Below are 103523 nucleotides of genomic sequence, written 5' to 3'. Positions count from 1 at the left end.
TCGACATAAAAGGGTGATGACCAATGAGTTCATTCGTGCGGAATGGCTCAACACCACACAAAAGGTTTCATACCCAGAAGAGTCCATGGATACTGTCGAAACACCAGTTAGAGATGCAGACAAACACAAACACAGGTACTCAATCAATAAAGATGAGATCTTCCGGGTCGATCTCATCATCAGCAGGAACGAAGTTACAGTATATGGCATCATCATCCAGCTCCCCTACCGAATCCATATTGCCCCTCCAGACGGGCTTGTTGTTGCAGTACGTATGTCTGTCTGATCCATAGAACAGATCTACAAAGTTGTCACGCCCATGGAAACCTGACACAGCTGGATGTACAATCCTATTCCGATTGTTGTGCTCACAATAAATGCACCGAACTTGCTCTGCACATCCAAAAGAAAAAAATTAACACTAAAGTAGTCGGAAACTGGGAACAGTAATGCATACATATGAAGTTGTTTCAGGGATAAAGGCAACCATAACCACTTAGAATATACCTAGACTAAATTTCAAAGACCTACATATATTTTGACATGTGAATAAAAAAACAACTTATGTGGCCCATTAAAAAAACTACAACTATTTGATTACACCCTTTTCCTGGATACAGGTGATGATATGGGCTTATGTATTTTACAACAGGCTCCAAAAAGGTGTAGGCCAGATTGTGAGGTGGATATAAGAATGAACAAGAGCAACCTACTTGATGAGTAACACACTACACGGAAATTGTAAGGTCGAGACTCAAGGCTAGAGCATACCAGCACATGGATCCGTAGCAGCATCTGGATTCACGCCAACATCTGGTTCACCATCTCGCTGGGGCAGACTCACAGGGACACACCAAGCACCAGCGCCATGATTCTCACATTCAGCAAAGAAGAGCGTTGCATGCTCACCTTCACGAGTCGCTAGAAAGTTGATGTGAGAGTGCCGATACATGTTAGATGCGCATGGCCATGGATTGTAGCCGTCAGAAACGTCCAAGTGAAACTCCAGATCAGATACGCGCTCATTCACCCCGCATATAATATGAAGCGTATAGTGGGGTTCCTTCAACCGCAAAAAGAGAAGAATGTTAGGCATACCAGAGGTCAAAGGAGTGGACCTAGCAAATATTTCAAGGTTCAGTTACAAGGAAGTCATTGCACGAAGAACTAACAGCGCAGTTCTATCAATAGGTCATGTGTTTCAACTTTTCCAGAAAAAGGATGTCATAATTAAACTGTATCATATTGAGCTCTCAGTTTGAGCCTCACCCCCGAATACTATTCCAGGTTAACTTAGTTGCTTGAATAATTATCATGGTGAAAGCTGAAAGCAGAGCTTGCAAACTAATTAGGAACCAAAGCAAGAAAGGATGAGTCATCAGTTACAACATTGAATCACGAAACAGACAGACCTTTTTTTTCTGATGGTACAGGTGTAGTCATGTAGCAAATTAGAAGCTGTACTAATTCTGGTGTTCTACAAATTTCTGATTATTTTCTTACCTGGTTAATCTGATATCATGGTTAGTTGATTGCAAATCTAACGGTACCCTTTTTTGTATTAAAGAATTTACATATCATTGGTCAGAAATTATTGAATCTTGACATCCGTGGCCTTAAAAACTGGGACGAAGTGAGTACGACAAAACAATAGCAATACAAATTATCTTGCATGCTAAGAAATTCTGGATTCCGGGAGATGACTAAAAATGAATATGTTCTCACCAGAAGAAAACTAGATATAAGCAAAAAAAAAATCCAGTCACAAAATCTTAGCATTTTACTTTTCTTTTTCTGCATTTCCATAAACAAATTCACATGACCTCACCCAAATTATTAGCATTTTCATCAGCACTAAATGTTGGGAAGAAATGTATTTGCAGCGTATGAGGAGCAAGTAAAAGTGAGGAATAGAAGAAACCAACCGCGGTCTCGTTGAACTTGCTCAATGCAGCAGCCACCATTCTGCTAGCTCGCTCCTGCTGGGCCCAGAACACACGTTCGCGTTGAATTACGTAGTTGAAGAGCCCCCATTTTACCTTTTTAGGCTCTGGTTCCAGTTGCTTCTGCAGAAAGCCAGCAGAGGGGGGACACTCAAATATGTGCATGCAGAGCATCTCAAGATCCTCAGAGGAGAGTAGGCGGCCATCCTGCAGACGCAGCACCCTTCTGGCAGTTTGAAGATTAGCCACAATATTGGGTGATCCAAGAAACTCTTTCTGTGAAGGAGGGTTGGGGTGGAAGGCTGCGGTGGCTGCAGCAACATATGCTTCTGGGACACTGACGGACGGGGCAGTTTCTTCATGCGCGCTGCGCTTCTTGTGAACAGCATCAGGCTTGCCTGATCCAATTTGCAAGCTACCAAACCAACTCAGCTTAGTATTGTCTCGTGTGGGTGTACAGAAAAGATGGGGATCAGCATCTTGCAAGTTGGCTTCCTGTAACACCCGAGTGTTAAACTTGGGATTTAATTAGCTAATTAGTGACTTAAGACGTTCCGTTACAAATCGAGTCGGAAATGGATCCAAGCTTAGTTTTCAAATTATGGAGCCAGAGAAAACCGGAACTTCCGGATTGGGACCCGGAACTTCCGGAAATATCCGTATACTCCGGTATTTCATCCGGAAACTCCGGATTTACCCGGATACTCCGGACATTCTACCGGATAGTCCGGACCTGAAATGCTATATCACGAGTTTTGGGTCTGATGACTGTTTCGAAACGTTATAAACCGTATTCCACTCTCCTCAGTCTCCCCTCTCACTCTCTCCCATGCTCTCTCTCGCCCCAAACCCTAGAAACCAAAAACCCTCCCTCTACTCTTGATCCAAGGCCCAAGGGAGCTTCAATTGGGTGGTGGATCCTCTCTCCCGCGTACTCCTTCCCTGGGCGGCTTGGGTTCAAGCTCTTGGTGCAAGGAAGAGCTCACCCCAAGGTAAATAAGCTAGGGTTTGGCAAGTCCCTTGTTCTAGGGGGTTTAAATCGATTTCCTCCGGTCAATCGTCTTCTTATGAATCCCTCTACTAGGGTCTAGAAGGGTTTCGATTTTTTTAGGTTGGTTTTGCTAGAAATCAGAGTTTCAGTTTTGGGGGCGAAAACTGTGTGAAACCCGGAAACTCTGGGTATTAATCCAGATACTCCGGAAATTCCGGAAATTTCGGATTGAAATCCGGATATTCCGGTTTTTGCAGGGTTATGAACGTCGGGTTGTTCGGTTAGCAGTATTTGTGATCGGTTAAGGTTTATTTCAAAGTTTCAAATTATATAGCATACATTCTCATATCATATGCATACGTATAGACGCCGCCGCTGAAGGAATCGTGTACGAGGTGGTTGCGGGGCCACAGGAGCCGCAGGGGCAAGCCCCGCAGCAGGAGGATCGTGGGGAGCAGGCCCAAGGCTCATCGCACCCTAGTGTTGAGCAATAGACGCAAGGCAAGCCGCGGTGCATGTCCTATTATTTTAAATTATGATTCACTATGTATATGTTTTATCTATTACTTATGCATTACGTATTAGGAATTGATTGGAACCATAGCTGTATGATCCCTAGTTTTCCTTGAGTTTTTACTAGTATGTCTAGGTCAATAGCGGTGCCAGGCCAAGTAAGTCCGGTAGAAGTCGGGTGACTTCGTGTCACTCGCGAGACACATGAAACTTTAGAAGCCGAGTAATTGCCGGTTACTCGCGAGATACATTATTATCTTTATACTTCAGTATTTGAGAAATGGTTTGAAATGGATAGGGAGATGTGAGACCGGGCGGGGATGATGGTATTAGGTTTGGCAGCAGGACAGGGTTCCTAGGTGTCTTAGCCCCGTCCGTGTCGGTTAAGGACCGGTCATTGTGGCAGTGCTGATCGGGGATTGAATTGTACTAGCCGCATGCCGGAAGTAGGAGGTAGTCGAAACCGGTAAGCCGAGTACTGCTTTGCTTCGAAAGTATAGGAACCCGCACCCATCTCCTGGGGCGAGTCGAGTAGTCGCGGGGAATTGGGATGTGTCAGTACCTCTGGATTAGGGTACCCCCTCTTGCTGTGCCAAGACTCGCGTAGTTATCCATGGCTGCGCCCTAAGGAATTGGGCAGCCGTATCCCTGGGGTCCGGCTCCACATCACCAGACCAACGGTCCCGGACCCGCTTCCTGCTCAGGGATAGGTCCGGTGTCGCCACGTGGCCCGGAGGGTGCTCAGGGCCACAACGGCCGGGCCCCCCGGACCTCCCACCGGGTCCCGGATCCCCATATACTATCCGGACCCTCTCCGAGGAGGGAGTAGACACCCCGCCTGGGGGGTCCGGAGCCACCATGTGTCTGCAGGCGCATGCACGCGCACGCGCACGCGGCCGCCAAGCTTCCTCGGGAAAACTCACCCACCTACCTCATTCAATACGGGAGATGTTAAGTGCGCTCAGCCACAGCAGAGCCCGAGGAGACATTTGCCAGGCTGTACTGTTGATCGTGCGTTACCAAGGCACTCAGAACTGTCATTGGCACCACGCCATGCGTGCCAGTCTGCTACACCAGTTAGACACGACAGCTCGGCGAACGGAGTATCATAACACCTATGCGGTAGACCCAACAGTCTACGCCGCAACCTACACTGCCTCAATGGGCGCCTCACCGATGGGACAAGTGAAGACTCCCCCCAGGAAGAAGACTCCCCCCAGGAAGTCTGCAGTGCGATGAAGCGTATCCAGAAAGAGATTCTCAACCACTGTAGCGCCATTAGTAGCATACTATACACCCTTGTTGAGCCCACCTGTCGGGGTCCAACGCCTGTGTACGCGTCCTCCTTATGCTATAAAAGGGGGACGCCTACTAGAGAAAGACTCAGGTCCAAGGAGGGATTGAGAAGCTGAGGATAGACTCATCCACAGACACAAGAGCAATACATCTCCCAGTGGACGTAGGGTATTACGCTCCGGCGGCCCGAACCACTCTAAATCCTCGTGTGTTCTTGTGTTCTTGCTCCATAAGAAGATCCGAGGAATAGCTTGCACTTCCCCGGGTAACCACCCTTCGGAGCTAGGCGGGTGCACTACGCCACCCGGTTGTGGCCCTCCTTCTAGAGCCACGACATCTGGCGCCGTCCGTGGGGAGTGCGCAAGCATTGGCCAGATCTTCGCTCACCTCCTGGCTTCTGAGGTTGAGCTCATCCTCTGCAACGACGACGAGAAGATGAAGGGTGGCACGGCGTCACCTATGTTGCATGCCCTGACGCCGAGGCAGCAGTGTCCTCGGTGCGGTGGCGGACGGCAGCGGCGCCTGCTGTGCGTCGCCACTGCGACACCTCAAAGTCGGCACGATGGTGCGCAGGGGCGGCGCCTGCTGCGCGTCGCCCTGCGGTATCCCGGTGTCGACTCAAGGTTTTCTCTCAAGCAACCACCCGGGGTCTCCTGCGGTGGCACGGCGTCGGCTCGAGGTTTCCTCTCAAGATGGAGCCTGGAGCCGGAAGGATGTCTGTCGCCTTCTCCTTCGCCTGGCGCAAGCCTCCCTTGGAGCTACTACAGACAGGCGGCAGCCTCCGCCGCAAGGTGCGGGGGCCCTGTGCCAGCACCAAGGAGGAGCCGGCGAACGACTGCCCTTCTCCACGCACCGCGCTCGTCCAAACGAGCACCCGTCCATCTGCTGCGGCGGGGGTATCGGGCTGGCTCCGGTCGGCAGCTAGCAACAGCAGGGCCACTCCCATTCAAAGCCAAAGAATTTGTTCTCATGCAAACTAAGCATGAAACAGTTCTTGTGCAAAAGAAGGCCCTGCAAGCTCCCGAGGTGATGCTGGATGATGCTGTATAAGCACATCCAGACCGCCTTCGCCCCCGACAACCGAGGAATCTCTAAGGTGGCAGTTCCACTCCGACCAGGGGCGTGCATGCCTCACAGGGCGACGGCTGAAGGTTAACATTAGATAGAATTGAATATATTTCTCCTTTGTAATAATATAGTGCATATGTGTGGTCCAGAGCGGTAAAGGTCCGCCCTTGTAAACCCGACCTCTCATCGCACAAACAGGCGACACCAGCAAGTGGTCCGGAGCGGTAGAGGTCCGCCCTCGTAATCCCGACCTCTGATGTACACCACAAATCAAGAAATAAAGGAGATTTACTTTCTCAGTACTATCTTTGCATTAACTTAACAGCACTTGCCTGATCAGCCTGCATTTTTCCTTTCCCCATATGGAGTCCTTTTTTCCTTCGCTAACGATCCAAATTGAGTTGATGGTAAGTGGTCAGGTTGGAATGCCCCTTCTAGCTGGAAGGTAGTTCGGACCCCTAGGGACCTACTCAGGAGAAGTGGTGCCCGTATCCTGGGGAAGAGAAGCTCCGCGTAGCTTAGACTGGTAATGTACCCTAAGCCTACGTACTTCACTGCCCTGTTACGAGTCCTCTAGTATCCGAGACTGATGTTCCTAGAGGTCCCGGGCTCCTTTCTAGTATAAGGCTTGGTTTCCTGTGCCATACCATGAGGTCCGGACACGTGTCTCAATGGATCAATGGCAACGCTCCAAGTCCACTCCGGTGGCCCGCTCCGGCGGAGACCGCTCGCCACGGTCGCTCCAAGTCCACTCCGGTGGCCCGCTCCGGCGGAGACCGCTCGCCATGGTTGTCTGGAGCCGGGTCCGGGGAAGTGGTGCTTGCTCCCTGGGCAATTCGAGGTCCGTGCAGCCGCTTAGCTTGGTTCCGTACCCTAAGCTTGCACCTTCGCCACCCTATGGAGAGCACTCCAGTACCTGAACCTGGTAGCAAAGTGCTACGGCCTTGAAAGGGTCCGGAGCACTTGCTCTCAACATAAGCATGACAACGCAATCAGGATTGTGTCATGATAATGGCCCCACCTGCGGGTTCGTACCTCCCCCGAGGTGGGCCCGGGGGCCACTGTCGGTACCTCTGGACTAGGGTACCCCCTCTTGCTGTGCCAAGACTCGCGTAGTTATCCATGGCTGCGCCTTAAGGAATTAGGCAGCCGGATCCCTGGGGTCCGGCTCCACATCACCAGACCAACAGTCCCGGACCTGCTTCCTGCTTAGGGATAGGTCTGGTGTCGCCACGTGGCCCGGAGGGTGCTCAGGGCCACAACGGCCGGGGGCCCCGGACCTCCCACCGAGTCCCGGATCCCCATATACTATCCGGACCCCTCTCCGAGGAGGGAACAGACACCCCGCCTGGGGGGGGGTCCGGAGCCACCACGTGTCCGCGGGCGTATGCACTCGCGCGCGGCCGCCAAGCTTCCTCGGAAAAACTCGCCCACCTACCTCATTCAATACGGGAGATGTTAAGTGCGCTCAGCCACAGCAGAGCCCGAGGAGACATTTGTCAGGCTGTACTATTGATCGCGCGTTACCAAGGCACTCAGAACTGCTGTTGGCACCACGCCACGCGTGCCAGTCTGCTACACCAGTTAGACACGACAGCTCGGCGAACGGAGTATCATAACACCTATGCGGTAGACACAACAGTCTACGCCGCAACCTACACTGCCTCAACAGGCGCCTCACCGATGGGACAAGTGAAGACTCCCCCCAGGAAGTCTGCAGTGCGATGAAGCGTATCCAGAAAGAGATTCTCAACCACTATAGCGCCATTAGTAGCATACTATACACCCTTGTTGAGCCCACCTGTCGGGGTCCAACGCCTGTGTACGCGTCCTCCTTACGCTATAAAAGGGGGACGCCCGCTAGAGAAAGACTCAGGTCCAAGGAGGGACTGAGAAGCAGAGGATAGACTCATCCACAGACACAAGAGCAATACATCTCCCAGTAGACGTAGGGTATTACGCTCCGGTGGCCCGAACCACTCTAAATCCTCGTGTGTTCTTGTGTTCTTGCTCCATAAGAAGATCCGAGGAATAGCTTGCACTTCCCCGGGTAACCACCCTTCGGGGCTAAGCGGGTGCACTACGCCACCCGGCTGTGGCCCTCCTTCTAGAGCCACGATAGGATGCATATGTTTACTTTTGGTGGTCTCACGTTGAGCTCGGCTGGCCATATGTCGTTGGGCTGGTTCCTGTAGTTCGAGGCGGGGAGGGGAAAGGTTGATGCGTGGGGTCCGACGGGGCTTTTGCGTGCCGTGTTGATTAGGTCCACCTTGCAAGGTTAAATCGGATCGATTCGCCGTGTCTCGCGGATATGAGGGCCTTGATCTCTTTGTCACCTCGTAGCAAATGTGTTGGGGTATTAGAGATATAAAAATGGATACTATCCTGAATCTTAAATTGGATGCTCCAACATGCATGTGTAGATAGGCGAACATTAGTGAGAGTCTATATAAATCATGCGGCTAAAACATTGAAAGTAAGGATACACCTCTAGTTGCTATTTCTGCAAAACAAACCACCAGCCAAAAGCCGTGCATGTCTAGGTATGTGGGCTAAGCTATACCCACTGGTCGGGTAAGCCTTACTGAGTATTAGTATACTCAGGGTTTGTTGCCACAAATATTATTTCAGGGCATCCGAACGTCGACTTCTGCCCCTACCGTGTCAAGTTCATCCGCCGGGATGCAGAGGGGTGGGAGATGGTGGAGCGAGACCCTTAGGTTAGGGGATTGTCGGGTTGTACACTCGAGGGCAGAGTGTTCAGCCTCTCTGTTTTTGCGCGGACTGGTCTGACCGGTGGAGGCGGCAGAATTGTGCCGACCAGTCCGACCGGTTGGGTGAACCGGTCCGACCGGTCGAGAAGGATCAGAACTGGTGGTAGTTAGAATGTATGTAGGATCTTTTGATTTCGAACTTCAGACCATCTATTGTAAAGTTTTGTAAATTAATTTCATATGTTTGAACTCGGTTTGTAAAACTTATTGTTTCGTTTTCATTGAGTTTATATTTTCAAGTAATGTGCCGTGCTCGTACCATCTGCGCCCACCTTCGCGTGGGACTACCGGTGATGTTTCGATCAGGCCGTGGGTTGAGAAAGGATTGCCAAATTAAGCCGTTAAGCTAATGCGCCCGATGTGTTCAAATGACGGTCATTACGCTTAATTAGAGTTTTAATTTGGCGGTTCCGTCAAACTTCCGCATCCAGCCGGCGCTGCAAGGCTTGGTCAGGTGTGAGGCTTGGGTAGCGGGTGCACAGGAAGGATACAAGGCCATAGAGTGATCGGGTCGCAGCACGCCACAGGCACTGAGTGCTTATCATCTCCAGTGCAACTTGTTTGCTGCACGGGAACTTCTGATCATACCAGATAGTGTTGACAATAATGTTGGAGACAGGGTCCAGCGGGCCGTAGCACTGGCCGCCTCGGAGCATGCTGTAGTGAAGCCGCTCCCTGAGCTCAGACTCTGGCTGACTACCCAGCGCTTTGAGATAGAATCTATGGATGGTAGCGAGGAGCATATGTTTCTTGGCTGCCCGGGCAAGAGGGAGCTCTTGTCCAATTGGTTTGTGCTTTGCAAGCCTGACACTGGCAAGTTTCCACGACTCTTCATGTTCAAGGTCAGGTGTTGGTGTCCCAATCAAGCGCACTGCACCACTTCCATCTTCGTAACAAGCCGAGGGGCGTCATAGTTTGGTGGCGAACTCCCCCACACCAGGTGAAACGTTCTTCCACCCTTCCATGAACCACTGTGGATCCGGGTGCTGGGCGGCAATCGCTGCACATCTGAGGGCGGCTTTGACTGCAGTCAGGACGGTGGCAGAGTTCTTATTGAATGTTTTCACCAACCCACGTCTGTTGATGATGTGCAGGGCGGCAACAAGGGGGTCTGCGTCAGCAGCGTCAAGGTTCCACGCGTTGTACGCTGGGTCGCTGGCAAACTTCCGTCGCGACAACGCCTCGTGCGATACGTGTACAGACCGATGTTCGGATCGGATTCGTGACGCTGGCTCCTGAGCGTACACGCACCGGCGGCGTTGATCGGGAAAGGCAGCGTATATGCAGGAGCGACATGCAAAAAGATGGATCGATCGAGGCCCAAAATAAAGCCATCACCAATGGTCGCTACATTATCGGGAGCGGCGGCGGCGGCGGCCACCCAAGTTCTGAACGACGACGTGCTGACGGAGAGATCCTATTCCTACCCCGCCTCCCGCCCGGAGCCGTCCGCCGCTTCCGTGCCGTCTGCAAGGCATGGCACCGCACCACCACCGGCCCCGCCTTCCTCGCCGCCTACGGCCGCCGCTGCCCCGTCGACGACCTCGTCGTCATCCAGCGCCACTGCGTGAGCAGCACGCTACTGGACACCATCCCCCTCCTCGCCCTCGACAAGACGAGGCGCCGGTGCCTCAAAGTTAGGTACCCCGAGTACACGGGACCCCCGGAACACTGCTGGAGGGGCTACTCCTTGATCGGTTCTTGCGACGGGCTCCTGCTCTTCCAGAGAGGTTTTGGAATCGATTACTTCATCTACAGCCCGGCGACACGGCAATGGAGCAAGCTGCCTCGTCCGCCGGGCACCAGTATCCTGGTCTGCGGCTTCTACCTTCACGGGCCATCAGGCGAGCACCGGATCCTGTACTTCACCGACGACCAACACGGATCGCACTATGTTTCCTCGCTCCAAGTCGCCGGCGGCGGCGAGGCCCGCCGACTGGGACCAGCGCGCGCGGTCATCCAATACTACGCCACGCCTCCCTTTCGTAACCTCAACTGTCGCGGCAAGCTCCACTGGCTGTATCATCCCTGGGTCCTGTTTCCAGACGATGTGCCTGGCCAAGTGGTGCACGAAGACATGATCTTAACGTTCGACACCGTGGCAGAGACGTTCCGACGGATACCTCGCCCGCCACGGAGGAGGGACGACCGCACCTACGAGGAGCTCAGCTTGCTGGAGATGGACGGGAAGCTCGCCATGGCGGCCTTTTACGATGGATTCATGGACCTCTGGGTGCTGGAGGACTACGACAACGACGAGAGCTGGGCGCGACGGCTCTTGGTCCGCTTGCCGCCAGCGCTGCGGCAGGCAACGCTGGCGATCAAGCCAGGTGTGGATGATCAAAATGTGATTCTTTTGGGAGACTGCTGGGACTACACGCTGGGACTGTACCATCTGACGAAGGAAAGGATGTTGAAGCGTATCCATTCCAATTATTTACTACTGATGATGATGATCAGCCAGGGAATTTTGTTCCTCACACCCCGCTGCATATTCTTCTGTTCCGTGATAGCCTTAAGCGTCACACGTTCCTCGACTCTCTAGAATCCTAATAAATCTAGAGCCAACGCTGCCAGTGCTCCTCAATCCTCCAGGATTAGCAGTTTCTTTTAAAGTTTGTTAGAATTTGAGTTTTCTAGAAAGTAATTGTGTGTATGCTTTGGCATAATTTCTCCACATGTCCGTGACAACCAATCATGACATAACAGGAAGCAATCTTCTGATGCGACTGACAGATACCGTATGATCTGGAAGGCCGAAGGCTATAGAAGGCTGACTTCTGAAATTAAGGCCTGAAGAGGATTCATTCAGGAGCATTTCTACTTAATCAAGCCATAGAAAAGTATGGAGTCAAGAATCAATGGAGCCATCATTCATAAGTTCTGATTCTGAAGGAAAATTAATTTACATGGTACAGGCACAACATGACATTTACAGCAGATAGAAATGTAAACTCAGACAGTAGATTTGCATTCTACTATTCAATCTATAACCAGCCTCTATGAACAAGTGTAATTCTTAAAGATCTCTGACTAGCAAATGAGTCACTGAAATGTAACTTTGTAAGTGCCAGTAATCAAAGTTCAGATGCTATGCAATTAGACTTCACGCAAAGTGGAAAGTACACCTAATCTATCAAGAATATATAAATACCAACATGCCCGTTTTTCTGCATTTTCATGGCATCATGAGCACAAAAAACAACCATGTCTGCATTCTAGCTTGGATAAGATAGTGTCTATTGCCTACTTAAAGAGCAAAATATAGCAGGATTAACCAAGTAGTAATTGATCCATTCATAGAACAAAAGTCAGCTATCAAGGGCATTTCAAACAGAAAAAAACGAGCAGCCATGCCACCAGTCAGTTAATAAAGATTCTGCAATTAAACCTCTGCAAAATAGTACTTCAGTAGTTAAGTAACGACAAGCACCCACATGCTAACCTTGTAGTCATCTCTAGAACATAATGAACATGCGGCTAGAGATTCATGATCAGAGTTCAAATGCCATGCAAATATAAACAATCTATCAGAAATATGTCAGTACTCAGCACTCACATGCACATGTTCACAGTCAACGTTAGCGATTCAAATAATCTTCTTAGAGCGATGATCAACCAGAACAGAGCTGCTTGCATCAGTACCATGCCAGGGTACCCAATGGTAAACTAATTAAGGGTACTGAATCACACAAGTTTAGATTCCAAGCATATCAATCTAATTCATTGTTAGGGTGAAATCATAAGGAAAAACTCTGATCGCAAAGACAAATATTTCAGAATAGTTTGTCTATTACTTCCCAAGGTCACAACTAGTAACCATTTATGCATTCAGCGCAAACTAATATATTTCCACAGAATACAAGAAAGAACCTCAAGGCACGGCAATGATCTCAGTTTTCAGCAATAGTTTCAGTCTCACAGTCTGTACAATGTCACAGCGAACACTCGCATCATCTGTGGCACAACAACATCAGACTAATCGAATGGAGGTAGAGAGTCGTAGCAAAAAAAACCTGGGGAGAAGCCAAGCCGGAGAAGAGTAGGCCATCCATCTAGACGAGGCAATCGCCACAATGTTGCAAATCTCAGGGGAGAAGCCAGATTGGCGATGAATAGTCTGATGAGTCCTGATCCATAGGAAAACAACGATCGACGGGACCAGGCATTCCTATGCACCTTCCATTGTCCAAGCACGGAAATGGAAGGTTATGCGCAATCCTGTAGGAATAGTGGAATGTCCTGTCGTCGGCGAAGTAGACGCCCTCCGCGAAGCCTGGGAAAGCTTGTACCTCGTAACATCTCGAGCATCCTCGGCCGAGGAACAAGATTCTTCCATCGAGATCAGTAATCTCCTCCCAGTAGCAGTATGTGAGGCCAGCAACTACCTCGAGGTTAAGCATCCGAGCCATCCGAAATAGTCTGAATCCAGAAGCGAAGCCTGTACTGGAGTCCAAATCTGGAGACAACTTGACAGCCATGAGCAGCTCGCTGCGGGACTGCACGAGGTAGCGACCATAGACATACTCCTCGTAGGACCGTCCGTCGTGGCAGAAGATATAGTGATGAGAATCCAGGCGTACATCTCCGTTGTTGGAGAAGACAGGCTTCCAGGCATGGACATGCTCGTCCCTTGTCAGCACATGGAAAGCACCGCTAAAGTGAAGAATATCTTCAGGATGTTCATCAAACTCCTCGGGGAGTGGATCCACCGCGTACTCGGCGCCACCGTCCCCGACGGTGAAAAAGGCCACCCGCCGCGGGGCGCGGAGGTCTGCCAGGTCCTGAACCACGGCCGCGCCGATGCAGTTTGGTTCACCTGGTGAACAGGAGAGCGCGGCGGTGTGGATGTACATGCCGAAGTTGATCTCCCCCCGCGGATCAACGGACTTGTCCGGCATGAAGTATCCGACTCCGTTGCGGACGTTGGTGACCATGTTCGTGCCGAGGCGGCTGGCGGCGAGCAGGAGCCAACGGCCGTCGTGCGAGCCGAAGTAGCGAGCGCGGCGCTCGTGCTCCGGGGCACGCACGTGGTGCGTGGTGCTGTAGATGCCACCATCACATGCGATGCGATGCAGCAGAAGCTCGGCCCCGCCTCAAAGGGGAAGACGAGCCATGGCAGTCGGCGGAGCAGGGGCGGGGCCTCCTCCAGCGCGAGGGCCTGACGCCACCATCGGCAGGCAAGCGCCATGTGGAGGCGGTCCACCTCGCACGGGAGCCGGGCGGAGATCTCGTGGATCACAAAGATAGGTAGATTTTCCGCCATAGGGAGGAGCGGGATGGGGATTGGCGGTGGGGTGGATGGCAGAGAGGGGAAGAAGCGTGGGCGTGGAAGAAGACTTGCGTGGGTGGGGTGGGGAGATTCTGTTTCGGATTTCGATTCTGGAGAAGCGAGGAGAGATATTTGTGTGGGATGGGATGCAAGAGATTCGTGTGATATTTATGCGGAATCGCCCGGGCGAGCGAAGAAGAAAGGCGGCGGCGGGCGGGCCAAGATGGGCGGCGCGTGGTAGCGTGGGTGTGCCCGTCAAGATGGGCGTAGGTGCACCGTGGAGCGACCCTGAAACTAACCAACCATCCATTCAGTGAGGCGAGGAGCACCACGTGATCCATCGTTGCACCAATGTTTCTGGTGGGTCGAACCATTCAGTGAGGGAAGGAGCCTCTTGACAAGCAGGTGCGTGCGTGCGCCGCGCCTCCTCCTTCGCCTTCTCCGCCGCGCGCCGCCCGTCCTGCCCCTGCTGCCATGCTGACTCGCCACGACGTCGCCGCCCAGCGCCCGCACACGCTTGTCGAGCGGGCTGCAGACGAGGAGCCTGAGCTGTGAGCTCGCGGTTGAAGACGGGGCCGAGCTCATGCAGCAGGAGGCGCAGGGCGCGGGAGTCGGCGAGGACCACGCCGCACGCCGGCGGGAGGGGGCAGGCACCAAGGATGACGCCCGCGACAAACACGAACGGGTTAATGAAGACTCCGAAGTGGCACGGCGGCGGCGCAGCGGACGACGTCGCGCGGCGGCTGGCGCTTGAACACCTCTAGGAGCATGTCGTCGGGCAGCAGCGCCGGCTCCGTCCCGGCCTCGGCCTTGACATCAGTTGCCTACTGCGTCACCGGCGTCGGGTGCGTGCGTGTGCACGCGGAGCCGAAGTCGGGCGACAGGGACAGGGAGCGCTTGCGGCGGACGACCAAGGATGGCGGCATAGCGAGGCGCGGCGTGGTAGTTGGCGAATTGGGCGCCGCGGCGGGGGAACGGGGAATTGGAATTTGGAGCTCCAGTTGTTGCAGGCGCGGCCCTCCTGTCCTACCCGAGCCAGAGGAGGAGGCGGCGGCGTCGGGAACCCTCAACTTTTTTTTGAGAAACCGGGTTTTTTTATTTCACATATAGTTTTTAAAATTTACATTCCAGTTCTTACAAAGACACCCTTGAAAGAAAAAAAATACAACTCAATCCTTGCAAAGATCTTCCCGGTGGTCTTTGTCATCGGCGTTCGGGGCAGCCACCCGACGAGCTCTCATCGCACCAGAAGTTGGAGGGGAAACACATCAAGCTTGCAACTTGAAACCGAACTCCATCCCAACGAAGAAACTTCATACTTTTCCGTTGCCATCAGGATTAGCACATCAAAGTTGTCGATGTGCACTGGAATCGTTGAACGCTCTGGCTGAAGAAGATGGCTAGTGGCCATCACATCGTCGGGAGACATGGGGTCAGACGCCTCAAGGTTCGCAGGCGACCCCGAATCACCAGACGACGAGTAAACCCGAAGGAAAGATAAACCACCAAAATAGGTGGGAATCAGACTCCAACCCGATTTCTCAAAATAGAAGTAAACATACCTCACAGCTACATCTCCAAAAAATCCGCCACCAACGCCGCAGTCGCCGGAGATGCTCTGGAGGGACAAAAGCACTGGTCGCCTGAACCCCAGGCCACCGGGGTAAACTCGCCTTCGCGTCGCCATCGAAGCGAAGGACCCTAACCCTAACCTAGCTAGATGTACTTTAATAGGAGGGGATATGTACACCACCCACCGGATCCATGGCTCTCCAAGCTCACCGGCGACACATAGGCCACCGGCGACGAGAAGAGCCAGCGAATCCGGCGGTGGGAGCGAGAATTGTCTGGAAGTCGCGCTGTAGCAGGGGAACGAGGCGCTTCCAGCGAGAACAGAGCGTTACCAACACCTCGGAACCCTCAACCCTTTGGTTCCATGGTTTTGAGGCTCTGATCCAAAAGGGGCCCATTAGCATCGGCTAACCATTGGTTCGACCCGCTCCAGGCCCATCCGGACCGTTGGGCCTTGATTTATATGGGCCGGTAAACCTGTGCGACAAAAAGAAACTCCAGACCAACATCGATGGACCGCGGTTACTGCATGTGGGCCTGGGCCCCTAAACCAGGATTGAATCCTACCCGTATCGTATTAGTAGCTCCCCTTACTCGTACAAGCTAGAACTCCTTATCCGATCCGCGAGGGAATATGTGTACGTCTCGTCGTGTGGATGCGTATAGCTACATATACAGGCGGCTGGTAGGGAGATATGATGACATTTATAGCGATAAAAAAAAACAATCGTGAATTCGCGACGATGATGACGGAGCCGGCGACCAAACGGCAAGCAGCAGCGAGGTCATCACCACCATATATAAACGACGACGTGGCCACCGAGATCCTGCTCCGCCTCCCGTGCGCCGCCGTCCTCCGCTCCCGTGCGGTCTGCAAGGCATGGCACCGCATCACCACCAGCGCCGCCTTCGTCGCCGCCCATGCCCGCCGCCGGCCCCACGAGCTCATCCTCCACCGCCACGGCCCGAGCTCGAGCGGCGCGCTCGAAACCATCCCGCTGTTGGCCACCCTCGGCGAGGCGACGAGCCGGCGGCGTCTCCACGTCCAGTACCCGGAGTACACGAGACCCAGACCTCCCAGGGGTTGGAGCGGGTACGCCATGATCGCCGCCTTCGACGGGCTGCTGCTGTTCGAGAGGCACCCCAACGGCGTGCGGGACAGGGATTTCTTCGTGTGCGACCCGGTGGCGCGGCGGTGGGCCGCGGTGCCCCGCACCCCCGGCACCTTCATGCTGCCCTGCGGATTCTACACCCACGAGCCATCCGGCGAGCACCGTGTCCTGTGCGTCACCAACGGCCCACAAGCAGGGTGGTCGCACCACGTCTGCTCGCTCGAGGCCGCCGAGGCCCGTCGGCTCGGGCCAGCGCCCCTCTTCGTCCCTATCGGCTACGCCCTCCCACTCCACCACGTCGCCCTTCGCGGCAGGCTCCACTGGCTTGGGTCGCGCTACCCCCCGGTTCTGCTCCCGATGGATAGCGGGCGGTATCCCGGGGCGGAGGAAACCGGCAAGATCGTGGCGTTCGACACCGAGTCAGAGACGTTCCGGAGGATACGCCGCCCGCCGCTGAGGGTGGCCCGCTACTCCGGAGGACGGGAGCTCTCCCTGCTACAGGTGGACGGGATGCTGGCCATGGCGGATTTTCTTGACGGCTCCATGGAGCTCTGGGTACTGGAGGACCACGACGACGACGCGAGCTGGACGCTCCGAGTCCGGGTGGACCTACCGTCGCCGTTGCGGCGTGCATGCTGGGCGATGAACCCTCGCACGGAAGGGCAGGAGGATGTGATTCTACTGGGGGATCGCGGAGGTGTTGGGTGGCGCTGTACGATGTGATGGGGAAGAGGGTGTTGGAGGAAATCCAGCTTGTCCTGACGATACGTGGAACCACCTCAACGTCTTCGTCTTCAGGGATAGCCTAGAGCGACACGCATTCTTTGATCCTCATGGCCCCCAAGGTCTAGTACTGCAGTAAGCAAGGACACTCCCGCTGCCATGGATTCAGATGCTGGATCAACGAAGCCAGCGAGTTGTTTTCCCAAGCCGACAAGCCGTGTCAGAGCTGGCAACGCCCAGGCAGACAGGGGAAGCTCCTGAAAGCACATTATCTGATTTTCTTTTAACAGAAGAAAGCATTATCTGAATGGTTTTTTTTTTTGAAAAGAAGGGCAGGAGCACTGCCAAATCATATTAGGAGAAGAAGAAGTCCAGATCTTACATAAGTGATATTACATAAAAACGAAGGAGCTCTTGCCACAAAGTAAAATAACATAGATAACTAAGGAACACAAGATTTTCCACACGCCCTAAGGCGCAAACCTATCTCCTCCTTGATCAGTTGCAACACCATCAAAGGTTCAGCCTCCTTTCCTTGAAAGGTTCTCCTGTTTCTTTCATTCCACAAATTCCACACCGTGTATATCAAGATGGCTGCTTTTGTTCTTCTCTGCTCCTTCGGCATGGACTGCAGGCTATCAGTCCACCAATCTTCAATGGTTGAGTTTGCATCAGGCTTACGTACCAGATCATGTGACTAAGACTGCACGAGCTCCCAAACATGCTGTGCGTAGGGGCACTGCAAGCAAATGTGCTGCGCAGATTCAGGGGCAATTTTGCAGAGTAAACACAGCGGGTTGCAGGGCCAGTTCCTTGCTTGCAATTTATCCGCTGTTAGGATCTTTTCTTGTACTAGTAGCCAAGAGAAAAAACGATGCTTGGGCTCTGCATACGCCGACCAGAGGTAACCAGGTTTGAAGGAGCAGTATGAACCTCTGAACTGTATCTCATATGCAGATTTTGTTGTGTAAAGGCCATCTACAGTGAACTTCCAAATGATCCGGTCCTCTTCCCCATTTAGCACCACACCATGAACCAAGTCCCAGAGCAAAACAAACTGTGCCATCTCCTCTACCGTTGACATGCGCCACAGCCCCCTAGTCCAGCACTGATTTACTAACTGATCACTGACTTTCAAGTTCTTTCGCCATGCCAATCTGTAAAGAAGTGGTGCAATGGTTTGCATCTGAATGGTTTTAGAAGAACAATTATGTATGCATACGGCATACCCCCAAATTGTTGACCAATTGCGCTTCAATACTGCAATAATATTGCTTCAGTGTTTACCAGCAGTCGTCTTATTATTCGCGTCTCATCAATTCGAAAAGAGAATGCACGTTCCCTTACAAACAAGTTCAGTTCAAAAAATAAATAAGTGACAAGTACCGTGATAAGTACTACACTGAGAGAATAGCATCATATTTCCCATTAAACATTACTCAGCTTACTGATTTTTTTTTTCATAAATAGCAATCGGCACAGCACTGCAGACAATCTGCATTGGATACACCGTACACGTTGTAGGACTGAACTGAGGAAAAGAACGGAGTTCAGTCATATCAGTATTGCATATAATCCAATAAAAGTTGGAGAGGATCTTCACTGTTCCTTCTGTAGAGCCTAAGAAGAGGCATTAACATGTCCAGTTGCATCTTTTAATTGTACTTAAGTTAAACTATGCAAAATCAGCTTCCACGCCATGCAGTGAGTGGGTCAGTCAAGAAAGCAAAGCACATTCTACACTGAATTGTCATAATTCCGATATTAAAATGAAGTTGGCCTGTGAGCTGCATGCATCCTGCTCATTTTTCAACAGATAACAAAGCAATAGGTTTGCCAAATGAAGCCTTGGGAATGCTAAGTGCTAGAGTAGCAGAAATGGCTGGCAATTCTCAGTCTTGTTTCTCCTTTGAATAGTTTTGTGTCTCCATTTATTGTGATGTACCACTTCTCATTACATAGCCTCTTATTTGTTTGATCTAGGTTCGTCTCATTACATTGTTCCCCTATGATCATGTCGTACGTATACATGTTTTGTCAAAACAATGGTTTGCAAAAACTTCAATCGAGATAACTGGTTTGCATAAAAAATTGAGATAGTTGATACTGCCCACATAATGTACTAATTCAGATACAGAACTTTACACCTTCACAATCATTGACCTTGAATATAGCAGCCTTTCCCTTTTGCTCCAGCAGTCGAAGCGCACGCGTTAGAATGATGCTATCAATTCCTGCAAGTTCTTCATGATTGACGAAATTAAACCAATAAGCATATAAATGGAAACTATTCCAAGATTTGTAGTAACTGTGCTCATATAAATAGGAGGGTGCTATTTTTTATGGGTGTGTGATTTAAGTACTACTGCAATGAACATTTCCTTTAAAGAAACAGTAACATTTGGCTTGAAATAGTAACAAACTTTTTTTTCTGAGTTCTGACCCAGAGGCTGAAAGTGACAAAAATATCTCAGCAATTCCAAAGTGATAAAATGTACTTAGCTCCTGATCCACCGCTATTTTTTTTTTTTGCATGCCCTAAAAAATAAGGAAGAATATCTTCTTCCTGTTAACATGAAAATTTTCTTTGAACAAATACAAGAATCTCCAGTGTAGAACGATAGTTTGGCAGTTAATGTGCATAGGGAAAAGTCGGTCAGCTTGAATTAGGAAAAATAATAAAATGTTGAGTCCGGGTAGCACCACTTCAAGAGATTATGTTCGCTTACCAGTTCCACGTGTGTCAAATCCAGAGCGGATATCTTCAACAGGCATTGTGCTCCCCAATCCATTCTCCTTCACCTACAGATAAAAGGCAGTAAAAAGGCATGAGTTATGAAGCTCTGAGGCACTGGGGATGTGTGTAATACTTTCTTGTTTTAAAAAAATTAAAAGCGCAGTTACTCACGAAGTTCAATATGTAGTTAGCCCAATCTTGTATTGTTAGCCAGAGAATGAGACACTTGTTGCAATTCTTGTCCATCCACTCCGCATGCCCTGCAAATTAATCATGCAGTTGTGAAATGTCACTGGTCATCATCTTAAACAGTTCTGAATGCATATGGCCTGTTTTCACCAGGAAGTTCCTTAGATATTCCTATTCACCTTCACTAACAAGAGCCGAAAGCAAAACTTCTTTTGCCTCACGGGATAGAGATCCCCCATCAAGAAAACACTGAACTTTGAATATTAGTCGTTCAACAGCCAGGGTCAACTCATACACATGATGGTGAACAAAGTAATGCTGATAGCCGGCTGAGGTATAAGGTATGGGAACATATCAGGTGCAGACCAACCTCTTCATATAAACTATAGAAACTTCAATCTGGGCCATCAGATCAACATCCAAGGGGAGGGGCGCAGAGAGGTGGGAGGGGGGATTTTCAAAAGTGTGATTATCCAATCCAAAGGCGGGTCCAGATTGTAAAATTATACAATCCCCCATACCCCTTGGATGTCGATCCAACGACTCATATTAAAGTTTTCATAGTTTGCACGAAGAGGTTGGTTTGCATCTGGTACGTTCCCATACCTTATACCTCAGCACGGAGAGGTTGGTACTGACAAAGCGATCAATTTTGAAATTAGAGGGTACTGGATAGCATAGAATTAGAAAAAGGGAAACAAAAGAGTTTCTCACTTTGAATCGCAGGATTGGAGAACAACGGAAAATCTTCTTCTAGTGAGATGATGTATATCCGTTGACTTCGACAATATTCAAGCATCAGCTCTTTCCATAGACGCACTTGTACATCACGTGTTGCTATGGACGGCTGCAAACTGAAGGGTAAAATTATGCTGTCAACCATCTGACTTCGGCTACATATAACTAAGTAAATGCTGACACCAACAACAGCAACAACAACACAGCCAAAGAATTTTAACTGTGCAGGTATCAAGCAAAGAGTGAATTACGTGAAGTAAGGAGGGTAGTTGAAGAAGCCTGGAAGCTCAAAATTCCCGACCCGCTTTGAATTTTTGATCTTATTGTTCTCCATCTCCTCGAGCAATCAAATTCGCGCCTACCTGAAGAATTGCGCACGTTACTGCACACGATTCATAGCACCGGTGGAATTAGCAAACACAAGGAAACATCGCTAGTGATCTTACTGATCAAAAGTGCAGTTAATAATCCAAGTGGATCTTTTGTGGCAAATCCTAAGCGATATGAACACGAAACATGAATAGGAGATGGAAAAGAAGCAATCTGGGTTGACACACACCGCCGACAAGGTGCAGGGGTAGAAACGGCGGCCGGGGCCGCGCGGCGGAGCGGCGCACAAGCGGAAGACGGGGAATAAATCTTGGTGAAATCGCCGCAGCGTACCCTCGGATGGTTGAAGCGCGTCGCCGGGGAAACACTGGAGGCGGCGCCGTCCAGGTCCTGGGCTCTCCTCTTGCCCAATGTTGGCGCCGGCTCCGGCGGCCGGGTTCGCCGGGACGAGGAGGGACCTCTCTGTCTCAGAGAGAGAAAAGTTCGACACGTAGAACTACCACTTCTTTTTCTAGGAGTATTCGTCTCTTTTTTTTTTGAGATTTGAGATGTACGTGAAACGTGAGTACGTCTCAGATTTTAAGAGGAATACGTTTCGTCTCGTACCGCCGTATACAGACTATAGCCTTTTTTTCATTTTTATATTTTAAAAAAAAATAAAATTTTAAAAATATATATCGAAATAGGAAATTTTCAAAAATTGGTATCTGTCGGCGACAGGGCCCATCCAGTTGCCGACAGGACCTAAATGTAAAAAAATTATATTTAGGTCCTGACGCCAAGAGCGCATTAAACAGTGAACTTATAAAATTGATATAAAATCGTAAAAAACGGAAAAATACAAACTCAACTATTCTGGATTCTATGAAATAATATCTACAACTTTTGTTACATAAAATTTTTCATTTGATCAATGTATCTAAATCAAGAAAAATAGTTCTTGTACCTAGAAAAATCTGAAATAATTCATTTGGTCTAGTTGTGCTTATCTAAAATTTACCAAACTTTTTTTATAGCTCTTAGAAAATAAAATAATGATACTGTAAAAGTTATGGCTTCTAATACTCAGTATAGCAGCATGGATAAATAACCCATTTAAACTAGACATATTACAAGATTTAATTTAAAAACTTATTCTAGAAATGTTTTCTGGGCCTACCAATTTTGTACAAGCCTATGCTCACCATATGCAACACTCTGGCCAAAGATGACATGCATCCAAATGATGGATCTTGAGATTTAAATAAAAGTGCATTAAACTAGTATTTAAAATAGAGCAAGATACATTGATCAAATGAAAAACTTTATGTAACAAAAGTTGTAGATCTTGTTTCATAGAATCCAGAACAGTTGAGTTTGTATTTTTTTATTTTTCTATAATTTTATATCGATTTTACAAGTTCACTGTTTAATGCGCCTTGGGCGCCAGGACCTAAATATATTTTTTTTACATTTAGGTCCTGTCGCCAACTGGATGGGCGACAGTCACCCTGTCGCCCATTAGGGGGCGACAGTCACCCATTTTTGAAAATTTTCCTATTCGGCATATATTTTTGAAATTTTGTTTTTTAAAAAAATATAAAAATGAAAAAAGCGCCAGACTATAGCGGGGTTGTCTGGCCTGTAGGCGAGAAAACGCACCCGGCCTGTAGGGGACATGGCCCAAGTAGGAACAGAACTGTTGATCCAAATTATTCCCCCAATTCTTTGCATCCCATTATTCCCCTCTACTTCTCCATTCACCATTTCCCTGTTCCTGCTTTGTTGCCGAAGCATTTCCCAGAGTGACTGTGGCTCGGGCATCAGAGATTCAGAGATCATCCGAGACCGAGACGATACGAGGCAATAGTAGCAGATGAACAGGAGAGAGCAAAATTTCAGGGCAGCCGAAGCGCAAGATCCCTTCCTATTCAGACGGACACTGATTTATTATTACATACATGTATATATATGTACGCATAAGTAAGTCACACCACCATTAGCAGAGCGGCCACCAGGCAGGCGGCGGCGAGGCCCGCGCGGCGGGAGCGGGAGAGCCGGCCGGTGGCCGCCGCGGCGGAGTTGGGCGTGTCGGGCGGCGGCGGCGCGACGAGGAGGACGTTGATGGCGAGCTTCTGCCCGACCTCGCAGTGCTCGCCGACGCCGCAGAAGTAGAAGCGCTGCCCCGGCTGGGTGAGCTCGATGATGGTCGGTCCGTTCTGGTACCGGCTAGTGATGTTCCGCATGCTGCACGCGTCGAACAGCGCCCGCGTCGGCACCTCCACGATGTTGTGCACCCCGCTCCGGTATAGGAACACTGCCACGCCACACCCAGCAGATTAGTTTGGCCGAGAGACCCTCAGAACCGGAGGGAGGAGGGAGCAAGCAAGAATTTCCACACGCTTACTCAGTTTGTCGCCGATGCTGATGTGCCTGGTGCGCGCCCAGTCGTCGTAGTACGTCTTGTTGGGGGGCATCCGCCACCCTTTGCCGGCGCCGACGATGTGGTACACCCCGGCCATCGAGCCGGGGACGAGGGACGCCACGACGGCGGAGAGGAGCAGCAGGGCGTGCTGGCCCCGGCGCGACATGCTCGGTCGCCGGCCGCTCTCCTCTGCTTCTCTCCTTCCGCTGCCGCTCCGCGGCGCTTCCTGATCCCAACCTCCCTCCCCAGGCCGGAACCTTCCCTTCGCTTCCCTCGCGGAAGAAAAGATTGCGATGGCGGAAAGGGAGAGACGGTACGGAGGGGCCAGCGGAGGAGGGAGAGGGAAATTCAGGAGTTGAATCCATGGACGTCTGCCTATTTTTGATGTGGGCTGTTGCGTCGCTCCGCTCCAGAATTGGCAAATCATTGGGGTTCGCAGATGGGCAGCCGTTCAAGGAGTTCGTCGTATGCCTGCGCGCTGCTTTTTGCCATGTTTGGCTGGTGAGGAAATTCAAAGACAGAGCAGCAAGTCGGCTGTCATATCTGAACACTGAACTGATCGAGGCACTACGATCGTCGCCTGCTGTTTCAAATTTTCCCTTGCTCAATGTTGCGTGGACATACAATGAACAACGGCATCGTAGAGGTTCTTGCTACCAGTTGGGAGCCTCACGATCAGTTCGTGGTCTCATTATGTGCGAGCTGGTAGCTGCAATATTGCCATATGACTCATGTTGGTAACAACTAACAAGATTAAAAAAAAACAAATAGCAAGGAAGAAGCATATGCTACTCATCAGTAGTACAAGCTTAACTCGTTACATGCAGAATACACGCTATAAGGCTACAGTCAAATGAATGTAAACTACGGACAGACAAAAGGTGTTACAGCCGACGAAACATTAAGGTTGGGTGAAGCGAGTCATCGCCTGCACAAGTAAATAAGCACTCCACTTGTTCCAGACAAAACATCAACGAAATGATATACAGGTAAAAAGATCTGCATCATCTTGTTGAGAATACCATTAACTTTGATTACACTCAACTGATGACTCTGTATTTTGAGCATTCTAATCTAGTTACAAGGCCTTTCAGTAGGCAGTCCTAAATATATGTACAATAATGAACAGAGACACATCCTCCTTGCAACATACACATTGCACGATCAACTTCTTCAAGCTACAAGATAACCCTGTTTTGTTCTAATTGTTTGCTCTAACCATCATATAGTCCAGCCAGCGCGCATCAAAACTGAGTTACTTACCATGAAATACTGATCTAGTACATGTATTATCACGTCAGCCTCTAGCCCAAAAGAACATCCTGTCTCGGATATACTTCATCGCCCCTAGGGCACCTAATTCTGTACAGATCCTTAGGCCATCGAGATGATGAATAGTAATGCCGCACAAATATACAAACACAACAAAACATATGCTGACAGTTGCCTTCCGTTGAGGCCCGTCATACTCTTGCAAATTTAGTTCAGTTTGCTTGGGAAGTCTCAAGCAAAGCATCCGAAACCAACACCTTGCATTGTTAAGTTTCTTGAATGGTGCACGTGCACTTGCATCTTTTCTGCTCTGGTAATACAATAAGACCAGGCTGGAAGGGGTAATTGATGCTTTGTGTTCTGCATTGAGGACTCATTAAGCATGGCCATCAGAGAAACAGCATCAGGGGCCCGCATGGCAACCCTAGAACCTTTTTCCCTTCAGTAGAACTCTCATAGTCTCATCGGATCTTTCACACAAGCTCAAGCACTTTGATGCTGCCACTAGAGTTAGCAGCCACTACCATGTTTGACTTCCCTCTCCAGCAAACACTGGATACAAATTGCTGGTTGTCTTCATTTGTCACTTGTCCAGTTATCGGGTCAATAGAACCAAACTTATGAGAAGTTATTGGCATAGGGAAGGTTTTGTAGTAAGAAAATACCTGCACGCACCAAAAAAACATATGAGCAAGAGCAATACTTCCACTATAGATTCATGGATATGCTTAATTGACATGCGGTAAATAAATGGGAGGATTTCATATTTGCCATTAAGGAGGCTCTATATTTTTGTTTCTACCACTAAATGAACCTATAGTTTAAAAATAAAATACCACCCAAAGGACGATTGACAAAAACCAAACAAGCAATTTTTCAGTGGCAAAGTCAAAATATCAAACAATTTACGCAATCCAAGTTGGCAATATGTCACCTATGTGATCTACAGTAATAGCCACTTCTTCACTATAAAGCTGAGGGAGTTGGCAACATGGTTGGAACCAGAAATGTGCCAGGCCCCAGGCTATCAAGTGGCGATACATCTGAACCTTTGACATTTGTTCAACTTCTATAGGATTTCCATTGCCTTTTTGGCTTTGAATCAGGTTGCAGCCAGGACAGCCAGGGCCCTGGCTCTGTCACTGTACATAAGTAGAGGTGATTTTTTCCAACGGGGGCAGAGGAAAAATGGAACACTTACTATCACTTATTTGTCATACTAGTGAGGTAAGGATCATGTTAGGTTGAGAGACTTGGTACATGGTAATCATTCGTGGAGGGATGGGGAGGGAACAGTGTCTTCTCACTAAAACAAGTTAGAATGCCAAGGAAAGTGTATGCACTACACAAAATACTCACTTCATTGGTTTCGGAGCCACATGTTATGTATCCATCATGAACAGATAACCCTACAAAATTCTGCACAAGCAATTATTAGTAAGGTTGGTTTCAGATTAATTACACAAACAAGTTAACTTAAGAAAACAAACATGCGGCACTAAAACTTAAGAAGACAAGTTATCGCGTACCTTCTCATTGGTATGACCATTCAGTGTCAGGCTACAAGAATCTGTAGACAATCCATTGCAATTAGTCCGGTTAAGATCCCATATCTTCAATGTGTTGTCCGTTGATGCAGAGATAAGTGTTTCTGGATCCAAGAACCTTACATAACTAACAGCTTTCCCATGTCCCGAAATAGTACACCAAGGGATCCTTGTGTTCCTCAGATCATAACAGTATATCTTGTAATCAGCTGAACCAAAAGCTAGCATGTGGGAGGAGTATGGAGAGAATTGAACACAGCATACATTGGCCACATTTCTGATTGTATCAATGCAATTTTTCTGAGAAAAATTAAATAAAAAATATTAAAAAATGAAGTATGAAATAGTTATCGAAGATAAAAGTAAGGGTAACAGTCAACCCAACATAAACGAACTGCAGATTTCTGAGTATATTTACACCGCAGCCTTTAAAATACCTTTGAGTTATCACCCAAGTGACAGCAAAAATATGGCACTAGATGAGATTGATATTTCTCTTGTATAACTCTGTCTCACCTTATGTAGTTATGTATCAACTATTTAGTATGTTTTTAACCCAGGATACTGAAGATGAGTAACATATAACACCCATGTTCAAAATAAGGACTCAAAGTAAGAAAATTGTCCCGATAAGAAAAAGGTAACATGCCTGGTTAATACTCCATACTTTCACGCAACAATCGTCACTACCACTTGCCAACTTAGTAGGGTCCACTTCTGAAAAACTCACAGACCAGGCTCTTTTCCGATGCTCTGTAAACTGTGTGAATCCTTGACCAGAGCCGGCATCCCATAACTGCATTTTAAAATAATAATTACTTAAATGATAAAAAAAAAGAGAAATTCAGGAATAACACAAAGACCATCTCCAGACTGATGCTCATAGCAGAGAAGCTTTTGCTCTTTGTAAAAGTATCAAGGGAACAGCAAAGACACATCCAAACCATAAGAAAATCATAAACAAGAGGAAAAGATAGCAACCCAGAAATTGAACATGCTTGGGGTAGCAATTAAGCAGTGCTGAGTGTTAAAAGGATGAACAGTAACAAAACTGCTGCTTTTCACATGAAGCAACTAGAAGATGAAACATAGATATGAAATGGTGTTATTGGTCCACGTTCATATTTATATTTTCTGGCAAACCTACTCATTCAAGAAGTCCTCTCTGTACATAGTTCAATTCCCCTAGCTTTTTCTTTTCTGTTTAGAGACATCCTCACACAGTGCAAATGTAGCTAAAGAGTTGAAAGTATCAGTAGCAACCCTCGTGTAACTGAAGGCTTAAGCTTTTGGGGGCAACAGGTGCAACAAACTCAACAGATGAAAATGCACTTCTCAAACAACGACCAGTATAGCCTAAACCTCACGAGATTACCTTCACAACACTTATTTTAACAATCAATCTGTGAGTGCTCCCTCTCAGATCATAATAGTACTGATAACATAGAAGGCACTCAAACAGACGAATCTGGCACATGCTGACATGCCACAGAAGACACCATATTGTCCTAACCAAAGCTAAAACTATGAGGATGCGAGGTTTAAATAGTACATGGCTTGTGGAGAACATATGTGTGCCCAACTTCCCACAACATATAAACCTATCTCAATAGATCGACAGTATCTTGAATCCAAAGTCAGCATTTTGGTGCATTACTTGATAATAACAGCATCACCACATTATGAGATCAAATTTATCTGAACCAGATAAATGGCATCATCGGAATAAATATAGGGAAACTACGAGCAGGAATAAAAAAATGCCAATTTGTTCATGGACGATCAGATAAACATATATCTTGGAAGTTATATAGCAACATACAGTTAGATACATACCTGAACAGTGCCATCATAGTCTGTTGATGCCAGGTAGTTCTTTATATAGTTGTTCCAACAGACACAACTAAGCTTGGACTTGCTAGGCATCTCTATCAACGGGTAATGAATATCAACATGGTCATTTAGGAGTGCATCGAATTCAAATATTTTTATTTTCTTTGAAACTCCAGCAGCAGCAAAATATTCTTCATCCCTATCGAAACTCAATGAACAGATGACATTCGGAGAGTTAAGTATATCTGCATTCTTCAAAATTCCTCGTACCTCAAACCTACTGTGACGAGCATATTTGCATAAACCATCAAAAAAGCATCCAAGGCGGTCCGTTTGCTCATCCGTCGCATCAGAATCACTGTGAATTTGATGGAAATTTTCACGGACCCTCAAAGCCTCATTATCTGGACGTTTGATTGCATTAGTTTCACAGGCGTCCACAGTAGATCTCATGGAGTAATATGCATTTTCAAGCTGCTCCAAATTCCTCATCACCCTCTCCTCATATATGCTTGACTTACACAATGATGGTTGCAAACCTGACAGCAACGCACCTTGAGGGGCACTCCCAGAAGCTCCTGACAAAGCACTAGAAGTTGCCGGTACATCTGTGTCCTCTAAACTAAATCCCATTCTTGCTGAGTGTCTTCTCTCAACCTCTGCGATATCTGTTTGTAAGCTTCCAAGATCTGCTGATAACTTAGCAGCCTGCATCTCCTTTTCTTCTTTCAATTGAGAAAGGAAATTAAGTAGCAAACTAGATTCAGTGTCATCTTCACTTATGGAAACTGGCGCCTGATCTAACAAGGACAAATCCCGACCCTCATTTATCAAGTCACATCCAAGAATATCTCTGAGAAAACAGTAAACTGGCTATTAGGAGCAAACAAGCATATAATAATTATTTCCAGTCTTCAGACGGCCAAGAAGAAACGCCAACTAAAAGGGGAACAAAAGGGATACTACTAAGCAGATCTAACATAATTCCACATGCGATGAATGACAGAAGTAATCCCTCGGCTTGGGAACAAGAGTCTAAGTTGAACTCTTCTACATAAACTTAACCGTGTATTTCATGGCATATAGCCATAATAAGCTAAACATTTATATTCATGGTATGGGTCATGGACAAAGCTCAAGAATAAGATAAAACCTATTATGAAACAAATATCCTAGAGGCAAAGCACTTCTTTTCATTCTATTGGAGAAATAATTGCTCTAGACTCAAGTGCAACTTACAAAATTCACCAAATAGAAGGCTATTAGCCTTTAACTATATCAAACCAATCACTAATCAGTAAGCAATTTTCTTAGTTTATGCTATGAGGGAGAGAAATGGATAAACTCACCTTGCTTTTGGTCTCGAACAAGGATCTGGGTGCAGTAACCAAAGGCAAAAGCCAGCCTCCTTAGGACTTTCTGAAAGAAAATTTGGAGGCAGGATGCGTTGGCGGAGATTTGACATTACAGCACAGTGCACCTCCCATGTCTCAGAACAGCAAAAGAGCTGAGATAAAAAATATCAAGTTCATTAAATGCATAACCTGGCAGGCTGAAGGTCTACACTTCAGTCAGAAACAAGAAGATATAATATACAGAAATACAAGATCACACGAAAAGTGGAGAAGTCCAATTCAAGTGGTTTCAAGTAGCAAGCAATTAAATTTGTGCATGCATGCTGTAGGAGTACACTTGCAATATCCTGTAATAGACTACATAACAGTTAATTGCATATAAAAAGAACAAGGGTATTGAACTATTGATTCTCATGTAATTAGGGAAATTATAGAGTATCATAACTTCATGATCTTGGGGCTCAATAACAGTTGCGAACCACAAAAGGTCCATTATAAGGTGCATGCATGCTGCATAGCAAGATGCTTTCAGCAATTCAAATGCAGATGCACCAATAAAAGCAGAATGCCTATCATATTCTTTTATTTAGAAGGAAACACCTTGGTATACATGAGTCAAAAGTTCAACCACTCGTACTAGATTTAAGGTAAGTGAAAAAGAAACACCTTGATATACATGTGTCAACCGCTCATACTAGATTTTAAGAAACTGAAAAAACACAAGAATTCGATTTTAAATGATTAGTTATTGCCAGCCAGCAGCCACCAAACTGCAGTAGCACAATATCGCTTTACTTCTACAGAATCCAACATGGGTACTACAGCAGAAATGACACAAAAGTAATATAGACGTACCTCAAATAGAAGAACCCCAAGGCTGTAGATGTTTGATGGGAATGTGCCTTTAAATTGACTGAGCTCTTCCGGGCTTATGTACCAGCTTTCTTCTAGATTCCTCAATTCAAATGCCGGTTGTTGGTTGCCAGAATTAGAAAAATGTTGAGCACAAGATGTATAACTGCCATATGGTTCGACAAACTTAGAACGTTCTCTGACAGTGCAACTAAAATTGACATCTTCATTTTGATTGTTGACTCTTTGGTCAGTCCAAAAGGTCTGTGTTGGTCGCCTGACAGCAACTGAGCCTTGCTCACCAACCTTTTGATACTTCAGCATTGAGTTTCCATGTCCATCAGACTCTTGGTGCTCAATTTTATGGCCAAAACTCCTTTTTCTATTCCCAAGATCTTCTCTAGGGACGTCTTGTCTGATTGATGTTGGCAAATCTTGTGTAGTATAAGAACCAATATACTTAACTTGGTTTGAAGGTGGAATTGTAAAATATGATGGTCGCAAATGTTGCAAAGTATAACCCTGTGCATGACACTTATCCACAAGATCAAGGATCTGCTTAAACAAATGCATTTTCTCAAATTTGCTCAATGTTTGCCGGCCAGGCTTAATCAGTTCCCTCAGGCTAGTTCCATCACAGTGAGATTTTGAAACATTTGCACCAGTATTGAAAGGCAACGGATCCACTCTGGTCATAGAATCATACATTGAGGTAGGAATAGTCGGAATCTTGTCCAAAGGGTCTCTAGGTCTTGCAGTAGCGTGCACTTGCTTCTCCTCTCGTGCACCTTGGTAAGCAACCCCTTTACCTTTTGATTTGCCATTAAGCGGTGATACTACAACCCCAGATGGAGGTGTTAAGGTCTTACTCCTCATCTGCCCGAGAATTCTATTGGAGAAGCTGCTTACTCTAATAACATTGTCCCTTTCAGCCCGATGTTCATCCTGATTCGGCCTTGCAGATAATAAAAGCTGCTGATTGCGAAATGGCATCACAAACTCATTATTCACATTGCCACCTCGACTCAGGGGTATCTCCCTGCCGGAGACGTCGTTATTCCGTGAGATCATATTGTTGGCAAGGTCCGTCCCCAAATTTTCCCTGCTAGAAGCATCAGCAGCCCTCAGGTTTGCAATGTCACCATAACTCACTGCTGCGTTCTCCCTGCTGGCCAACTCGCTAGTTCTCCATGCCACCCGTGTAAAGTTACCCCACAGGCCCTTAATGACAGTATGCCTATCCCCACTGCTTGAGCTTCCACCAGCTGAAATCTCGGGTTGAACATCGATGTTGATGCAATTCTCCAATGTGAGCTCCTCCACCCTCTCCGCGTCATGGTCCAAACCACGCTGTGTCACGCTGTCTGGCCTCGACTCGGAATTGGAGAGGCCAACGCTGGTCAGGCCCCTCGCGCCGTCCGAGCTGCCTCCAAACCCGCCCAACGAGGTGAAAAAGGAGAAATGCTCCGACCAGTCGATGTCCCGCGGGAGCGGCGTGGCAGGCATCTCCAGCGCCTCGCTGCCCGACGGCTGCTGCTGCTGCTCCGCGGGCTGCCCATTCTCCTTGCTCCCCTTAATCTGCACATCCCCGGCCGCGCCGTCGGCGGCGCCGCCCACCTCAGCCGCCGTCGTCCCTTCCATCGCACCAAACCTACCCTGCCAAAACCGCAGCCCCCCTCGGAATATGAGGTCACGCGGCGCGGCGGGAACCCATCGGAGGCACGATTCAGTGGCGGGGAGACATACCTCGCGGCAGGCGGGAGCCCGCGCCGCGCATCCTCAGCCGCGGCCACAAGCCCGCCCTCCCACCTTCCCAAGAGCGACGATCCCGCGAGCGGTTGGCTGCAGCTTTTTCGGACCACGGGGTTAGAAGGACTCGCCCGATCCGAACAGCGACATTCGCAGCGGCGAAAGAGGGCCACACGTTACCCGGGGGGGAGCTGGCGCGCCGCGGAGGCCCTGGGGGGCTTGGGAGCCCGGCCGCCGGCGCCGCGCGCGGAGGGGCGGCGACGGGAGGCGCGAGAATTTCCCGAAACGGAAAGCCGCCTAGGTTTCCTTTTTTTTCCTCACCGAGCAACCCCCTCTCTCTCCGTCCGTCAGCGCTGCTCTTTTTCCACCCCTCGAGCGAGCGAGGAGGCGAGCGTGCCTGCGCGTGTGGAAGGGGGAGCGGTGCTGCGGTGGAAGGCCGGACGAGGAGGAAGAAGTGCGGGGCGGGGCGGGGCGGGGGGATTAAACTAGTAGCCGCCAGTCGTCGCGGATGGGGAAACGAATTTTCTTCCGACGCGGCGAGGGCGGCGAGAGGCGAGAGAGCTCTGCTTTTGGGGAGGCTGCTTGCCTGCTGGCCTGCCTCTTTGCCGGTTCCGTTCGGTTCACCCGCCGGATGGGTGGGGGGGCTCGCGCTCGCGGCCCGCGCGCGCAGCTTCTTGTCAACCCTGGCCTCTTGTTTTGTTCGGTGCTGGTTCTGTGGCGCCCTGTGGCCTCTAGTGGCAACTTTTACTAGACTGCACCCAGTAACATCGAACCAACGAACCTCTCTGCTTTATGCTTTTGATATCCAAAACATTCTACACTGGATTGGAAATATCCAACTCTCAGTTGAATTTCGCCAGTTGGATTATTTTGGCCCCAACAGCCAGCGCTGGCCCGCTTCAAAAACGTGGCGAATTAGTGTTTCCAAAATGGACCCAGGATTGAACATGTGTTATTGGGACTCGGCTCTGCGTAGGCTCGGCCAACTTGGCCAAGCCCCTTGCAGGCTGCGGTTGTCAAGCCTTTGAGTACGTCAGAGTTGATGAGCACGAGTCCTCCCAGCCATGCAAATATGGTTTTCTAATCCGCCAATGGGCAACAAATAAAGAGGAGATTTTGAGGCGAGGAGATACAAAATTGAAGGTGGGTTTCTAGTTTCAGTACACCTACCAACCAGAACCAGCTCCTCCCCTGTACTGCACGGCTGCTGCAACACCCGAAAATGGCATGGCTTTGCCAGTGACTGTGCAAGCGGCAACGATGACTGTACGACAGTACGAGTGACAACGGCAGAAGGTTCGTATGCGGTGATGATGCCAAGGAAGAGCAGCCCGTATCGAACTTCCAATCGTTCTCTTCAGAACTCGAGGAGATTTTCGTGGAGAAAAGGAGAAGTTCACGGCCAAGCTTATTTCCCCCCCTCTTTTCCTAGCACGTTTTTTTTCCAACGGCAGCAAGGACATCGCGTGCTTCAAATGCTTCCATCCATCAATCCAGACGCAGCGCGTCCGGTGACGGATAATTTTAGCCCAGCTAGCCCTTGGATGATGGACGGATGGATGAAGAGCGACGCTGCGCGCGGCGTGCCGCCGGGCCGCTCCCGCTGCGCTTGGCTGGCTCCGCGCCGTGTCGCGGGCGCCGCGCGCCCGGCCGCGACGTGGGGCGCTGCCCGCCACCACCCGGGGCCTCTAAACAATTCCCCGCCGCGCGATCTCGGTCCGGCTCCCGTCCATAAGGACAAACAAATCGTGAGGCCACGAGCGGGCGGCGCCGGCCCCCCTGATTTTTTTTGAACGGTATGGGGAAGATCCCCACCTACTATTCATTAAAACTTGTTTTAGACTAATACAAGTAGGATCCTTGGCATACCAAGGGCTAGTTTGGAAGCCCACTTCCCGGCAGGGATCCCCGTCGTTTCCCTGGGCCGGCAGCCCACCCGGAAATTTTCCGCGCGGAGTCCAGCATGCATATTTGGAAACCCGCTGCACGGGAGTTTGCGGCCCGAGTGAGCCCAGTATCCCCGCGGAATCGCGCCCGGCCTGCACACTCCGGGGAGAAGTCCCCGTCCCGCGGAGTCGCTTCTCTCGACTCGCGCTCGACTCCGCGAGGTCGAGCGGAGGAGCGCCGCCGCCGCCGCCTGATCTCCTCCGACGACCTCGCCATGGCAGTGTCACCTCCGCCGGCGTCTCTACAGCGACCGCCTTGTTCGCATCAGGTGGTTCCCCCTCCCCTCCACTCCCCTCCCCTCACCACGCATCTCCCTGCCCGTGCTAGGGTTTCTGCTCTCCTCTCCTCACAACTTTTTCTTGTAGATCCTGTTGAAGCAGAGCAAGACCCGGACGTGGTGCAGTAAGCGTGCGCTTCCTCTTTCTAGCCCTTCTAGGTTGGCCACTTGTTCCAGGTAAAGTTCAATCGAACTCTATCTTGGCTCCAAATCCATGTCTGTACTCCCAAACTAGTCCTTACCTCCATGGCTAGGTGCTTGGGGGCTCGGATGGATTTCTCCCATGGACCTCGCCTCGTTGGGAGGCAAAACAAGGAAATCCAGAGCCACCCTATTCTCCATGAGCCATAGAAATAATCTGAATTTGCCCCCTGCACATGTTTCTTCATCTCTTATTTTGCCATGTTAGATGGATTGCCAGATCCAGCAGTCTTGACAGCAGGTTGTTGCTGATATAATCTGAATTTGGACTACCCATTAAGCCTTAGGCAACATGCAGAGCTTCTGTGATTATTTCAGATTAGCTTTCTACTTCTAGTCATATGTTCTTTAGATTGTATTACAATGCATCGAGTAGCTTTGGGTACTGAAATCTTGATTTAGCTTTTGATAATTGATAATGCATATTGTGCTTATTAACACGAAATTAGCATGCTAAACTGTTGGATGCAATCTCTGTGTTAGTAGTGTTCAATACTTCAATGTCAGAATCTTTTTGTTTCAAATAGCACAGTCTGTTAGTCATCCCTTGTTTGGCAGTCAGCTTTGCATGTTTCAATTTGGTTCCCGTAGCCAGAAACTAGCTGTTATAGAGGTGCTAGTGCCATCAAATGCCTACGCAACACAAACCACCGTGGCCTCTACTTGACTACCCTAGCAAGGGCTGGTGGGCTTAGTTTAATTGTCATATCATATTTAAGTTCACACTTGATAGTACAGTTTGAATTATCATACAAATATCATTATATTTTTTTAGGGACTTGCTGCCTTATACCATGTTAGTAAATATTTTACTAAGTAATATTATCTATATACTAGATCATGGACTCTTGGGATGAGGAAGTTAATTGATTCATGTTAGAAGAAGAAGAGGATGATGAATTTTTTTTCTGGTCCCCACAGGCCCACACTTCAATTGGGCATGTATGATGAGAAAGAGCTGGAGCACACCTCAGTTTGGGCATATTCAGTTCAGTTTAATTAAGTTTAGTATTTATGAAGACCAAAAGTCCTGATGTATCTTTGAATATGCTCGGTGCACTTAGTTAAAACTTGTATAATCAAATCTGACTAGAAAAATAAGTATAGTTACAGAAGATGGATAGCTAAACTGAGCCATGTGTCAATTTGTGTTACCTGCAGAGTGCTTAGGGGAAGTGCGAGATATGAAAACTGAAGATACATATACGTCCTTTTCAGCTATAAAATGCACTGTCATTGATTGTAGAAATAGATGCATAATAGGTGTTTGTGTGTTTCCTTGAAATTGACAAACACCTATTATCATCTGTATTTTAGTAGTCAAACACCTTTCAACTTCTGATCCACAGGTCAAATGCCATTTTTTTGATGTCTTGCATTATCAGTTTGCAGAATTACCTTTGGAACACCTGGAGAAGGACAATGCAGTGGCAAGGCCTACGGAAGCATGTCAAACGGAGTTTCATCATTTGTTTTGAAGAAACCTCGATTCCATTTTATTCATCCACGTGATTTTTCTTTGGTTTTCGTGGAAGAAACTACTACCTAGCTAATAACTATCTCCATGGTCTGTAATTCATTATTTGGTCAAAATAGTTTGTAATATAGGATTCGTTTTGTGTGAATCATTTTGGCCATGTCTCATCGTGACTATATTGGTGCTAGTCGAGATGGATTAAGCTTATATGGAATAGCATATGCTTGTTACCTCAATTACCATACAGTAACTATTCTGTTATTTTGGATGATATCTTTATAATATATAGATTAAACTTACATAGATTAGTATAACATCTGACACTTTGTATTTTGTATTCGTTTATCTCCAAAAAAAATATTGCTTACGTGGACTAGTAAAACCATAATGCCTGTTGCTTCTCTATTGCAATACACCAATGAATACAAATCATGCAAGTGCCAACGGACAGGGAATTTAAGCAGCTTCCAAACGGCAGCAGGGTAATCTCCTCTGCAGGGGGTATCGTCCCTCTGGATGGAGGGGGATTTGCGTCGTCCAGGGAAATTCCCATGAGGGACTATCTTCTCTAAGTTAATTAACACCCGCTGCCAAACTAGCCCCAAGGGAGAAAAAGTTACACGGGGAAGATCTCTTAACTCCCCCCTCCTGCTTGCTCCCAAATCCCCGTGTAACTTGCTTGCTCACAAATCCCCGTGTAACTTTCTCTCCCCTCATTTTTATTCATTGCCCATATTCTCGTACTCCCACTGGTCCACGCCGTCGCCGATGCTTATCGTCGGTCGTCTCCACCGCGTTACTCTGGCTGTGTTTAGATGAGGTGAAAAAGGGAGAAAAAGTCACATCAGTCACTGTAGCACACTGTAGCACTTTTTGTTTGTTTGTGGTAAATATTGTTCTACTATGACCTAATTAAGCTCAAAAGATTGTCTCGCAACGTACATCAAAACTATGCAATTAGTTTTTTTATTTAACTACATTTAGTACTCCATGCATGGGTTATTTGCTATATTTAATATTTCGATGTGATAGGAGATGTGATAGATGTGATGGAAAGTTTGGAAATTTAGTGGGAACTAAACACACCCTCTGTGAAACGCATCGGGTAAACAGGGAAAGGACACTGCCTCTGCGGCTCTGCCTGGATGTACTACAAGTACATGCGATGATGCGATGCATCTTCTTCGACCCATTTTTCTTCCCCCTTTTTGGGGAATTGTATCTTGACACTTCGCTTACGCTTATCCTCGTGAGGTCGAGGACTTGAGGTATGGCGGTATGGGCGATCCACACACAGCTTTACACTTCGACCACTCGCTTGTTTCCCGTTCTCAAGAAGATAACATATCCTACTAGCGCTATCTAAGACTGAAGGCGACATTGTATAGTAGTACAGTACTGCCACAGTGCCACCGCCATACATTCCTGCTCCTAGAACTGTGCCCCTACGGCTCTCTTCGCCGTTGTTCTCGTCGGCGACGATCGCGCAGCTGCTATTGGGGAACCTGGAGAGGCGTCCGGCGGCCGGGGGTTTCGCTTATTAAAAACGGCCTCGCCTTTGTGCCGTAAAGTCCCATAACATGAGGCCACGATCCGCGCGCGTGGGGCGGATCGGACCGGCTGGTGCAGCGGAGGCGCCAGCGCGCGATCGATCGGGCGAGAGCGCTGGCGCATCCGTTATATATATAGACAGATGGAATTTTTGTGTGCAAGATCCGGTTGTCAGCCCAGCGGCTCCGGCTCATGGATGCTCTCTGTCTCTGATGATAATTTTAATTCCATGTTCTAATGGTATCATTATGTGCACGGAACTTGAGGTCTCATTTGAACACTAGAGCAGGATACTGTTCAGTTCAGTCATTTGCCATCTGCAGGGTTCAGATGAATGCCTTCCCAATCTAGTGAGAAAATGAAAGTCTGAAAGCTGTAAACATGGTTGTGTTGCTACCGAAAAAACAGAAGGGATAAAGCAGTAACCGAGCTAGGCCCATGACATTGCCCATTGCCAAAGTAAGTCCGGATCTTCTTCTTCTCGTATAGGCCCATATGTTTGGGCCAAGCCCAGTACATTGTCCCCAAAATATCGCTCGTCCTGAACCCAGAATATCCCAACCCGTCAAGGGGTTGGGAGCACAGAGGGGTTTATCCCTTCCACTCCCGGAGCGGCGAGGGCGAGCGAGCGGGCAAGCAAACCCCCGCGGCGGAAATGGACGCCAAGCTCCTGCTCCCCTTCCCCTCCGCGCCGGCCGCCCTCCACCCGGCCGCGGCGGCAGCGGCGGTACCCAAGACCCTCTTCCTCGGGGCCTCACTCCCGCTTCACCCGCGCGCGCCGCCGCCGTTCCCGCTGCGCCTCCGCCCGCGGCCGGCGGTGGTGGTGGCGCAGGCCGCAGTGAAGCGCCGCAAGGAGATCCCCTTCGACAACGTGATCCAGCGGGACAAGAAGCTCAAGCTGGTGCTCAAGCTCCGCAACATCCTCGTCGCTCAGCCCGACCGCGTGATGAGCCTCCGCGACCTCGGCCGCTTCCGCCGCGACCTCGGGCTCACCCGCAAGCGCCGCCTCATCGCGCTCCTCAAGAAATTCCCGGGTGTCTTCGAGGTCGTCGAGGAGGGCGTCTACTCCCTCAAGTTCCGCCTCACCCCCGCCGCCGAGCGGCTCTACCTCGACGAGCTCCAGCTCAAGAACGAGTCCGAGGGCCTCGCCGTCACCAAGCTCCGCAAGCTCCTCATGATGTCGCAGGAGAAGCGCATCCTCATCGAGAAGATCGCGCACCTCAAGCACGACCTAGGCCTCCCGCCGGAGTTCCGCGACACCATCTGCCTCAGGTACCCGCAGTACTTCCGTATCGTCCGGATGGACCGAGGGCCGGGGCTGGAGCTCACCCATTGGGACCCCGAGCTGGCGGTGTCTGCGGCGGAGCTCGCGGAGGAGGAGAATCGGGCAAGGGCAGCTGAGGAGAGGAATTTGATAATTGACAGGCCACTGAAATTTAACCGGGTGAAGCTACCAAAGGGGCTGAAATTGACGCGGGGAGAGGCACGCAGGATTGCGCAATTCAATGAAATGCCATATATTTCACCATATGCTGACTTCTCACACCTACGGTCTGGGTCGGCTGAGAAGGAGAAGCATGCTTGTGGAGTGGTTCATGAGATTCTTAGCTTAACGGTTGAGAAACGCACATTGGTGGATCACCTGACGCACTTCAGGGAGGAGTTCCGGTTCTCGCAATCCCTGCGGGGCATGATCATTCGTCACCCAGACATGTTTTATGTATCATTCAAAGGGGATAGGGACTCGGTCTTCCTCCGCGAAGCATACAAGGACTCACAGCTGGTTGAGAAGAACAAGCTGGTGCTGCTTAAGGAGAAAATGAGGGCTCTCGTTGCTGTGCTGCGCTTTCCTAGAAGAGGTGGGGCTTGGACCAGCGGGGAAGCTGAGGGAGCCAATGGAGCAGCACAATTGTCAACTGAAAGAAGTGACGAAGAATATGATGAAGATGAGGGACTCTCTGATATGGAAGATTTGATCAGTGAACTTTCTGGTGGCAAATCGGATGCTGACTACCAATGGGGTGATGGTTGGTTTGGTGAGAATGATGACGCGCCTCCAGACTTTGCAGACGATGACTCAAGTACACAAGAAGTCAAGGTTACTATGAAAAATGATGATGGTTCAGCCAATGGCAGGGGAGCTGTTCCTGTATTTCCTGATGGCAGACCAAGAGAACGGTGGTAAATTGAGTTTTTTTAAGCTTTTCGTTGATAGAATTATTAGTCTCTAATGTTAGTTCTTTATAATATCTAGTTGCAAAGCTCTTGTCTTTTGAGGTGTCCTACTGATTTTTGCTACCAAAACACATCAGTAGAACACAGTTTTTGAGGAATCTACATGACAGTGCTAGTGATTCTACAAACATAATCTGCTGGTGAATGTTAAATTGCACACATACTTTTAAAACTAGAACTGATAGAAATGTGTGTATAGCGATCACGACTGGGGTTCAGATCATTGTTCTAAGATTTGGATTGTATGATCAGTCAATCTTGAGATATAAAATATACACCAAGCTATATGTAAGGATTGGTGTTTCAAGAGATTATGCATGAAAATCTAACATCTTTGTTGGACATATTGGCCTTTTTCATTAAAAAAAAGCAGGTGTTATGAAGTTATGTAGAGTAGTAATTCGAGTTTTGTGTGGACTGGGTGGAAGACAATAGTGGTGTTTAAACTTTGGCGCAGCAATACCTGTAGTTCATAATGCTTTTGAGGCATGTTTCTTAGTAATTGCCACCGAACCAAGGGAACTGGCATTTCTTTACTCCTCCAACTGTACATGCTCAATGAAGCCACAAGCCCGCGACAAGAAGATGGAGGCAAGAAATGAGAAGTGGAAACAACTGGAATGGTAGAATGCCCAAACCAAACTTAAAGGTAAATAAGTGGAAGTGGCACTGTTAAAATTCAAAAGCACATCCCTTCAAGTTTACTTTTTTCTTTTTCATTCTATATCCATCGTCTGAAATCTGCCATTTTCAAAAGTTTGGGGAGGTATGATTCATCATTCATTTGATATCAATTTTGTTCCAACATGCATATAAGGATTTAGTATTCGAAAATGTATTGATTTACCATCTGTTGCCTATTTTGGCCTTCTCTAAGAAATTGAGCCCTGCTATTTGATCAGTTCAGATTTAGTATTCGAAAATGTATTGATTTACCATCTGTTGCCTATTTTGGCCTTCTCTAAGAAATTGAGCCCTGCTATTTGCTCAGTTCAATACAGTGCTGTTTTGGGTGAGACTTAAATTGTCTTGCTGTACATACTTCTTCCATTTTATGCATATGATGATGACTAATTCGCTTGTCCTAAACTTCATACATTTGAATTTTGAAAACTGGGGGCAGCCATACATTCTGTTTAACTCTTGGCAAAACCATGCATGTAGTTTCAGTTGTTCCTAAGACATGTTTTTTGTTTGGAAATCAGTTATCTGTTAGGGATCGTTGCAAGTCCTGTTATAACTCGACTTGTCCATTAGACAGTGCCTGTTAAGTCCGATGACACAGTAACGTCTCTCATCTTCCAGAACCCATCTTCCAGAACCGATAACAGCTACTCAACGATGCCTGCTGTGCGCTTCAGATTTCATCTGTCATCTCGTTGATTTACAGCAGACCCTGCATGGAGATCTTTGCGGTCGCATCGTGGCCGTGTTTAGTTCGCGAAAAAATCTGAGTTTTGGTACCGTAGCCCATTTAGTTATTTTTGTCAACTGTATTTAATGTTTCACGCATGTGTCCGAAGATTGTCCGAAGATTCGACGTGACAGATATTATAGAAATTTTTTTGCGAACTAAACAGGGCCTGTGATAACAAACAGTTCTAAATTAGAGAAGCTGTTTGGATGGAAGCCACACTTCGTCACGTCACGCCACGCACGCCCTCCGCCACACTACAGTAAACTGCGGGAGCCGTGTTGGCTGTGGCGCCGAAAATGCCCGCCACACTCCGCCACGCTCTGTGGGGAGCTGTGGCTCCCCATCCAAACAGCCCCTCAGAGACAGAAAGTCCTGGCCTCCGGGCGGCTTGTCGTAGACGCTAGACCTGTTGGGCACCTGCAGGGGCTGGGCTGGTAGTGTGGTGCTGGGCTTCGTTCACTGCAAAATGCACTGAAATCCTGCACCTAGACGATCGTGAATCGTGCTGGCTGACTGGCTGCCGACTGGCCCCCCGGAGAAGGAAACTGCAGGTAATTGCAGTAACACGGTTGAAATCTGCAGCTCCTTGCAAAACGATGGCCTTGTTTGGCAACGCTAGGATTCTAGCGCGCACAAATCCCGAAAAAAGAATTTCGCATGCATGAAGCACTAAATAAAGTCTATTTGCAAAATCTTTTTAGAGATGGGTGTAACTTTTCGCGACGAATCTAATGACGGTAATTAATCGATGATTTGCTACAGTGGTGCTACAGTAACCATCCTCTAATCGCGCGGTCAAAGGCCTCATTAGATTCTTCAGGGTCACTAGCGCGGGGGTTCTGAAGTTGGTTTTGTAAACTGACTTTGTTTGACACTGTAATTAACAGTCAAAGCGGCACTATTCACTAGCGCTAGAATCCTAGCGCGCATCCATACAAAGCCGATGCTGACCCTTTAGCATATTTTTAACCGTAAAAGGAGAATCCAAACGCGTGCGTGCGGCTGCAGCATGCTAGCGCCGGCCGCCGGGCCGCTACCGCGACATGAGTACATTGCCGCCGGAGCGCGTAGGCTTGCGTAGTTGCGTGTCTCGCCCTCGAGCCCTGGAGCGTGCGTATGAGCAGGACGACTGGGGCGACGCGCGGCGTCGCGCCTTCACGGCCGGGCCAGAGCACGGGGGCGCGCCCCGGGCCCGCGAGGCGGCGGCGACGCCTGGCCGATCGTACACCGAGCCGTGGAGGCCGGTCCCGGACTCCGGACAGACACGGAGGGCGACCGTAGCGCGCGCGCGGGCGGGCGCACGTGTTTGCTCGCGCGGGCCGGGATCCTGTGAGCTGCTCGGTGGCAGTCAACGAGTCAAGCACTCGAGTCGCTCGCGTGGCCGTTGGGGCGTCCTCACATCACAGCTACTGGCTCCAATTCTCCGGTCAAACGGTCAAAGGCAGCACCAGCAGCAGAGTTCGAGACCAGCATCAAAGGCGATGGGGGGGAAACTTTTTCAGGGTGGCGAGCCACGCCCGTCCTGCCGTCAAAGTCGCCAGGCCGAAGCAAAAACACAATCCTGCCGTCAAAGAGAGCCTATTGTTGGCGCTGCCTCGCCTTTCCCCTTTCCTGTTCAAAAAGGGGCCCCGATCCGTCGCTCCTACGGTTCGATCAGGCATCAGGACAAGCCTAGCCAGCTGCCCAGCTAGCATACGTGTGGAAGCCTGCGGAGTGGAAAAGGAACCTTTCTTTCTCTCGGACAGCAACCAACGGAGAGCAACTTCTGGGAAGAAGAACCTGCTCGCCGGATCGCTGCGTTCGTCTCGATTCCCCACCCAAAATCATGCTAGCCGAAAGAGCTACCCGTTCGGGGCGTGCGGCAGTGTAAAGAATCTGGGCAGGGCGGCAGGTTGCATCTGCTTGTGTTGTGCGGCGCCGGCGGACCATCGCCGCTCGATCGCTGGGTGGCCGTGGCGCCGAGGAACGGAGGAACCTTCGTCGGATCGGGAACAGGAGGGAGGGCACACGCCGCCCGCAATGATTGCGTTGCGTGATCCACCATCGCAGCTCCCGGATTGGGTCGGGGTCGGGACGTGGAAACCGGTCGCTCTCCAGGAGCGAGTGCTCGCGGGCGCGGCGGCTTTGCCACTCTTCTTTGCCGCGACCGCTTGGCGACTTTTCCCCCGGCTTGCCTTCTTCTGGATGGAGGTCGCCGGCGGCGCACAGCTCGTACGCAATGCCACTTGCCCTGGATGCCGCCACGAGATCCAGGCACTGATGACGTGGGAGCACGCCTGGAACACTTCATGTATTAATCACCTGTAATTAAGAATTAATTTTGACCATCAGCTCTAATGCGACAATTCACCAAATCAAGTTGTTCTGTCAGTATGGGCCAGACCGGTCTGACCGGTCGGGGCGACCGGTCTGACCGGTTGAACCTGTTTTGTGGGTTTTGAGCCCACATCATTTAAACAACTTTTATATCTCTCCCAACAACTCACTTATCATCACCAGCTCTCTCTCTCCCTCACTCTCTCCAAGCTCATCCCGTCCCAAGCCCTAACCTCCCCAAATCATCCCTTTCCTTTGATTCCCGAGGCCAAGGAAGGATCAAACCGGCGTGGGGGAGCTTCCTCTTTGTGATTCCCTCCTGGGTAGCTGAGGATCTAAGTTCTTCGCGGGGGAAAAGGTCATCCAAGGTATTTTAGCTAGGGATGGTTCGATCTCCTTTTCTAGATGATCTTAGGTGATTCCCTCTGGTCAAACACCTCCAATGGCACCCTGGAACTAGTTCCTAGAAGGATATTGGAAATAGTGGGCGATTTTCGCCGCGCCAAGAATCCTGGTTTTGGTCTGGGTAGGACCGGTCTGATCGGTCGGAGGGACCGGTCTGACCGGTGTCGTGGTTAAGTTAAATGGGACCGGTCTGACCGGTATGGGGTACCGGTCTGACCGGTAGGGCAGTGGCTGAGAGGGTTAAATAGGTGGTTGTTGGTGCAATTAGTTAGAAAATAGTTCGGATATAGGTTACTTGTAATTTTTATAAATCATACATGCATTCTCATGTCATATGCATATGCACACGTGTAGCAGCCGCCGCGGAGGAGGTGGTGTACGAGGTGGTTGCGGAGCCACAGGAGTCGCAGGGGCAAGCCCCGCAGCACGAGGTTCGTGAGGAGGCGGTCCCAGGCCCAGCCGACCCTAGTGGCGAGCAGCAGACTCAAGGCAAGCCCCGGTGCACATCCTATTATTTGAAATTATAACACCTATATATGTATTTATTACTTGTGCATTAGGTTTAGAAATTATTTGGAACCCTAGTTGCATGATCCCTAGGATTCCCTGAGTATACTAGTATGTATAGGACGATAGAAGTGCTATGCTTAATGGTTTTTCGGTAGAAGACGAGTGACCTCTTGCACTCGCGAGATATAGGATGTTTAGAAGTCTAGTAATTTCCGGTTACTCGCGAGATATGAGATATAATTATATTGCATTACATGAGATGTCGAATTTGATATGGAATAAATGAAGAATTGAGACCGGACGGGAAATGATGAGGATACATAGGAATGGCAACAGGACAGGGTTCCTGGATGTCTTAGTCCCGTCTGTGTCGATTAAAGACCGGTCGTTGTCGGCAGTGCTGATCGGGGATTTAATTGTACTAACCGCATGCCGGGAGTAGGAGGTAGTCGAAACCGGTAAGCCTAGTACTGCCTCGCTTCGAAAGTACAGAACTGCATCACCACCCCTTAGGGTGAGTCGAGTAGTCGCGAAGAAACGGGATGCATATGTTTACTTGTGGTGGTCTCACGTTGAGCTCGGCTGACTATATGAAGGTGGAGTGGTTCTGTAGTTCGAGGCGGGGAGGGGAAGGGTTGGTGCGTGTGGTCCGACGGGACATACGCGTGCCGTGTTGGTTAGGTCTACCTTGCAAGGTTAAATCGAATCGTCTCGCAGATATGAGGGCCTTGATCTCTTTGCTGCATCGTAGCAAAATGTTAGAATGTGAGCTATCTGTATATAATATTGAACATATTGAATTATTTTGATTGCACCACCATGTTTGTTATAGTTGGTTCGTGCAAATATTAGATTAGAGTCAATTTATATATAGAATTTGGGGCTAAAATAATGAAAGTAAGGAATTATTTTAGTCGCTTTTTCTGCAAAATAACCACCAGCCAAACGCCTTGCATGTCTAGGTATGTGGACTAAGTTATACCCACTGGTCGGGTAAGTCTTGCTGAGTATTAGTTGCTCAGGGTTTATTATTATCCAATTTATTTCAGGACACTCGGACGTAGATTTCTGCCCCTACTGCGTTAAATTTATCCGCAGAGATGCAGGGGGTGTGAAGTGGTTGAGCGAGACCCCTAGACTAGAGTTTTGGGGGGTTGCACCCTTGTGGGCTGAGTGTGCAGCTCTTCTGTTTTGCTGGGACCGGTTTGACCGGTCAGAGGGACCGGTCTGACCGGTGTCTACGTGGGGAACCCATGCATACCGGTCTAACTGGTGGGATGCACCGGCCTGACCGGTGGAGTCAGGCTGAACCTCTAGGATAGTGTAGTATAGTCTTTTCCTTGGCATAAATTCTAGTTTTAATAGTTGGAAGACTTGTATATCAAGTATGTATTTAAACCTGGTTTGTAAAATTATTGTATTCGGAGTTGGTTTGTAAAAGTGTGTTTTATCCTATTATGTCACGTATTGTATTTTCAAGTATTAATTGTACTTGTACCATCTACGCCGCCTTCGCGTGGGACTATCGGTGTTATTTTGATCGGGCCGTGGGTTGAGAAATGATCATCAAATTAAACCATTAAGATAATACGGCTGATATATTCGAATGACGACTATTACATTTATTTTAATTTAATTTAGAATTTTAATTTGGCGGTCGCGTCATAACGCCGCTTTTCGCGCGCTAGAAAAACAAGGGGACAGAAAGCTTGGCCGGCCGCGCCGCCCCCAGCTTATCCGAGCCACCGAAGAGCGGCGGGCCGGTCGGACAGCGAGAGGCGCCTGCGGCTCCTCCTTGAATGCTTGGACTTCCGCCGCTTCGTCGGTTGATCAAGGAGGGACGGCTCGATCCCAAGCAATCCGGGCTGCTCCTCGTGCTCGCAGGGAAGTCGTGTCCCGGGGCGGCGGGACCGTGTGATGATGATGAGATTCGAGGCACCATTGGTGGACCGGTGGTGCCATTGCCAATGCCACTGAAAGCCCGCCCGCCCGCCCGCCCCGTGCCCGAACGTTACTTCGAACCGGAGCAACCCATCGCGCCGCCGCCCACGCCGGCGGCCCCAGCCGGGCCACCCCCACCCCAACCCATGGCTGGACCTGGACCTGGACCTGGACCCGTCGGCTTTTGCTTCGCTGGAACGGCAGCGACAATGCCGCCTCCTGCTGGGCTGCTCGAGCCGCCATGATCCGGAGGAGGCCGCTGGGTCCCGAAGCGCTTGTGGGTTTCTACCTGTACGCTTCCACAACGTGACACCCCCCAACGAGTCGAGATCACGGAGAATCTATGGCTACACGGCCTAGTACGTCGCCATGACCTGACACGCTGACACCACGCCACGTTACCGCGCCAGGCCAAGCCAACGCTGCTGCTGTCCGTCACGCTCGCAGTCGCCCGGGTGGGGTAAACTCGCCGTGCGCCGCTGACAGGGAAAAAGGTGGTGCGCGTGCGACGCAATCTTCGCTGAATCCCGCAGGAAGCCCCGCAGAAACCGCGCGCCGCCTTCCCGGCACCTTCCTTCCTACTAGTTCCTTCCCCATCTGCGGCGAGGCGGAGGCGCCACCACGTACGGCGCCCGCCGTCGCCCAGTACCGGCCGGGGACTCGCGCTCGCTCCGTGTCGGGCAACCTTGCCCGCCGCTTACAAGAATCTTCAGGGAAAACACACACGCTGCTATAGTGACACGACACGACACGACACGACCAGCAATGATCAGATGGCAGGGAAGCTAATGACCCTGGGTACCACGTACAACACGCCACGCCATGAATGGGAACTCAAGAATGGTGGTCAGACAGCACGGGGCTCTACTGCTCTAGCCGGGCCCGCCTGTCCGGGACATGGCGTTGCCCGGGCCCAGCACCAGAAGACCGGTCCAAGGGTTTGAACCAGGCCAGTCAGAGGGTAATATTCTCTCGTTAGTCTCAAACTTTTCTCTAGTCCGGTCCAACTTGAAACGATCCCCATTTTTTCCCAGCTTGGAACAGTGGAATGCCCCAGTTTTCCAACTCTATAAGTAGCCTCCTCCCCGTCACTACCACACTCGCCAAGCTCCCACACTGGGCAACTGCCTTCGTAGAGAAGTAGCTCAGCGCCCCAGCGGAAGGTTACCAGAGGTGAGGTGTGAGGATATGGACGGGTGCGGCGGCGGCGGCGAGAAGCGCGCGCTGGCCTCGGAGCTGACGCAGGTGCAAGCCATGGTGAGGGAGCTGGAGGCGCGCATGGACCAGGACCTGCCGGCGGCAGCCAGGGAGCTCTGCGGGGAGCTGGCGTCGTCCGTCGACAGGTCCATCCGCATCGCCAGGGCCTGTGGCTGGGACTCGCCGGGGTCCCGCGACGGGAGCCCGCGCAGCGACGGCGCCCCGCACCCGGCCGCCGGCGCCGGCGGCTGCAATGCCCAGTCCAAGAGGAGGCAAGTAGAACGATCTACGCTTTTGTTTCATCGTTCGTTGCGTCGAGCAACAGAGTCCTGCGTCCTGACATGTGCTCGCTCGTTCTTTCGGTTTGTTGCCGCAGGAAGGGGACGCCGTGCGTCAGGGCGCAGGTGCGGGTGGCCGCGGTGCAGGACATGGCGCCCCTCGACGACGGGCTCAGCTGGCGCAAGTACGGACAGAAGGACATCCTCGGCGCCATGTACCCCAGGTCAGCCGCACACGTCACAGCCGCATACGTCACTCCCATCCTGCTGCACCAATCTAAAAATCGACGGCGTAGAGCGAGCGACGCTGACACGTGTGGGGCCGTCGATCGGTTCCGCGCTTTTGCAGGGCCTACTTCAGGTGCACGCACCGGTACTCGCAAGGCTGCCCCGCCACCAAGCACGTGCAGCGCGCCGACGGCGACCCGCTGCTCTACGACGTCGTGTACCACGGCGCGCACGTCTGCGCCCAGGCCGCGCACCCCGCCGCGGAGCACCTGCGGCGGCAGCTGCAGCCCGAAGGGCACGCCGACGTCGGCCAGGAGCTGAGCTCGCCGCTGGCGCCGGAGGCCGAGGGCCTCCAGGCCGAGCTGGAGCCCATAGCGCCGTACTCGTTCGCACCCGCTCCGGGTGCCGGCGCCGACGTCGGCGGCTACTTCCCGCTCCTCTCGCCAACGGGCTTGGAGTGGCAGCTCAGGAGCAGCTACGCGGCTGGCGGCCTCGGGATCGGCATGGACTACGAGCCTCATTTCGAGGAGTTCTACACGAATGCTGCCGATCCCTTCCAATGGGAGTATCAGGACTTGTACGCGGCCAATTAGATGAATCTGTCATCGCTCAGTCACTGTTATATGCAGCACGTACGGTAGTTGTACTGAACTTTGCCACCAGTATTAGCTCCAGATTTTTTTTATGAAACGGGATGACCCTGCTTTTATAGAAAGCAATAAGAGTTTTTACATACCGGTTACTGGGGATGCCAGTTTGCTTAGAACAAGCGAACGAGATTAAAAACTAACAACCGACTAGAAGAAAAGACAGGACAAGAATCAACAAAAGTCTTCTTCGATGCACCGGCGCTCCACATTCTCCAGAAAGAGTCCCGCCCAGCTACTGACTTGTGCCACCAGTCCCTCCGCTTTGGCTTGATCATCCCTTCGAAGCAACGGCTTCCATCTCTGTAAGAAAGATTTGGTTTTGAACAGCAAGTCAGACGGTTTTCTAGGAAACTTGCCCTCTATTGTTCGTTTATTTCGCGAAGTCCAAAGGGCCCAAGTCACCATGGTTAGAAGGAAAAGTTTAGTGTGATAGTCTTTGCACCCCAGCGGAATCCAGGTGTCAAGGAAGTCCTGCCATCCTACTGGAATCCTTTCCCACCCCAATGCTTCTTTGAAACAAGTCCAGAGAAATCTGGCAACAATGCATGTAAAGAGGATGTGGTCCGTTGTTTCAGGTTTTTTACAGATATTGCAGACCCCACTGCCTTTCCACTTCCTTTTCCGAAGTTCTACCCCCGTCTGCAGCCTGTCATGGGTGATTAGCCATATGAAGGTTTTAACTTTCAGTGGTAATCTACTCCCCCACATGAGCTGCAGCCTTTTGTATTAGCTCCAGATTCTAGTGAACTTTTCTGCTACTATCAACAGCTGGGTGCTATGGCCTTGTCCGAGGCAAATCTGACTTCACTGATTAAAAATGGGCAACGGGACAAAGCTAAAACACACCGTACCCAGTTTATCTAAATCTAAATTGGGGCAGAGATTCAGCCTTAGTGAATATCCAAGTTGGAGCGAATGTGAATAGCTATCCACTGGAAATTGTAGTCTGTGTTACCCGGACACCCGTGTCTTAATTTTTTTGCCGAGTCGGATACCCCGCACCCGTGTCGGATTCTAAGTGTTATTTGCCGTGTCCCAAAAAATTCTAACGAATCGGACACCTGCACCCAAGTCGGATACCGACACCCGCACCCGTGTCCATGTAACACTGATTGTAGTACCATAGCTCATTACACAGTGGACACAGCAACTACTCAGAGTTGCAGTAGCTCCAATGTTCTGAATCAGCATATATGCACAAAGAAAATCTGCAAGGCTTTCTATACATAAACCTTATTGGCCAGTTGAGCAGATGAAATTTATGTATTCCTACATCACTAGATGCACAATCAGGATACTGACAAAGCTGTCTACACAGAGCTTTTTTCTTTACTGTCCTGAGAAGATTCAGAAATACTCTCATTCATATCCTCTTCCTCCATCTTCCTCAACGCTCCTCTCAGCCCCAGAACAATGAATAGATTGGTAAGAGTAAGCAGCGATTCTGCACTCCCATGCAGCCAGTCGACATTAGACAGAGGTTCCATAATGAACTTTTGCTGCAATGGAGATCATTGCATCAGTTAGTACACACGGCATGAATGTAGGCAACAATATAAGGATGATGAAAATTTTATGGTGCAATTACCATAAATCCCAGCAGGTACTGCTCCAGGGATAAAAACCGGTGCATGAAACAACATGAAAACAATTAATGGTACTGACATAATTTTCTGCTAGACAACCCATGTTATTAAAACGTCGTGAAAACGTCGTTTCACGACGTTTACACGATAAAACGCCATAAGATTGTGAAACGCTCGAACGTTTTGACAAAATCACATAAAGCGACGTTTTATGGCGTTTAAACGTTCGTTTTGGCGTTTCACCTCGTGAAATTCATTTAAACGCCACTGCATGGACATTTTAGGTGCCCATCAGCCCCTCCCAGTCGCCCCATCCTATTCCGATTCAGATCTGGATCGAGTCCCTCCCGTGACTCTGTCTGCCGGCCGCGCCGCCTCCTTCGTCTCTGCCCCCGTGCCCCGCCTCCCTTCTTCTCCGCGCCGGCGCGCCGCCGCCTCCTCCATTGGCCTCCCGCTGCGCCTGCGCGGAACGCCGCCGCGCTGCGCCATGCCGGTGCCAGGGCGCGCCTGCGCGGAACGCCGAGGCAGTGCACGTGCGGGCTGCGCGGAACGTCGGTGTTTCGGTACCAGGGCGCTGCCGCTGCGCCTGCCGCGCGGAACACGGTTGCCAGTGCGCTGCGCCTGCCGCCAACGCCGCCTCCGCGCCTCCAGCAGCTGCTCCAGCTCCTTGACGCCGCCACGCCGGTGCCAAGACGCTGCGCGGACCACGGAACGCTGCTGTCGACCAGACTAGGTAAGCATTTCTCATTCTATACCACCCCTCTGTAATTTATATGCTCTGCTTATCCAGATCCAGTTTAATTTGAGCTACTTAGCAGTGTGATTTGCTTGTGGCCACTTGATTTACATAACCATTCTTGAAAGAAACATTGTTATCCTCAATTCCTCATTGCTTACACAAGAGGATGTTGTCTTTAATCAGAATTTGTTTAGGGCTGAGGGCTCATATACCATTAGTGAGAATGGAGTTAGTTGTATTTGACTCCGATTGTATTTGACTCTTGCATAGTTCTTAATTAATGAGAATGCTGCTGTTGTGTGCTGTCCAGATGGCAAGTAGTGGCGATGTTGGACGAGCTAATGCATCTGCCGAGAGTTCTCAGAATGATGGATACAATCCGTTAAAAGATCCAAGAAGAAGGCCAAAATCTAGTGACCCAGGATGGAAGTACGCCTATTATGTTGAACCTGGCAAGCGAGATTTGATCCAATGCGCTCTTTGTCCAAGAAAGATTAAAGGGGGAATCATTAGGGTCAAGCAGCATGGGAGAATTCTTAATGAGATGAGGAAGTTCACAAAAGGTATGGACCTTGTGAGGATGGCTGCTACTAGATTTGCCACTGCATTTCTCACCTTGAGGAGTTTACACAAGCATAAGGATGCATTGAGAGCCTTATTTTCTGGTGATGTTTTTACTCGTTCCAAAGTGGCTAAAACAGAGGCAAGGAAAAAAGGTCTATGAAATTATTTTCTCAACACAATTCTAGAATTCAGTTGAGGACTGCCTTAAGAGTTTCTTTACCTCTACTTGTTGTGCTAAGACTGGTAGATGGTGATGAGAAGCCTGCCTTGCCTGAGGTGGCAGCAGCTATGAATATAGCAAAACAAAAAATTTCAGCATCATTCTCCACTCAAAACAAGAAAGCTTGTCTCAATCGCATCATGAAAATTGTTGAGAACCGTTGGGTGAAACAAATGGATACTCCTTTGTATGGAGCAGCACTATATTTGAACCCTGGAAAATTCTACAAGATGAAACAGAGTGATGATGATGGCTATGTTGGAGAGCTAAGGGGTTGCTTCAATGATGTGCTTGTTAAAATGGTGACAGATGAGGACCTTAGAGACAAAATTGATGGTCAGGCTGTCCTTTATGAGAACCAAAGAGAATCATTTGCAAACCCAATGGCTATAAGGAACGCTCAAACAAGAAGTCCAAGTGAGTATTCTAATACTTGTAAACTTCCAATATCTATTTCAGCAACATGTAATTTGTTTTCAGCATCTAAATCCCAACCTATTTTCTTATTTAGTTGACTGGTGGCTTGCATATGGTGGTAGAACCATTGAGCTCTATAAGTTTGCAAGGCGGATTGTTAGTCTTTGTGCTTCATCATCCGGTTGTGAGCGAAATTGGAGCACATTTGAATTTGTAAGTTAGTTTATATCCTTACATTACATGACACTACTCAATTTTAGTTGTTACCTCCTTATTTATTGAGTATTGCTACTTTGGTTGTAACTTGTAGATGCATACCAAGAAAAGGAACATGCTAGAGCATGAGAGATTGAATAATTTGGTGTATGTTTCATACAATAGAAAGATGGCCGCTAGGTTCCAAAAAATGCGTGAAGAAGGAAAGAACTTTGATCCTTTAGTTCTTGAAGATTTTGATTGGGACAATGAGTGGGTTGATCCATTTGCTAATTCAGCACCTATTGGGGGTGATCCTCTTTTCACATGGGACCATGTTGATCAAGCCGCTGGTGCATCTACACAACTTCAAGGACGTAATTTTCCTAGGCGAGCTCATGGTAGTCATGTGTCAAGAATTGTTCAAGATGAAGATGAAGATGACGCTGATGTGGGTGAAGAAAATGAGAATGATGATGATTTTGTGCTTGATGACCTTGATATGGATGACGATGAAGCAACAAACAATGGTGGCAATGGTGAAGAGGAAAGGAATGGTGATATCGGTCTTGATGAACTAGATGATGGTTTTTGAGACATCATAGATGGGAGATTGAATAATGCTTGTGTGCTTATTATTGTGCTTGTGGTTGTGGATTTGATTTGCTTGCTTATGCACTTGTGCTTGTGGACTTGTCATTCTACTATTTTATTTTGTTGTTTGCTTGATTGCTTTGGTTGTGAACATGTTATTTTGGAACTATTATTATGTGAACCTACATTAGTTGTTTGATATTTAACTAGTTGTTTGGTATTAAACTTAGTATATTGTGTGAATTAATTATTTATATTGATATTTTCCTATATTATTTGTCACGACGTTTAAATGTTCGTTTAAATGTTTACAAGACGAAATCTGCTCTCCAACGTTTCAACGTTTTATCGTGCTAATAACATGGTAGACAACTAAATAATCAGAAAAGAAGCATTACTAAACTCAGGAGGGCTATGCATAGGAATCTTAGGTACACTACCCAATTGCAAGTGTCATTTTGGCCCTGAAATAAACTGGTCCATTTGCACCAATCATTCAACTACATCAGATTAATGTTGCTTCTGCATTGCAGAACTTATATAGCTAACATTATATATGCATTAAAAGTTGCTTCACATGACTAGGCATTGGACTAATGGTTTAGAAAGAGAGCAAAGAATCCAAAAACAATAAAATTGAAGATTGCTGTCCTACTTTTTCGAACCGAGGCTCTACCCCAATTCCATTCATCGAACGGAATTACAGAGTTTAACAGTTTAGAAACAGGTTCGGGCAGAGTTCAGGGGGGGATAAGAGCCTAGACTGTCTAACCTGACTTTCAAGCTAGACCAGCCGGAACGACATCACAAATGTTTCCTCACCCGGGATTCCCGAGCGGACACCGACCAGCTGACCGAGAATAGAGACAACAGAACAGGAAGTAAACTTATATTTGGTTACCGAGGTTTGTATCAATTCATATCTTTCCCAAAAGTCTATGGATCTTAAAGCAAAGCAACTAATACTAGCTAGGGCACAAGTATTCATCCTAAAAGGATAAATTAAAATGATGCAGGCCTCATCTGATATTAACAATTTCGCTTTAAGATCCACAGCCTTTTCTAAAAGAGCTGTATCCTGTAGTAAATGACTATGTTCAATTGTTCATATACGAGCAGGCCACACAAATGTTCACTCGCTGTTTAGCTAATTTATCCAGTACACAGAATGCTGTGTTTAACCACCAATATCTATAATTTCGCCTCTATGACTGCACAATGATCTAACTGTTTCAGCCATTGCTCAAATGTACTAGCCAGCCACATAATTGATCTCACATTCTCACAGGCTCATGTTCATTCTCTGAACTGTACTTACAAAAGCCTATGTGTCAATTTTTATGTACATTTTCTCCAGTGATGACAAGCTAATCCACCAACTTGTATGTAAGAGCGCGCTTATCCAAAAAAAAAATCATGTGCTGTTTATTAGCACAATATTACTAGTACTTATCTAAGATACTAGTGATCTACCAATGGCAAAGCGCAACATTGTATTGCAATATTGTTACAACTGGCAGGCTTGGTCACTGGTCAGGGTGCTTCTGAACTACACAAACCTAACTACATTTGCTGGAATGTTAATTTAAAACAAGATCTGTGCCTTGCTGAAGAACAGAAGGAAGGATCGTATGCGGCATGGGAGTAGGGAGAGAGAGGCGGGAAAAGTAACGCGTACTGGTGGCCCCGACGAAGGCGAGGAGGAAGTAGAATCCGAAGAGCGCGAGCCCGGGCGCGGTCTTGGACCTGGTCATGAAGTAGAGGAAGCCCAGGTAGGGGAAGAGCGACACGGCGAAGAGCTGCGACGCCACGCTCTGGGAGTCCATGGTCGGCGCCCACGGGTCCACGGGCAGCAGCCCGCACAGCACCACAGCTGCCCTCCTCGGCGGCCTCCGCCTCGTGCTGAGGACGCGCCCACTTCCGTAGCCTACTCGTAAGCTCGCCGAGGGAAGCAGACGGGACCGCGCGCACGGGCACGGCGGCGCGCCGAAGGCGGTCGCCAGCATTTGGGCGTGCGGAGAAGGAAGGATGGATGGCTTTGCTGTGTTTGGGTGGCTCCCACATTGCTCTCCGCCTGTCAGTGGGGGATGATGCGCCTAAATGGGCCGGGCCTGGGAAGTCATAACGGGCCTTTGGCCCAGCAAAAGTATAGTTCTGCCTCCACTGAAAGTGGGCTGTAGAGTGGAGGAAAAAATCGCTAATCGGGCCTAAATTTTACTTGAACCATGTTTGGCTTTGTAATTCGCCTGAAGGCGCTCCACTCAAAAAAAAAAACGCCTGAAGGCGCTTGTATCCAAACTATTTCTGTTCCTTAGGCCCTGTTTAATCCAAAAAAAAATCTATAGTACCTGTCACATCGAATATTCGGATATATGTATGGAGCATTAAATGCAGTTAAAAAATTAATTATACAATCTAACTGATTATCACGAGATGAATCTTTTAAGTCTAATTAGTTCATTATTGGACATTATTTGTAAAGTAACAACGAAATGTGCTACAATATCAAAACCAACAACTTTTCACCAACTAAACAGGGCCTAGAGAGTTGTTCTACCTCTAAAAAGAAAGGAGATGATGTGAATGTTCATCCGCTCCTAAAATAGGCTATTGAATAAGGTTGATTTTTACCCGCGATGCAGATGCTAAACGCTAGCGGATATGGAATGGTGGCAGCAGGGAGGAGATGCGGAGCGGCATGTCCAGATATCGTCCAGCATCACGCGCAACTGCGGTAGCTACCTTCCATAATTGGGGTAGATGAGAAACATGTTACTCTCACTCACCATCTAAGCAAGCAAATTGCTAAATGTGTAAGAGATGCTTCTCATGTTGATATGAACGAGAAGATGCTGTTGCACAGCCATATCTAACCATTTAATAGCAACTCGTCAGGGCGTCCAAATGTCCTATTCGAAACGCGTCCAGTTCTGCGTTTCCAGGGTGGAAAATTGATGAGCTCATAATCTAGAAGATTTGCTGCTAAATCTGGCGCGATCTGGCTCGATATAACGAGCTACAGGTAATTGTCAGAGTACGAAAATGGCGGTGGAACGGGGCGAGGCGGAGGAGGAGCAGCAGCAGCAGGCGGCGCAATCGCCGTGGGACTGCGGGAGCCCGCTGTACGACGCCTTCGAGCTCGCGTCGGTGTACAGCCTCATCGACACCCACCTCATGGCGCTGCCGTACCCGCGGCGGGCGTCTCCACCACGCGCGCGGGGCACGGGCGACGTGGCGGCCCTGGCGGAGCGCGCCGCGGTGGCCGTGGCGAAGGCGAAGGGGCGGGGCCGGCGCCGGAGGACGGTGGCGAAGGCCGCGAGGAATTCCGGCAAGGCGGTGTTGCACTCCATCTTCAGGTCCGTCGCCACCTGCGGCGGCCGGAAGCTGTGAGGCGGAAACCGATGGCGCGTCGTGTTCGCGCGTGCTGCCTGCACCTGCCACGGCCCGCGCACGCGCAGCTAGGAGAGTACCTTCGTGTCGCGCTCCCGTCAGGCGGCAGCAGACGGCGTTGCGCGACTGGACGAGCAAACTGCACGAAACGGATTGATTTGGATCGAGATGGTTGGAGGAAACGGTTAGAAATGGCTTGATTTGTTAGCGTGCGATGTGCGCCTCGGAAAAAGAAGAGGGTAGAGCACTGTCAGTCTAGATGTTAGATTTCCATTGCCATCAGTTCCCTTTCTTGCTCCAATTTCAGAACCATTTCGCTTTCTTCTCGCTCTCTGTACAGTTCGTGAGATTACTGGTGAAAAGACAGCCCCCCTCCCCCCCTCTGCTGGTACAGCCGTGCAGGTCCGTTTCTCAAACACGGTTGAGGTGTGCAGTCCAGGTAGATCAGTGTGTCTGATGTGAAACGCTGGGAGTTTCAGGTTCACTGTTCTTCAAACCGAGTGTTGGGAACAAGCCCCCCGAGTCGAGCACCGACACACGTGCAACCGATCTAGGGGATCGATTCCGGCAATGGTCTTAACATCGCTCGATTGAACATGGTAGCACTTAGGCCTAGTAGCGCTCGTCGATCCGGTGATCTACTCACTTCAAGCCCTTTGTTGGTTTAGCCTTCCGTTCAGTAATTTATCTTCAGACTTTCAGAAAAGGTCAGCAAGAATTCAGAGTTCAGAAAATGAGCTACTGCTAACCTGACTGCGCTGCTGCTAAACTGTCGGCCTCGCAAAACCAAGTGCACGTACAAATGTACGTTTCAAACGGGTGGATGGATGTGAACTTCGACGATAGAAGCGGCTTCGGTCCTCACGTGCTCTGGTCTCCAGAGTACTGGCCACCAAGTAGCTGACATAGTGACATGCACCAGTTCTTCGTCTCGAGTGAAGCTAAACTTCACCAATCACCATTTCGTACTCTAGCCACTTGCGCGGTACGAAACCAGCCCGCCAAAGTCGAATCACTCGTGATATCCAAAGTGGTTGTCACAACTTGCGCGGTGTTCCTGAATGACACAAGTCGGGCAGAGCAGCGCAGTTCTGAATAACAGACGCCTGACGTCGTGAGATTGGCAAATGCCATGTGCAGAAATGGATTACATCGATCTCAACTGACATGGAACAGGCAATCCATCCATCCGCCCGCCGCCTCCATTTCAGACATCCGTTCAGCAGAGTAGTCTAGGCTTCAGATTTCAGACAAAATCTCACGTATCGATGAATAATGGAGGACATGCACCAGTTCTTCCTCTGCATGAACAAACCTGGCACTGCGGTTTCTTGGTGAGAATTCCTCACGTTGCTGTTTCTGCTTGTTTTTGTGAGAACCGCCCAATTTGATACTATTTTAAACGAACCGCCGGTCATTAGCACCCAGATGAGAGTTAACACGTGCTTGCCGTAGAGCGTGCCACGTGTTATCCCACATCTAGAGACACGAATAACCGACACGTCATTCATTCAAAATAATACCAAATCCGGTAGTCCCGGTATGTGCTCCAACATACGCCCAGAATCAGCATATGCACATACCGTATACAATCGAATACATAGCCAACAATCCACAAAGAGCAGTTATATAAAACCAGAGTTCGAGACTTAATATTACAAGTTCAATATAGGTGGGTTTCAAGCTTCACTTTACAAGCCTTGGGCTCACGCGAGTCATATTAAACAGAGATTTAGAGCTTATTGAAAGTACATGCTCTCCCGAAGCTCAGCTACGATAAAACTTACTTAAAATGATGATGCCTTGCTCAAGGACATCACCACAGCAGCAACAGCCTACTCTTCCCCCGCATTAGGATCAGCGGGGTAGAAATGGCCGAACACCACTTCTGGCTCACCTGCAACTAGGTTTAGAAAGCACCCTGAGTACAAAAGGTACTCCGCAAGACTTACGCGATTAAATAAACAAGGATCATGCAAAGGCTCAAGGAAAAGCTTTAAGTTTAAGTACTTATTGCATAAGCATAAGCTGCCTAGACTATCACCTAGCAAACTTAATTAATCTTGCCCAACCCCCAGAATTTTAGTTGATTAAGAGAGTAACACAATATACATAACAGATCCTCAACATGACATGAAACCAAAGCCAACAAAACCGAAACTCTCTATGAAGAATTCGACGAACCAAGAGCTTGCTCATATCCGAGAGCGCGGCAATTCGAATTGATTAAATCCTTGCAAGGGTGTACTACTTTACCCACACGACACGAGGACCATGCGACTCACCCAACCGATCACGCCGGGCAAGGGGGTACTCACGTCAACCGTTCCCAACAAGGCTCGATCATTGAACCTCACACCTAGCTTACGAGTAGAGACTTAGTTCCACCAGGGACATCTCTAAACTTTCCTACACATAAGTCCACCTGGGGACACACTAAGCCTCTCTGCATAGCCTGTAGCCACGTAGCTAGGACTGCACATCAATGATCAAGTCAAAGAAGGTAATTGGCTCATCCGTTCCATTATATTGGATATGTGGTAGCACGGAAAGGTGCTCAAGGCCGATGGCATCAACTCGGTCCTTAATCGATCCAAGCGGACTATGCCCATGTGACTTCATTCTCGAGGCCCTACTATTCCGCTCGAATCTCGATACTACCAAACTCATACCACTAAACCAAACCAGTGCGATCAAGGGTAACCAGTAAGTGTGATCTTCCAGACTATTCCTGTCTAGTGAGCAAAAGAAGTACTCTAAGCCGGGCTAAGCATCTAGTCAGATTATGTTATTACTGACTAACTAGTGACAAGGACATGGTTAACAATTCAAGGAAGATAATGCAGGAAATTAGGTATAAGAATGCAATACATACATACTATAAATAACCAAACATTACCCGGTGATATAACTAACTCAGCTTAAGTAGGAGCAAGGAATCATGCTTAGCTGCTTGCCTGGGTTAACTTCAGACTCGACCACGAACGGGACTCCGGGTTCGGGCTCCACGGACTCGGCGGGTTCCACGGGTTCGTTCTCCGACGATCCGGTCACTAAAATGCATGAATGCGATGCAAGAATTAAGAAATGATCTTAAAAACATGCATAAATCATGAAACAATTTGAGCATGTAGAGAACAAAGCAAAGAACTCAAGAAAATTGGTTTTGCAGCAAAAACATTTTCCTAGAATTAACCATAAATAAAACCGTTTTCAGCTACTCTAAGCAAAATAAAACAGAAAAGGAATGCAAACTAAACTAAACAAATCCAAGAAAATTATCTTGGAAACTAGGCAGCAACACAAAGCTAACAAAACTGGTTTTGCTATTTTATCACTTTCCAGCAAAAAGTTCTATACTAAACCACCTTTTGGACAGCAAGCACGAAATCGAAATGAAACCCTAACCAACAGCAAGGAAACACAAGAGTAAGATGCACCACTGAAAACTACACCTCACAAGGAGTCTAACAAAATTTGGTTTGACATTTTTCAAGCAGAATACAAATAACTAAGCAATAAACTCACTTTTGCAAGATAAAACTATAGATCAATATACAGCAAAGTAACATGCAAAACAATATTTTTCCTAAGTAGATCTCAGCTAGAGGAATCCAACAAAATAAGTTTCATAATTTTTGGAGCTATACATGATTTTCTATGGATTTTGTAAGCTTGCAGGAAAATAAAACCTAAAGGAACCCTAGCTAATTCGCTAGGTACACCCGGATCAGGCCACACCCGTCAGCCAAAGGCCGACAGGTGGGTCCCACGGGCCAGCGACCCACCCCAGGCCGGGTCAAGGTAGGCTGCGGCCTTGACCGCGGCGTGGGCGCGGCCACGACGTCGCGCGGCGCGGCGTGCGCGCGCACGCGCGCGGTGACGGCGGCGGCGGCGCAAGCTGGTGCGGCGAGGCAGGGCGGAGCAGACCAGGGGCGGCGCGCATGGGGAAGAGGAGGAGTAGGCGAGCCTCACCGGCGGTGATGCGGGCGAGAAGCGGCGGCGGAGGGGCGGCGCGACGGACAGAGGCGGCGGCGGACCGAGGTGCTCGTCGCCGGCCCTGTAGGGAGGGGAAAGAGGCCGGGTCAAGGCTCAAATCGATCGAGGATGGGGAGGTCTAGGTGACGCGCGAGCTAAATCGTGGAGGGCTTCACCGGCGGCAGCGAATCGCGGCGGCCGGCGGAGCTCGGAGCTTGCAGCGGCGGCAATGGCGGCTAGGGTTAGGGTTTGAGGCGGGGAACGGGAGCCGGGCGAGCGCGGATAAGGGGAGGGGCGGCTCAGCACGGATAAGAACGCGCGCGGATCGAGGATCGTCGACGCGTGGAACGAGGATCGACGCCGGCGGCGTGGCGACGCGTGCCGCGCGGCGCGAGCAAAACAGAGGAAAGGAAGGGAGAGGCTGACAGGTGGGCCCGGGCGCGATTTTTTTTTTCTTTCCCTTTTTTTTTCCAGGGCTGTGACAGTTTTCTTTTCCTCTCTTTTTTTATTCATTCTTTTCCTCTTTTTTTGGCTGTGCGTTTGTACAGCCAGCGAATGATACAAACCGCCCCGTGAGCCTAATTTCACGTTTTGGTTCCTTTTTCCACCGGTGACGATTGAGCTTTAAACTTTACATGATTACGCCGAGATCTACTCTGACCTCCAAGAACTGTATGGATTTTTTGCGTGTTAACATCAGGCTGTTCGCTATGCCCACTTGGCGGCGCCATAGCTGATGCTTCATGCGCTGCCGGTCATACGCGTCCACAGAACTAGATCACCAAATTCGAGTCAACCTCTGTGTCTCAAAGGCCTTCGGAAATCAGAACAAGCGTGCCGTTCGGATTCCTGAACTTCTGAAACGCTTGAGGTCTCGACTCCCGAAGTACATGAGAGCAACCACAATATTTATGGAGCAAGTAGTCTGTCGTGGTGTGCAAATCCACAGCCGGGTGGCGTAGTGCACCCGCCTAAACTCAGAGGGTGAGTACTCGGGGGTAGCTAGCATTAATCCAATCTAGATGCAAGAACACGATGAACACAACAGGTTTAGAGTAGTTCGGGCCGCCGGAGCGTAATACCCTACGTCCACTATGTGTTGTATTGCTTGCGCTCTCAAGAGGTTGAGAACGGAGTTGTTCGGAGTGAATCCGAGCTTGTGTTGTGTCTGTTTTCCCTTGCCTTAGAGAGTGTCGAGAGAGTCTAAAGTGTGCAGCGAGCGCCTCCCTTTTATATCTTAAGGGAGGCGCGTACATGGCTGTTGAGTTCCCGACAGGTGGGCCCAACGATGTTTTATTCAATACGAATGGCCTAGCGCTATCATGGTGCTACGCCTGGGAAAGATCTTATTCCGGGATTTTCCTTGCCTTGCCCGTGGGAATCTTCCGTCCGATATAGCCATGCCCTGTCTTGTCGAAACGGCGCCAGGGCGTAGCTTGCCGTACCCTACCGCGTAGCTGAACGGTCATGTAGCTTGCGGCGTAGGCGGTATGATGAAAGGGTGCCGAGCCGTCGTATCCATTTAATGCGGTAGACAGGCTCTGCGCGGATGCGGCGCATGTGGCTGTACTGTGTACCTCGGTAATATGCGGTCTACAGTGAGGCCTGACAAAAGCTGCCCCGCGTACCGCGGCGACAGAGCACGCCTCAACCACCCGCATTGAATGCGGTGGGTGGGCGAGTCTTCCAGCGGAAGACTCGTGCCCGCGCCTGCGCCTGCGGGACACGTGGCATGGGAGGTCCGGACGGACGCGGGGAGGTCCCGGACCCATATGGGGGGTCCGAACCCTCGGCTGTTGGCGCAGAGCTTCCCTTTCTCAGGGACACGTGGCGTCGCCGGACCCGTTCCCAGAGCGGGGAACGGGTCCGGCGCTGTTGACCTGGTGAGGTAAGAGCCAGACCCCTGGGGCCCGGCTGCTCCGCCCCTTAGGGCGTAGTTACGGATGACTACGCGAGTCCTATTTTGCTGCAGTAGAAGTGGATATCTCTGCTACAGGGTACCGACAGTGTCCCCCGGGCCCACCTCGGGAATGGCTACGAACACGTAGGTGGGGCCACTACTGTGATCTAGCTCTGCATAACTTGAAGCCTCCAGCTTTAGACTGTGCGCACTGCAGGAGTCTTGTCCGGCTTTGTCCATCCACTGGATTCCCTACTGGCCCATCACGTCGCAATGGCTCACTGACTCAAGGCCCCCACGCATAGTGGTGCGCCTAGTCATGCGTACGACGCTCGGTATTATTGCCGCCGGGGTAAAAGGAAATCTTTTCCGCCAGCGCAGTTCCCGAAAGGTCTAACCCTGTCAGTGCTCGTACAGGCGCGTCGGTTCGGCTTCCGCCTCGCTCCGCGCACGCACGGTGGTTCGAATCCCGTCTTTTCACACCTTCGTTTGTTACCCGCCTCTTCTGACAGGCGGGCCTGGGCCCCCTTGTCATGGATTGGGCGGCTAACACCAGGCGTGAGCGGCGCTTGGCTGCTTCTGGCGCCCAGCGGTGCGCGCCGCAAGGGTCTTGTCCTGCGTCGTCCATCCCTTGGGTCACCTGCTGCATCATCACGTTTGGACCTACACATGACTCAAGGTATATGCTTAGTAGTGTACCCACAGTATCCCAAAATCTGTTGGCTGTGATTCTTTAAGATAGACAGTTAGGCTCAGTGAACGGAACTCAAGGGGCCGGCCTTTAGGTTAAGAGAAAGTCCGGACCTCCAGGTTCCCAGTCCTAGGTACTACGGCACTCATTCACAGGAGGTGGTGCGTGCAGGCTTAGGGTACGGAACCAGGCTAAGCGGCTACACGGCTCCGGACCTCCCCGGAGAATGAGTGCGCTTCCCTGAACCTGCAGGTTCCCAGGGGTCCGAACCCCTCTCTTCCATGAGGGGTCTCGAGCTAAGTCACTAGATAGCCAACTCAATTCGGACCACAAACACCGCACAAGAGTAAGGAGCCACGTGGGGGTTAGTGTAATGCAAGGATAGAAGCTGGAATGTAACAACCTTAGGGACGAGCTGAGAGTAAACTTTTCATTTATAACTTGGTGTGTACGAGACGTGCAATGAACGCCAGAGGCCGGGTTTATGAGGACGGACCTCCACCGCTCTGGACCACACGCAAGTACTCCCTAGCTACAAAGGAAAAGGTTAAGAGAAGGTCCGGACCTCCAGGTTCCCAGACTTAGGTAATACGGCACTCATTCACAGGAGGTGGAGCATGCAGGCTTAGGTACGGAACCATGCTAAGCGGCTACACGGCTCCGGACCTACCCGGAGAATGATTGCGCTTCCCCGGTCTTTAGGTTCAGAAGGGTCTGGACCCCACTGAAAGGGTTTTACTCTCGGACAGGCCCCCAAGGATTAAACTTATGGGGATTGTCGCCGTTACAGGAGTTTAGCTTTCTGCCGGAGCGTGCCATCAGATTGGGCTTGGTGTGATCGGAGTCGACTTTCCGCCGGAGCAGGCATGGTGCGACCGGAGTCGACTTTCCGCCAGAGCGGGCTTCCAGAGTGGGCTTGGTGCGACCGGAGTCGATTTTCCGCCGGAGCGAGCTTCCTCACATGAGTGAGGTTTGCTGCGAGCTGGGATTTATTGAAGCTGTGCTCCCCCCAGACCTGCTTGATGACGAGCTGGGAGAGCATGACCCGCTGTAGCCATCCTGCTGACGCGGGCGCTTACCGCGCGAATTCTGGCCCCCGGGCGCTCGGCACCTGAAACATGGTGATGGCGAGCCGATGATCAAGCGAAAGCCAAGCAGTCCCCTACCTGGCGCGCCAAATGTCGTGGTGTGCAAACCCACAGCCGGGTGGCGTAGTGCACCCGCTTAAACCCAGAGGGTGAGTACTCAGGGGTAGCTAGCATTAGTCCAATCTAGATGCAAGAACATGATAAACACAACAGGTTTAGAGTGGTTCGGGCCGCCGGAGCGTAATACCCTACGTTCACTGTGTGTTGTATTGCTTGCGCTCTCAATAGGTTGAGAACGGGGTTGTTCGGAGTGAATCCGAGCTTGTGTTGTGTCTGCCTTCCCTTGCCTTAGAGAGTGTCGAGAGAGTCTAGAGTGTGCAGCGAGCACCTCCCTTTTATATCTCAAGGGAGGCGCGTACATGGCTGTTAAGTCCCCGACAGGTGGGCCCAATGATGTTGTATTTAATACGAATGGCCTAGCGCTATCATGATGCTACGCCTGGGAAAGATCTTATTCCGGGATTTTCCTTGTCTTGCCCGTGGGAATCTTCCGTCCGGTATAGCCATGCCCTGTCTTGTTGAAACGGCGCCAGGGCGTAGTTTGCGGCGTAGCTTGCCGTAGCCTGCCGCGTAGCTGAACGGCCGTGTAGCTTGCGGAGTAGGCGGTATGATGAAAGGGTGTCGTGCCGTCGTATCCATTTAATGCGGCAGACGGGGTCCGCGTGGACGCGGCGCATGCGATTGCACTGTGTAACTCGGTAATATGTGGTCTACAGTGAGGCCTGACAAAAGCTGCCCCGCGTGCCGCGGCGGCAGAGCACGCCTCAACCACCCACATTGAATGCGGTGGGTGGGCGAGTCTTCCTGCGGAAGACATGCGCCCGCGCCTGCGCTTGCAGGACACGTGGCGCCCCCGGACCCCGCCCCGGCGGTATATTGGTTCTACGTGCGTAGGAGGTCCGAACAGACGCGGGGAGGTCCCGAACCCATATGGGGGGTCTGAGCCCTCGGTTGTTGGCGCAGAGCTTCCCTTTCTCAGGGACACGTGGCATCGCCAGACCCGTTCCCAGAGTAGGGAACGGGTCCGTGGCCGTTGACCTGGTGAGGTAAGAGCCGCACCCCTGGGGCCCGGCTGCTCCGCCCCTTAGGGGCGTAGTTACGGATGACTACGCGATTCCTGTCTTGCTGCACTAGAAGTGGATATCCCTGCTACAGGGTACCGATATAGTTTATATTTACAGCTTTTGTGTAAGGTCGTGTTTAGTTTCAGCGCAAAAAATTTTTGCGTTGAAATCTTGCTAATTTGAAGTACTAAATGAAGTTTATTTACAAAACTTTTTGCTCAGATGAGTTGTAAATCGCGAGACGAATCTAATGATACTAATTAATCCATAATTAATCAATAATTAGCGGATGGTTACGGTAGCATCAATGTTGTAAATCATAGATTAAGTAGGCTCATTAGATTCGTCTCGCGATTTACAGCTCATCGATGCAAAAAGTTTTATAAATAGATTTCATTTAGTACTCCACGCATGTGTCAAAACATTCGATGTGATGTTTTTTTGCATTTACGGGGTTTACGGGTAAAGATCTAAATAAGACCTAAGTAGTCCATAGCTATTGTTGTTATCATAATGTATATGGATATGTCGTGATGAAATCTAGAGTGAGAGAGAAGGAGATGGAAGAGAGAGTAATATTTGTTTATTCTTTATGAGTAGTCCGTAGCACTATGTGTATCTTTTGCTATGGACTGCTATATGGACCACTTTTATAATGTTTCAGCTAGCATGTAGTGAATATTTTATTGTTATAGACTAACTTATAGCAAATATTGTGGTTGCTTGATGGCTGAGCCGGCAAACCCTCGACCCACCGCCGGCAGGATCGAGAGCGAGGAACGAAGCTTTCAGTTAGGATTACGTTGTTGTTGCTGCTGGTAGCTGCTGCTGCTATTGTCCAAACATTCCGACGATGGCTGTACCGGCCAGATTTTTGTGGAGGAGTTTGGGCACAGCCGTGGAGCCCAGTTCAACCAACCGCTGCTCAGGCCACATGCCTACCATCGGGGGAGAACGTTGCACATGACGCGACGCGACCAGTAATCTCCATGGACCACAACTGGCTGCGAAGTATCTTTCAGGAAATCAAACGAAATGAGCAGGCACTACCAGGATATCGAGCTGTTAGACGGACGCATGGGGGAAATCTTCCTCTGTTTTCCCGGCCCATACTCTGCTCTGGCCCTCAGCTCCTCTGCAGCTCTGCTCTGGACGCGCTTCAGGATTCAGCTCGACACGAGGCTGCGCACTGTGCAGTGCAGCAGCACTGCAGACACGCTTCTGAAGTCTGGACCACGGCCGCATGGAGGGGGGGATCATAGTTCTCGCACAGTTGCAGGAACACCTCTTAGCATGATGTGGGAGACGGATCCGGTGCAGTAACTGCACGTGCAGTTGTGCCGCTGACGGGTGGACCCATGACATAGTGAAAGTGTGACCATGATGTGGGTCCACCCGTCAGCGGCACAACTGCACGTGCAGTTACTGCACCGGATCTCTCTCCCATGATGTGCTATAGTGAAAGTGTGACCAGAGACAAGCAGAATAAGAAATAGAGGAGACTTATGCTATGAGGTGAAGAACACTGTAATGGAATAATGCTTATGCGGAGCTAGAAATTCATCAATTAGTACTTACAACTCGTCGATCCAAGCGAAAACACACGACAAGTCGGGTATTCAGTCACTAATCATGGCTAGGACGCCCAATTTTCCTGGGCATTTTTATTTCCTTACAGTATCCTTCTTCTGCTAGTATTGGTTATACGCTCATAAACTGAAAAAAAACAGCACCTAAATTGCAAGGTCTACGAGCTCACACGCTGCAACCATCGGCCATGCCCAAGCAAGGACCTTGATGTTGTCCTGGTCCTGGTTCCGTTCCTCACCTCCATGCAGTCAGCCCGCTAGAAGTTAAGCATCTCCCAGATCAGCTCCGGGTCGAACGACGGCAGCCGCTCCAGCGGGCAGTCGCCGTCGGCCGAGGTCGCGCTCACGGACAGCACCCCGTCCGGCGACCCGTACGGCGTCGTCGACGTTGTCGTCGTCGTCTCGGACGTCGTTGCGGCGCCCTCCGAGACGACCGGGCGCGCGGCCGTCGCGGTGGCCGTCTTGGCGCCCTCGGAGCGGGCGCTCTCCTTTCCCTCCTCGCGCTGCTTGCGGGCGCGCGCGCGCTTGCGCGCGAGGCGGGCGCGGATGGCCTGGATCTTGGCGTCGACGGCGGCGCGGAGCGGGCGCAGGTGCTCGGGGCAGTCTTGCCCGTCCATGACGCCGGGGAAGTTGAGGCGCGCGTACTCGCCGCGGAGCTTGAAGGCGGCGCGGTCGTACGCGTGCGCGGCGGTCTCGGGGGAGTCGTAGGTGCCGAGCCAGACGCGCACCCGGTTCTGCGGCAGCCGGATTTCGGCCACCCACTTCCCCCACTGCCGCTGCCGCACGCCGCGGTACAGCTTCTGCCGCAGCATGGCCGCTGCCGCCGCCGCGTCGTCGGGCGGCGCCTGGAAGCTCGCGGCGGACGAGGAGGAGGAGGACGAGCAGGCGGCGGCCTGCGGCTGCGACGCGGCGAAGTGGCGGAGGAGCTCGCACTGGCGGTAGTAGACGCTGGAGCCGAGCGGCGGGATGGTGACCGGCGGCGGGAGGTGGGAGAAGACCGTGTCGAGGGCGCTCGTGCCGGGGGAGGAGAGCAGCAGCGAGGAGACGGCCGAGCGGACCTCGCCGGGGAAGCTGGCCGGGGGCAGCGTGCGGAGGCTGGCGTCCATGGGCTCCGGCGTTGTGGGGGCGAGGCGGAGGAGCGGAGTAATTGCTGGAGGCTGTTACGGCCGAGGCGGGAAGGGCATTCTGGGGACGCACGACTGGTGTCTAGTGATCGTTCTGCACGGGCTGTTGGAGAACAAGGTGCGAGCCAGGTGGCTTATATAGGCGAGGGATCCCACCGCGGTTTTACCGGTATACCCCTGGAGTATGTGAACTAGAGACTCGTCACCGCAACAGTAGCAGAAGCCAATCCCAGGTGGTTTACTTTGCAAATTGCAGCACAAGTCAACTCCTCGGCATGTTTACACCTATCGTCTCAACTAGATGAGGCTCGAGCTGCTATAATTCGTGGCCAATAGACCGTCCTCCCTCCGAGTATCAAGGTGGAGTGCAGCAAATTTGACTCGGTTCATCCTAGTGTCATTATCAAATTGTCAATGCACAACAATAATTTTCGTGTTGAAAAATGACGTAGCCTGATCTTAGGTCAAAGATAATATAAAACATTGAGGATTTTAAAGAAACTACCATAACAGAACAAATGATAGGCTCAAAACTGACACCATTTGTCATGTTCTAGTTGAAAAGCGGCTAAGTATATTAACCCCTAAATCTTCTCCTAAAATATATTTGTAAGCGGTATTAATTAATCAGGACAAGAGAGGAGGCTAAGGTTGGTTACTTGTCAAGATCGGTATCAACAAGAGCCTCCGAAGAAGAACAATCATAACACTTAGTACATTACGATCAATACACAGTACTATTTTCCTTCTTTTTTTATTTTTGTTGTCGGTCAAAACCTACCCGCGAGTAGCGACAGGCAACACGAAGAGTCGGGAGGTCGCCGGGGCGCTGGCAGGCACTGCTTCCTCGGACAACGGCCCGCAATCCGGCACACGCCGAAGATTCCGAAGAATGTAAGGCGTGCCACCTGACCTATACCCGATCAGGAAGGTGCGAACGTGCTTGCAACGATTTGCCTGCATACACAAACACGTGGAAACGTAAGTCCGAGCCGTGGTCGGTTCCCCGGGACGACTCTTGCATCGGCTTTAAGGAACCGATCGAGTCCCGGTGTCAGATTGGATCTGCATCTATCCGGATATTGATGAATAAAGCAAATAATTATGAAAAACTTATTTCAATTAAATCTAGCTGATCCGATCCACGACAGTAAAAACTTCACTGCTAGATCGGAACGACCTACACGTAACTTGGCCTAGCGAACATAACAGATAACTAAACCATAACAAAAAACAGAGGCCTAAGAACTAGCAAGAGCCGATTCCCGGAACAATCCCTATCAAGGCTAAGATAAAGCATCTATTACAGCACCGGAACATCCAATTCGTTTGCAGGGCCCAACCTAGCAGATATTGAATTAATCCTTATAAAATAAGAACAAACCGTAACAGATTGGATCTACTAGATAGAAAAGAAGCAAGGTGTCAACTCTATGCAATTAATCCTCTACGACGAGAATTAACTTAAGATCAAACATGAACGCATAGAGAAAACATGATATTCGTAAATGGTAAACAATAAGAATATGATAGATCTACTAAAAAATCATGCTACGAACATCAAGATAACTAGCATTACTCGCCATAAAAAACGCTTCAGTACGAGTAATACCAAGGTAAAAGCAAGAACAACGCTGCCCTGATCATAAGAAGCGATCAGGGCAGCATGGCGCTTACTTGGATGAAACCCTAAAATTAGGGGTGGCGGTGCGCTGAGAGTTGTTGTTGCAAAACGTGATGACGTTCTCCTTTACGAATATCATAGGGTACATATTTATAGTCCGGAGACTTGGGAAACAATCTAAACTAATGTGTCCATATCGGACTCTATCTCTAACTCAATCTGAACTAAATTTAAGGATACATGGCACATATGGCACAAATGCTCACGCAGGAGCCGATTCGTAAGCCTTCTTTAATTTCTTCATTAAGCCCAACTCACTCGCGGCCCATAATTAACCCTGTTAATTTATTAATTTATGGCAATAACAATTTCTAAATACTGCACATAAATAAAGGTTTTGCATTTTGTGCATCACTGTGACTCGTGACGAAGGGCAGTTTCGGGAGTGGGCCTGCCCGGTGGGTGGAGCAAGGGGACACGTGGCGACTGGTCAGCGGATGGGGACGTGGGGGCTGAGGCGCGTCAAAAGGTCGGAACAGAAGAGCGGAGCCGTGAAGGCCCCAAAAGCAAACTTTTGGCATTTATGAGGATTGGTTGCGGTGACAGCGGCCTTTCGGGCGCCACGTTTCCGGTCCTCGTCGCGGCCGACGGTGCCGAGCCGTGGCCGTCGCCCCGTCGGCGTCGTTGGAGCCCGTCCACCGTGAGCCGCGAGGGACTCGCCGGCCACCGCCGCAGAATGCTCACCGGCCTGGGAACCGGTGAGCTCATGCGCGATGGGCATGGACGGGACGGACCCAGCAAAGGAAGAGAAAGCAAAAATGAAATCTGAAGCTCAACTTGCAGGTGCTGACGAGTGACGATTGCATAAACGAAACAGCGGGCAGGATGAGGTGAGGTGAAAAACTGAAAATGGTGGGGCTGTTAACGATCATTTATTGTATGATTTTTGCTTGTGTAGCCTCTATGGTTGCCAAACTCGGTAGCTTTGCAGTAAAAAGATTGTCGATGGTCGAGCAATTGTTGTGATGGGAGAAAAGGTGTTGAGCGCAAGAGTGATGCTGCTGGCATCGCGTGATGTCCATTGGTCCCGGTGGGAGGATTGGGTTGAAGGAAGGTTGATGATGAGGCAGAAGCAAGGCAACCCGAAAGTGCTCTTTTGTCATGTAGGGGGCGGGGGACGGGGTCGTTCACACGCTTAACTCGCTCACGTCCCTTTCGTGGTCAAACGCCATTTCTATGCCCCGAGGACAAAACCAAAAGGGACTGTTTCGAGCGCCACTGCAGCAGCATGGTACTCGCAGGACACGTATTTGCGTTCTAGAAAGCGGCTTTTCATGGCATGATTGAGTGTGCTCCCCCCCCCCCCTTTTGCCGTTTGCACAATCGAGTATTTGTTTCCATTTAAAAATAAAGGTACCTGCTCCTATTTTAAGTTGTGAACGGTAGCGTATGCTCTTTAAAAAATACCCTGTCATAAACCTGAAGAAATTGAAGGAGAAAAACCGAGCAGCATGATTGGCAACCAATGAACCATGCGGTTTGTACACGTCGCGGTGGCGAGGAAAATGGTCGCATTGAGGCCCCAGGGGACGGCTCTCCGCGGCTCCGGCTCCTCTGTGCATAATACTGTAGCATCAATATTTATTGATGCGGCTTTACTTTCTCCCTTCCCTCTTCTCTCACTAACATCGCACACTGTTCAACGAAGTCGCCGAAGCCCGGGTTGGGTGGCTCCGCCGGCTCCGTGCTACAGTGTCGCTATAGTGCCAGAGCCGGAGCCGGCAGGAGCCCTCCCAAGAGGACCTGAATGGTTACGTGGTGCCAAGTCAAAGGGAGGCGCCATGGCAGGGACCACGAGTGTCTCTCTCTCTGTGAGTGCGCGCGCGTATCTGCGGTGCCCCCACAGAGGCGAGGCCAAGAGATGACTTGATGATACAGCGTAACAGCAAGCTCCCGACCGACCTCGACCTACCCCGGATGGCATCATCTGAAAAAGGTCCCCAAGGCTGGTCACGTCGTTCAGTCTCTTGAGGCCCCCGGATGACCGGGCATGCTGCATGCATGGATCACGAGCGCCTGATTAATCGCCGAGTCATATTTCCAGTTGTTCACACGATCCGCTCATAATGCTTTCTGCCTCCGCCCTTACATTTTTCTTTTCTGAAGTAATGTTCGGGTCATCAGCAGATAGTATTGCGTTGTACTAGTATCTTCAGATTTTTGAGAGTTTTTTCAGGATGCGTTGTTCTGAAATTCTCGTCACCAAAGTACAGGGTGCGCGCTGAACCTGAACTCTGAACTGTGCGTATTTCTCCTTCAGTTTGGCTGTACTGTAAGCTGGAATTCCACATACGATCGGCTAGTGCTGATCCCAGCTCTGAAGAAAGAAATGCTTCAGCTAGTACTGGCGTCCTGCAGCCCAGTGTGGTACTCCGGTACAGCCCTGTTTGGTTTCCCTATCATACCTATCACACACAATTTCCGAGACAAGAATCTCACATGCATGGAGTACTAAACGAAGTTTATTTGCAAAATCTTTTCACGGATGTGTGTAATTTTTCACGACGAATCTAATGATAGTAATTAATCGATGATTGGCTACAGTGATGCTACAGTAACCATCTTCTAATCGTGCGCCCAAAAACCTCATTAGGTTCGTCTTGCGAATTAGCATAGGGTTGTGGAGATAGTTTTGTAAATTGACTTTATTTAGTACTCCTAATTATTGGTCAAAATTTTTGTGCTACTTCAAACCAAACAGCACCAAAAGTATGGTCAGTCCTGACGCGCCCCTCTCGGATAAAGAAAGAAGATTCGGATCGGTACCCTCGTTGAACGGTGCAACAGCCAGAACTCCTTCCAATCCAATCCAAGCAACGAAACGCAAAAGGCCAGCAAAGCAAGCAAACGAGAGCAGGCAGGCCACTCGCCGTCGCCGCCCCCGCCGGGGCACGGTTTCTTGTTGACGCCCGGGAGCCAAAAGGCGCGCCGTGAATGCGGTGATCTGGTCGCGAGCCCCCGGCCAGCTCTGGCGTCGCGTTCAGATGGGAGCCTGGCGGCCGAGGCATGGAAGCGCAAAAGGCGAGGGCGAGAGCAACGGCAGCAGGGTGGCATCCGGCCGCGCGTGAGGATGAGGGAGGAGAAGTCTGCCGAGCGTGGAAGTCAATGGCTCGTGGCCGTCCTCAGGCGCTCAGCGACGCGCGGCCGGCCCGCCGGCCACGAACTCCTCCATCGCGTGATGCCGCGGCGGCCCGGCTTTCCGTTTCCGCCTTCTCTGTCTGGCCCATCGGCGATCACACGTCGCTGTAGCTACAGCAACCCTGTCTAGAATTCTTTGACTTCCTACCTCGCTCGTAGTACCTGGCTACTTGTAGTCTGATGTGCGATCCAGCCGAGCGGATTAATTGGTTTGGCCTGTGTGTTCTCCGGATTAAATGCCTCTTTTTGTTCGTACAAAAACACGTTGATTTGTTGCTGTTCGTTTTTTAGCTTCCGTACTCAAACTTTTAGGCCCATGATTGCATGAATTAGATGGGCAATCGCGTGCTTGGTATGGTTTTTATGCGCCCTTTTTGCTCCTAGTGAGCTGAGCTTCGAGCAAAGGATACGGCCGGCCAGGCCATGGTCGCCGGTGGCCACGCGTGGACTAGGGGCTCTGCATTCGCCCTGTGTCCTAGGTTGGATGCCGCACGTAACAGCAGCGTGACCAGAGAATTGCCATCTCTGAAGTGTGACATGCTCGGAACAAAATTTCTCCCAACTTTGAAAAGCCATATTCCTCCCTGGACTTGTGGCCCGTGCGAGCCTGCAGGTTGTTGCACGATGAACCGAGAAGACTTCGACGATTCTCGTTCAGAAATCAGAATTCAGATCAGCTTCGAAGACCTTTTTGATATGCCATTCCATGCACACAACAAACACCCTGACAGGCAGTGGATCGAGCGAGAGTCTCTGACGCGCGCCGTCAGGTCTCCGTAGACACGACACGCAGCGCTCAACGCACCCCTGGTGCGACGATAAGCGCCGGACCTACACTGCAGGGCCACCGGGGAGCAGAGCGGAGCAGGCACAGCACAGCGCTCGCGGACTGCGGGTCGCAGCAGCCAGCAGGAACCGGGGCGATCGGTCAGAGGCGAGAGCGACGCGGCGGCCCCGGCGCGCGAACGTGTCCGCGCCCCGTTGGGTCCGCGCCGCCGCCCCCGGCCGCCCGCGCGGTGCCGGTGCGCCCATCCATCACAGTTCGCAAGCGAACGCGGGGGCCGTTTCGGCGCTGGGAAGGACCGAAGCGGTCGCACATGCCGGTCGCCGTCGCGTCGCGCTCGGCGCCGGATGCAGCCAAACGAACGCTTTCCACCCCCCCCCCCCCCCCCCGGGGGGATCTCCCCGACGCAGACCACCGCGCCTCCTCCGCCCTCCTCCCTCCCCTCTCTGCACCCGTACGAGCAACCCGATCCATCCTCCGGACGACGCGTCCCGCTCCGGCCTTGCTCGCGTAACCTCCGGAGTTTCAAAAACCGGACGGGAACCGCCGGTTTCCGGATTTTTTCCCGTTTCCGGTCCGGTCCGGAACAGTAAACCGAGTCCGGTTTTTATATTTTATGTTTCTAAATCCAAAATACAAAAGTCATTTTCTTGTGCTACTGTTCCGGTTTTGAACAGTAACCCCCGGTTTTTGAAACCCTGGTAACCTCTCGCTCTCGGACCGCATTTAACACCGCCTTTCCCCCTCCGTCGTCAAGGCCGCGCCCCGGCGCCCGCTACGCCGATCGCGACGGCGCACAGGTGTCCGGCGCACGGCCGCGAGGGCGGCGTCCCGGCGAGTAAAAAACAAAAGCAGACAAGCGCGCCCGACGCGACGGCGAGAGCTGGCTGGCTGGCTGTCCATCTCGGCCGGGCGTTGTGGTCAAACCTGGAGAAAAACTTGGCCCCCGCCGCCGCCGCCCGCCGCCTGGCTGCTGCGCGCGCTCTCCCCGGGCGTCCCGTTTGCTGCCCGCCGCTCGGTCGACCGGCGCGCCGCTGTTCCGAGCTCCATTACTGCGGGCAGTTCGTCGAGCGGGTTGTCAATCGATAGCTGCCTCGCTCACTGACTGACTGATTGATCCAGCCCCGCCAGGCCGCCACGCCCGTGATGTGTGTAACCAGCGGCAGAGCCGTGGCGTGGCTCGAGCTCAATGATTGAGCTGTGGATGTTAATTGACCCCGGTGGCAGGCGTGCCCTGCTGCTGCTGGCAGGGGAATCAAGCGCCCATTGGCATCTCATCCGCGGATCTGCGTCGCTCTCGCTCGGAGGTGGCACTTGGCAGCGGCGGACGCGGTGACGTGCACGGCTCAACCGCTGGGTTCCGGCTTTGCTTGGTTGAGTAGTGCTATATGTACTGTGGCTAATTTTGACCACTAATTGCAGATATTAAATAATGATAGTTCACAAAACTAATTTCACAACTCGTGTGCTACTTCGCGAGATGAATCTAATGGGGTCTTTGACCGCACGATTAAAAAATAGTTATCGTTGTAGCCAATCATAAATTAATTAGGCTCATTAGATTCGTCGCGCAAAATTGCACCCATTTGTAAAAAAAATTTACAAATAAATTTCGTTTAGTGTTTAGTACTATATATATAAGATTTCTTTTTTGCGCTAGAAAACCAAACAAGACCTCCGAACTAAACAAGCCGATGTGCGCACGGATAGCCATGCCATTGCTTATTTGGTTGCTTGTCCGATGAATTCACCGCAAGGCACGCTGTTGTGCCTGTACTGTACTCAACTAATCCGCTGAGAACTACTCTCATTCTTCGAGGAGTAATATAAATACTAATTGCAATATAAATGCTAGCACTATTTTGCACATATATGATTAAATTTAAAATTATTTGCATTCTGTTTTACGATGGAGGGAGCAGGGTGCCGCCGAGGCTGCGGACTGCGGTGCATGATGCAGAGGGTCCTGTTTGGCTGTCTGCGTTAGAGAGTGTTAGGAAATTTTGACCGCTAATTACGATGTTAAATAAAGTCAGTTTACAAAATCAACTTCAGAATCCCTGCGCTAGGAACCATGAAGAATCTAATGAGGTCTTTGATCGCGTGATTAGAGAATGATTACTGTAATATCACTATAGTCAATCACCGATTAATTACCGTTATTAGATTCGTTACGAAAAGTTACATCCATCTCTGAGATTTTTTTGCAAATAGATTTTATTTAGCGCTCCATGTATGTGAGATTTTCTTTTCGAGAAACGTGCGTGTTAGAATGCTAGTAGGATCCAAACACAGTGGAGACTAGGAGCTGTGCTACGTGTTAGTGCTCTATGCATGTGTCCAAAAGAGGAGTCACAAAGTGAGCTGTTTCGTAAAGAAACGGGGGAAGCTGAAGAAACGGGACTGCACGTCTGCACCTGCACAGTGTGGGGAGTAAATGAGCGTGCTACGTGGTACTCCCTCCGTCCCAGAAAGGATGGAATTCTACGGTTTAAATCTTGTCCCAGAAAGAATGAAAATATGAGTCCTCGTCAGGCTTTTAGATGGGGCCCTAAAAAAATTGGCTGATCACCACACGGAGGACCCTATCCATCCACTTTTTTTTTTGGAACAACCCTATCCATCCACATGCTTCCTGCGGCTTCACCCATGGTTAAAATAAAAAAATGACGGAACAATTGCGAGAGACGCTCGCACCACTTCTGTTCCTCTCACCTGCTCCAGATCGAAGCATTCAAGACCCCGATCTCCTCCCCGTTCTATTTCCTCTCATCCAGATCTAGATCCAAGCATCCAAGATCCCAATATCCTCCCTGTTCCTGGTTATTTGCATCTCCTCCCCAATCCCGCTCTGCTCCTCCCTCCTCCCACATCCCGCTCTGCTCCTAGCTCCTGCCATGGGTAGTCGCAGTAGGCCCCCAACCTGCCGCTGCAAGAAGCGCCGCCGCATCAGTGGGACGAAGTCAGGCGCCAAGATGTGCAACAGTGGCGATGATAGGAAGCTGAATCGCGGCGCCGGACACATCAACAGCCATGGTGAAGTCAACGGAGAAGTCGATGCGGTCAAGCATCCCATCGGATGTGGTGGCCCGTGTGTCAACGCGCACGGCGAACTGTACGTCCCCGACTCCGAAGAAGAGGAGCCCGATATGAAGGTGGAGGCCGCCGTCTATCCCGGCAAGACCCAGCAAGCGGATGCCCTTCCCTGCAAGATCCGCCACTGCTTCGGTGGGATCCATGGCTTGAAGCTCGGTAGCGGCGTGGATGGTGAGAAGGTTCGTGGGGGGATCCAAAGCTGTAAAGGGTTCGATGTCGGCAAGAGCTGTATCAGACGGGAGGGCCTGCGCATGGACATCCACGGCAGCTTGTGCGTCCCGGACTCAGAGGAAGAAGACTCCGACAGGGAGGTGGAGGCAAGCAGTGCAGATCCTGCCGCCGACCGCCTTGCGGGCATGGATGGCGATAACACGGCCGCGGATCGCATGGAGCTGGCCGCCAAAAAAGCTGCCCAAATCGCGGCCGCAATGAAGCTGTCCCCAAAGGTGAAAGCACGCCTAGAATCAGTGCTTGGCAACATGCATCCGCTCTTCCACGACGATTTTGTCAGCATGTACAAGATCATGGTACCTATCTTCTTCAAACCTTAGTGTATCTATTGTTGGTTTATGTATGCTGATGAAATGCTTTTGATGTGGCTTCATGCACCCCACTTAGGCATGTGAACTAATGTTGTTGTTAGCTGCGCTGTGAACTAAAGACCCCAGTTTGGTGCGGATGTAAACTAATATGGATCCTTTGTGTGATAAATAGTGTCTTTGTGTTCATGAAATGCTGTGCACTTTCGAATTCGACAAGCCAAAAATTTGTGATTGTTTTACATTGCAATAATGTGGCCACCTACTAATTATTGGCATTCATTTGTGCATGATCATGTTGCTTTATGTATGGTGATCATATGCTGAGTACATATGAAATCATAATACAGAAAGGCTTAAATTGTAGACGCATGCCAGAATCATGTCTACTAAATTACCTTAGCTTAAGTAGTAGTCAGCAACATATTCCAGTACAAATATCACAATAGCAATATAAAACCGCAGCACCTAGGCAAAATACAACCATTACATGGCTCATACCAACACTAAATAATCCTAAACCAACTAGGTACCCAAGGACTCCATCACACTCTCATATAGTTGACGATCACAATTTAGGGATCTGGGAAGGAGGCCTAGGGCCTCTAGCCTTTCTTTGTTCATGTGAGGTATCTTGTATTTGTTTTCTCCACCAGCCTTCATCACCTCAATCAAACATCCTTGCAATGTGAGGAAGACATTTCTCAAATCATTTACATCATAATTTCGAAATTCGTTCTCGACATTTGCAATCAATTCATCCAGATTTCTAGAGGTCGTTGTATCTGTCTTTGACTGAAGAGAAGCAAAAAATCCTAGATCTAAGACATTCATATCAGGGGAATTAGGAGGTTGGTTGATGAGGCGGATGTCAAAACCAGTCTGGGCTGCTGCTCTTGCAAAGTCTTCATCATCAACTGGGACATGAGTTCTAGCATTATCCTGTTGAATCCAAATCGTTCTCCCCGCATCTTCTGCAGGCCAATGAGTTTTGATGGCCCATAGGACTTTACCAATTAGGTATGATCTCATAGTATCCCTGTCAACCGTTATTGTCTTGGTGATGAGTGTCCCTCTTGGTCTGCTACCACTTCTCCTTTTAGCAGGTTCCTGCGTATAGTAGCACACAAGTTACCTTTGTGAACACATAACATAAAATAATTCATTGAAGCATGTAGGTTACTCTACCTTCCGTATAAAAGCCCAGATGCCTATCTTGCCATCGAATGTGCAATTACCTTCATTGTCATATCGAGGCTTAGCAACTGCAGTTAAGAACATCACCTTTCCAATGCTATTCTTGTTGCGGACAGTCCTGTGGGGCTCATCCTCATCTGGATGCAAGTAAAAGGTCATATTCTTTTTTGTGGCATTGTACCACTTCTCATCCAGGTGGATGATGTTGTCCATTTCAATAAACTTTGGTTCCGTATGCAATGTACTTGGATCTAGCATTGAAATACATCACCACAATCTTTCCTTTTTGTTCTCTTCTGTTAAATATGGCTTTATAGTGTTAAAATTGTCGTCTTAAGAGTCCTTGTTTGAACAGCCTATGTAATGTGCTTTTGTTTGAACCCAGAGTTTTAGCTAGAGATCTTAAATTCGACCTTCTGCGCAGCGGAATAGTTTGAACTTGTGATAGGTCAACTTCAACCTTTTTTCGGCCACAATTCTTGGGCTTTCTAGAACTGATATCAACTGGTACTCCATTAGCTTGACATTGCTTTGCACGCTTCCAAACCCTCCACACCGCTAATCGATGGACATTGAATAATTCAGCAACCTTGTTTGTACTGTTTTTCCTTAGTTTTCCATTGACACTTCTCTGGAGCAAAGCTTCGTATATTTGTTGTCTTTGGTTGGGGGTAAGATCCTTTGCTCTAGTGTGAACATTTGCATTTGCACATCTATGTTCATTGTTTGAGTCATGCATCTCATCTTGGTTGAAGATAATGTCCTCCTCCATGGCATCGAAGTAGGCATCTCTGACTACAAAAAAAAAATTAGGCATCTCCTCCATGTGCAGAGTTATGAAAACCAAAGAAGATTCATGTAAGTTAGTGATCATACTCTGTTGCATTTCTTCGTGTTGGGCAGGGACTAGTAAATTGAGATCAAAATCATCTTGTTCATCAATAACATCAAAGGCAATATCTCCATCTGGTTGCTGATCAAAATTAGCAGGCTGCACATTGAGGTCTGGTATGGCTTCTCCATCTGGTTGGTGGTCATCATAAGTAGCCTGCACTGCACATTGAGGTCAGGTATGTCCTCTCCAACTGCTTGCTGCTCATCATCAGGAGGATGTGCATTGAGGTCTAGTATGGGCCATCCATCTCGATTAGGTTGATGTTGTTCATCATCAGCATGCACTATAGTGAGGTAAGCACAAATGTATATAGTCAATTTCATTCTTGTACTCATAACAATTATAGAGATGAAGTCATGAAAGAACTTACCTGAACTGATTCCTTCATTTTGCCCTCCAGTAATATCACTTCCAACAAGTTGTGCAAACTGTGCTTCATGGAATTGGAAGAGTTCTTCCTCATCCGGTAGCCCCATATTCAGTTCTGGTAAGGCTCCAAGGATTGGGAATTGTAGTTCATCTGGTGGCTCCACAGTCATGTTTGTGAAATCCTCTCCTAGATCTGGTGGTTGTGAGTTGAGATAAAAAACCATGGCAGCTGGAGCACTCTAAGGCGTGAGCAGCAAATGAAAGGAGATGGGAGGAAGAGTTGTCTGGTGCTCGCTACGTGTGCTTTTGTAGTCTGTCAAACTAGCGCGGCAAATGAAAGTTTGAAATGTGTGGTCATGGTTTCTTCGCTGCTGTACTTTCATTTTTGAAATATGGATGTGTATATTGTGTGGTTGTTATTGCCCCGCGTTGCCTAATGTGCATTGGCTACTGCGTTGGCTCTGTTGTGAAGAATTATCCAGATTCATGGCTCTGCTGTAAAGAATTATCTAGATGTCCTCTCTCTCCTAAAGAAAGAGCAGGGGTACATGTGTAATTTCACATCTCTGAAAATCTAACCTCGAAATGTGAGAATTCCATCCTTTCTGGGACAGAGGGAGTACGCTTGTAAGTTGGGTGGGCCCCGTCCATGGAGGCGAGGCCAATCCCGGTTGAGCGCGGAGCCGCTGACGGCCATGTTCCCCGGATCGTCGACCACGGGCACGGTCGCAGGGACGTGGCGGGCTTCTCTTTCGTTCTCTCCTTTTCCCCGAAACTGATGGCTTGCGTTTCCTTCGCGTCTCGTCTCTACGACTACGAGTGCGCGCGCGCGCGTGTTTTGAGCTGCTGCCATGCTAAGATCTCCTACTGGCTACTGTGTGTTCAACCAGTGTTCAGGCAGGACCGCAGGAGCATCGAAGCTCTTTTGACACCAGGGCGGCAGCACCGTTTCATGCTGTCTGTTGAGCTGCAGCGCACAAGCATCACCTCAACGTGGGTCCCATAATCAACTTCCTCTTTGACTCCCTTAACCCGGCATCGATGCATGTAAAAGCCTCGTTGCCTGATTTTCCGAATCAAACATTGGCTGCTGCAACGGCAAACCTCGATTCTCGGAACTCGGAAGGGAATATCCGAATATGACGTGTAGTTTCGTCGAGGGATCGATGAAAAACCAATCTAATAACAACTTAAAGATGTACTCTAAAAACACACACACAAAAGATGATCTTTTCCTCTTAAAAAAAACCCACAGAAAGTGGGCTGCATGCTGTTCGTTTTTCGTGAGGATGATGATGATGATGGTAATCGGATCTTTTTCATTTTTATATTTAAAAAAAATTAAAATTTCAAAAATATATGACCGTTTCAAAAATTTTCAAAACTATACCCCTGTCGCCCCCTGCCTGGGCGACAGGGGGCCTGTCGCCCACTGGCTGGGCGACAGGACCTAAACGTAAAAAAAAATACATTTAGGTCCTGGCGCCCAGGATGTATTAAACAACAAACTTGTAAAATCGATATAAAATCGTAGAAAAATCGAAAAAATACAAACTCAACTGTTCCGGATTCTATGAAACAAGATCTACAACTTTTGTTATATAAAGTTTTTTATTTGATCAATGTATCTTGCTCTATTTTAAATATCAATTTAATGCACTTTTATTTAAATCTCAAGATCCATCCTTTGGATGCATGTCATCTTTGGCCATAGTGTTGCATATGGTGAGCATAGGCTTGTAAAAAATTGGTAGGCCCAGAAAACATTTCTAGAATAAGCTTTTAAATTAAATCTTGCAATATGTCTAGTTTAAATAGGTTATTTATCCATGCTGCTATACTGAGTTTTAGAAGCCATAACTTTTACAGTACTATTATTTTATTTTCTAAGAGCTATAAAAAAAGTTTGGTAAATTTTAAATAAGCACAACTAGACCAAATGAATTATTTCAAATTTTTCTAGGTACAAGAACTATTTTTCTTGATTTAATGCATTTACCTTAGTCATAATTCATTTGGTCTAGCTGTGCTTATCTAAAATTTACCAAACTTTTTTTATAGCTCTTAGGAAATAAAATAATAGTACTGTAAAAGTTATGGCTTCTAAAACTCAGTATAACAGCATGGATAAATAACCTATTTAAACTAGACATATTGCAAGATTTAATTTAAAAGCTTATTCTAGAAATGTTTTCTGGGCCTACCAATTTTTTACAAGCCTATGCTCACCATATGCAACACTATGGCCAAAGATGACATTCATCCAAAGGATGGATCTTGAGATTTAAATAAAAGAGCATTAAATTGATATTTAAAATAGAGCAAGATACATTGATCAAATAAAAAACTTTATATAACAAAAGTTGTAGATCTTGTTTCATAGAATCCAGAACAGTTGAGTTTGTATTTTTCTGATTTTTCTACGATTTTATATCAATGTTACAAATTTGCTGTTTAATGCGTCCTGGGCGCCAGAACCTAAATGTAATTTTTTTTTACGTTTAGGTCCTGTCGCCCAGCCAGTGGGCGACAGGCCCCCTGTCGCCCAGACAGGGGGCGACAGGGGTATAGTTTTGAAAATTTTCGAAACGGGCATATATTTTTGAAATTTTAATTTTTTTAAATATAAAAATGAAAAAAATTCATGGTAATCGGGTTGTACACAACTAGCACAAGCTTGGCGTCGTTTAATTCGGTCCACTATTTTCCGTCAAAAAAGGAATTCGGTCCACTAAATCCAAAATGAAACTGGGCTAAGAATGTCCCTCGTTACTTATTATGGCCCATATGCACTTCCTTTATTTTTTACATAGCGAGCACCACAGTACACGCACTAGGACCATGCTAGACCATGCTACAGTTGTGGTTGTACCTCCTCAATTAGTTAAAGAAATTTGGCGTAATCTTCAATTGCCACACCTATGGAAGAGGAACTAAATAGGAGTAAGATTACTAAGAAACTATTGCCATTGCTACCGGATGTAGTGGTTACCTCCTTCCTCAAACAACAAGGCACAACAAGAGGAGCCTTCATCAACAAGATGAGCATATCTCTAATTTCTATTCGATAGAATCATATAATATAATAATATATGCTACCATATACATAGTAAAATATAGACATCGGTCTTTATATTTTCTAGATTTTACAATTGATGATATATAGATGATTTTAGCATTGAAAATTACAAACTGATAAAATAAATTGAGGAAAATACATGTTCTCATGTTGGAGTGAGGACTCGAACTCTAGCGGACAGATTACAATAGATGAAATCTTACCTGCTGAGCTATACTTAAATCATTATTCTTTTCTGGTAGATGACATACCAACTGATAACGATGATCTCATCCGCCGGTTCAGTCTTTCAAAAATGACCATATAGATAGGTTTTTCATGCATGTACATGTACATGCATGTACAGTCTTTCTAAATACACTTGTACATGTTTTTTTTTAAAAAGTGACCGGTACATCTTAAGAAGTGCATATTTCCTTCTAAATAAACATGTAAATATTGTTTAGTACAATAAACATGTAAATATTTACTGTACACTCTTACGTGGTGTTTTGTGCTATAATTTGAATTTGTATACAAATGACATGGTATTTGCTGTTTAGCTACATAAAATGAGTGATTTGATCTCACCGACGAGCCGTAATTACATTCATGGCTCCGTCCTGACCTCTACCCTAAAACCTAGACACCGAGATGTGTTGAATCTTAAGGTCTATACGCTTCAACAGACGACAGATCTATATTGCCAATGTTGGAGCCCTCGCCATAGTTGAGGAGAGAGCTGCCGCTGCGGACAAAATCGAAGGGCCGATCTAACCGTCATTGAAAGCGTCGATTTTCATTTTTTCAGGGCAGGGATTGCAGCATTCATCGGCAAAGGCACGGTCAGAAACCATATAGGGAAGACAGTCGCCTGCCCAACAGTAGAATCACAACCCGAACAACCACAACACCTTTCAAAAAGCAGTCCCAAGCAAAAGTTAGGTAGGCTACAAACATCCAAGATGCAAAACAACGGGATTGAAGAAACAAAAAGAATCAGTACTCTGCAGCAACACAAAGCAAGAAACCACTCTTTAACACCTGGCGCAAGCGCAAACAAGGCTCTCGCTCTCTTTTGAGCAAAGTCTTCTTGACCCTGAAGATAACCTGTTAGCCTGGGCCAGGTGTCTCATGGTCCCAAGCTGTCTGAATTTCGAGTGCTGCTAAACCTAGACTGGTGTCAACTACTGCTGCTAAATCACGAGAAAGGAACGTCACCACATATGATGTGAAGAAAGCAATGCAAGAGAATTTAATAAATTGCATATAGCTATGATTAGGACACCGAGAGCCTCAAACATCCAACAACACGCATCCTATGTACACCCTGCATCACCATGCTGTTCAATTCGAACCCCTGATGACAGCCGAGAGACCCTCTTAATCCCCGGTTCCTCAGCACGCTCAAATATCTTAAAATTGTCATCATCTACACGCTACAGCTACATGCTCTCAGCCTCATCAGTAAATTAATTAACCCATTCAGGCCGCGCCGCCGCCGCTCCTCTTCAGTCGCTGCAGCTCGACCACGACGACGCTGATGTTGTCCTTGCTGCCGCGGGACATGGCCAGCTCCGCCAGCAGGGCGGCGGCGTCGGCGGCGGTGCGCCCGGCGACGGAGTCGGGGAACATGGAGGCCGCCCGCCCGCTGAGGACGTTCCGGGCGATCTTGCACGCCACCTCGTTGGACACCACGTCCCAGAGCCCGTCGCTGGCCAGTATGAGGAGCTCGTCCTGGTCCGTGCGCTCCACCACCATCACCTCCGGCTCCGCACTCACGTACGGCTTCAGGTAGTAGTCACCTGAAACATGTAACAATGCACCGAGGCGTTCAGGGGATTGCTGATTAGGGTAAGAAAAATGGGAAGGAGAGGACATGTTCTTACCAATGGACCTAGAAGTTGCAAGCACTCCCAGGACACGGTACCCGTTCCAGTTGATGACTCTCCCGCCGGCCGCTTCCACCCTCTGCAACTCATCCGGCCGATCTGGCTGCGTAGTCAGAACAAATCATCCTGGGCACTGCTCATGGCTTAAACCACGCCTAAATGCATGGTCCGTGCAGATCTTGTTTTTATTTGGTTGCTACAGATCTCAACACAAAGTAATCCTTGTACTAAACAAGCACAACTTCTCGCCCTAAAAGAGTAAGCATATATGGCCCTGTTTAGTTCCCAAAAATTTTCAAGATTCTCCGTCACATCAAATTTTTGAACACATACATGAAGTATTAAATAGAGTTTAAAAAATAACTAATTGCACAGTTTAGCTGTAAATGATGAGATGAATCTTTTGAGCCTAATTAGTTCATGATTAGACACTAATGATCTAATAAAAACGAAAATGCTACAGTAGCAAAACCCAAAAATTTTTTGGGAACTAAACACACCCATAATCTATCCATCCCAACTATTCCACCGCCAAAACAAAGGACGAAGGACAACGCACTTTCTTCGCCAACTCCATCTAGGCCTTGTTTAGTTGCGTAAAGATTTGGGTGTAAAACACTGTAGCACTTTCGTTTGTATTTGATAATTATTGTCCCGCCATGGGTTAACTAGGCTCAAAAGATTCGTCTCGCAAATTACAATCTAACTGTGTAATTAGTTATTTTATTTAGCTATATTTAATACTTCATGCATGCGTTAAAACATTCGATGTGATGGGGAATCTTGTAAAGTTTTGGAATTTTGAAGGGAACTAAACAGGGCCCTAATCACGTCCATAGAGTCACGTATGGGACACGTTACTAGAAGAGGATACATACATTTGGAAGTGTTTCTGCATTGCAAACTTGCATACCAATGTAGGCTGCACCCTTGGCCGTATGCGTGCAAGGTGGAGTAGCCACTGGTTGGCACCCACTGCTCAAATCAAGCATGTACCAGAACAACACCAACCACCGGAACAGATCCCACAACCCTGTGAGACGTAGCATTCCTAAACAGAGAAAACGTTTTCTGTGAGGGGGCAAGGTGCTTGGACCTAACACACAGCTCATGGACGAACAGCAGTGCCGCACCACGCTAGCTACCCCAGCTGGCTTTCTTCCCCAGTAGGTCGCCTACGTGGCATCCCTCAACGCGCGCTTTGCCCCAGCCCCCACCAACCGCAACCACCCTCGGGCCGGCAGGCGCGCTAGGGAATTCACCACGGCCCATCCCGTTCCGGGGCGGAGTGACACTGACCGACACCAGCTAGCCGGCCAGCTTTGGCACCACCCAAACCCAACCAGGAGCAGACGAGACGCGAGATCGTCGCCGTCCCGTGCTCGTGCCGTGCAGGAACATTCTGGAGGCTAAATTAGTGCGATTAGAAAATCAGATCTGATCCTCCTGAGGCGCAGATCGTCTCGTTTTTTAAACGAGAATCCGAGGTATTAAAGTCGTTAGGCTGTCCACAATGGCAAGAGCAACAGCAAATTTGCTCTTGCCTCGTTTCCCACGCCCTCTCTGTCTACAGTGCCAAACAGTGCATCTACAGTGCCAAACAGTGCATCTACTCCTCCATTTCCTCCTATCGCTGTGGACGGTCTAAGTACCATCTGGGCATCTGGGAGTGTCATTAGCCGTGTTAATTTACGCATTTGGTCAGTGTCGAGAGGGGAGATTTGGGCTGGGGGTGTGCACCCGCGCAACGTACCTTGTGATCAGTGGAGAGTGGCACCGCGACGCCGGCGCGGGAGAGCACGGCGCGCGAGTCGCCGCAGTTGGCGACGACGATGCGGCGCTGCCCCACGACGGCCACCACGGCGGTGGACCCCACGGTTCGGTAGGGCGGGTCGGGGTCGGCGTCCGCGGCCACCTTGGGCGGGGGCGCGAGGCCGCCGGTGACCTCACCGTCCACCCGGGCGAAGCTGGCCACCATAGCCTCCTTCCAGCGCGCGTCGCTCCCGACGCCGCGGCGCAGGCCCACCTCCTCGGCGAGCACGACGTGGAGCCGCTCCCGGCACGCCTCCGCCACCCGCGCCCCGCCGTGGCCGTCGTACACCGCGAAGAAGTCCTCCTCCCCGTCCGAGCCCCCGCCGCCGCCCTCGGCCCCCGCGTCAGGCGAGGCCAGGAACGAGAGCGCGACGGAGAAGGCGTCCTCCATCTCCCTCCGCCGGCCGATCACCGACACCGCGCCGTGCGACAGGCACGCCGGCCAGCCCGCCCCGTGGTCCGCCTCTACGGACAAGTCGGACGACGACCTTTCCGACCCCGGCCGGACCTTCTTCGCCGACAAGCCATCCTCCGCCGCCGCCGCGGTCCGCCCGAGCCTCCTCAGCTCAAGGCACCGGCGCCGTCGCCGGGCGGACGCCGCCACGCCTGCGCCCTTCCCGTCCACGTCCCCATCCCCGCCGACCACAGCCTTGCACACGGGGCCCTCACCCCTGGCGGCGCTGGTCTCCCTCATGAGTCCCGTCCCTGTCCCGCCTCTCGCGGGAAAAAAAAAGCGGTGGAGAAGAAGAAGAAACGAGGCCGGCGAGGACGGACAGAGGCGGGGTTTAATACGGCGAGGCCGAGGAAGGAGAAGCGCGCGGCGCCGTCGGATCCCGCACGGGCGGCAGGGCGCGCGCCAGCGCCGTGAGGACGTGGACGGGCGAGATCGCCGGTGGCGCGTGGCGTGTGCGCGCCCGATGCGCTGCGGGCGCGGGGCAGAAAAAATATCCTGCGCGCGGTCCATGGACCACGGCGCCCAGGCGCGCGGATCTCGTAACAGGGCCGCGCGGGGCCGCGGCCGCAGCGACCCGCGGCGTTGGTGGGGCGGGTGCACGGGAAGGTTCCGTGCGGTTGGACCACCCGGGTCCCGCGTGGGTCCCCCTGGTGGGGTCGGCGAGGGGGCTACGTGGAGGGCGAGCGGGTGCGGCCGGAGAGGGTGTGGGGGCACGTCGCGCGAATTGACTGTGCGCGGCCGGTGACAAATGCTGGGGCCACAGGCTTTTCCGTGCAAGAAAGCAGATTCTACCGCCCAAGCAAGCGTTCCGTCTGTTCCAAACAACATCGTCCTTGCTCCTTGACTCCAAACCGATCGAACGAAGAACAGCTCGTAACGCTTCACTCTTCTAGCTACACGTAGCAGCAGCATTCCATCGGGCGCGCTCTCGAAAACCGTTGCCACATTTTCGTAACTGCAGGAGGTCGCCGCTGGCAGCTTAGCAGAGCTAGCGGCAGCGACACGTCCTGCATCGGGTTTGAATTGAACGCTGCTGCACACTCGCACCCGGAGTCGGTGTGCATGCGGGGAGCGGCCAGCGTGCGTGGCGACTGGCGAGTGGCGACGACAACGAGGGTTCAGCGGCCGGGTGGGGTCGTGTGGGATGACCGATGATATTTGGAGTGAGGCGGGGGGACTCGTGGCGGGCAGCCCGCGCGCCGGGGTCCTCTGCCGCAGACTTTCTTGGCTGTGTTTAGTGTCGGTGATATGTCCGAGAGCTCATTATTACATCATTATTACAGTACGGTTAAATACCCAAGAGGATATTGATCCAAGAAGGATTAGAATTACTAATGGGCCTATGAGATAGAAGCCCATTAGTACGCCCTATATATACGAGCGGGCTAGGGGCGACAGACCCCGGTGAGCCACGCCACCTCCCAAGCCACCCCCCTCTTTCGGCCGCCGCCCTTGTCGTGCGTGCGGTGCTAGCACACCGACGCTCGGCGTTTCATCCCCGTACGTGTGGACTCCGTGGAGGCGCTGCTGCGACTGCTGCGCTGATCGGCTGCTGGGATGAAGTACGAGGAGCTCGATTCGTGGGACGTGATCGACTACTTCCTCTACATCGACGCGCAACTTCTTCCGCTGCGCTGCGCGTCTAGTGGTAACGATCTATGATCTTCTACTCGCAAGCATCTTGGGTATATGCGATAGTGATGTTAGCGTAGCCTATCCGTTTACCTACAGTGGTACCAGAGCCATCTTGCGTATTTTTTGGTCCGGATCATTAGCATATAGGTGATATGTTGTTGTAGTAGATTGGATCTATTACTTTTGCACGGTTTGATTAGATCAATTGGTCATAAGGGGTTAAAACTGAAGCGAGTTGATTGCACGGCATGTGACAAAAAATTAGTTCGTGTTCTTTCTCTGTTATGCATACGATATGTCCCTACCGGCTGGAATCACCATCAGGGACTAACTGTGTGCATAATCAGCAGATTGAACCAACAGATCGAGGTCATGTGTAGATGCAGTCTTCTCAAGTGCAAAGTTTGCACGGTCAATGTGATTGACCTAGTAAAAATTGAGGCATTATGAATGACTCGGATTTGAGGTGATGCGATCACTCTGATGAGATTTTCATAGGGATTCCATAGATGAGATCTGTGTAATTCCGTGAGGTTTTCAGGGCGCTGCCCTGAGCCCCGCAGGACCACCGTTACTTTCTCGCTATAGCGGCTTCCTAAGCGCTACTTTGGTAGAACACGTCGTACGCTTAACTTGTTTTTGCAGGGTGTGATGTGAATGGTATGGCCTCAATGTCATGTGATGATGTATGTGATGATTTGTGCGGCCTGCGTGTCGCAAGTTAACACAACCGGGTTGAGGTTGCACCATTATTGTATAACGACCTGCGTGTCGACTTGTGATTTTTGAATCCTCATGTAATTATTTCACTAGCTATTAGATGTAGTAGCTTAATATTTTTTTCATGGAGACTTCAATTATGATGGCGATGATGGTCACCACAAGACAGGACGGATAGCAATAGAGGTCACCTTGGAGCCATGGCGATGGAGCCCATTGTGATGCAAGAGGCAATACTATTCACAATATAATATGATTATATGCCTGTGATGTTTATTTTCCTGTTATACTATTCTTTCATGCTTTTACATATGGTGGATATTTTAATCATAATAGAATAGCTTCCCTCAAAAAAAGTTGAGTTTTTTATGCCTTTTACCAATAGCTGCACCTATAAATTTTGATCGTTGTGTGGTAGGTTTACCAAAGTAGAGTACCCTCAGCTACCACTTTTGTATAGGGTGGATTGCGGACATTCACAAGCATAGTATTGGTTTACTCAACGAAACTATCAAAACAGTTTTGCTCTTTAAGGCATAGGGTTGGGGCCGGGGCATTAGATGCCACCCAACAAACAAGAGTCGCATAGAGATGTGATTAGTAATTTGTTACTTACCTGTATCACTACTTTTCTAGCCGTGATGCTAAAGCTCACTAGGATTTTAGTGATTATGGATCTTGAACCACTATATGTCATTAGAGGTAAGATGACTTTGATATAGTAGGTTGTCTTTTATTAAATCAGTTAATGAAAGTCTTTACATAAACTTAGTTCTGAAATATTGCTTTACTTTAATGTTGTAGATCATGTCTGCTAGTAACAATTCCGCTTTCAATTTGCGTTCTGTTCTTGAGAAAGAAAAATTGAATGGAACAAACTTTATTGATTGGTACCGCAACCTGAGAATTGTTCTCAGACAAGAGAAAAAGGAGTATGTTCTTCAGCAGCCATATCTTGATGATCTCCCTGTCAATGCAACTGCTGCTGATCGCAGAGCTTATGAGAAACACTGCAATGACTCACTTGATGTCAGCTGTCTGATGCTCGCCACCATGTCCCCTGATCTGCAGAAGCAGTATGAGCATGCAGATGCTCACACCATGATCGAGGGGCTGCGTGGGATGTTTTAGAACCAAGCCAACACTGAGAGATTCAATATCTCAAAGTCCTTGTTTGCGTGCAAGCTGCCAGAAGGTAGCCCAGTCAGTCCTCATGTGATCAAAATGATTGGTTACATTGAGACTTTAGACAGACTTGGTTCTGAACTTCACCAAGACTTGGCTACTGATGTTATTCTCCAGTCGCTCCCGGCGAGCTATGAGCCTTTTATCATGAACTTTCAGATGAATGACTTGGATAAAATATTGAGTGAGTTGCATGAGATGCTGAAGACAGCAGAGGAGAGCATTAAGAAGAATCACAATCATGTGATGATGATTCAGAAGGGGAACAAAAAGAGGAAGCGTTGGACGCCTCCTAATCCCAAAGGTAAAGGCAAGGAAAAGAGTTCCAGTGGTGAGTCCTCGGGCTCTAAACTAAAGCCAGCACCTATGGCCAAATCTGGCCCTACTTCTGAGGATGAATGCTTCCACTGTCATGAAAAGAGACATTGGTCTAGGAACTGCAAGAAGTACTTGGAAGAAAAGAAGAAGAAGGGAAGTGAGACTTCACTTCAGGTATAAATGTTATAGAAATTAATATTGCATTATCTTCCAGTGAATCATGGGTATTTGATACTGGATCGATGATTCACACTTGCAAATCGTTGCAAGGTCTAAGTGAGACTAGAAGATTTGCAAGAGGCAAGTTGGACGTTCGTGTCGGCAATGGCGCAAATGCTGCGGTGTTGGCGGTCTGTTGGCGGTCGGCACCTACCACTTGTCTCTACCCTCCGGATTAGTTTTGGAATTAAATAATTGTTATTGCATTCCTGCTTTGAGCAAGAACATTATTTCTTCTTCATGTTTGGAAGAAATTGATGATTTTAAGATTGTAATAGAGAACAAACGTTGTTCTATTTTTTGCAATTGTATTTTTTATGCTCATTGTCCATTGGTGAATGGATTATAATTTCTTGATCTTGAGGATAAATCTATCTGTAACATTAATAATAAGAGGCTTAGATCAAATGATTGGAATCCCAATTTTTTTTGGCATTGTCACTTAGGTCATATAAATGAGAAGCGCATTGAACAACTCCATAAAGATGGATTGTTAAGCTCATTTGATTTTAAATCATTTGACACATGTGAGTCTTGCTTGCTTGGAAAGATGACCAAAGCACCTTTCACTGGTCATAGTGAGAGGGCGAGTGACTTATTGGGACTTGTACATACCGATGTATGTGGACCAATGAGCTCAATAGCCAGAGGTGATTTTCAGTACTTCATTACTTTCACTGATGACTTTAGTAGATATGGCTATATCTACTTAATGAGGCACAAGTCTGAATCGTTTGAAAAGTTCAAAGAATTTCGGAATGAAGTACAAAATTTCAGGAAACACCCGAAACTGTTTCAGCACCCACTGAAGATCCACGGGATGTGCAAGATGTTGCACAACCCGTAGTTGAGGCACCAGCCCCACGAAGGTCTATAAGGGCACGTCGCGCTACTGACAAGCTCAAACTCCTTATTACGGAGGAGCGCCACGTATTATTGATGGAAAATGATGAGCCCTTGACCTACAAAGAAGCAATAATGGGACCCGACTCCGACAAATGGCTTGAAGCCATGGAATTCGAGTTAAAATCCATGCATGATAATCAAGTTTGGAACTTGGTCGATCAAATTGATAGTGTAAGACCTGTCGACTGTAAGTGGATTTTTAAGAAGAAAAATTAGACATGGATGGAAATGTTCACATCTATAAGGCACGATTGGTGGCGAAAGGTTTCCGACAAATTCAAGGTGTTGACTATGAGGAAACCTTTTCGCCCGTCGCAATGCTAAAGTCTGTTCGGATTCTCCTAGCAATTGCCACATATTATGATTATGAGATATGGCAAATGGATGTCAAAACCGCTTTCTTTAATGGACATCTAAGTGATGATGTGTATATGACACAGCCTGAAGGTTTTGTCGATCCTAAAAATGCTGGGAAAATATGTAAGCTTCAGAGGTCCATCTATGGATTGAAGCAAGCATCTCGGAATTGGAATATTCGTTTTGATGAAGTAGTCAAAGGGTTTGGCTTCATCAAGAATGAAGATGAGCCTTGTGTTTACAAAAAGGCTAGTGGGAGCGCACTTGTGTTTCTGGTGCTATATGTGGATGACATATTACTGATCGGAAATGATATTCCAATGCTTGAAGCCGTTAAAACCTCTTTGAAAAAGAGTTTTTCGATGAAGGATTTAGGAGAGGCGGCTTATATTCTGGGTATTAGGATCTATAGAGATAGATCTAAAAGACTAATTGGATTAAGCCAAGACACGTACATTGACAAGATATTGAATCGGTTCAATATGTGAGATTTCAAGAAAGGTTTCTTGCCAATGTCACATGGCATTACTCTAAGCAAGAGTCAGTGTGCTACGACACCTGATGAGCAAAAGAGGATGAGTACGATTCCTTATGCTTCAGCCATAGGGTCGATCATGTATGCTATGCTTTGCACGCGCCCAGATGTTTCCTTTGCTCTAAGTGTTACGAGCAGGTATCAGTCAGATTTCGGTGAAGCTCACTGGACAATTGTAAAGAGTATCCTTAAGTACTTTAGAAGAACTAAAGATATGTTCCTAATATTTGGGGGCGAAGATGAGCTCCTTGTAAAGGGTTACACCGATGCTAGTTTTCAAACAGACAAAGATGACTCCAAATCGCAATCCGGTTTTGTTTTCTGCCTCAATGGTGGGGCAGTGAGCTGGAAGAGTTCCAAGCAAGATACGGTGGCTGATTCGACGACAGAGGCCGAGTATATTGCAGCTTCCGGAGCTGCAAAAGAAGCTGTTTGGATCAGAAAATTTGTTTCTGACTTGGGTGTTGTTCCTAGTGTGTCCAGTCCAGTGGACCTCTATTGTGATAATAGTGGTGCCGTTGCACTAGCAAAAGAGCCTAGAACAACTAAGAAGTCCAGACATATACTGCGGAAGTATCACCTCATCCGTAACTTTATTGAGAGAGGTGATGTGAAGGTTTGCAAGGTGTACACGGATTCAAACGTTGCTGATCCGTTGACGAAGCCTCTCCCACAATCAAAGCATGAGGCGCACATGAGATCTATGGGTATTAGATACTTACATCAGTAATTCTAGTGTGCGTGGGAGAAATTTGTGTCATGAGTATGTTTATGTAATGATGAATAATTGTTATTTGTTAAATGGATGATTATTTTTTACATTGATTATCAAGTATGTGACTTGTTCGTGAAACTCTTTGTTGACAATGATATGATTCTAAATTATCCCTAGTTTATGACGTTATGTGGGACAACAACGACGTTGAGACTAGCACATGCATTAATTGATGATCATGTTTCACGGATCATGGATATGGAGATATCGGATTAATGATGTGGACACATGTTGGTGAACATGGTGTTGGATTGACCCACTCCAAGACAATGTTTGGTTTGTTATTTTGTATGTCCCATCAGTTGTTCTTGAGTGTTATACCTACTGGATTCTTAGACCTGAGATCGGCATTGTTTCTCACTGTGTGTAGTGGTGCATCTTGGGGCTGCTAAACGCTACTCCGTAATTGGGTAGTTACAAAAGTAGCTTACAGGTGTGTCATGAAACATGGAATGAGATGTGAGCGGATCAAGATGGAATTTGCCCCTCCTAGATAACGGGAGAGATATCTCTGGGCCCCTCGCGATAGTTGGATTTGAAAGTGCATGGCCATGCCAAAGTGATTAAAGAGTTAATCATTATGACTAAAGGTTAGTTATTAATAGAATCTACTATTAGATCGAGAGAATGGTCGAGCTATCACAAAGGTGGCACGCATCTCGCTTTGAGCTTGACTGGTATCGTGTGGCAAAGGGATCGGTGTATGAGTATATCTAAGGCTCGGCCGATATGATCTTTATGTGTATTTGTGAGTCACTATGCCCTGCTAGGTGCCGCTATTGACTTGCGATTCGAAAATGATTTCCGATCACGACCACCTACACATTAACCTAACGGGTCACACACTTAAGGGGTTTGGAATGTTGGAAAGCTTGCCTGTATGATTGTCTCTAGTACGAGTGGGAGATTGTTGGTGATATGCCCAAGAGCCCATCATCACAATACGGTTAAAGGCCCAAGAGGATATTGATCTAAGAGGGATTGGGAGATTGTTTGAGCGGGAGATCCGGCCGTGCACTGCCTACGCACGGCGACGTGGGCTGTGTTTAGATTCGTAAAATGGTGATAAAAAGAGCCACATCGGATACTGTAGCACACAATAGCACTTTTCGTTTGTTTGTGGTAATTGTTGTCCTACTATGACCTAAATAGGCTCAAAAAATTCGTCTCGTCGTGTACATCAAAACTATACAGTTAGTTTTTTATTTACCTATATTTAATACTTCATGCATAAAGTAAGAGATTTAATGTAATAGGTGAATAATAAAGTTTGAAGTGAGAAATTTTGAAACTAAACATAGCGGTGGAGGGCCTACGCCGGCGTAGAGGAGGCGACGGTGTCCCCTTCCCCTGCTCCGCGTCCTCTCGTGTCTGTCTGTCTCTCTCTCACTCCCTCCTCCGTCCTCCCTACAACTTGTTCGGCTGGCTGGCTGGTTGGATGGCTGGCTGATTTCGCGTGAGAGGAAAATACTGTTGCTGGCTGGTTGGCTGGTGGCTGGGCTGATTTTGCGTGAGAGAAAAATACTGTTGTGGCTAGCTGAATCCGGCTGAATCCGCCAGCCGAACAAGGCACTAGTCCCCGGCCACGCGTCCCGGTCGTGCGAAGGCAGGCGCTCAAGTGCTCGCGCGAGGCTCGAGGCGCCCAGCCGCTGCCACGACAGCCCTGGTACCATGTACTTTCGCGAGCTCGCGCTGAGTTGACACTGCGCATCGGCAGAGCTTGGCGCGCGCATGCCGCTGCCGCCGGTTTTTGAAATGCTGCCGCCGCCACCCGCCAGCATGCCTGCCCGCGCCGGCCGCGGGCTCATGCGCGGTCCGCATGCCGGAAGAAATCCTCCCTCTTGTCGCCGCCTGCTGCCCTGCATCCGTCCTTCCACAGTTGACAATTCTACGGACATAGGAGTGTTGTCACGACACAAGCTGTTGCCGTGCGCCCACGCATGCATGCCCCAAGCATGTTCGTATTTTGGTACAGTAGTAGTTTCTTCTCTAGCTGTTCGGGTACGGTGCACGTACGTACGCCCAGACATAATAATTAATAATTTCGTCGGCGGTGCGGCGTCTAGCTTAGCTTAGCTCCTCCACGTACGCATGTCGTCGTATCAAGATGGACTGTATATATATACGGTCGATGAGCAAGCAAGCGCGGTGTGGAAGAAGTGTCGACGTGTCGCCACGTAAGGGCTCGAGGATAAGAATAATTGTGTAAGTACATGCATAGATATATTCTTATCCAGCGTGGAGACAAGTTGCCCGTGCAATTATCTATGTCCATCTCGCGTTGTTGTGCATCAGTGGCTTGCCTAGCTAGCATGACGAACGCGTCGTGATGAACATATATACAAATATTTAGAAGTGCCGTTACTACACGTGTGCTAGTAGTGGTGTGATACTATTGTGCTCGGTGAATACATTTTTTTAAAAAAAAACACGAACCGAACAGGGAAAGCCGTCGTCGTTACGTTAAATATCAAAAGTAGTTCAAAAGGTACAGATCAACGACAGCCCAAACAATGAAGCGATCATGACCGAAAATATTCCAAATAGTGGTCCGACTCCGGGTGTATTATATTATAGTATATACGTACCTGCGAGTGGTATAGGTCATAAGGTGTGCGTGGCGTATTATACGTCAGTACTGCATCATGTCGACCTGCATGGTACTATTTCTATGTCCTACGGCAAGACGTACATCACCCACCACTCTGGGCAGCAAATTACAATGCTGCCCTCTGATACCTCTAGTGGTGGTGGTGTACGTCAGTACGTGTACGTATCATTTGTCGCGTGACCAGAGCAGCCGCACAGCCCAAAAGGAGCGCAGCGTCCGTGAATCCGTGATGGCGACCGGCCGATGACACGTGCGTGCGTAGGTAACGGTAGCGCACCACGAGCCAGAGGCCAGAGCTATGTTTTACCACCGCATTCCCTCCCTCGTGTCCCCGCCGGTCTGGTCGCTTTCGGCCGAACATACGTATGCCTTCACCTCAGCTCAGCTGCCGTGCGATCGCGGGCGCCGATAATAATAGCCCGCGCCCAGGTTCAGCGCACGTCAGCTGTCACCGCACGCACGCACGCGCGCGGGCGGCGGGCGCGCCCCTGGCTCTCACGGCACGCCGGAAAAAGGGCGAGGCGGGGATCGTGTAGGATAGCCGCTGGTATTTGAACGGCAGCCGCAGGGAGGGCGCCCGTAAGCAGCTGCCGGTATACAGTAAAAGCGTACGTGCCATGTCGCGAACCCACTGGCCAGTGCGTGCATGAGTCCTGGCCCGGCCTTAGCTACAACTTGCCGGACATTACGGCGCACCGTTACCTGGCTTCAGTTCGGATACGTCGCGCGGGCAGGATAATATATATACGTCCAGATTTCGGGCTGCCAATACGTGTGCGGGCCGCACATTGTCACATTGTCCAGCCAATAGTATTTTTCTCTCACATCAAATCAGTACCAGCTAGACAGCAGTATTTTTCTCTCATAATAAATCAGTACCAGCCACCAGCCACAGCACAGCGAACGGCTATTGTGAGTATAGATGGTCATGCAGCCCGAGCCCGTCAGCCAGGGCCAAGGCCCGTTATTTTGGCCCGGCCCAAGCACGGCCCAGCCCGGTGACCTACGGGCCCGGGCTGGCACGGCCCGGGGGTGCAGGTCGTGCCTGGGCTACACCCCAGTGCCTGGCACGGGCACGGCACGGTCCTAATTGTCGGCCCGGTAGCGGCCCGGTGCCTCCTGCCGGCCCAGCCCACGAACCCCCTGCCCCATATAAAATGCCAAACTCCACCCTCCAACCCTAATCATAAAATTCCCCACCCCGCCGCCGCTCACGCCTCACCTCAGATCCAGCCCGCCTCCTCTGCCCCTCCCTTTTCCTCGTCGCTCTTCCTCGTCGGCACATCCTCCTGAGTCCCGCACCGCCACCGCCACGAACGGCGCCAGCGTTGCCGCCACCGCCTGGTCCCTAGGGAGCGCCTCCTCCTCCTCGGCCCTCGCGGGGGCCATGGCCGGTAAGCTCGGTCTCAATCGGCGAGACGCGCCCCGGCAAGAGGATCCTGCGCGGGTTGATGAGGCTCGGGAGCTTGGACGACGGCGAGCTGCAGTCTGCGGAACGATGGTGCCAGGGGCTGTGACATGTGAGCAACATGGCGCGCGGGGAGCTGTGGGGCGGCTTCAGCCTCCAGGTGGTGGCCGTCCGCGGGGAGCTGACTGCGCAAGGCGGCGGGGGTGCGCGGTGCAGGTGCTGCCGGTGTGCCGGGGCACCTCACGGACACGGCGGCGAGCGGGACCCGACGGCGGCGCGCGCGGCTGTGGGGCGGCGGGGTGAGCGGTGCGCCGTGTGCCAGGACTAGGCTATGGGCCGGCACGACACATTTTTTCGGCCGTGCTTCATGGGCCGGCACGGCCTGAAAAACGACTCATAGTGTCGTGCCTGGGCCGAAGGCCAGACACGAAGCACGCAGCGGCCCGGCCCGCGAGGCACGACGGCTCGTGACGGCCTGACCACTAACGGGCCGTGCCGGTGCCGGCCTGACCCGTTGGACATCTATAATTGTGAGAGCCATTATATTGAACGCGGAGCTAGCCCCTGCAGGCTGCATCCCAGCCAACTTGCTGATGTGCGGTTGCAAGAAAACGCAGAGGTTTTGGTCGCGCGTGCACGTCGGCACGGTGATCCTCTGCTGAATAATGTCGATCGCCCAAAGCAGCACGGAACGGAACCTCTGGGACGTAGCATCAGGTAGCGTGCACATGGCGTGATCGAGGAAAATACTCTGGATAATACTAATCATAATGAATCTGGAAAAGATCAAGCATGACGCACACAGGCCACCGGCAGGAACGACCGGCGCCTGAGCATGACTGACGGTGGTGGTGCTGGGTGGGAACTGAATCTCGCGTGGCTTTCCTCCTGATCGTTTTCCCGTCGGCTCGACAGCGACGGCGCGCGCGAGGCGCACACAGCCGCGTGTGGATGCCGCGGCGCCCCCCGGGTGGATTGTGTGTGTGAGAGAGAGATCTGCGTGTGGGGGCCCGCGTGGGCACGTACGTGGCGGGGGGACCGCCCGCTCTGCTTCGGTTCGGTCGTCTCGTCGCTGTGAAAGGCGCCACCGGGACGTACGTGGCACGCAGCAACAGCGAAAGGCCCCCCCGCTCGAGAGCAGGGTTTAACTTTTCGGCGTAATTTCGCCGAAATTTTGGTTTTTTTTCGTTTCCGCTAGTACCGGGATCCGAAATTTCGGTATTTTTCGATATATTTCGTTTCAAAATTCAAAATTCAACAAACCCATGCTCGAGAGTCGGGAGCCAGCGTCCGGCTTCGCCGGGCGAGCCACCAACAAAGCGAGCAGTTCTTCCGGCTCCCGGCCAGGCCGGCGCCCCACGTCGCGTCACGCGCGCACTCATGATGCATGACCCGTGCCTCCCCTCTCGAATCAAGCTGGTAATGGTCTGTAATCCAAATTAAATCCAAACCGTACCATTTTTTTAATCCCATCAACTCAAACCACCTCGAACCAACCCATGGCGTGCCAAAACCAAACTAAACCGAACCGCCTGCAAATTCAAAACCGTTTCCAACCGCATCACGTGGCAAGCTTTCTATTGTACAAGCCCAAAACACCATTAAATAAATCGGCAACCACAATGTTGTATGCCCATGAGTGTTCGTCTGCTGCCAACACAACGCCGCAATGGCTGATTTACCTTGCGCAACCACAATGATTATCAAACCAAGCCAAACCGTTTTATTTGTGAAACCAAACCACACTGAGAGCTGAAGTAACCAATTTCCCACCTAACTGAAGTAGGACCAAAGCAAAAGCCAAACCGTTGTGCCCGGTTTCCACCCGAACCGTTAGCAGGTTGACTCTCGAATCGACCGAGGAGCCCTAGCGAGCTGTTGTCGACTCGTAGGACGGGAGCGGGCAGGGAGTAGTTTTGAGAGACCCATGCATACGTGGAGGAGCAGGAGCACGGCAGCGCAGCTGCTGTGATTGTTGCCGCTGCGAGCCGCATCATTCTCTGACGCCGCCGATGGAGGCTCGGATCGGAGTTCGATTGATGAGAGCCTGTGGGTCGATCACGCACGCGCCGTGGCGGCTACGCCCACGCGCACGGGGACGTGCAGCGAGCTGGTTCCGGAACAGGAGCAACTAGGACGTGTCTCGATCAGGGGACCTCTTTGCTCAACAGCAACAGACCGGCGTGCTCGTGCATCCTCCTGGGCTCAGCGTAAGGTTTGCTCCAACGGTTCATGGGAACCGCCCCCCACCGTAAGTTGGGGGAGCTTTTGGGGGAATTTCCTCCAACGGTTCCCCCAAAACTCCTTCTATATATGAGGGAGTTGAAATTTTTCTTATATATAGGATGAGTTTCAACTCCCCCTTATATTCTAATCACATTATTTCTTCACGATATTAATTTCGTTTGAGTCCCATAACACGATGATAATGTGTATTACTCCCTCCATTCACTTTTGATAGATATATTTTAAAAACTCAAATGTTCACAAATGATAGCTATATTTGCTAATGGCATGGGCTGTGGCAATAAATAGCACTGGTAACGAGGAGTTTCCAGTTAAAGCATTGGAGGACCAACAAAAAAGTCCGTGTTGTATTTATTATATGATAAGTAAAGTTGTTTTTCTTGGTCATTGTGTCAAGATGAAATATAGCTATCAAAAGTGAACGGAGGGAGTATGACAGTACAAATACTGTATGATTTTTTTAAAATTCAAAAACAATAAATAATTAGTTAGTTAATCAGTGATAGTATATAGAGGGAATAAATATGGGGGAATGGTCCGAGAGAAGGAGTTATAGGAGGAGGAATTTTTTAGAGAGAAAAAGTAAAATATAATAAATAGTAATGTGTGGGGGAGTTGGAGATAGCCTAACGGCCACGTGCTCGGCGGGAGAGCTGGATTGCCATGTCCTTTTTTGCTCCTGTAGCATGAGGTGATGCGACGCCGCTTCCTTGGCCGGAAAGTCTGTCCGAGAAAGAAATTTAATTTCCTGCACGAGCGTCGCCGCCGGGGCCTGAACGGGCAGGCGTTCGCATCTGACGCCCTGTTTGTTTCCCCTATCATAGCATAGCACACAATTTCCGAAAAAAAAATCTCATATTCCCGAAAAAAAAATCTCATATGCATGAAGTACTAAACGAAGTTTATTTGCAAAACCTTTTCACGGATGGTGTAACTTTTCATGACGAATCTAATGACAGTAATTAATCGATGATTGTCTACAGTGATACTACAGTAACCATCCTCTAATCGTGCGGTTAAAGACCTTATTAGATTCGTTTCGCGAAGTAGAGTAAGGTTATGGAGTTAGTTTTATAAATTGACTTTATTTAGTATTCTAATTATTAGTTAAAATTTTTATGCTACTTGTGCTAGACGCAACAAACAGCGCTGAGTGTTTAATTCGCGGCCCCCTCCCCGGTTCAGGACGCCCGCTCGCGCGCTCTCCGGCCCAAGCAGCACCCGCAGCGCGACACACAACTCCCACAGCGCACAAGGCTCCCAGATGCATTCTGGAGCTCGATAGTTCACGTGCAGCGCAGCGTGCCGCTGCCCCCGCCCACACCTTCGCCTCGCGGCCCGGCACGTCACCGGCGGCGCCTCCAGACGGCGGCGGGTGCGTCCAAGCAGCCATCGACTGCCACGCCGCCTGAGCGCCCGGCCGCGCACCCCACGCCAACCCCTGTGCCGTGGCACGGGCGCGCAGCCCGCAAGTCCGGCCGTAGACGGCCGCCATGATGCGATGTACCGTTCGGTGTGGCAGCGGCACCGATCCGGGCCGTATTTGGTTTGTGTAGCACAAGTTATTGTAGCAAATTTTGACTAATAATTAGATATATTAAATAAAAATATTTTATAAAATTAATTTCACAATCCCTTCGCTATTTTGCGAGACGAATCTAATGATGTCTTTGACCGCTCAGTTAGAGGATAGTTACTGCAACATTACTGTAGCCAATCACGAATTAATTATCGTCATTAGGTTCGTCACGAAAAATTACACCCATCCGTGAAAAAAAAATTCAAATAAATTTCGTTTAGTGCTTTATGCAGGCAACATTCTCTCGTAATACAAGTAGCCCTACTTGCAACCAGGACCCCGATCGATTCCGTAGGGCGGCACGGCACACGGCAGGCGGGCATCCTGGCGAGCGTGTCGAGCTGCCACTGGAGAAGAATTCTCTCCCTGTCCGGGGGTATCCGCTGGTGTCGTCATCAGAGGAAGCGAGGGGAATTCAGACGTACGAGTTCTTCCAAACCAGCAGCGAAAGAATTTTCGCTGTTTCTGACCGTTCGAACTAACCAGGCAAGGATTACCGCTGTGCGAGCACACAAGGCAGCTGGATCATCGATTAAAAGACGATTCCAAAATGTTCAGACACACTAGCTTGTCCCACATGGAACAGCACCTGAGAGTTCGAGACCATCCGTACTCAGAAAAGGCAACATCATTAAGCACCGCAACCATGCACCGCCGTTGGTTCGCTTGTATGTACTATGCGTCCATCAGGCGTCGGTCTCGGGCGCTCCACCGGCGCACGGGATACCGCGGCGTCTCAAACACCTCACCGTAAGTCCGTAACCTACCCGGTTCCGGCCGGTACCCGAAGCCAGGAGCGCCGAGCGCCGGCTCTGAATGATCCGATCGGAAGCTACCTCCCCAGTCCTTTCGTTCCATCCTTCTCACAAGCAGGAAGCCTATCCTGGGCACCTGGCGCGCTCTCCAGCAAGCATAGCTTCTTTCCGGGATCTGCGAAGCGAAGCACAAACACACCACATTTGAAAAAGGGTGAATTCATCAAAAACTTACAGGGCGACCCGTACAAGGGGTCTTCCAAAGTTCTCATTGTGCATGCTGCTCTCGGGATTCAGTCCCCCCCTGAGTAACTAAAATGGGGAAATTTGAGAGACACTTTTACAGAAGATCAATTCTACTGCCTTCTGTAACTATTGAGTGCGTTGAAGTGGAACTGACTATAATCTGGCATCTGAATTACTAGGAATGAAACAGGCTGTAAGCCTGTAAGGGTCATGCACACCATTCATCCTGTGAGCATCACGAAATGTCTAGGAGGGCAGGGAAGAAATGGAATTTCTGCCCTAACTGTTGAGTAATTATCCAGATGCAGAAAATATAAATTCCGTACCCACTAATTTAAGGAAATATTTAAGTTCTAAAACCATCAGAACTTACTTTGTCGGACCACAATGTACATAAAGCATAAATTCCATGGAAATGGACATCTCAGGCAGATAAATCTCCAGTATCAGTACCACACGATCAAAGTTATCACTGTGGTAAAGTAACATGTCAGTTGTAGAAATATAACAATTTATGTAAAGTTTGTGCGAATAAAGTACCTGTATGTATTCCTTGATCAAATTATCGAACAAGAACAGCAATTTATGCGATTCTTCATATAATTACAAGTGAATTCCTGCTTTGTCAGACTTTCTCTCTCTGTTCTGTCAACAAACCTTTGTCTTGCTGAACACTAACCCTTTCTTTGCCAATCATGGAAATGGAACGTTTTACCCTAAGCTGTAAGTACTAAAAAAATACCATAACATGTGTCACTGCATTTTTCCAAAACCAGTTGTCTGGAGCGGTTACTCTGCAGACCCATCTAGACATTTAGTGAATGTTAAAGGTGATCGAGAATTTGAGCACACATATGTCTGACCATGTGTTAGAGGGGCCTATTGGGCCTTAGCCCATTAGAGTTAATTAGGCGCTTGTTTAGGGGTCAAGTAAACCTCTCTATATAAGGAGAGGAGATGTATCAATCTAATCAAGCAATAAATTATAAGGAAGTCCCTTCCCTCTTGCC

General features: G+C 49.5%; 13 protein-coding genes, 1 long non-coding RNA gene and 1 pseudogene across 16 annotated transcripts; 6 read left to right on the top strand and 9 right to left on the bottom strand.

Annotated features, from left to right (window-relative positions):
* Window positions 1-12378: 12378 nt before the first annotated feature.
* On the bottom strand, window positions 12379-14061 carry LOC120697795. Its single transcript, XM_039981134.1, has one exon. It carries the CDS (start codon window positions 13520-13522, stop codon window positions 12674-12676), a length of 849 nt encoding a protein of 282 aa, XP_039837068.1. The 5' UTR covers window positions 13523-14061; the 3' UTR covers window positions 12379-12673.
* A 2111-nt stretch (window positions 14062-16172) lies between these two features.
* Window positions 16173-17499, top strand: LOC120700633. Its single transcript, XM_039984880.1, has one exon. It carries the CDS (start codon window positions 16173-16175, stop codon window positions 17262-17264), a length of 1092 nt encoding a protein of 363 aa, XP_039840814.1. The 3' UTR covers window positions 17265-17499.
* A 1679-nt stretch (window positions 17500-19178) lies between these two features.
* Window positions 19179-21279, bottom strand: LOC120701248 (vacuolar protein sorting-associated protein 25-like). The gene is made up of 5 exons (XM_039985372.1): window positions 21180-21279; window positions 20905-21044; window positions 20173-20261; window positions 19994-20066; window positions 19179-19507 (listed from the first exon to the last, which is right to left on the bottom strand). Exons 1-5 carry the CDS (start codon window positions 21260-21262, stop codon window positions 19392-19394), a joined length of 501 nt encoding a protein of 166 aa, XP_039841306.1. The 5' UTR covers window positions 21263-21279; the 3' UTR covers window positions 19179-19391.
* Window positions 21280-23151: 1872 nt separating this feature from the next.
* On the bottom strand, window positions 23152-24173 carry LOC120701247. Its single transcript, XM_039985371.1, has 2 exons — window positions 23645-24173; window positions 23152-23554 (listed from the first exon to the last, which is right to left on the bottom strand). The coding sequence occupies exons 1-2, from the start codon at window positions 24087-24089 to the stop codon at window positions 23226-23228; spliced, it is 774 nt and encodes a 257-aa protein (XP_039841305.1). The 5' UTR covers window positions 24090-24173; the 3' UTR covers window positions 23152-23225.
* A 465-nt stretch (window positions 24174-24638) lies between these two features.
* On the bottom strand, window positions 24639-32869 carry LOC120697794 (protein SUPPRESSOR OF PHYA-105 1-like). Of its 3 annotated transcripts, XM_039981132.1 has the most exons (9): window positions 32451-32869; window positions 32268-32363; window positions 30525-32177; window positions 29664-29821; window positions 28318-29167; window positions 27131-27277; window positions 26464-26781; window positions 26294-26353; window positions 24639-25599 (listed from the first exon to the last, which is right to left on the bottom strand). In XM_039981132.1, the coding sequence occupies exons 3-9, from the start codon at window positions 32160-32162 to the stop codon at window positions 25408-25410; spliced, it is 3363 nt and encodes a 1120-aa protein (XP_039837066.1). In that variant the 5' UTR covers window positions 32163-32177; window positions 32268-32363; window positions 32451-32869; the 3' UTR covers window positions 24639-25407. The 3 variants fall into 3 exon arrangements, with proteins under 3 accessions (XP_039837066.1, XP_039837065.1, XP_039837067.1); XM_039981131.1 differs by having other exon boundaries at window positions 32268-32868; XM_039981133.1 differs by having other exon boundaries at window positions 30525-32363; window positions 32451-32868.
* Window positions 32870-34276: 1407 nt separating this feature from the next.
* Window positions 34277-36469, top strand: LOC120697793. Its single transcript, XR_005684595.1, has 3 exons — window positions 34277-34485; window positions 34583-34671; window positions 36081-36469. It is a non-coding gene; the product is annotated as an uncharacterized LOC120697793 (long non-coding RNA).
* Window positions 36470-38300: 1831 nt separating this feature from the next.
* Window positions 38301-40267, top strand: LOC120697792 (protein WHAT'S THIS FACTOR 1, chloroplastic-like). The gene has a single exon (XM_039981130.1). It carries the CDS (start codon window positions 38379-38381, stop codon window positions 39906-39908), a length of 1530 nt encoding a protein of 509 aa, XP_039837064.1. The 5' UTR covers window positions 38301-38378; the 3' UTR covers window positions 39909-40267.
* Window positions 40268-47636: 7369 nt separating this feature from the next.
* On the top strand, window positions 47637-49512 carry LOC120697790 (transcription factor WRKY19-like). Its single transcript, XM_039981128.1, has 3 exons — window positions 47637-48016; window positions 48121-48246; window positions 48372-49512. The coding sequence occupies exons 1-3, from the start codon at window positions 47736-47738 to the stop codon at window positions 48841-48843; spliced, it is 879 nt and encodes a 292-aa protein (XP_039837062.1). The 5' UTR covers window positions 47637-47735; the 3' UTR covers window positions 48844-49512.
* Window positions 49513-50003: 491 nt separating this feature from the next.
* LOC120697791 lies at window positions 50004-55267 on the bottom strand (annotated as a pseudogene).
* On the top strand, window positions 51252-53387 carry LOC120697789. The gene is made up of 3 exons (XM_039981127.1): window positions 51252-52426; window positions 52521-52639; window positions 52737-53387. Exons 1-3 carry the CDS (start codon window positions 51946-51948, stop codon window positions 53214-53216), a joined length of 1080 nt encoding a protein of 359 aa, XP_039837061.1. The 5' UTR covers window positions 51252-51945; the 3' UTR covers window positions 53217-53387.
* A 935-nt stretch (window positions 55268-56202) lies between the features above and the next one.
* On the top strand, window positions 56203-56716 carry LOC120701246. Its single transcript, XM_039985370.1, has one exon. It carries the CDS (start codon window positions 56258-56260, stop codon window positions 56603-56605), a length of 348 nt encoding a protein of 115 aa, XP_039841304.1. The 5' UTR covers window positions 56203-56257; the 3' UTR covers window positions 56606-56716.
* A 10186-nt stretch (window positions 56717-66902) lies between these two features.
* LOC120697788 (ethylene-responsive transcription factor ERF061-like) lies at window positions 66903-68199 on the bottom strand. The gene has a single exon (XM_039981126.1). The coding sequence runs from the start codon at window positions 68079-68081 to the stop codon at window positions 67233-67235; it is 849 nt and encodes a 282-aa protein (XP_039837060.1). The 5' UTR covers window positions 68082-68199; the 3' UTR covers window positions 66903-67232.
* A 9524-nt stretch (window positions 68200-77723) lies between these two features.
* On the bottom strand, window positions 77724-78859 carry LOC120697786. Its single transcript, XM_039981124.1, has 2 exons — window positions 78529-78859; window positions 77724-78450 (listed from the first exon to the last, which is right to left on the bottom strand). The coding sequence occupies exons 1-2, from the start codon at window positions 78793-78795 to the stop codon at window positions 77866-77868; spliced, it is 852 nt and encodes a 283-aa protein (XP_039837058.1). The 5' UTR covers window positions 78796-78859; the 3' UTR covers window positions 77724-77865.
* A 560-nt stretch (window positions 78860-79419) lies between these two features.
* LOC120697787 lies at window positions 79420-80419 on the bottom strand. Its single transcript, XM_039981125.1, has 3 exons — window positions 80381-80419; window positions 79803-79994; window positions 79420-79715 (listed from the first exon to the last, which is right to left on the bottom strand). Exons 2-3 carry the CDS (start codon window positions 79969-79971, stop codon window positions 79444-79446), a joined length of 441 nt encoding a protein of 146 aa, XP_039837059.1. The 5' UTR covers window positions 79972-79994; window positions 80381-80419; the 3' UTR covers window positions 79420-79443.
* A 3684-nt stretch (window positions 80420-84103) lies between these two features.
* On the bottom strand, window positions 84104-87317 carry LOC120697785 (protein phosphatase 2C 51-like). The gene is made up of 3 exons (XM_039981123.1): window positions 86505-87317; window positions 84749-84854; window positions 84104-84664 (listed from the first exon to the last, which is right to left on the bottom strand). The coding sequence occupies exons 1-3, from the start codon at window positions 87255-87257 to the stop codon at window positions 84345-84347; spliced, it is 1179 nt and encodes a 392-aa protein (XP_039837057.1). The 5' UTR covers window positions 87258-87317; the 3' UTR covers window positions 84104-84344.
* Window positions 87318-103523: the final 16206 nt, after the last annotated feature.

Source organism: Panicum virgatum, chromosome 3K (genome assembly GCF_016808335.1).
Source record: "Panicum virgatum strain AP13 chromosome 3K, P.virgatum_v5, whole genome shotgun sequence".
Classification (NCBI taxonomy): Eukaryota; Viridiplantae; Streptophyta; class Magnoliopsida; order Poales; family Poaceae; genus Panicum; species Panicum virgatum.
The sequence above is the reverse complement of the archived record's forward strand: the minus strand, read 5'-3'. Positions and strand labels throughout refer to the sequence as shown.

What these genes read in the sequence shown, in the direction of transcription:
- LOC120697795 (XM_039981134.1), bottom strand. Translation starts at nt 13,522, where the DNA reads ATGGTCACCAACGTCCGCAACGGAGTCGGATACTTCATGCCGGACAAG.
- LOC120700633 (XM_039984880.1), top strand. Translation starts at nt 16,173, where the DNA reads ATGATGACGGAGCCGGCGACCAAACGGCAAGCAGCAGCGAGGTCATCA.
- LOC120701248 (XM_039985372.1), bottom strand. Translation starts at nt 21,262, where the DNA reads ATGGAGAACAATAAGATCAAAAATTCAAAGCGGGTCGGGAATTTTGAG. An exon ending in AACTACCCTCCTTACTTCAC is followed by an intron (nt 21,045 to 21,179) that starts GTAATTCACTCT and finishes TTTACCCTTCAG; the next exon opens with TTTGCAGCCGTCCATAGCAA. An exon ending in CTCCAATCCTGCGATTCAAA is followed by an intron (nt 20,262 to 20,904) that starts GTGAGAAACTCT and finishes ATTAATTTGCAG; the next exon opens with GGCATGCGGAGTGGATGGAC.
- LOC120701247 (XM_039985371.1), bottom strand. Translation starts at nt 24,089, where the DNA reads ATGATTTGCCAATTCTGGAGCGGAGCGACGCAACAGCCCACATCAAAA. An exon ending in CAGCATCGGCGACAAACTGA is followed by an intron (nt 23,555 to 23,644) that starts GTAAGCGTGTGG and finishes GTGGCGTGGCAG; the next exon opens with TGTTCCTATACCGGAGCGGG.
- LOC120697794 (XM_039981132.1), bottom strand. Translation starts at nt 32,162, where the DNA reads ATGGAAGGGACGACGGCGGCTGAGGTGGGCGGCGCCGCCGACGGCGCG. An exon ending in TTGGGGTTCTTCTATTTGAG is followed by an intron (nt 29,822 to 30,524) that starts GTACGTCTATAT and finishes TTTTTATCTCAG; the next exon opens with CTCTTTTGCTGTTCTGAGAC. An exon ending in ACTATGATGGCACTGTTCAG is followed by an intron (nt 27,278 to 28,317) that starts GTATGTATCTAA and finishes TTTAAAATGCAG; the next exon opens with TTATGGGATGCCGGCTCTGG.
- LOC120697792 (XM_039981130.1), top strand. Translation starts at nt 38,379, where the DNA reads ATGGACGCCAAGCTCCTGCTCCCCTTCCCCTCCGCGCCGGCCGCCCTC.
- LOC120697790 (XM_039981128.1), top strand. Translation starts at nt 47,736, where the DNA reads ATGGACGGGTGCGGCGGCGGCGGCGAGAAGCGCGCGCTGGCCTCGGAG. An exon ending in AATGCCCAGTCCAAGAGGAG is followed by an intron (nt 48,017 to 48,120) that starts GCAAGTAGAACG and finishes TTGTTGCCGCAG; the next exon opens with GAAGGGGACGCCGTGCGTCA. An exon ending in CTCGGCGCCATGTACCCCAG is followed by an intron (nt 48,247 to 48,371) that starts GTCAGCCGCACA and finishes GCGCTTTTGCAG; the next exon opens with GGCCTACTTCAGGTGCACGC.
- LOC120697789 (XM_039981127.1), top strand. Translation starts at nt 51,946, where the DNA reads ATGAAATTATTTTCTCAACACAATTCTAGAATTCAGTTGAGGACTGCC. An exon ending in CGCTCAAACAAGAAGTCCAA is followed by an intron (nt 52,427 to 52,520) that starts GTGAGTATTCTA and finishes TTTCTTATTTAG; the next exon opens with TTGACTGGTGGCTTGCATAT. An exon ending in ATTGGAGCACATTTGAATTT is followed by an intron (nt 52,640 to 52,736) that starts GTAAGTTAGTTT and finishes TGTAACTTGTAG; the next exon opens with ATGCATACCAAGAAAAGGAA.
- LOC120701246 (XM_039985370.1), top strand. Translation starts at nt 56,258, where the DNA reads ATGGCGGTGGAACGGGGCGAGGCGGAGGAGGAGCAGCAGCAGCAGGCG.
- LOC120697788 (XM_039981126.1), bottom strand. Translation starts at nt 68,081, where the DNA reads ATGGACGCCAGCCTCCGCACGCTGCCCCCGGCCAGCTTCCCCGGCGAG.
- LOC120697786 (XM_039981124.1), bottom strand. Translation starts at nt 78,795, where the DNA reads ATGCTAGATCCAAGTACATTGCATACGGAACCAAAGTTTATTGAAATG. An exon ending in TCTGGGCTTTTATACGGAAG is followed by an intron (nt 78,451 to 78,528) that starts GTAGAGTAACCT and finishes TACTATACGCAG; the next exon opens with GAACCTGCTAAAAGGAGAAG.
- LOC120697787 (XM_039981125.1), bottom strand. Translation starts at nt 79,971, where the DNA reads ATGACTGTGGAGCCACCAGATGAACTACAATTCCCAATCCTTGGAGCC. An exon ending in AAATGAAGGAATCAGTTCAG is followed by an intron (nt 79,716 to 79,802) that starts GTAAGTTCTTTC and finishes ACCTCACTATAG; the next exon opens with TGCATGCTGATGATGAACAA.
- LOC120697785 (XM_039981123.1), bottom strand. Translation starts at nt 87,257, where the DNA reads ATGAGGGAGACCAGCGCCGCCAGGGGTGAGGGCCCCGTGTGCAAGGCT. An exon ending in CACTCTCCACTGATCACAAG is followed by an intron (nt 84,855 to 86,504) that starts GTACGTTGCGCG and finishes CTGACTACGCAG; the next exon opens with CCAGATCGGCCGGATGAGTT. An exon ending in TGCAACTTCTAGGTCCATTG is followed by an intron (nt 84,665 to 84,748) that starts GTAAGAACATGT and finishes TACATGTTTCAG; the next exon opens with GTGACTACTACCTGAAGCCG.